The following is a 144,179-nucleotide window of genomic DNA, read 5'->3' on the forward strand; positions in this document are numbered from 1 at the left end:
CTTCTCACAGAACTACAATTTCCAGCCTTTCCAGAGTAAAAGGCAGAGCAGGATGGAGAATTGTAAAAGGCCTCCAGCACCCACAAATTCTCACAGTGGGAAAGTCGATTCAGTGATGCTGCTTAGGAATAGGTAGTGCATCCTTCTTCCCCCTGTTTATACTCAACAAGGTCATGTCAGAAAAGTTCTACCTACCGAAGTGTTTTTTTTAAAAACTTTTTGTGTACACCTGATAAAATTCCTTTGCCTTTCTAACTCTTCCACTGATTGTGTGTTATAAAAATTATGACGTGTGTTGTGAGATAAGAGAGAGGATGCAATCTACTTATCCCGGAGCTACACCTAAAGCAGCACAGGCAGATAGGAGGAGATTTTTAGCCTGGCCCCAACCCACGGCCTCCATTCTGTCACTTGGTCTTCTCTCCCAGCTTCTGGTCACCTATAATGTTTTCCCACTCCAGGTTCTACCAGGGTTGGAATAGGTATATTCCTTGATATTCTGCAAACTCACCAATTCAGCCCGCTCGGTAATCTTGCTCTTGGCAATGTGTTTGATTGCAACCTGTTGGAAAAAAAACAAAAACACAGAGATCTGAGTTCCAGCACTCATCTTCCTTCCCACCCATAGAGGCGAAGCAGAATTAGATTTCCTTAGACCAAACCCTCCCAGAGCGAGAGCTTTTTTATTCTGTAGAACTATCACTTCCCTGATCCCCAGTTACAGAAGGTGCTCGTGGAAGCAATGCCGACTATTGCCAAAAGCAATCCAAAGCCTAATCGCTATAAGCCATCCTAACGTCCCGAAACAAATTCCCAAGCACATTGCAATGTATCCAAAGCAGAGCCACACTGGCTTCTACATAGCATGGATGGCCAACTCACCTGCAGTCCATCGGTAACTCGGTGCCCAGCATACACTGTTCCAAAGCCACCTTTGCCAAGCAAATTGCCTCGCTTGTACAGCACTTCAAAGGATTCCTTGTCCTTGCCTGGAAAAATGCAAGAGAGAGGATTTGTAAATTTGTTTTAAATCAATATAAATCAGCAAAGCTCTTTACACATTGGCAGGCTTTCCAAGTGTTGCAGAAAATGACAGGCTTAGACGTCTCGGGATGCAAGGAGAAGTTTATTGGCAGCCAGGTTCAGAAAACTAGCCAAAGACCAGTATTGCAAATTCTGAACCACCTTCATCATTGAAGCACACATTCTTATAAATTCTCAAAGGCAGCGGAACACGGACTTTGGGCTTTTGACATAAGGACATTTACTGGAACCTTTACTGGACTTCTGTGGTTTAAGGCTGATGACATTTTCCTGTCTTTGTACACGACTTACGAGCAGGCTTTTCTCTCTCCCTTCTGCCACGTCTGACTTTTATATTTTAATTCACGTTTTATCCTGCTTTAGGAGAAGGGGCAAAGGAGCTTTCACAGGGCAGGGATGCCACTCAGTCTTTCAAGACAGTGGTAATTTGGTATTCACCCCACTTAGCAGCAGATCCCAGCCCCCAGAAGCACTGATTTTTGCGCCTGGAATCTCACCCAGTCTCATCCAGTTTGTTGATGGGGAGAAACCAGAGCAGCTGGGCTCTGAAGACATTCTGTTCATTTTGGGAGTGTTGAAATGGGCTTTCAAATGTGTTTTCTCAGGTTATTTTTTTGTTGTTACCCTTGGATCACTTCAATGTAGGGAAATGAGGTGGTGGCAAAGCTTCAGGTGACTCACAGATGTGGCATCTGGACTCAGCCCCTCCTTCCGGGAACCAACTCTGTAGAGTTGACAGAGAGCAGGGCAATCTCTCTGAACTCAGCTCTAGTACAAACAATCTGGGTGGAGAGAGGAACTCCTGGGTCAGGATATCATGGGTCTGACTCTTACTATTTATATATCTCTTGCAGTGAGTGGAAGTTCCCTCTTTTATGTCAGGGGTAATCCTCTGTCTGTAACAGCTGTCTAACAGGAACAAGTCTGTGAATGACTATGAATGACGCTTTCTCTAGTAAGGCAAATACAGAGAAGGGAGAAGGTTGCACCTGTTGTTACTTTGTTTCTATCCTGCCTTGGGCACAAAGCCAACTGGGTAACATTGGGCCAGCCACTCTCTCTCCCTCTCTCCCTCAGCCCTTGGAAGAAAGCAAGGGTGAGCCACTTATAAAAACTCCGCAAAGAAAACCTCGGGGACTGTACCAGACAGTTTGCCAGAAGTCAGCGATGACTCAAAGCAAAGAGAGAGATGCTTCTGTTTATGATCCAAGTCCCATAAGGTAGACCTTTCGGTCAAACACCCCTTACTGTGGGCTGATATTTACAAACCCACATTTAAATCCACATACACAATCCAGGCTGCCCTTTTCTCCTAACAGTAGACTTCTATTCTTCCTAGTATTGCACTAAAGACACAAGGGTGAATTGGCAACCTTCCCTAACAACAACAACAACAGGAACAACAACAACAACAACACTTCTGCTATTTGCTCTATATCCTAAACCACAGATAGTCTTGTAAATGAGTTACTTCTGTTTAACCACCAGTCCTTTGTGTGGCAGCTTGACAGTTAATAGCCCGCAAAATTTACCTGATGGTTCACTTAATCTGATTACTAGCAAGGGGCTGGGAAGCTCTCTCGGATTTGAATGAGAGCTTTAGGAGGAGGGAAAGATTCCTAAACGGAGGGAAGGAGAATAGTTGGGAGAGAACAGAATGCAAGGGAAATACCAGATAGTTGGGAAGAAATAAACAAATGACTAGATGGAATGAAGTTAGGACTGTGGTGGGAGTTTGAAAATCTGCTTGGAGGGAGTCCGGATCTTGCCCCTTTCTCTAGAGCAGGGGTGTCCAAACTTGGGAACTTTTAAGACTTGTGGATTTCAACTCCCAGAATTCCCCAGCCAACCGCTGCGGTTGGCTGGGGAATTCTGGGAGTTGAAGTCCACAAGTCTTAAAAGTTCCCAAATTTGGACACCCCTGCTCTAGCCAATCTTGAGAAGCAAAGCAGGGATTCTCAAAAGATCCATCCGCCAAGTCTTGGCTTTCCAATTGGAAAAGGAAACTTAAGCTCAGCATCGTGGGACCGAGCGAGCTCATTCTCCGAAGGGATGGGCACCGACTCGCACGCGCGTCCTTCCGCCAGCAGAGGGCAGCCCTGAGCCGCGGCTGCCCGCTTCCCGCGAAACGATCCCGAGCGGTTGGGCAGAGCGAAAGTTTCGCTCGTCGCCCCACCTGACCGGGTCCTCTGAGTGTACAAGCACAGATCCCTGAACTTCAGGCCGTTACACACCCATAGTGTTAGAGGTGATAGAGAAACAGAGAGCGTACCCGTGTACGTGTGAGCCGTCGAAGCTTGCGCGAAGAGCTGCAACAGGTGCAGCTCCTCGAGTCCCGGTACAACCCGCCCTAGGAAGGGAAAAGAAGCCCCAAATCTTTACTGTTCACGTGGCCCTGTTGCCTGACCCTTAATCTTGGTTAAGACAATAACTCTCTGGTTAAGTGCGGGTGGGTTTTTGCAGATAATCCACGCTGAGGATTGGGCGCCTTAAGAGAGTTTTGTGACTTGCTTGTTACAATTTCTCTCTCAATCCAGACATTTCCTTTTTTTCAAAGCACAACCAGGTGTCATTCCCGCAAAGAAACCGTTTGTTAGACAACCGTGGTTTTTAAAAACCGTGTTGTTGTTGTTTGAAACAAAGCTCTCCTAAATGCTTTGCACAGGTCCACTCCCAGGCGGTATACAAGAGTGCCGAGAGGTGCTACGTCGAGAGCGGTCTCCTTGGGGCGCGCTCATTTAAAAGCAAGCTGAATGTGTCATTTAGGGACCCAGAAGCCAAGATTGGCAATGGTCCCCTGGCACATTTGCTGAAAAGCTTGAGCGGGATGGTGCGGGGGGGGGGGGAGCCAGGGTTTTAATTGGAGAACCCTCCCGGCTGCAGTCAGTCAAAGAGCCGAGGTGGCGCAGTGGTTCAATGCAGCACTGCAGGCTACTTCAGCTGACTGCAGTTCTGCAGTTCGGCGGTTCAAATCTCACCGGCTCAGGGTTGACTCAGCCTTCCATCCTTCCGAGGTGGGTAAAATGAGGACCCAGATTGTTGTTGGGGGCGATATGCTGACTCTGTAAACCGCTTAGAGAGGGCTGAAAACCCTATAAAGCGGTATATAAGTCTAACTGCTATTGCTATTGCTATTGCTAAAGGTGCCCCGAGGTAGCAATTGATTTGAAAACCGTCCCGCTTCCCACCCCGCTTCTAAAGTTTTGTTTTTTTAATTAATCCGCAAAGGTGCAAAAAAATTTTTTTTTTAAAAAAAGGGCGCGATGCCTTCGGATTAACGACACAATCTGGGTCCAAACACTCAACACGCGGACCTGCATGTACATTAGAAAATTAGTCTTTGCATCGGTTCGTTTTAAGCGCATCGCGCCAATCCGGCCCGTTTTGATCCCGTTTACGGTTCTATTCGGGTCGGTGTCACGCTTAAAGAGCCCAGAGAAACTCGGATCCGTTCCGTCGTCGGGTTGAAAGGGTTTGGCGAGGGCGCCCGCGGAAGCGAAGCGAAGATTCCCAGCTCACCTGCCGGACTCCAAGCGACTTCGCTGCGTTGTGGGATCATCCTCGTCACCGACGCGGCCAGGTAAATCCCCGGGGGCCGATCCAGGAGCGAGAAGAGAGAGCGGAGCGAGGCTTTTTCTCAAGCCCAGCTTTAGCGAGCTCCCTGCCCCGGCATCGCGACGTTAATCAAAAACAACAAATGGAGAGAAATGAAATCCTCTGCCCGGCAAATCGGCGGAGTTTCGGCGTCCGCCAAATAACGCGCGTCTCTCTCCGCTTTCGTGTCTAGGCGCTTCTCTTTCCACCCCCAGCGAACATCCCGAAGCGTTCCATTCCCTGGCGCGCTCTGGCCTATCAGGGAACGGAGCGCATTTGCATCGCCCCGCCCACCCACCTGCAAGTATGCAAAAGAGGGAGGGAGGAAGAAACGGAGTTCAGGGAAGTCCCCGCCCGTGTCCTGGAAAGATCTTGCGCAATGGGCTCGAATGAAAATAAAAATAAACGTAAAGCGGTTACGTTGTGGAAACGGAGCTGCGCCCGCCTTTCTGGCTGTTTCTAGGGAACAACAGTCCGCACCCTCCACTCCAAAGTCAGCTGAGTTCCTCGGAATTTCAGTTATTCAGTGGAAGCGGAAAAGGAGGGGGCTGGGCTTCCCTTTTCCATGGGACTGTAGTGGTATCAATGAAAAAGGTCGCTGGTTTATAACTCTGAACCAAGAATCAGTAGTAGGTCCGTTATTGCTCTCTTGTACCATCAAAAGAGTAAAGGAATTGAAATGGAAATGGGCTGGTCGCATAACAAGAAGAACTGATGGCAGGTGGATTGAGGATGGATCCCACTTGATAGAAAGGGTCTTGCAGCGGATAAACCATGGCTCAGATTATGATGCTGATGCCCTTATAATGGTTAAAGGTAAAGGTTCCTCCCCCACATATGTGCTAGTAGTTCTCAACTCTAGGGGGCACTGTGCTCATCTCCATTTCAAAGCCCAAAAGCCAGCACTGTTTGAAGAAGTTTCTATGGTCATGTGGCTGGAAAGACTAAACGCCGAAGGTGCACAGAACACTGTTATCTTCCCACCAGTGGTGGGATTCAAATAATTTAACAACCGGTTCTCTACCCTAATGACCAGCTGGGTAGGCGTGGCTTGGTGGTCTTGTGACTGGGTGGGCTTGGCCAACTCAAGGTCACTCAGGTCGATGGGCCTTAGCTGTGACAATGTAATAAGGGTTAACCGGAGAGGCAGTTTCTGTAAACAGGACAATAAAGATTAGGCTAGAAACAACACCAGAATGTTTCCTTCCTTCCTTCCTTACAGGATTAGCCCTGTAAAGTGGGGAAAAAACAAAAGGAGATTTCTTCCAACAATCGGTTCTCTAACTACTTAGAAAGTTACCAACCGATTCTCCCGAATAGGTGCGAACTGGCTGAATCCCACCACTGCTTCCCACCAAAGGTGGTCCCTATTTTTCTACTTGCATTTTTACATGCTTTCGAAGTGCTAGGTTGGCAGAAGCTGGGACAAGTAACGGGAGCTCACCCTGTTACACAGCACTAGGGATTCGAACCGCTGAACTGCCGACCTTTCGATCGACAAGCTCAGCGTCTTAGTCACTGAGCCGCCACATCCCTGCTTATAATGGTTATTTACCATTAAATGCTGTTTGTCTCCCTTTCTGACCCTCTAACTTCCTCTGGCCACAATGGCTGAAAATAAGTTCCACAGTTTTTTACGCATTTGAAGTGGGGAACTTTTGAATGGTGTCTTTAAGGATTGTTATGGGGTTTATGTAATTAAAGAAGAAGAAAAAAAATCCAGTATTAAAAATCCAGCCTCACTCTATTTACTAATCCGGTCACCAATGGGTAATTAGTTCTACAGAAAGGTTGATATCCTTGATAGGATCGGTGGGTAGTGAGTCAGGCAGGTACACTCCGCTGGGATCTTTCTGAAGTTCTAAAAACTTGACCAGAGCATCCAAAATAGGCTGGGAAAATGTTTAAAAAGCCATTTTGAACTCCTAAGCCACTGTAAACATGACAATGTCTGTCTTCTCTGTGACTGGTGTGGTTCATCTGTGGTTTGTCTCTGTGTCTCTGTTTCTGTGTCTGTCTGTCTGTCTGTCTCTCACACACAGAGACACAAGAAAGTAGGCTTCCTAAGTGAAATAATATGATGCACCTTCACTCTATAAGGGAGATGGATATTCTCTAAAGATGGAAGAGAGAAAGTTTGTAATACTGTACTGTAATACATACGCTACAGCTATTTTAACTTGCTAGGGTGAAAATGATCTAGCAGGATCATTAATAGACGTGAGAAGACAACATATAAAATGGGGACCAGCTTGGGAGGAGACCTGGTGCTTCTAGACCAGGGGTGTCAAACTCAAGACCTGGGGGCCAGACCCGGCCCACGGGGCTATCCTGGGAACAGTGAGGGACCAGCCTGCGGTTCCTCTGCCAGTGAAGACACGCCCCCAAGCTCCATTTCCGGCTGTGATGGCTCCTGCAGCCCTCTGCCAGTGAAAACGGAGCTTGGGTGGGTCGTTATCAGAGCACTCGGGCTTCCACAGGCACTCCCGACATGAATGGCATCGAGCAGGCCATGCCCACTCTGCCCCCCCCCAGATCAAACACAACCCTGATGTGGCCCTCGATGAAATCAAGTTTGATATCCCTGTTCTAGACCAAAAATGATGTATTTGTGTTTTGTCAATACTTCTAATCTCCTAGCAAAGGTTTTTGTTCAAACCAACCGTCCCAGTTAAAAGACACATTGCTCAGTACGGGTAGCCCTCGACTTACAACCATAATTGAGTCCAAAATTTCTGTTGGTAAGCAAAACAATTAAGTGAATTTTGCCCGGCTTTTATGACCTTTCCTCCCAGCTGTTAAGTGAATCACTGCAGTTTTTAAGTTAGAAACATGGTTGATAAGCGGATCTGGCTTCCCCCATTGACTTTTCATGTCAGGAGGTCACAAAGGGCAATCACATGATCCCGGGACACTGCAACCGTCGTAACTACGAGTCAGTTGCTGAGCATCTGAATTTTGATCACATGATCATAGGGATGCTGCAATGGTCATGTGAAAAACCATCTTAAGTCACTTTTTTCAGTGCTGTCGTAACTTTGAACGGTCACTAAATAAACCGTTGTAAGTTGAGGACTACCTGCACTTACCAATGTGACCATCAGCATACTTACGAATTCACAATTTGGTTGGATTCACACATGTTCAATCTTAACTACATCACAGATTAAAATGGGTTTGTGAATCTAGCCATATCACCTGATATAACAACTTAAAATTTATATACTACCCAACACCCAGAAATTCTGGGTGATTTATATCTTCTTGTTTTTTACTCTTTATCTGCCACAATTAATCTCTATTACTCGTGCAGATATAAACTTCGGGGTTTTTTAAAAAAAAATATGGGCAGGAATTAATTTGATGCTGAAATCTTGCATGTTGTTTTTTTGAGTTTGCATGCCAAAATTGCTTTTGCCTTCCACCTTTTGCTTGCCAAACATAGCAGTTAGCAGTTAGACTTATATACCACTTCATAGGGCTTTCAGCCCTCTCTAAGTGGTTTACAGAGTCAGCATATTGCCCCCAACAACAATCCGGGTCCTCATTTTACCCACCTCGGAGGGATGGAAGGCTGAGTCAACCCTGAGCCGGTGAGATTTGAACAGCCGAACTGCAGAACTGCAGTCAGCTGAAGTAGCCTGCAGTGCTGCATTTAACCACTGCGCCACCTCGGCTCTAACATTCCCTAGTCCAGTGTTTCTCAACCTTAGAAACTGTTAAGATGCATGGACTTCCAGCTCCCAGAATTCCCCAGCCAGCATCACGTCACTGGGATAGCACTAGACAAATCTAACCTTTGTTCATGTAAACAATATCACCACTTTGATCCTATTTCTGTCACCACTCTCATCGGCATCTTTCAAACGCTATTAGGGTTGAGGAACGAAAGCTTACTTTGCAAGCTTCAGCAATTTAAAAAGAAATTTAAACCACTGTGTGCAAATGCAGACCGGCCCCATAGATTTAATACTTCAGACAAACCTGAGAGAAATGGAGGGAAATCTCAAAAGCTTAAGCCCTGGGAAACAAGAGGTCAGCCTCCTTAACAGGTTGGAGTTGCCGCTTTGGTCTTTCTCTCCATGTCAGCGGCAAGAGCAGGAGGGAAATCAATTCCTCATACCTGTTGAAAATTCCTTGCTTGACATTTTCTGGGCAAGCCCCACAGCTGTGGGTCTGAAGAGCAAGTTTCTCAATCCTGCCTGTCTTTTTTCCTGGGGTGGATGGAAGGCATGAGGAAAAGGCTTGGGAAGGACCCATTGCTCCTCGGTGTGGATCCTACTGCAAAGCAAGCCCAACAGGATTCCTTGCACTGGAGTCATTGGCTTGCCCCTGTGGGTAGCCAAGCCTGAAGAACAAGGTCCCAGCTCAACGTCAGCTTCTGACTGAGGCAGGAGGCCTTACTGAGAGGCACATGTGGAGCCTTTGCTGCGTCTGCTCTGGCCTCAACCTTCCCCTCCACTAGTTGGGTACGGATTCACAACTACTCCTTGAACCGACTTTGCTCTTATTCATGAGGGGGGGTAACATGCTGTGCTCAATCCAGGCCTATTCGCAGCAGGAGAACATCAGGGTCCTTCCGTGGCAGGACAACGACAGCAGCACTTCTTAAAGAGTCAGCTAATTGGTGGTAACTACCTGGTTCACGCATTGTGCTAAATTAGGTTCTCCAACCTTGGCAACTTGTTAAGACTTGTGAACTTCAACTCCCAGAGTTCCTCAGCCAGCTGGCTGAGGAATTCTGGGAGTTGAAGTCCACCAGTCTTACAAAAGTTATCAAGGTTGGAGACCCGTGTGCTAAATGATCTTGTGATTTGGTTTAGCATTCTGTGTGGACTCAGATGCCATAAAAGGAGGATTCTGTGTTTACTACCACCCAGAGAGCCATGTTTGCATCAAGGCCGCCTTTGAGATGCTTTGAGGGCAGCATAGAATGACCCAATCTTAAGGCACACAAGACCCCCACCCAAAGCAATAGCAATAGCAGTTAGACTTATATACCGCTTCATAGGGCTTTCAGCCCTCTCTAAGCGGTTTACAGAGTCAGCATATTGCCCCCAACAACAATCCGGGTTCTCATTTTACCCACCTCGGAAGGATGGAAGGCTGAGTCAACCCTGAGCCGGTGAGATTTGAACAGCCGAACTGCAGAACTGCAGTCAGCTGAAGTAGCCTGCAGTGCTGCATTTAACCACTGCACCACCTCGGCTCTTACTAGCTTTGAGTAGGGACCACAAAGTACCTTAAAAACTGTCCAAATTATCATTATTATATTTTTATAGAAAGGGCTACATAGAGGGGGAAATATCACTTAGATTTAATTTACAGCATCAATTAAAAGGGAAGATTAAGCTCAGGGCTACCGTACACCTTTATTTGTTCTTGTCCTGTCTTGTAGGGTGGGAATCCACACCCCCCCCCCCAGGTGTAGTATAAAACTTGGATATATCCTCCTTCCCTAAACTGTGACCTCTAGGTTATTTCATATCACTGCGATGGTTGGGAATTATTGGAAGTGACCACATTGATGAAGGGTATCCAGTGGACTGATGGAGAGATCAGGTTCTTAAAAGCTTACTTCTTAACACCTAGAGTTGGTCTAGTAGGAGTATTGTCCTAGTGCCGAAGAATGCACAATATCCCGAAAGCGTTCCCAGTCCTTCTCAGCATTTCCCTCTAATTGCAGCTCTGAGAGTTGGTTGTCAAAATCTTCTGCTAGTGAAGCTGCTGTGTTGGGTTTCCTCTGTTTACTGACATTGATCCGTTTCATCATAGCTTTGTTTCCCTGTGGACGTCTCTTTGACTTGATGGGAAAGCTTAATTTGGAGATGATGAGTCCATGGTCAGTCCAACAGTTAGTGCTCGGCATGGCCTTGGTCACCCTTACATCCTCTCTGTCTTTCCTCTGCACAATGACATAATCAATAAGATGCCAGTGTTTGGAGCATGGGTACATCCAGGATATTTTTTAGCGAGTGGGCAGGCGAAAGATGGTATTGGTGATGATTAGATCGTGAGCCGTGCATGTCTTTAGTAGTAATAGGCCATTGCTGTTGCATTTGCCGATTCAATTTTTTCCAATGATGCCATTCCAGGCAGAGTGATCGGATCCTACCCTGGCGTTGAAATCCCCAAGTAGAATCAGACTGTCGGTGCGCTTCAGGGATGAAAGTAGGGCATCGAGATCTTCACAAAACTTGTCCTTTACTTCATTCAGATTCATCATTGTGGGTGTGTAGGCGCTGATCAGTGTGTCGTTTTCCTCTCGGTTGTGGGAGATGCAGGGTCATGAATTGGTCGTTCATGCCCTTGGGAAGACTGGCAAGTTTGCAGACGTGATTCTTAACCGCAAAGCCAACTCCAGATTCATGGCGTTCATTACTGTTGTGTCCACACAAGAATAACATATATAACCACCTGCTGTTTCTGTGAGCTGACCTTCGTTGGCTAGACGAGTTTCACACAGGGCCACAATATTGATGTTAAATCTTGTGAGCTCTCTGGAGACCAGTGCTGTTGTTCTTTCTCTTTGACTTGCCAAGAGGTTATCTTGAAGCGCAAGTACATTCCATGTGGTAATGATGAGTGGTATCACCTTACGTTTTGTTTGAAGTTTTGTTATTGAACCGCATGAAATGGGATCTCCTCCAGCCATGGTAAGCTGGCCAGGGTTCAATAAAGCAAGAATGTTTAGGGCACCTTTTCTAGCCCCTTCCTCTTACTATGGAGGTGAGCAGCGTGGTTCTAAAGAAGGCTGCTCAGCCACTCAGATAGATGCCGAATCCAGCTGTTGCTTTGGTCAGCAAGAAGACAACAGTTAGACCTGAGCCACATGTGTGCAGGTCTGCGGCTACAGCTCCTAGTGTATCCACATCTGCTGTTTTGCCACTCGTCCATCGCCACAGGACTTTGAAGGTTCATGAGAATTGGGAATGTCAAGATTTGCGCGTGAGTTGGATTAAAGTGAGGGAGACGTGCGCATAGTCAGCCTCACTCCCTCTTCCCAGATTCCATCTTGCTCAGTTGGAGATGGGCTGGGCGCAGTGGTTGACCAGTGTCTTTTGTGTCTTGCCGTACTCTTAAGTGTACCACATCGCTTACAGGGACCGTCTTCATGACCGTTGTCCTAATCGAGTAGGTTTCATCCGCTCAATCCGCCCTAATCTATCTTCATATGCTTGGGATAGACAAGTCCCTCTCTCACCAAAGGTCAATGACCCAACGGCTACTCTCAACCTGGTTTGTCGAAGCTGTTGCCCAGGGTGTGGCCGCTACGCATGCTACAACTATGAGGAGCCACAGGTGGGGACCAAAGGTGGACAACCTGCCCTAGAACAACCTGCCCTAAAAGGACATGACATACCTCTACACAGAGGTGCTACCCCTCCCTGAGCACCCCATACACCCCTATATAATAAACCAAGTGTTATAAACTTCTCGTCAAAGCAAAATTGATGCCAATTCAGTTAAATAAAGTTTAATCTATAATTGGAAATCTAGCTCTCGCATCCACCATGACGTGAGCATCCAAAGAGGTATTGTTGGGGATGTATACTCAGGTCAGCAGTCACAACCTATGAAAGGGGTGAGGTGGCAGAAACACTTGATCCATTAATAGCATTCATGTACTTCTGGGTATTCATAGAACCTACTGAACTTTAATCACAAGGACAGGGTTCACACTATGCTAAAAAGTGGCTGGCAAATTTCTGCTTCAGTGAACTGCACAAATATAGCCGGCGTTTGATTGGACAAGACCGGTTCTGCTGTCACATTAGTTGCAGCATTATAAGTTTCCACTTCCTTCCTAAGAACTGCCTAAGACAGTGATTTCCAAACTTTTTCTTTCATTACCCGAAACCATTTATCAGAAAGTCTTTACGGACCAATCCTAAGCCCCTTCCTTCAGCACCACCACTGAAACTTCAGTAGTTGAATAAATGGTTGTAACTGGTACTACCTTTATTACAAAAACCCACTTTTGAGTGATCTTTATGTCATTTCAAGAGATTACCATTGGTGAATTAGCAGTTAGATTAGCAGTTAGATTTATATACCGCTTCATAGGGCTTTCAGCCCTCTCTAAGCGGTTTACAGAGTCAGCATATTGCCCCCACAGTCTGGGTCCTCATTTTACCCACCTCGGAAGGATGGAAGGCTGAGTCAACCCTGAGCCGATGAGATTTGAACAGCCGAACTGCAGAACTGCAGTCAGCTGAAGTAGCCTGCAGTGCTGCATTTAACCACTGCGCCACCTTGCGCCAATTCATTGGTTTTTGTCTTAATAGGAATACTTTGGGAGATTTTCAAGTATTTTTTTCGCACGCATGACAATCTTTAAATCAATTTAAATATCCTTGTTGTGACAGGTTTGTTTGTTGTCACCAAAGAACCACTTTTACTTAATGATGGGTGATTTACCCTGATTTTGGAAGCACTGGTCTCTTTCCTCACAACTCCTACCCCACCCCACTGTCCTTAGACACAAATAGCATGTGGCTACCATCCTCACTTCACTTTACTTATTTCTGCACTACTCCAGAGGTGGGTTCCTACCAGTTTGCACCTATTCGGTAGAACTGGTTCGTCAAATCTACCGAACCGGTTAAAAGAGGTTCCACCAGTGGACCCGGAAAGCAGGCCACACCTACAGAAGAGGTTCCAAAACTTTTTGAAACCCACCACTGGTCCTTGGATAGGATTATTCTACACTATCATGCTCATATTTATAAAACTCAGGGCCTCTGTGAAAGGTAAGGATGACGACTGCGTTTGTGGTGCAATCAGAACATTGCGTGTGTTGAAGTTGTTTTAACGCAAACCAAAGATGCCTTTAAAAAAACAAGTTTATATCATATTCTTATGCAGGCCAGTGCTGTGTGTGAGGTAATTTAAGGTGGTTCTGAAAAGTGTCGTCGGCATCTTCATATCCGGTCACATGGGCGGCAAGCCACTCCCATCCGGTTATATGGGCAGCAAGCCACTCCCACAAAGGAGGCCACACCCACAGAGTAGGTTCGAACAATTTTTGAAACCCACCACTGCACTACTCCAATGTTGGAAACAGCTGCATCTTCTTCTAATATCTCCTGAGATGTCAAAAGGTGTGTCCGAGGACATACGTTAGAAGATCCCTCCACCCCAAATCTCTGCTAGCCAAGTTGCAGTGCAAACTGTCCCCGCATACCAGAAAATTGAGATAGGATAATGTTCTAGCAACATTTACATTATTGAAATACATAAGAACTCCTGGTCACCTTGTATTTTAAAGCAGAGGAAAGTGTATATGTGAGGGGGGAGGGGAAACCAGGATAAACTAACTGATCAAATATTTTAAATTTGACATCCCGCCATCTGATCTGCAAGATGCAACAGGAACTGTTACCATCCGGGTAGTATTTTTTATTGCTTTTCTATTTACTAAGCTTCATGCAAATAATGTAAGAAGTAACTAGCAGTCAGATAAATGATTCCTGCCCACTTCCTCTTACGTTGGTTTTCTGCTTGTAGTTATTTACAGGGAAGTATTTCCCTAGACACAGCAGCCAGGCATATCGAAAAGAGTTCTTATTCTGTCATCTTGGCATTTCCCCCGTTTCTTTCTGCTCCAAGTATGGACCAATCCAAAATACATCCTTAGCATGTTAACCCTCCACTGGCCTGTCTGTGGTTTGCTCCAAAAACATTGGACTACAACTCCTATCATCCCCCCCCCCATCACTACAACCGCATTTATATTTGGAAGCCAAAATAGTTCAGAACCACTTTTCATTGACCAAAATTGCTCCTGCCTCACTGGAAAACAACAGGGTTTATTTTGCACCAGCTGCCCTGACCCAACAGAGCTCTTTCATTCAGCAGTCCCAGTGCGGCTTCCAAATAATCCCTCCTTTTGGACTTGAATGTGACAAAAAGCAAGCAGAACGTGGCTTCTGACCTACCACTTTTATCATTAGGATGTCTCTCTTATTTTCTGGAAAAAGTGGATTGTGACTACCAGACTGGGTTTCTCCAGCTGTGGACAGCTTAGCATCTGCACCTAAAATAAAGTGGATTGTGACTACCAGACTGGGTTTCTCCAGCTGTGGACAGCTTAGCATCTGCACCTAAAATCTATCAGCACAAGCTAGTTTGCAAGCAGAGTTGAGAAGGGATTGGCATTAGCAGACAGGAGATTGATGGCTGCTATTTATCAGGTGACCCCCCCCCCCCCCCGGTCCAATACACAAACATGAAAATGGAATGTCAATCCCTGACTGCCACATGTCAATTAAAAACCTGTTCTCCCTCAGAGGTGGCAACACAGCAGGTCACAGAAACCTTCGGGGTGTCACCAAGAGGCACAAGCAGCAGCCTGTTAAGTGACAAAGAGGGCAGACAAGGAATGAGGCCCAGATGCAAAAGAAAAACAGATCAACAGATGAGATTTATTTCTCCCCAGTAAGAGACTGAAATCCTGCATGCAAAGATGATTTTCAAGTGTCCACCTTCAAGTCCTATCATGCTCCTTAGAATCTCAATTTGTTGCTTTTCAAGGAGGTAGCCTTTATGGCAATAATGATGAGAAACTCCTGTTATTTTCCAATATCCTGCCTCCCTTTTGCAAAGGAACAATGGCTAATGGTACTGAGCATGGATCTCCTCCATTTAACGCATCTCAAAACTATTTGCTTGGTTCTACTAGATCAAAGTCGTATGCACATGATTTTCTTCTCCTGACAACTGATCTCACAGAAAGTGGTTTTTGATCATGGGACCTTCCTTACTGGATGGGCAGCTCTTGGGTGGAGCACATGACCCTGCTTGGGAGAGACCGCTGTGTGGTATTTTCATTTTCAGCAAGTCATCAATGGCTTCCCATTTCCTACTTGGGTGACTTAAAGAACTGTCCATCAAGGATCCCTGGAAAGGAGGGATCCAGACTCATTGTCCCAGACACATCAACCAACCATAACCCCCTCCTTGGCGACAGAATAGTTTTCTGGAAAGCAGAAAACTCAACTGAGCATTTGAGAAATAGAAGCATAAATATTTGGTTCGTGAGCACCCATCTCATGTTTTCCAAATTCAGTTCCTCCCTCACCCTCCTCCAATGCAGAGAAGTTCGCCATCCATCGTGCGGGGGGGGGGGGGGAAATGGTAGAAGAAAATACAATAAGAGAGAGAAAAGAGCGTGCAGGAGGTCAACTCTGCCTATATTTTTATTTCAGGCACCAAATACCACTTTTAGACCAACCATCCGTGGAGTCTCCAGGATCCATCTTCTAAAGCAGCAGACGACTCCCCTCCCCACTTTTCAAAGAATGCCTCTTTGAAGCGTCAGAGAGCAACAAATGGTGGTGGGGAGGGGGGGCAGGAATGTCAGCGTATCTCTCGTCCCTCCAGGAACTTGGGACTCAGCACGAAGATGCAAGAGGAGCTGAGCACATGGCTCCTTTACATCTGACTGTGTAAAGAAACGCTTGTTCAGACCAAGGCTTGGACAGTAAAATGGCCGCAATAGGTAGATTATAACTACATATGTAGTGAGGAAGACACCACACCTGGAAAAGGTAAGATTACCACAAATACTTCCTTCCTTGGCTTTTTTTTTTTTTTTTTTGGTTTTGTTTTAAACCTTCAAGCCAGTCCATCAACAGTCCAGGACCCAGGAGAGGCTCCCCGGTTTGAACCAGCCCTTAGAATGGGAGTCAAAGTCTATTTTTTTTGCCCCCCGGAGAGCTTGGCGTGGCTCCATGTTAGCTGCAGCCTCCATCGCATTGTTTTCTATCCAGAGTCCATTGGGTTCCCAATTTCTTTTCCTCTCAGCGTTACCCTAAGGGCAGACCTGCTCAGGGGGAAGTCCTGACGCTGACCGGTGAGCGCAGCCCCCTCTCCCTCTGCTGCTAGGCACAGGGAGAATCGAAAAGGCAGCAGCAAGAGGGACCAAGGCCAACGAAGCACAGCCATGAGAGCAGTTAGACCAACCCATTGGCAATGGTGGAAGAAGTGATGCCTGGCGGGTGGCCAGGAGCCACCCGTGAACAAAGAGGTGGGTGGGTGGGGGGAGAGAGAGAGAGGCTATTGCACTGAGTGAAAAAGGGGACAGCATCTTACAGACAAGGAGGAGGGGGGGGACTTCTCTTTGGAGGAAGGCAGAATGATTTCAATGGCTGCAGATTTAGGGCCTGTTTTGCTGGAAACCTTTCCTTTAGGGCAGGGAATGTGGCTGAAAGAGCAGAAGACAAGTGACGTCCTACCAAACTCCTCTTCTCCTTGCCCCCAAATTACACATGATTCCCCCACTGCCTCCAGGGTCAGGGAAACCAGCAGGCCCCACAGTGGCATTTTCCTTCTGTTGAGGCAGCTATCCTCTCTCTCAACACCCCTAAAGCCAACGTCCGTTCTCCTCCCCTCCCCTCCCCGCAGGCAGACTTTAGCCCTCCGATCCAAAGGGGGGGGGGGAGGGCTCTCTTGAGGACCAGTTCAATCATTTCTTTTAATAATGAAAAACGGCGGATGAAGGGGAAGCCCAGCATGCCCCCGTTTGTGAGTGTTTCAACTCCTTGTGGAAGAGATCCCGTCGCTCTCTTGCACCTGTCTGTTTCTCAGCGCACCAGAGGGGAGAGTCTTCTGCGGAGAGCCAAAAGTGGGGGGGGAGCAAAGGGGGCAGCGGAAGAGCCTTGATCAGCAGCAGTGGAGGAGGGGAGAGGGGGTTTCCAAGTGTTATCATCCTTCCTGGCCAAAACATGCACCGAAGGGGTGTCAGGCGAACGCAAGAGCCAGAGCCAGGTATCAACTCTTGTCGGAACCACTGTCTCTGTGCAGGGCGCCTTTCTTCATGCTTTCCAAGTACTCCTGTTGCGAAACGGCCAGCACCGAGGCCAGGATCTCATCGTCGTCCCAGTCGCTCAGACCTGGCCAAAGACAGGCAAAGGGGCGAAACGGTCAAGGGGGGGGGGAAGAGCAGAACGAGGGAAGCGTGTCTATCAAGCAAGCTTGGCTCTGCCTCTACCAGCACAGTCAATGGAAGCGAGGCTTCTTCCAAACCTGTTTTGTACTGCCACGTCCCCTGTTCTTTTTGACTCCTCTTGGCCACCATCCTCTTTCATACACGCAGGGTCAGTTTAGCTTCCCTGCTACAAATCCCATTTCCACCAGCTCATTTAATGCTCTGAGCAGGGCTGTAGAGGCTTTTCATGCTAACCACTTGCAGCTTTCCCAGATTCATTTCTACAGAGCCCACAGCCCCTTCGGTGCTGCTGAATTTGGGCGAGATTCCCACCCTACCCGTTTTTTTAAATCGGCTAAACCAGTGTTTCTCAACCTTGGTAACTTGAAGATGTCCGGACTTCAACTCCCAGAATTCCCCAGCCAGCATTCGCTGGCTGGGGAATTCTGGGAGTTGAAGTCCGGACATCTTCAAGTTGCCAAGGTTGAGAAACACTGGGCTAAAGCCTAAAACAAGTGTGATGCACTAATGGTAATTACAACACTCTTATTTTGACTGTATTCTTCTTTTCCTATACCAAAAAAAGAAAAACAGATAAGACAAATGATCAACATCACACTATGGATAAATAAATATTAAGATTTGGATGCCGTGGAAACCTGCGGTGGCTGCAGCTCCTAGAGGACGTCATCTTGCGTAAAAGCCAGCTGGCTTTGTATAAAACCTGGAGAAGGGCAGTTTAAACCTTTACACCCAGCCCACAAGATTAAGGATCAAAGGTTGGGAGCATTTTAACACACGAGACTCTGTAGAGTGAAACTAAAGAGACAGGCAATAACACTGGCATCGCTTTCAGCGCCAGAAGGCGTTGCTTTTTAAAGGTACGAAAGCTGAAAACTGGCTAATCCAAGATTCCAGTCATGCCTGCAGGGCAAAATGAGGGCACCTACCGAATGCTGTGGGCGACATCTGTTGCATTATTGCCCGGCACTCCAGGGCTGGATACAACGACACTAAGGGCGGGGTTACTCGCCCACCGCCTGCAGACAGCTGGCTGCTTGTACCTGTGAGGGGGTGGAAACTGCAAATGAAAACTTTGCATTGCAGGGTTCAGAACTGAGTGCCTTATTGCAGATGGCTCTCTCAAGACTTACATAAGTACAACTTTTATCTTTAGAGGAATGTCAACAATTGTTTTTCTGCTGAAAAGTGACACCTGCAAGATCTACATTCCTTGGAAATGCAAAATGTCTGCCACAACTTTGCAAGGCAGAAATTAGTATAGATAAAAGGATTAATGAGATGATAGGATTCCTGAGAATTTCAACTTTCATTAAAAAAAAAAAAAGGGTAACCCACCAATCCTAATGCAATGCACAAGGGTTAAAAAACGGTGTGGATTCTGCCATGGCACATAAATTATGACCCAAGTTCATCATCCATTTACTGTTCTCTCTGCAATAGAGTCATTCAAGGTGCTATTTAAACTGTGCGTAGATGGGTTGCACTGGTTGATTTTGCCTCCTGTAGGCCAGGGAACAAAGATAAAATTAGGGTTAGGATATCCCTTCCCAAGAGCAGAGGTGGCGCAGTGGTTAAATGCAGCACTGCAGGCTACTTCAGCTGACTGCAGTTCAGCAGTTCGGCTGTTCAAATCCCACTAGGCTCAAGGTTGACTCAGCCTTCCATCCCTCCGAGGTGGGTAAAATGAGGACCCGGATTATTGTTGGGGGCAATATGCTGACTCTGTAAACCGCTTAGAGAGGGCTGAAAACCCTATAAAGCAGTATATAAGTCTAACTATTGCTATTGCTATTGCAATGGCGCTTCAGCAGAACATGGCTATGAAGATCTGCCTGGTGGGGGGGAAAACCTACTTTCTAACTACTAGATGTTAAGCTATTCTTGTCTCTGGGTTGTTCTGCCCTTCTGAATTCCCTTATTTTAGTTTCTAACTCCGCAAAGTTAAATCTTATGTTAAAGTTAGGAATTAGGTATTTTGGCTTAAAAGGACATCATCTCCAACTTTTGTTCAAGTAAACTTTAACGCACTATTATATTTTCATTAATATAGTTTCTCAAACAGCTCAATTAAAAAGTGCCTGGCCATTTTCTGAATGTATGCAAAATTAGTTCTCTCATTTTTGCTCCTGTTCTAATCAGATTACCTTCTATATGTTTTTTCTCCAAACTGCATTGTCAGAATTTAAAACTGGTGGGAAGGATGCAGCTATGAAGGAAGAAAGCACAGTGCTCTTCCAGTCACCCTTTGCACCTTCAAAAGGAAGGCCCAGTCTCTGTACGTTAAGCTATGTTATAGTTTGTTTAGTAGTATCTGTCGTATGGTTTTAATGCTATTGCACAAGTAACTTGGTTCCTGGATGAAAACCCAGGGCAACTACTATGTAGGCAGGAAATTGACATATTGCATAACCATCCCTTTCTTATGACTGACAATTAAAAATACATAGAAAAGTTATGATATGAAGAATTCAGGGATGTTGCATGACGATACTGCAGTCTTATAAAATGTAGTAATCCAGGAAGATCCCAGACATTTTTGTAAGAGAACGTTATTTAACATTGGGAGGCCACAGGCCCTGTCTAAGGATGCTGTAAGAGTCACGCTGCTTGAGGACATCATAGGGTCTGGCAGCGTGAATCTTGTAGCCTTACGCCCCAATCCACAGAATGATTTTACAGCATTACATCCCAATCCACAGAACACTCACCTGGAGCACAGGGCGAGGGGGGTTTGGTAAGTGCTAGGGCTGCAGTGCTCCCAGGAGAAGGGGGTTTGGCAGCATTCAGCTCATTGTGCAGGTCGGGGTGTTCTGGGGAAGAAGCTGAGCTGCGCTGGCGTGGGGAACGGCCACTCCATTCTTCCAAACCGCTCGCTGCGGCTGCCGTGGCGGAGCTGCAAGTAGCACTGGCTTTGCGGGGCTGAGGGAAGAAGAGCAGGGGAGCTTGTCAAGGGGCTAAGGCCTTAAAAAAAAAAAAATCCCATTGCCAAAAATGGACTAGCTACTCATGCCCATGCCTGCAGTCCTGCAGGGACCCCGAGGTATCCTGACAGCTCTTATTTGCCTCCTGTGCAAAGAAAAGAGAGCCAAACCTGTCTGGCCTGCTTTTCCTGGTCACGCAGCCATTGCAAATAAGACTCTCTGGCAACCTGTTCTTCGATGGCCTCATTGGTGGCTTCCCAGTCGGTCGCTCGCTTTTTATCCTCTAGCATCTGCTGCTCGATCCAGGACTCCTCTGAGGTCTTGATGGCATTCTTCATCAAGGACTGCTCTGCATACTACAAGGAGCAAAAGGGGACTTAGCAAGAGCGGCGCAGTCCCAACAACCCGAAGCCTCCCCCCCCCCCCCGCCTCAAACAGAGAAGCTGCAACATGTGAATATCCCTCCAAATACCAGCGGTGGCGCAGAATAGGAAGCATTTGCCCAGTGGTCCCCTAGGGAGAACAGACAGGTGCTCAGTTTCTCCCTGATACAGGGAAGAGATGGATTAAATCACCATAAACAATATAGAAGCAGCCTTGGAGAATGGTTGCTTTGCTAGATCTGGGAAGGAGACTGATGGTGGTCTCCTAGCAGCTGAGGAGTCAGGCAGCTTGAAGATATGTGGACTTCATATTTCCAGAATTCCCCAGCTGGCATGAGAGGATGGGTTAGACCTGCTTGGCCAGGTGGTTACATGAGAAGTGTATAGAGCAATCAGGATGACTACAGTAGTAAGCCATGATTTGGACAGATTTTCTTGCCCCTACAGGATGTGGGACCTCTGACCTATGCACTGCAACAATGTGCTTCTCAACCTTGATGACTGGCTGGTGTCATGTATGAACATGCTGGCTGCGGAATTCTGGGAGCTGTAGTCCACACATCTTAGTGGTCAAGCCTGCAAAACACTGCGCTACAGCTTAAAAAGAGCTATCTGTTTTAAAATGTGTTTTTGAAGACAGAAAAAGTAGGGTCAAATTAATTGTTATCAAATGTGACCAAGCTCTATTGGAGCAACTCTTTTATTCTTTGGGAAAGAGGTTCATATGTTAAAGCTCCTCCAAATCTTGGCTGCAGTCCTCTCCCCAAGCATCCTTCATTCCAAATGTTGCCGTCAACATATATTTTTGAATGAGACAGAAAGGGAAAATAGTAACATGATTACAAGGAAAACAATTATAAGATAGTCACAGTTAAGTACTTGAATTAAGTTAAAATTCCATCAATATTAGAGGGTCCAGCTATTATTTAATCTTAGACATGCCCATTTTTGGGGAATGCAGCTCCAAAAGCCAAATGTAGACCTTACACCACACCCCCTCCAAACTTTGTGTGTCCATATTGGAAAGTTGTGCTCACAAAACACATTATGAAAGTTTCTCATAAGCCTCCTTATAAAATTCTCTTCGCCCCAATCTTCCAAAGCCTGACTATTATCCTGGATAATAGTGAAGCTAATAGTCCAGGTCATGCAGAATAAGAATGGAGCAGGACATTGGCCCCCAACCTTTTGCCCATCCTAAAAAGCCCCCCTCCCCTGATGTCGACCAGGAAAAACTCACCCCTGGCTTGAAGGAGGGCAGCCCTAGTCCCACCCCAATGGTAGCCTTGTTGGGGTTCACCACGGAGTTGTAATGTATGTTGCGGTGATAGCTCACCCGGATGGGTTCATCCTCATTCTGATGGATGCCATGGAAAGTATTGATGGGCTCTGGAAGGGGAAAAAAAATGGCAGGACAGGATGGGTGACGTTGGCTCTTCTGTAGGACAGGCAGGGAAGCAACAACTTCCACTTGCCCGGATGGATGTACAGAAGAATCAGGGATGCAACTGAAACAGGGGAAACAGGTGCCTATACCTGTGCCATACTGGTAAACCTCCACAGGTCGGTTGTACATCTCTGCCATAGCCTGCATCTCAATATGGTTGCCATGACAGTTGTTTTTCCGTTTGCGGTTAATGTAAGTGGTGAAATCTTCTGTCACGTAATTGGAGAAGTAGTCGGCGTTCTTCATCTGAAACAAGGGAGGGCCTCGAGATGAGAGGGAAGCAGACAGTCTCCCAGGTGGGCAAAAGAAGCAAGGGCAGGGCGATGGGTTTCCAAAGAAGGGCTCTCAATATAAATCCTTGACGCTTTATCCAGTCAGTGAAAAAAGGGGCTCCCCGATCAAGGGGTGTCACTGGAGCTCACGCAGCGGGAGCCATGTTTCAACAAGGCCACCTGTACAACTGAGTTAATCCAGAGACATGGGAAGTGTTGGGGGGAGGGAGGGAGGGGGAAGCAGCTTCTCCTCCAGCATACTCAAAGCAATTGTGCAGAATCGTTTCCCTTTCGATTGTGCAAGGCCAGCGCTGCCCCCGTTGCTTGCAAACCATTCACAGATGTCTGCTTGAACCTCAACTTTTAGAAGCAGCTGGTCAATACAGAATGTAGACTTGACACCTTCTGATCCGTGCTAGCAAATTTGGAGGGGTGGGGGGATTGGGGGTGGGGAATGCTTTGGGTTTTGTTCTTAACAGTGAAATGCGGCTGAGTTGCAGACGCAAATTTTTTAAAAATGGAGGCATTTTTCCCCCCACTGGCTAGATAACTGATGACTGCAGTAGCAGATACAGAGCTTCAGGTTTCAGGAAAATTCCTGTGCAGGAAAGAGGCCCTTTTTTCCAGAGACAGCTGCCCAGGAGCCTAACCTGATCTGCCCTGGTTCTTGCCAGGATGCCTGACAGCTGCAGTCCTGAATGTCAGACTCAGAGATGGTGGTGGAAATCTGCCCTCCACACTCTCACTCCCACTCACCAAGTAGTCCATGCAGTGCTTCCTGACCACTTCGTGCATGTCTTGGTCACCGTATACCTGGTCAGCTATGAAAAGAAAACAGGAGAGCAATATCAGTGCAAGATCACACTTGGCTTCCCGAGAAAGGCCTAGAAAAACTGGGTGCAGAAGTCTAGGCCACAATCCCTTTTTTTCCTTGTGTCTAATGGGGAAGGAAGACGATGTGACCCCTGGAAAGGAGATGAGACATAGAGGCACCTCATCGTCGGCAATGCCTGAAGTCCAATTTCTCAGCCTTTCTTTTCATCTTTACTGTTACTAACCTACTACTACTACTACTACTACTACTAATTATTACTACTACTACTAACAACTATTACTACTAATAATTAGTATCAAGGTTTCAGTGGTGGGATTCAAATAATTTAACAACCGGTTCTCTGCCCTAATGACCAGCTGGGTAGGTGGGGCTCGGTGGTCATGTGACTGGGTGGGCGTGGCCAACTCAACATCACCCATGTCGAGGGAAGCTTCACCTTAGCTGTTACAATGTAATAAGGGTTAACCCATGAGGCAGTTTCTGTAAGTGGGGCAATAAAGATTAGGCTTGAAACAACACCAGAAAGTTTCCTTCCTGCCTTCCTTACAGGATTAGCCCTGTAAAGTGGAAAAAAACGAGATTTCTTCCAACAACCGGTTCTCTGAACTGCTTAGAAAGTTACCAACCGGTTCTCCCGAATAGGTGCGAACCGGATGAATCCCACCACTGCAAGGTTTGCTCCACTCCCAGCCCTACTCCTTGCTTTTTTTTTTTCCTTTTTCTTTTGGTGTTGTATCTTCCAGGCCACCCAGTTTTCCGACTGTATGTAAGCTACTCAAAGATCCAGAAGAATGATCAATAAGAGTAAAAAACTGAGGTCTTTCGGAATCTGCAGCCAAGAAGGCCTCGGCCTCAAATAAATTTCTTGTTATTTTTAAGCGGGATGAAAATTCAGATCCAGATTTTTTTCTGAGCAAAGAAACAAGATTTTATTTTTGATTTCTTTTTTTAAAAAAAAAATACAAGTTGCGTAGCAGTACAGCAAATCAAGGGAGGAAGAAGTAAGAGATACTATAAGAGATATTGGCTTCTCTCCTTCTCCTAAGTTGAAATGCGAAGTCAGAAATCATTATTTGGTTTCTACAATTCAACACTTTCTTGAAGGCAAGTACCACCAATCCCATGTCTCATTTTGAGGGATTGGTTGATCAAATTCTACAACTTCCATCAAGGTTCAAATCCTCTCATGGCAGATAAACATGGAATTAGGGGTTTGCCTTTATAGTATGCAATTTTATTCCACTTGTACCATCTGCAACACAACATTTGATTCAGGGACATCCATTAAACTGAAAAAAGATGTGTTTCCTCTTTCTTGCAGTGCTAAAATGGTTTTCCCCTTTTTGCCAAAACTTTACCCTTCTACGTGCAGTTCAAAAATAAGTCAAACTAAATCTTTCACTGAGTAATCTAGCAATCAAAACCTGAAAGCTCTGGTTCCATTCTTCATCACCTCAAACCACAAGGAGGGAACAAATGAATTTGTAATGAAACTGATAAGAGGTGCTGAAAAGGCAATGAAAAGCAAGACAAAGCAGCTTTCCCATCTTAAAATGGAAGTCTCTGCAGGTTAGAGAGGGATAATTCCAGAGACAAGTGAGGGAAAAACTTACTGATGCAAAGTTCAGGAGGATCACGCAAAATTAGAAGCAGGCAAAGGAATATTTCTGGAAAATAAATTAGACAGCACCACAGTGTATCAAAGAAGCATTTACAGAGAAGTGCCAACACTTCTCCCTATTTTGATCTGTTTAAACAGTTTCTAAACACTTCCGTATCCTGCTGCAACTGATATAGCCGAATTTAATTAAATCATTGAATTAGCTTAATTCAATCAGTAGCACTAGATTTGGGAAAGTTGATCTCATTCAAATTGTTCTGGAAAAAAAAAACGATTCCAAGTTCTGTTCTTATTAAAAGCACAAATGCACAGTTCAAGTATTTTTTTGTGAATCGGCGGCAGTCAAATCCAAAGAAAATGGGAAATGGGATCACAAAGAGAGAGGAATTCCTTGAGAATCCAGTTAAACACAGCAAAATTGGTGTGAGGGATTTCTTTGTTGATCTATCTGTACTTCTGGATCATGCCCTACAATTGTTGGTGCAAATGGTGGCAATATGGTGTTATGCTTCAGTCGGTTGGGCTGAAGAGGTGAGAAGAGAGACCACTGGGGCCTTAAAATAAAATAAAAAAATAATTTTATTTTTGTAGTTTTGAAAAAGAAAAAAAAAGTTGGGCTTGAAAACGTCTATGTCTTGAAGCTCCTTTCAGAGGGACAGTCATTTGCTGGCCACTCACTCATTCTCTACAATGTCACAGATTGTACCTGATTCTACAACCTTTTTTGCAGTGGTTGTTAAGGGAATCACTGCAGCAAGCAAATGTGATGGTGGTGAAGTGCAATGGTTTTTTTTTTTTTTGCAGTCACATGACACTGCAAACAGTCGTAAGTGTGGGTTGATTGCTGAGCACCAAAAATGCGATCATCTGATTGTGTGTATGTTTGTGTGTGTGTGTGGGGACGCACATCAGTACATCAAATCTGGGTTGTAAGTAGCCTTGAGTGTGTGTGTGTATGTGTGCTGTAACTTTGAACAGTTGCTAAGCGATGGTTGTAAGTTGAAGACGACCTATAATAAGGCAATATCCTCAACCACACAGGCATTATTTTGCTACAGCCTTTTTTCAGACATGTTTAATTACAACTCTGATCAATGATTGTGGGATGATGAGTGCAACAGTGGTGGAAAGCAAAGCCTAGGCAACAATGCAGTGTGTTAAGCCTTGTAAGTTGCTGTAGCCATGGTGAGGGAGAATCTTTTGCATCTTTCCATTTGGTGGAGCTGGCATGGCAGAGGAAAAACAGGGGAAGCGGAGGAAGCAAATCTTCAAAAGCAGGAAAAACGGCATGACCAACCCACTAGGATAAGACCCATGGACTCCTTCCTCAATGGCATCTTCCTGCCTCTACCTAAATCCTTGTAAGCCACAATGCCTCTCCTTTTCTGCACCATGCCTTCTGCCCTCCTCGTTTGCTTCTCTTCCTGCCTTCACAACCGCCTAGCTAGATCTGCCATTGCTTCAGGCACAGACAAGACTCTTTGTGCAACTCCTCTGAAGCTGTCGGGAACCACAACATCCTCATGGGGTATATCTGGAGCAAACAGCAACAAACACCCTCACCCACCCACCCTTGTTGGAAAGGCACATTAAGTAGATGCAAAGCAGGCAGGTTCTTGTTGTTCTTGGGAGGGCCAGGCCAAGACCTTTTGAAGAGGTTAAATAAAAGTTATGCCGTCTTCCACATGCTCAATTGCAAACTAAATTTAAGTCATTCAGAGATCCAATCCTTACTGAAATGCATAGCTCCGAGCTGTTTTTGGAGGAGCACGGGGGCAACCGCTCCCTGAGTTCTGCCCTTGTTGCTTAAGGTGGCGTCATCTGAGAAGTCAAAGGATGCACTAGCCAGCTTTCCAGCACCAAATATTATTCTCCCTTTGTATTTTTTTTAAAATTTATGTTATTGACTGGCTTACACTGCGAACTGCAGAGAGTCACTTGGGAGTTGGGCAGCATCAAAATTAAAGTAACCAAATGCATACATAGGCATCTATTGGTAGTCCTCATTTAGCGACTACAATTGGGACCAGCAACTTGGTTGTTAAACAAACCGGTCACTAAGTGACCATGCTCTTATTTCAGTTTTCCTTTGATTTACAGACTTGTGAAGTCCGTAAAGTTACTTTTTCGTCTTTGTCATAACTGTGAGTGGTTGCTAAACATGGCAGTTGCTATATGAGGACTCCTTGTACAATGCTAGGGGGAGGGGAGGGAAACCTAGCCTGCCATAAGACTACATGGATTCAGAATTTAGTAGGGCAGGAAAGACGAAATAGCCAGGAGCGTGGCACGTTGCGTGAAAATAACATGGTGTTTCTGAAGGAACCCCATCCTCAAAGCCACTCTTATGCCGGTGATGTTCTGGAATGTTCTGTACAGTGAAAGAGAGGGGAGACGGGAGCTATTAGATGTGTTCTCTCTCAAGGATGCCAATGGGAGACACCTGGTCTCATTGGCGCTGTCTCCACCCAAGCTCATTCTGTTATGCCATCCCCTCAACAGGTAGCAGTGACAAAGCAACCGTCAAAATGATTATTGCTCAAAAAGTTTTTGGCGGGCTGCTGCCCATTGCATCATGGGAGCAAGTGACTCATCTCTTCTCCCCCCCACCCCATGTAAACAAGGATGTGGTTTCTGTTGTGGAGAAGTAAAGCCAGCAGTTCCAGCAAATCACATGGGTCATGGGCTTTTCTCCGAAACTGGGGTTGCGGTTATGCTAAGCTTCGGTTTTATTGGTGAATGTGCACACTAGACCCAGATGCACGAACTACGCGTTAGAAATAGAAGTAACAGGTATCAATGGGACTTTGGATCTCTGCACTATCTTCCAGGACATGCTTGGTTTTTTTTGGGGGGGGGGGGGTTGGTTTTAAAGAGGCCTCTGTGATGCTATTCCCTCAGCCAAACGCTTAAAACACAGAGGAGGAAAGGCTATAGCAAATAAAGAGGAATATTAAGGATCTCGTGGTTTCATTAAAAAAAATGTGACAGCAAAAGTGCTGAAGAACAAAAACTTCTTACTTTATATGTTCTTTTTTTCCCCAGTTCTTTTACTTTCCAAGAATACTTCTTACCACAAGAACTGATCTGTTTCTAGGGAAAACTGTTGGAATAGACAACTGCGTGAATGAAACATTTCATCAAGCATTCACCAGTATAAGCTATGTTATCTGCGGATTCTGAGAATACCATTCTAACCCAAAACATTTTTTTTTTAATCAGAGAAGGCAGTCCCTAAATCCTGAGGTCCTGGATTTCAACTCCCACCATTCCAACCAGCAATAATATCCCAGTAAAACAAATGTGCATCAAGGGCACAAGGGTGAAGATGTCCAAGCTGTACAATATGGTTGACCACAACCCCACAGTAACATTGCCTCTCTTATCTGCACTTTCAAAACGGTTGCAATTCAGATAATTTCAGGAGTAGCGCTGCCAATTCAGTGTGTGTGCGCAAAACCGATCGAGATGCTCCTCAATCCGGATTAGCTGATATTGCCACACATTTGCATTGTTTTTGAAAGACCTGGGAGGAAGCAGTTAAGAGCTAAAGTGACCCGCCCGCACTTTTTTCATCATCAAGCCAAGGGCTAACAAGCTGATCTATCTTGCTTAATAATTAGTTGAGAACATTGAGCAGTGCATCTGGTGCTGATGAAACTGTCCTTTAAGGCAGTGTTTCTCAACCTTGGCAACTTGAAGATGTCTGGACTTCAACTCCCAGAATTCCCCAGCCAGCGAATGCTGGCTGGGGAATTCTGGGAGTTGAAGTCCAGACATCTTCAAGTTGCCAAGGTTGAGAAACACTGCTTTAAGGCTAACTTGATCAATAGCCAAGTCACCAGGCTGTTGGTGTCTCGAGCTAACGGATGTGAAAGCTAGTCAAATCAGTGTTAAGATGGCAAATTCAAGCCATCCTTTTACATTGATCTGATGAAGGCTGAACTTTTGCATCACAGGATTCTGAATATTGTCTTACGATGTTCAGAGAGGTGCGCTATTGTTTTGCCATCAAACGGCGTTCTCTGCGCATGAGCACAAATGGTCCAGGGGAAACCCCGAAAACGTATAATCAGAAATACTTCTTTTGAAAAATCAAGGGGGAAAATCCCCAAAGCATTCCAATGAAGGCCAGAGGTAGAATGAAGAATGCAGACTTGGAGGTCAGTCAACAAAGGGGAAGAAGCTTTCCTGATCAGAAACACTGGATACTCCATTTCTGGGTGTCTTTTTCACTTGAAGCACTGTCTTATCAGAATGGTTTTTTTTTTTTTCTGGGTAGAAGTGAATTAAAATAAAATGGGAAGTAGAAGCAAGTGACTCATCTCTGGAAGATCAGCTACAATGCAGTTCAAAGAAACTCAATGCTCTTTGGGCTTTAAAAATTCTCAGCCTACACCAAAAAATTCCCCAAAACATCTAAAAACAAATTAAGCAAGGTGTTAGATTTAAAAGGGAGACTATCTGCACTAAATAAAGCCCAGGAAAGGGTGTTTTGCGTTGAGTTAGCTAGTAGATAAACTAGAATACATCAGTACAGTAAATCATTGCTTTCTTGAAAAGCTCTTTCCTTCCCTGGATTGATTGATTGATTTATGGACATAAACAAACTAAACTATCTCAAGGATCAAGTTGAACCATTCAGTGGACCTATTTTACTTCCTTTATTTATCCAAGTGATAAAAGAAACCCCCAAACCTGAGGTTAAGGAGTCAAGTTCTATCTCATTCAAGGAACCAAGTTATCTTTATTGATCAAATCCCTTGTCATGCTCCTTCCCGATTCAATAAAGGCTGAGGCCACAGATTGCCAGTAAAACATATGTGGCTTTGCTTGCAATAAAATGAAATAAAATAAAAACAGTCCACCAATTATTAATTGATTGGTTGAATTGAATTAAATCAGAATTGACTCTCAGCAGTTTACAATGAACAAAACATATAATAAAACCAAACAATGGAACAACATTATAATAAACTATAAAAATGCAGCACCCCAAACACTTCGCGGAAGAATTCCGTCTTCAAAATTATCCGGAGAGATTCCAGGCTAGTTCCGGCATCCTTCTAATCCACTACTTTTTGATTTTCTGTTCAAAAGCTGCAGAAACAGACCTGGCAATAACTTTACAATTTGGGCCTACAGTATGTAAAAGCGATTGCACAAATATATTACTGGAAGGTAACGCTTGTGAACAGTATCATCAGAGAGAGTGCAGATTGTGAGGGTTGTTTTCCATGGACCGGATACCCCACAGCATAGACAATAACTGTACAAAATACTTTACTGTAGCACACAACTTTCCCAAGCATAGGCTGCTGTTTAGCTCCACGCTCCTAGGTTTTGCAAGTTGATGTAACCACACAAATAAGACCATGTAACAAATAAAAGCTTATAAAACATTCAACCTTTGTCTTCCCCCAAAAGTTATTGCCCTTTGGGATTAGGTGCTGCCTCAGGGTGATTACGCCTCTTCTGGCTGCTGCCAAGCTCCAGGCAGGAAACACATCCCAATGGGCTACTGATTGCAGCTGATCTTGGCAATTGACTGATAAGTTTTCTTACTTGTCTATTAATCATTGTATATTCCCAGACTATGCTTCCCGCTTCCCTGTCTGCTTGTCCTCTTCTAACCCCCCTTTTCTACACACCCGCACTTTTGTAGGTTAGGGGGATAGATGGGGTGAAAGTTGTGTATGAGCATTGGCATGTTCCTAAAAACGCCAAAGTGTGGCTTAATTAGCTTTACACCTGAATACTTGTGACTAAACTGGAGTGGGGGAAGGAAGGAAGGAAGGAAGGAAGGAAGGAAGGAAGGAAGGAAGGAAGGAAGGAAGGAAGGAAGGATGAGCCTATCTCTTTTCAAGGTTCTGGAGCCTGTAAACCTTTACTGCTCTTTGGGGGAAAGCATGGGCTTAGCCTGAGGGAAGTGGGCAATGGGAAGCATTTTTGCCTCGTTGTAGCTACTTTCCCCAAATGGAGACAGCCACCTCAGCATCATTCCTTCACACAAATAATACAGGCCTTGCTTAAACCGGGCACTGTAACCTCCTGATCCTTCGGCATCATTTCAGTTGAGTCCCTTTGTTTCAATCCATCACATCCATATGCTCAGCTATCCTTTCTTTTTCTCTTCATTCCAGCCTTCTGTAGTCTAGCAACCTGCACACACACTGAAGGAAGGGCACCACTGACAGAAGATGCCTCAGGAGTGAAACTTTCTTGGATATCCTTGCCTAGTCTGGCACCTTCTAAATATGTCCTCGCTCCATCTCTAGAATTGCTAGCACAGCGATTGGAGAAGGCCGATCCTGTAGGTTGATCCAGAGTGTAATATTGTATGCCCTTCTAGCACCACTGTTGGCAAAGAAGGCACCCAATGGGAAGGTTACTTTTAACTTCTTAGCTCTTGACAGAAAAACCTAACAGCGGGGAAGAAAATATTTCGGCAAGAAGGTTGACGCAATCCACCAAATGGTCCTGTTTGAAGGGTTCAAGAGAAAACAAATATCGGAACGTCTTTTTCTTGATCTCTGTGTAACAGTCTTCAGGGGGATTACCAGTTCAAGGCCAAACACATGTTTTAATACCACTCTCTAGTATCAGGCCCAACCCACATTTCGAGAGCATCTACTCAGGAGGAAGGCTTGAGTATGCTTTTTGTGCTACAGCCAATTACAGTGACACACATGATGAAATGGGCTGCAGTCTTAACATTTTCTTGAACTAATGTCATACAATAGGAAAAGGCTGGTTCATGCCGCAACAAATTAATTAATCTTTATAGGGCCACCCGGTTGTTCTTTATGTTGCAACATGCCTCCCCCCTTGAAATGGTTAAAACAATTGCAGCTCCATGACATGACACTAATTTCTGGCATCCAGGAAGATGACACTTTTTCACTTTCCTGTTTTTTGACAAACACACACAAAGAGATCCTATCATCCTTTCCACTTACCCTAACCCGCCCACAATTGTGTGCATGTGCCTGCGTGCGTGTGTGTGTGTGTGTGTGTGTGTGTGTGTGTGATTGTTTCCCATGTCATATTTTCCTGCCCACACATTATTAAACATGGTCACGTTTCGCTTCTCCTGCAGCTGTGGATAAAGAGCCACTTCAGAGAGAGTAAATGAAACTGAATGAAGCTGGGGAAACTAACAAGTGTTTTATCCAACCTCTGAAAAGAAAAAAAAAAAAGACAATTTGGAGGCTTGGATCTGTGATCATGTCTCCGTAAAGGCGATTTTCAAATTTCTTTTTCAGGATTTGTGGGATTTCCAGCCATTGCGGCCATATTTAGAAGAGATCCAAAGTTGGGAAAGTTGACTTCAAGATTACTGGGGCAGGCTGGTTTTATTCCAGTTTTAAATCTCTCCTTCTACTACATGGCAAGTAAAAGCTTCAGATAACAGGTTCCACAAATGTCTTCAATAAAATAGTAATGTACACTCATTCCAAGCTGGAGATTCCCTGTAATACCCTTATTTCATCAGTGAGATTTCCCCCGCCAACTTTCTGCCTGTTTTTTGTTTTTAAAAGAACCCCACTGTTTTACATAAACATTTTGGGTGGGGAAAAAAAAAAGAGAACAAAGCAGAGCATTTATTGTCAATAGGAGCTGCCATGCTAATTTAAAAAAAAAATAGTACGTAGGAGTAACAAAAGGGGAACCTAACTTTACACTAAAGAACCTAAGGTGGGAAACCTGAGTATATTTTGACAGAAACTGAAACTCTTGGTTGCAGTCAACTGAGATCTTTGAAAATGGGATTCCCACAGTTCCTCCCATGCTGGTGGCCTCTGCTGTGTGATGAGAAAGGAGGGGACAGGACAGGCAATCCAAGTGGGCTTCAGGCAGCCACATCATGGGCTCCTCATAATGACGGCAACCACACGTCAGTAAGCAAAGGAGACCTGATTTAATCTGTGCCTCAAGGTTTTGAGCTCTGTTCTTGTTTAGTTTTTCTTTGTACTATCTCCTCTTCCGTCCTTTGCCAAGGACACTGGCCGATAATTATTGCTACTTGAAAGATTTTAACTAGTAGCACTGCTGGAAATTCCTATATAGTAGTCCTCGACTTACAAACCTTCATTTTAGTGATCGTTTGAAGTTACAACGGCACTGAAAAAAAATAACTTGTGACCATTTTTCGCACTTATTGTCAAGACTGACTCGAACTTTCACCTATATTCTGCTTTGCTTGCAGCTTGACCAAGAATGGGTGGCTGGGTGGATTGGAATGCAAATTGGGGGGGGGGAGGAATGGCCTCCAAGCATTGTTGGTTCCTGTGTGCCAGCTCCCCTCCACTGAAGGACATTCAGAGTAGATGCCACAGCGTGATCCGTTGGTTCTCAAAACAAAAAGGAACAGAAGAGATTGGTGGACGTAATGGACTGTGGGTGGCCCGTGGGGAAAGGGGAAATGAATTATGCTTGCGTTCACGTGGGAAGCTCAGAGCTGGTTTTACTTCTTCTGTGTCAATGTGGAATTTATTCAATAAAGTTTATACTCTTGGTAAAATAATGTCCCAGGAGTTTCTTTTTCTAGACTTGCCAATTGGACAGTTGACGCTTATGGCCATGGTAACAGGATCAAAATTCAGATGGCTTATATTTATTTCAGTTGCACTGTTCCGGGGTCATGGGGTCACTATTTGGAACTTCCCAGCTAGCTTCATGCAAAGTCAAAGGGAGAAGGCAAGTTTGCCTAATGACAACATCGTTCACTTAATTGCAGTGATTGGCTTGAAACTGTGGCAAGAAACGGGACAAAACTCACTCAACAACTGCCTTGCTTACAATGGAAATGTTGGGCTCAGTTGTGGTCGTCCATCGAGGACTTCCGTGCTGGAGGAGAATTTTCATCTTTTACATCATCACGCATGAAACAGGACAAGTGGCATAATGCTTGAATGCTACAAACTGCCCTGCCCTGGTGTGCAGTGCACTATGGAGATGCACTGGTTTCATAAAAGGCATTAAATCTCACACACTTTTTTTTAAATTTGCAAGATAATTAATTTAAAAAGTATGTAGAAACTATAAGAACCATCTATGGTGATATTGTCTGTTCTGAGAAAGATAGGACTGTGCCATTTGCTCTATATGGATGTGTACTTGCATTTTGGAGAGATAGTTGTGAATTAAACTCAAGTTACACATTTCATCTGTTTCTGTGAATCCTGTCCGGCTGAGAATATAATTTTAGCTGCTCCATTTTAGTGGTCTTAACGATGACTCCAAATCTGTTAAGCTGAAAGGGATTCAAAAGGTGCATGCAAAACACAGAAGTAAAAATATCAAATAATAATAACAATAAAATAAAATAATAACATAAAATAATGATGATGATGATGATAATAATAATAATAATAATAATAATTTTTTTACAGCTGCTGTAAAAAAATCGCGCAGACTGATTATAAATTGTGGCACAATTCAGTAGCACAAATGATCCATTGGAATTTGTGCAAAAATTATAATATTAAAACAGCAACAAACTGGTGGGAACATCAGCCTGAAAAAGTTACTGAAAACCAGATGGTCAAGATCTTGTGGGATTTTCGCATACAAACAGACAAAATACTGGCACATAATACACCAGACATCACACTGGTTGAGAAAAATAAGGTCACAATCATAGACATCGCAATACCAGGTGATAGCAGGGTCGCCGAGAAGGAACATGAAAAAATTGCAAAATACCAGGACTTAAAAATTGAAATTCAACGACTATGGCACCAACCAGCAGTGGTAATTTCAGTGGTAATTGGCACACTGAATGCTATTCCAAAAGCACTGGAATTACATTTAAAACAGTTAAAAATTGACAAAATCAGCATCAGTCAAATGCAAAAAGCCGCACTGCTTGGAGCTGCACGCATATTACGAAAATACGTTACGATGTCCTAGGCCCCTGGGTGGGGCCTGACTAGTAACCAATGCCAAATCCGGCGAAACAACTGGCCGCTGTGATACAATTCTGTTGTTGCGAATAATAGTAGTAGTAGTAGTAGTAGTAGTAGTAGTAGTAGTAGTAGTAGTAGTAGTAGTAGTAGTAAAAAGGTTCACTATAGACAGAAAAGGGTCTTTAAAAGAGCCTGTTCAAATTACTGGGCAGAAGACCAGTTTTAGAGGCTAATCAGTTAGAATCTAATGTTTGCAACTATAATAATGGAGCTAAATAAAATAAGCCTGGATCAAGTAAAGAAGAACTTCCATCGGACAACAAAACAGAGTAATTGATTGTAAAAAGCCACAGAGATATTTTTTGAGTATGGTTTAACTATTGTAAGATTTTTTGAAAATCAATCTCCTTTGGACATTTACCTAATGGTAAGGACTAAATGGAAGACAGACGTCCTCAATATTTTGTTTTAATTGGTGCCAAAATTCCATCTTGTCTGATATACAGTCTCAGGAATCAAACTGGAAGACTTCAGTGCTTATTCATATATCAAACAAATATCTAGTGAAAGGATAGAATCTTTCAGCCCTGAACAGAAAGTTTTCTTGGCTCCCTTCTGGTCCTGGACAGCTATTTTTCAAGTAGAGCCTCCACGGAATAGATCAGCTGAGGAATTGTTTAATTTAACAAGATTCTTGGGGAATCTTGAGTAGACGCAACCATGAGATGAGGGAATGTAAACAATGTAATTATTAAATAGGAATTATAGGAGTGGAGAAATTGCACCAGGAAGAAAAGCTTAGAAGTAAGACCCTAGCCCAGCTAGTTAGCAGAAGGTGGAGAGTACAGGAGCTGTTACATTGAAAACAAATGTTGGCGATGCGAAAGCAACTTGAGTCAAACAAAATACACAGAAAGGGTTTTGATATGGATGCAAACTGGCTTGAAAATGAGGCATGCGGGGAGCAGCAACTTGGGAAGTGATTGAGAGGGGGGAAAAAAAGTCAACTGAAATTGTAGACATTGTATCCAGCAATATTCAAGGATAGTATATTGCAGTGATGGCTAACCTTTTTGTTGTTGGGTGCCAAAAATGCCCGGGCGTGTGCCGGCACCCATAATGCAAAGTATGCCCCCCATGCGTGTACAATCTCCCACCACGGTTCCCCCCCATGCGTGCCGCACTGTTCGCCTCCAAGCTGAGCTTGATATTTCCTCAGAAATGCACTTCTGGTAGGCCTGTTTTTTTGCCCTCCTCAGGCTCCAAAGCAGTGTTTCTCAACCTTGGCAACTTGAAGATGTCCGGACTTCAACTCCCAGAATTCCCCAGCCAGCGGATGCTGGCTGGGGAATTCTGGGAGTTGAAGTCCGGACATCTTCAAGTTGCCAAGGTTGAGAAACACTGCGCCAGAGGCTTTCCTGAAGCTGGGGAGGGCAAAAATAGCCTCCCCTGGAAGCCAGAAACGGATTGTTTCCGAACTTCCAGTAGGCCCATCTGGCTTGTTTTTCACCCTCCCCAAACTCTCCGGATGCTTTCCTGGAGTGTGGGGAGGGCGAAAACGGCCTCCCCTGGCCACCCAGAAAAGGATCATTTCTGAACTGTCAGTAAGCCTGTTGGCCTCGTTTTTTGCCCTCCCCAAGCTCCAGAGGCTTTTCTGAAGTCTGGGGAGGGCGAAAACGGCCTCCCCTGGCAGGCTGAAAATCAGCTGGCCAGTCCGTGCATGTACACTGGAGCTGACGACTCGCGTGTCAGCAGATATGGCTCCGCGTGCCACACGTTCACCATAATGGATATAATAAGATATAACAAAAACACAAAGGTAGTTCTCAACTTACAACCAAAATTGAGCCCAAAATTTATGTTGTTAAGTGAGAAATTTGTTAAGTGAGTCTTGCCCCAATTTTTTCACCACATTTGTTAAGTGAATCACTGCAGTTCTTTAACTAGTAACACCGTTGTTAAGTGAATCTAGTTTCCCCATTGACTTTGCTGGTCAGAAGGTGGCAAAAGGGGATTGCAAGACTATGGGACACTGCAACTGTCATAAATGTAAGTCAGTTGTCAAGCATCTGAATGTAAACCACGTGACCATGGGGATGCTGCAATGGTTGTAAGTGTGAAAAACGGTCCTAAGTCATTTTTTTCAGTGCCATTGTAACTTCGAACAGTCACTAAATGAACTGTTCTAAGTTCGAGGACTACCTGTATACAATTCCATCCTGTTAGCCATAATTCCCATTCCACAATTTTGCCAGTTAAAATCCTCTCTTGGAACATAGCAAGGTTGGAAAGCTTGCATTTGTAGTTAAGGGCTTGATTGCATTAGTCTCCAAATTAGATGCGATTGCATTTCAAGAAACTTAGTTTATAATTAAAGGAGATAATCTGTCACCAGGAGATAACACATGGCTCAAACCTGCTTTGAAAATCAAAGATAAGAGTAGAGCAGCAATAGGTGGTACGTCAATATTTGTTAAAGAAGACATAGGATTGTCAAGTGAGTTGTGGTCAATATTGATGTGTCCTGGAATTGAATAGGTCTTAATTTAAAACCTCCAAATAAAATTGAAATCCTGGAAAATAATAATATTCCTCTAGTAAAGTAGCTGTACAATTCTGCAGATAATCTGCTTCTTGTCCAGAAAATTTATGGAAGAAATAATTACAATTTACCTGGAGGTGCTAATCATAATGTCAAAGGACTTTAATGCCAGAACAATCTCCCTTAAAATTGGTGGACTAATGGAATTTTCCAATGTATACCCAAGGAAAATAGGACATTTGTTTTCTGGCATCTCAGTTCCTACTAGAGTAGAGAGCAATCACTAACTGATATCTACACAATTGTTCCTAGAATCTGATCTAGCACCCAATATCTCTGGCTGACAGACAGATATTACAAAACTTGAATTGAGTATATGCGAAAAGATTAAAATGGCAGCAAATGAGTTTGTTAAAAGTTAAAACTTTCCTGACCTCAGAAGTAGGAGGAGCATCCGGGCAGTACTGCATGTTCTACAGAATCAAACTTTGACATTGTACTACTTGCTTATCAGCCTAACTGTTCTCTAATTGGACTTTTTATTAATAACATAGGTCAGATTTAATTACATAAGGAATTTGAAATCTATATAGTTTGGTATCAAGCACAGAGATCTGAGAATGCACGCAAGGGAAGAAGGGAGAAAAGCGCATAATGCTTTAGATGACAAAGACTTTAAACTTATGCCTGATCTTAGACAAGAGTACAATAAAAGTTCTAATCCCAAAGCTTTTACTTATTGCAAACGTTGGACAGTTAAAATGAGAATATATAAATAAAAATCCAACATGCTTTTTATGATTATGGTTTTTATGCTGAGTTGTTCAGGAAGGCAACTTTGTCTTCAAGAAAATACTTTTCAGGAGTATTGTTGATTTAAAGATAGTCTTCTTTTATTATATGGAAAATAAAAACTTAGTACAGTCACTAAAAATAACAAAGCTGTGGGAAAGTTTGGGCAGTTTGTTTACTCACATAAATAATACAGGGTGTATTCCCCAAAAATGGAAGTTTAGTATATTAGTATCATTGTTTAACATAGGCAATCATAAGTAACACAGGACCTCAAAAATTATATAGAAATTTCTTTGATATTTCAGCAAAAACTATACAAAGTTCCTCCCCCAGAAATTGGTGGATTGACTGGCCAGAATAAAATTCCATTTTAGCAAAGGAGCAGGCTGGTCTTATCCCTTCTACTAACAAAACTATGTCAAGGATGCATATGAGCCCTAGGTTAAATCTACTGTTTACAGGCAGGATTTCCATATGCCAATAGTTTGGGATGGAAGATTAAATATTCTGTTAAATGCCAACCATAATCCAATAATCCAGGTGAGGTTATGTAAAGAATCAAGCAAATTTAGTATGCATTGCCTGAATAATGACTCAGCAATTAATTGCGGGATTAATAAAGTGATGCCTTTCTGCAGGAGAAGGAAGCAGTATAAATGGTTTTCAAATTCCCAACGAGTGAAATAGGTTGGATCTTTTCTTTATGTAGGTATAGATTTTTTTCATCTGTACAATCTTGCATTGCCTATAAATGAATTAAGCTGAAGGCAAAAAGTAGTCCAATTTTGAACAGGTTCTTGACAACTAAGGGGACTGAAAATGTTCAGCATTGTTTTTTATGTTTGATCTTGAGTGTCAAGAGTTTCTGCAGCACATATCATCAATATAATAGAAACAATCCATTTTAGATACAAATAATAGTGTTCTGTTTTAAGATATGTATTTAATTACTGGATCAAATTAACTCCAATAAACAAAGAATAAGCTTCCTAAATTTTTCTAAATGAGCAGATAGTTAAAATCCTTGACAAGTTCTGGTTATGTAAATTTTCAAAACTGGCATTACACTATAGTTGTAGAGATTTTATGTATACCTAGCATTAATGCAAGAAATATTTTCAAACAAAAACATTTGATGTTAGAGGACAGAGGGTCATACCCAGAGCTTTCAAAGCATGGGCCTGATGGACACTTGCCTATGAGCCCCATGAGCATAGGGGGCCTATGTTAATCTGTGTATGTTAACCCTTCAATGCACCTTGTAGCATATAATTACGGCAAATGTATGCTCTGTTGAGTATTGTGTTTTTCAAGCCTCGTGTATTGTTCAAATGTTTATCATGTTGATTATTTGTTGCTGCATAGCATGTTTTTAATGTTTCAATACCAATTTTGTTGGAAGTGCCAATAAAATAAATACATGCTTAATTTTATCGACCGTTTACATTTCTATTCCTGTGAGTAGTTGTTGTAGGGGCCCAGTAAACTGCTTTGTCTGGGGCCCATAATGCTTTTGTGACGGCCTGAGCAGCTCACTCAATTACCTACTTAATGAAACAGCTAGTACGAATTAAATCCCGATTTCAAGAAGAAAAATATCTGCCTTTTCCAATGAAAGGGGGTTATCATGTAGCCTTTCTTGTCTCAGGTTTGAGCAACTGGATATAATGATTCAACAAGGCAGATTCTGAGGTATCTCCATGCAAGACAGACTTTGTGTATTGGAGGGCGGATGAAATAGAAGATCTGATATGTTAGCCATTGGAATGCTGCTGGGTGCTAAATATAGGGATCACTATTGATTTCCATTCCTTGATGATATGAGGAATTGGAATGTTGAAAGTAAGCTGAAATACTTCTTATAAGATATTTACAACTTGTGACACAGCAGGCTGCTTTTCATGCTATTAGAGCAGCTAAGTTAAAGGAAAAAGGAATAGTGGAATCCATCCACTAGTGCAAATTACACAATGTCTATACCTTCCAGGATTTTGACTATGATTATCAAAAGCTCTACTCTATATTATTAATCATTTTAAAGTATTAAATGATATAGGTTAAAAGAATTAGATCTAAATTTCAGCATGTGCAATTTATTAGTTATAGATATAAATTATATAATTGTAATATTTCATTGCACATGAAACAAAGAAGATGAGTTATCCCGGGATTAGATGACTCCATATGTGAACTTAACTGCATGGACATTATTGGAATCATACTGTCTATGTACTTTGCAAGCAAAAATGAGGAACTCTACTCAATCAACAAAGGCAATACTTGGAGCAGATTGTGGCTCAGTTCATGATCTTGCAAAATTCCAACTAATGTAAGCAAACACAACAATCAAGCTAACAGTACATAATCTCTGCAATATTTCACATAAGACTGTGACAGTAAAATATATACTTAATGGATTAGATTTGATAAACAGAATGTCTGAAGAACTCTCAACTGAAGATTTTGATATTGAAGATGAAGTGTTTTATTCCATGATGTGCAAACCAGAAGGTGGTAAAATGATTGTCTACCAATATATTTTAAAAAATCCGTCAAGAAAGGCTTTATGCAGAAGGCAACAACAAAGGGAAATGTATCCAACTGAACATCAAATTCCAAAGAGCAATGAAGAGATAAGGAACTATATTTAAATAAGCAGCACCCCATAGACAACACTGTAAAGAAAAACAGTGAAAAGTAAGGAACATGTTACACAAAAGTAAGCATAATATGGACCCACTAGAGTTAAAAAATAAAGAAAGGAGATTAAAAAAAATGGGGAAACTATACACTCCACCTTCACTTCAAACGAAGGTAAAGCCAGACATTTCGGAAAGTGAATTTAAGAGAATCCCAGAAAATACTACTAAAAATAAAGATAAAGGAGTTGAGGAAATACCAGCAGAACTGTTTTAAAATCTTGGAAGATAACGGCAATAACAGTTTGTAAGTGGATATGAAAAACATAGTAGAGCCCAAAGGGATGGAAAATATCAATTTATATTAGATTTCATATTAACCTTCCGGAAGACTGTGAAGATCTAGCTCTTTGCCCAGGCATTGGGCCAGAAGCAAACCCAGCAAATACAAATGTAAAGTTAATGAGGCATTATGGGATTGGGATGCTTGGTGTTATTGAGGAGTGGTGTCGGTTATATTTGTTGTGTTCTCATTGGATTTCATTGTGAGCCATATATGTTTTCCAAATAAATAAATATTTTTCAATACAAAAATGAGCAATATTAAAGAATGCTCAAACTATTAAACAATGGCATTTATTTCATATGCTCAAAATATTGCTGCCCAAAGATCAAGAATACATTAAAATGGAGGTCATCAGAGCTACAATGGATTATTAAAAAGGATTCCAAAAAAGATATTTATTTTTGCTTTCGTAATCATACAAAGGCCTCTGACATCACAGACCACAAGTAATTGTGGGCAATAGCAGTAGACTTAGCAGTAGACTTATATACCGCTTCATAGGCCTTTCAGGCCTCTCTAAGCGGTTTACAGAGAGTCAGCATACTGCCCCCAACAATCTGGGTCCTCATTTTACCCACCTCGGAAGGATGGAAGGCTGAGTCAACCCTGAGCCGGTGAGATTTGAACCGCTGACCTGCTGATCTAGCAGTAGCCTGCAGTGCTGCATTTAACCACTGCACCACCTTGGCTCTTGTGGGCAGACCTTAAATGCAAGGGTGAACCAAACCACCTACTCCTAACATTAAAGAATCAAATTAATGAAACCACTTTCATGTAGGAAGTGAGGAAAATTTAAGAAATCTCTTGTTGAAGGGGAAATACTGCAAAGGCCACTATGATACACTGTTTTTTTTTTTAAAAAAATCCTTAAGATAATATCAACTGCTAGTGTCAAGTCAACAAAAACAGATATGGAAGCAGTAGCAGACTTTTATATTCCTGGCCTCAAAAATCAACAAAAAAGTTAACTTGAAACATAAATTAAAGACTGCCAAGGAGCATCCTGTCAAGGCTAAACCCTTCCCAGTTGTAACATCTGGCTATGATAGCTAGATCAAAGGGATAAATGAATATCAATTCTGTTAAACTGTAGTACTGGAGCAAATAGTTTAATATCATGTGAGATCAATTAATGAAATGGAGATGGATAAGCTATGTCTACTGGAGCAGATAAAACGGCAATCACAAACCCTTTGGATTACTAAATTGACAAATTGCATAAAGAGCTGTGGTCTCCCTACCCCCTGTGTAACAGAACAAAAAAAAAAGAAGAGTTGCCCAAATAATCATGGATATAGAAGCTCAAAATGACATAGTCACATTTAGTAAGGCTGGTAGCCTGAAATGGCTGAGCAAATATAAACGTGCCTTCCAAATGGACAACTATGTAAAATCACAATTGCCAAAACATCTCAGGAAGACATTTACCCAAGCAAGATTCGAACAGCTTGATACAATGGTTAGATTGGAGATTCCATTCTATCCCATACAATGAATGTACATGTATCTGTGGAGCTGAAGAGATAGAAGATCTGATTCATATTATTCGATTGCTGTTTATATAAGGGGGAGAGAGATAAGTACCTTGGTCCATATATTGAACGTATGGGCCTAGTGGGAGGCCCATATGAAAACAACATGCCTCATATGTGGCCAGAATCTGAAAACGACATTTAATACAGCACAATTTCTGATTAAAATGGTCCGACTGAGATCGGAATATGTGGGCCTGATTGGGGTAGATTGCAGGGGTGATAAAGAAATATAATTTTATTTCATTTTATATATTTATGTATGAAATTATTGTATTTTATCCTATAACTATTGTATTTTACCCTACTCTGATTTTAAATTGTTTGCTTAGAATTTTATTGGTAATATGTGTTTGATCCTGTAAGTTGATATGGCCCATAGACTGAATAATAAATAAATGTATATGTGAAGTAAAAACAGGCAACCCAGTAGAAGCACCAACAATGAAGATAAAGCTTAACTATTTTGGATATATAATCCAGAAGGAAGACCCTGACATTTGGAAAATTGAAAACTATATAGAAAAAAAGATACGGTAAAAGATACGATGGCTAGCATAGATTTTACAAGCATGCATCTATGGTACTAGTCCCCAAGAAACTGTGGTTGATAAATAATTTTGGTAAACTTGTCCATTGGATCACAGTGTTGGTAACAACAAAAGCTGTATCCACACGTAACAATTAAATTATGAAGACTGAGAGTCTATCTAACCCAACTTCTGTTCTCAGCAAATATCTTTAAGAAGCCCCCTAGAGAGGACATTAGCAAGAAAGCAATATTGAAAAGCATACTCAGATGCAGGAAAGGGTGTGTGTATGGCACAAGGAGTCAATTTTGTAATGGGACTAAACTTTCTTTTCCCCATCAGGAGTCAGCAGGCATAGTGATGATGTAACACCACTAACTAAAAGAGTTTCAGAGTCACCACCCACATTTTTAGGAGGGTTTAGGGATTTAGCCTTACTTAGATGTGGCAAACTTGTTGGCAGCTTACAGTTCATGCATGACTTTCTGTCCAAAATTGGAGACAATCTGCACTGCTGCAATCTGATGGTTTATTACTGAAACTAGGGGTTGTCTTCTCAGAAGTTTGGAGGGCTAAAATATCGGTTGCTTGTTGTGCATACAACCACCAACAGTCTCATATTCCATAAAACTGTGTTTGCTTGCTGCACATATATCTGTAGTGACACGCATACACAACTATTTACAAAACAGCTTGAATTCTAAATTCAGGTAGGTAGTCCTACACTTACGATTACAATTCAGCCCAAAATTTCTGTTGAGACCTTTGTTAAGTGAATGTTGCCTCCTTTTATGACCTTTCTTGCCACAGTTGTTAAATGAATCACTGCAGTTGTTAAGTTAGTAACACAATTGTTAAGTGAATCTGGCTTCCCCATTAATTTTGCTTGTCGAGAGTGTAAAACGTGATCCCATGATCTTGGGACGCAGCAACAGTCGTTAAGTATGCACCAGTTGCCAAGCATCTCAATTTTGATCATATGATCATGGGGATGCCGTGACCCGACAAATGCGCGCACGACAAAACCGCGCCGACAAAACTGCAGCGCTAAAACCGTGACATCATCAACGCGCCGACAACAGCGCACCGACAGAAGCGCGATTTAAGTTAAGGTAAGGGTTAGGGTCAGGGTTAGGTTTAGGGTTAGGTTTAGAGTGCGCTTCTGTCAGCATGCTTCAGCACTCATTCGTCAGCATGGTTTAGAACTCACGGTTTTGTCACCGCGGTTTAGTCGGGTGCGCTTTTGTCAGGCGCGCTTTTGTCGGTGAACCGGGGATGCTACAAAGGTTGAAAAACAACTTCTTTCAGTGCCATTGTAACTTTGAACAGTCATTAAATGAACTGTTGTAAATCAAGGACTACCTGTAATTCCTTTGCTTGAAGAGTTCTGAGCCAAAATACATCTGCTTCAAAGCGTTGAACATTTCCCAACTAGAAGACTTCTGTTAAGATGGAATAACCTGCCTTGAACTCAAAACAGCCACTTTGAGCTTAGATGTTTCAATTTCAGAATATTTTGCATATCCCTAAGGTACATGCTCTCTATAGCACAAAGACTGAACCCCAGCCACTTTCAGTGCATGTTTTAAACAAGTTGACCCAGCTACTAAAGTTTGTAACAACTCAATATATCCCATATTAGAACAGCTTGTATGCAGGTGGGTTCCAGCAGGCACTACTGCCGGTTTGCTCGTGTGTGCATTCCGCGCACATGCGCAGTACAATAAAAAATGTTCTGTGCGGTTCAGGGGCGTGGCAGGCCTGGGTCACTGCCAGTTCCAGCGACCCAGGCCGCCAAACCACTACGAGTTTGGCCAAACCGGTCCGAACCAGTAGGAACCCACCACTGTTGATATGTTTATATAATACTTTTACAACACCTTATCCCTCTGATGAGACAAGCTCATCACTGTATAGGCTTTTGGAAAGTTATGAAAACCATTGAATTCAGGAAGGCTCTGACCAGCAACAGGTTGGCTATATATCTGTTACTTGGCATTCATGGGCTTTTAGATCTGAATGATTTGAATGGAACATTACCTTGCACGCTGGCTTCCATGTGCAATTCATGTATGCTTGTATGGTGCTGGCTATCACCTTTAAAGGTTTGCATGGCAGAGGGTCAGGTTACTTGCAGGACTGTCTGTCTCTGGGGGTTTTCCTTCATTCCATCAGATCTGACCGGGAGTGTGTGTCCCAGGTCACCTGAATTAAACAGTGCAAACTTGCAGGACCAAGGAGGTGTGCCTTCTCTCTTGCAACACCTGCCCTACAGAAGGTCCTCTGGGCTGAGATTTGGAGAACCTGTCCCTCTTGGTTTTCCAGAGGGCTCTTAAGATCTGATTCCTTCCTTCCTTCCTTCCCACCCACCCAATTTGTTAAGATCCGGATGTTAGGGGAGACCAATGTATTTGTAAAGCTATTGTTTAGTGCTTTTTCTCTTTTTAGTCATGGATTATTATTAATTTTGGTTATGGGGATTTTTCCCCACGTTGCTTACCAAGTTGGGTGGCTATAGAAACTTTCTAGACCAGAGGTGTCAAACTCTATTTCATTGAGGGTCGCATCTGGGTTGTGTTTGACCTCGGGGGGCCGGGATAGGCGTGGTCAGCTTGACATCACTGATGTTGGAGGCACCTGTGGTGGCTCGAGTGCTCTACCAGCAAAAATAGGCTCCCAAGCTCCGCTTTCAGCTGTGACGGCCTCCTACAATCCTCTGCCAGACAAAATGGAGCTAGGGAGAGCCGCATGCCTGTGGAGCTCCATTTTGGCTGGCAAAAACACCACAGGCTGCTCCTTTGCTGTTTCTAGGGCGAACCCGCAGGCCAGATCTAAGTACCTCGTGGGCAGATCCAGCCCTTGAGTTTGACACCCCTGTTCTAAACCAAAAAATGAACAAATAAAAAATTGTGTGGTCATACTGGGGGGGGGTGGGGTTAACCACAAGCTGCTTTGCGTTTAGGAATGGGCTAAAACCCTTTAGGAAGGGATTTAAAATCAATCAATCACTTAAACTTTTCATACTCTCAATAAACTTTACAAAACTGATAAAACTAGTTGTCACTATTCATATTATACAAGCTAGGAGGCAGTTGCAATTTTCCATGGCCATGGGGAATTTTTGACTAGCTCTCACATAATCTCACAAATGCAAACCTTTAATAAGATTTACTATTTATTTATACCCCTGTCTACACCACAGCTGCTTCATGCTTTTTTGTTTTGTTTTTTTTGGTGTAAACTTAATTATGCAAATGAATTTCCTTGTGTCTCTTGGTACTGTTTTATTAAATCAGCAAGCTCACAAGACACCAAGGGGAACATCTCAAAACTAGCTTCTGAATTCCTACACTTGACTATGGCTGCTGAAGCCTGTGTGCATTGACATTCCTTCAGTACTGCATTCTGGTTTCTCCCCCCCCCCTCCCAAATTGCTAAGAACAAGGCACACTCTTGAAAATAAAGCAAGTTTCTCGGAATGCCAGCTACTGCATCAGAATCTAGATTCCTGGTTAGTGTATGGGGCTGATATGAGAGTAAGAGACTTCTGCCAAACAGACAGAGAGAATAGATAAGGAGAGAAAAAGGAAAAGCAATAGGACAAAAGACTGCCTGATTAAGAATGGGCAGAAATGGATATTAAACAGTAACCTCACTCCATAAAATCCAAAGTGTGGTGCATTAATCCAGAGTTAGTCTCGTGCAAAATTGCCTTTAATTATTGCAGAACGCTTCTGCTCATCAGTTCAGGGAGGAGGTTAACAGCTGCTTCAATTATGCGATAAATAAACAAGAGACAACAAGGGCCACCAAAGAATTCAAGGATATTCCCAGATAATCTCACTATATCTGGCCTTCTGGGCTGCGAAACCTGCATCCCTAGCATATGCATTCATTACTCTACAATATAAAATAAGAGATTTTTGCCCCTCTCTGCCCTCGAGTCAGCTGGCAGAAAAAGAAAAAAAAAGACATTATTGCTAGAGATCTGATGCTCTGCAGAAATAGGTTGAAATCAGTCTTATACACCTGCTTTGTCAAAGGCATTGAGTTGAAGGAAGAGAGAAAGTCAAGGAAAGCCTGTGTTTAGGAATACCAGAATTAAGTGTGGTTTTGGCAAGACAACAGGCTATAAGAAACAGTGGTTAACCACGAGAGTGTGATAACATTTATCAACTGGTGACAGTAAATACAATTGACTCACAGGCTTCTGAGAATCCTTGTTACAATACAGATCAAGCTACTGAGGGAGGGGTTTCCCACCCACCCCCAAAAAAGTGGTAGTTCATTACTTACTTTGAATTGAATTTAGGAAGTAGTAGGCTGAAGGGGTTAGAACTTTACTGATTAAAAACCTGCCATTCTTGAAAGCCAACCCATTACAACAAAATACTAGCTTGTTAAAATTATTGCTCTTTTCCTGCTGAAAATAACCCTTTGCCATACATTTTTAACAGATTTCTTGGCTAAAAACAAGCTAAATTGATTGTGTAGGTCACATTATAAATTATCCATGGCTGCTTCTGCAATATCATTAATTTTTCTTTTTTTAAAAAAAAATAGACAAAATAAGCAGATCAAAGTTGAGTGAATATTGTTTTGTCTTCAAGGCAAAACTATTTAATCCAGCCAGCTGCAGCCTCTAATTCTGGAAGCACCTCTTTATTGGTTGTTTTGCCCCTTGTCATTCATCATGGGATCAGGAGCTTTCCTTTTCTGGTGTCTATTTTTCTTATTGTGACACTGCAAGGCATTCTTTTGCAACGTTTGCGATATCTCATCAGGATTTGTCTTCCTGGGCAACTTTAATACTCAAGATGGACAACCTCTGTTAAGCCTTGAAATCTTTTTTCTAATCTCTACCCTGATTAGAAGAGTTGAAAATCAGCAGCAGCTGTTTCTGCTCTGAAGTGGACAGAATAAATGATTAGCTGTCTCCACGTAGCTATAGGATTGCTAGTACTATCGGTTCAAAGGAAGGGAAGCAGCTCTCTCCTCCTCCCCATTTGCCCTGACCTTGATGGGAAAAACACAGCCTTGTATACTGGAGAGCAAATGATCATGTAAGACAGTGTTTCCCAACCTTGGCAACTTGAAGATGTCCGGACTTCAACTCCCAGAATTCCCCAGCCAGCATTCGCTGGCTGGGGAATTCTGGAAGTTGAAGTCCGGACATCTTCAAGTTGCCAAGGTTGGGAAACACTGATGTAAGGTATCCTGTTCACCTCACAGATTGGCTACTGCAATGCATATTAAGTGAGGCCGCACTTGAAGATCACCTTGACGCTTCAACTGTTCCAGAAAGTGCCAGTTTAATATGCCCATGTAACCCCTCTGCTTTGCAAGCTCTGTTGGTTTCCAGTTTGCTTCCAGATGTGGTACAAAGGGCTGGTTACCTATAAAGCCACATATGAAATAGGGCCCAATTATTGAGGAGCTGCCTATTTCCTATAGTATCTACCTAGCCAACTTTTGCAAGGTTGGCATTTGGTTTTTTGCCATCTAATCTGTCATTTTTGCCATCTTTTTCTCCCACATCCCACTTTTTAATTGTAATATCCTTGTTTTGATTGCTGTGAGTCACCCAGAGTTTTTCAGCATACAAGGTATAGAAAAGGAAAGCGAAAGGATTAGATTAATTCCTGGAATTCCTCTAAGATTATTCTAAGGGTTGTTGGAGTTTGGAGTTTGGAGTTTATTCAATTTGTAGGCCGCCCTATTCCCCGAAGGGACTCAGGGCGGCTGAACAAAAGCCAAGGGAGGGGAAATTACAAAAAGTGAGACAAAAACAATCAGACAATACGAACAACTTAAAAGCACAACAGACACAGCAAATTCGAGTGGGGGGGGAACTCAACCCCAGGCTTGCTGGGACAGCCAAGTCTTCACGGCCGTCTGGAAGGCCCGAAGGGTGGAGAGGGTCCGAATCTCCATGGGGAGCTCATTCCAAAGGGCCGGAGCAGCCACAGAGAAGGCCCTCCTCCGAGCAGTCGCCAGCTGACATTGTTATTTACTGGTGGCCTTGAGAAGGAAATAGAAACTAAACTGGGAAACACTGATGATGCAGATAGAGATTTTGACATTGCAGAAAATGAACAGAATGTCCTCAAATAAGTAAAGAATGTTCTGAATGGCACAGGACAAGGAAAATCATAGCAGCAACTAAGAATGATTCTCTCCTTGGGCACATCAGCTGGAAATGGAAGCTGGACATCACAGGGTTGTAGTCAACTAGAGATGCAGCTGCATATATCAACATCTGCTAGAAGGGTATATTAGCAAAGAGAGTTGTAACAGAAATAAGAATTGTTTTTAAGCAGATTGAAAAAGAATTGCAATGATGTCCCAATTTGTCACTCTCAAATTAGTTCATTAAAACCAATGGAGGTATCTTCCAGGATAGAGTGGAGGAGGACAGATCTCTTTAGGGTAGTGACAGATAAGCAATCACCTGTCACAAGGCCATCCACACAACTCATGTTGTTTCATAATTAAGGTGTCACCATGTTTTGAGTTGAAAATCATTTCAGCTTAATTAAGAATAATTTGTGAACCTGACCAGAAAATGTACAGGAGTTGGAAAATGTATTTTGTTTTGAGCTCAGAAAAGAACAGCTCCATTTGAAGTGTTATGATTTGGCTATGTTCCAATCAGGGAAAACAAACTCAAAATGCTTTGAGAGCTTTGTTGTAGCCTAGAAATAAAACTCGGGGGGAAATAAAACTTGGGGGGGGGGGGAAGTGAGCTTAAAATATCTGAAAGAGGCTGTCCGAAGTTTGAAACAATAGTTTGGGAATGCATCTGTTTCGTTTTAAGCTCAAAATCTCTGAAATAACCATTTAGAAGACAAAATGTATGGCAAACCCATTCTAATTATGGTATTTTTATTTTCAAAGAAAAGACGATATATAGATGCTAGAGGATGGAACTGTGCAATAGATAAATAATATCAACCATTCATTTAGCTATTTTTCCTTAAATGGATCCAGACAAATTACAGAAAGAGCCCCATCCCTTCTGCCTTTGAAAATAAGATTGGGGCAGATATTGCCAATCTGACTGCCACAAATGCACTGGGCGACTTTGTCTACAGTTCAATAGAATCAAGTAACATTATGTAGGGATTTCAGATACACATCTAAAGCGTCAGTTAACTGAAGCAAGAGGAAAACATTAAGTTTTGCCAGTTCTACTTCATACTCCTGGCCATTTGCATTGAATTATAGAAGTGTATCTTTTTGTTGTTGTTGTGTAAATATACTAGTTTCTAGTTTTTGTAACACTTTCTGCTCCATCTCCCACATATACATATACTCTTGCAGCTTGGCGTGACTAGAAGCAGTGGCTTCTAGCCATTTGTTCCAGTCCCACTTCTCTCAAAAATGCAGTGTCACTAAAAAAAGAAAAAGGCAGAGTCATGCTTTCTCCAAGGGTTCTTGGTCTGCTGAGTCAGTAAATGCAGGGTGTGTTGCTATGAAGCTCTCTGGAAAGCTTTATCATTAGGCAGCAGCTGAAGTCGGGTACGGTAGTGTAATGCCTTATGCTGCCCCCTGCAGATCACAGATGGGAACTACTACCAGTGAACTTAATTTCATTCAAATACAAAAACACTGTACATAAAAGTACATCATGGAATAATATGAAAGCATAGATTCTGTTTAATGTGAGCTCTCTTACCTTGTTCCAAGAGGAGCTCTTTTTCCCCGTCCCCCTTACAGCATTCCCTTTTTCCTTCCCTATTTTTCAGAAGTAGCTACGTTGGTATAAGCAGTCTAAACATTCATGCCTTGTGTAACACTAGATCCAAATAAAATACGGTTTATGTAGGTACTGGTGATCTACCCATAACTGATGTTCTTTGAATGGTCCTTTGTGAAGGCACATCAGTGCATTGCGTGCAGTTCCAACTGAGAACCTTTAAGAGGCTGTAGAATTTTGGGGCAGGAGCTCTGAGCCTTCCCCCCCCCCCCCCATGTGACCAGATATGGCTCCCACCAAAACCCTTCTGTATCTAAAACCAACACAAAGATTTGATGGAACAGGAAAATCACCCGAGACCAAATGGATTAGAACAGTGGTCCCCAACCTTTTTATCGTCGCGGACCAGTCAGCCTTTGATAATTTTACCGTGGCCCGCTGAGCGCGCGCAGGGGTAGGGGAGCGTTGTTCGCGACGACACATTGATTGTTCAGTATGGCTAGCGTAGATAGCGTAGCACAAACTGCGCCTACGCAAGGCTACGCTACTATCGCTGTCTACGCTAGCCCTACGTAGCTGCGCTGGCGCTCTTAGGTTTTTTTCAGGAATCGGCCAGCGCTGAAGCGCTGAAAAGGAATGAGAAGGGCGGCGCTGGACACAGGGGGGCGGTGGGCCGCTGGTGACGTCAGAGTGCCACCAGCGGTCCAGTAACACCCCTTGTGCCAGTTAGCCCTAATTTGCATACAGAAAGAAACTATGGCCCCCGGCCGCTGCAGCGATCATGGCCCCCGGCCGCTGCAGCGATCATGGCCCCCGGCCGCTGCAGCGATCATGGCCCCCGGCCGCTGCAGCGATCATGGCCCCCGGCCGCTGCGCGGCCCGGTGCCAGGTACTCCACGGACCGGGGGTTGGGGATCACTGGATTAGAAGACAGGTGTGGTTGTCAGTGTGAATTCATAGACAATCTAAGTACAGGTAAAGATTTGATGGAACAGGAAAATCACCCAAGACCAAATGGATTAGAAGACAGGTGTGGTTGTCAGTGTGAATTCATAGACAATCTAAGTACAGGTAAAAAAAGGATCCTCTTTATTGTGATCACCATAATACTGTACAAATGTTTGTGAAGAGCAAGCTTCTTACCAGAAGGAGGTACAATCATCCCAAGGGGGGGCAAAAACAGAAGAGAGCGTGACTCTTTCAAAATCTGCATCTCTTTGGAAGCAGAGATCCAATCTATACAGCTACTTGGTCACTTGGCATAATTCCAACCACAGAATACCCTGGAGAAAAGAACCTAAATTGTGTCTGTGCTGTTCTAGAGCAGACCTGAAGAGTACAGAGTACTTTGATCTGCTTGTAAAAAAAAAGCCTGACAGCTGCCAATACACATTTGGAGAAATGCTAGATAAAAAGACTGTTCTCTTTATAAGTAACTCTTGGAAGATGAGGAATAAACAATGGCTCCAGCAAAACAGCCGAACACTATGAACACGGTCAGTCCTCAAAAATTAAACCATGTTTTCAGTGGTGTTATGGGATAGGGAAAATAGTAGGCTGTCTCGGGGAGGGTAAATATCTGGGCAAAGGGAGAATTCCTTGCAGAATCCAGAGTTTTTTTTCCCAATTTCATGAACCAACATCACAGCTATCCAAAAAGCTATTTTCCAAATAAGGTTGATTTCAAAGGACTCAACATTTTATCTCAATGGGAACAAGGGGGAAGCTGCAGGCCAAAAGCAATAGGGAAACTGAAGGACAGAGATTAGCTTAGGCTAGTAATTTAAAAAAAATTAGGGGAGAAAAACCCTCCTGACAAAGGGGGGGGAGGGGAGGAGAACCGGCAAGAGAAATATTTCTACAGAAAAAGAACCAAGTCTCAACGATTGCAATAGAAAGAAAAAAAGCCAAAAGGTAATGATCTTGACACTGCAGGGAATCTAACCCCTGTTTAAGCACGAAGTATCAAAGGATGTTCATTTAATTGCTCAAAAAGCCATCGTGAAAGGCTTCCTCTGTTAAGCAAGCACTATCTGTTTTACCTTGTCTCAAGAGGGATTGTGCAAATGAAACCTCCAGGTATTAAGATAGAAAGAAATGCGTTCTGGATGGGGGGAAAAAGAACCTGTCTATGGTGGAAGGAGAGGAATATGGATTGGCTGGGAGGCATAGATATTCCCAAGGAAAAAACAGCAACTGGGTAAACTGCAGTTATCAAGGCTACCAAGATACAGGAGCGTATAAAACAAAAGTCCATTAAAAATGTAAAGATATTTCTGAGAAGATAAAGGTCTACCCTGACCCTAGGGCAAAAGGTTAAGAACTCCCTAATACAGTGGTTCTCAACCTTCCCAATGCCGCGACCCTTTAATACAGTTCCTCATGTTGTGGTGACCCCCAACCATAACATTATTTTCCTTACTACTTCATAATTGCAATTTTGCTACTGTTATGAATCGTAATGTAAATATCTGATATGCAGGATGTATTTTCATTATTACAAATTGAACATAATTAATTAAAGACCCATTTTGAGTCCAAACGCTAGTAAGAGTTCACATTTGCATCTACACAGTGAAAATCCAACAATCAAATTGAGATATGTTGCCACGTCATTGCATCTGATTAAAGACAGAAAAGACAATTTCCATAAAAGGCCCACTGTGAAGAATTTTATGACTTCTGGATAATGAAACCACTCAGATTCAAGAGGAGTTGAACTTCAGCTGCACAGCATCAACAGATGTAACTGCCCCTTTTCACAGGTCACTCACATACTGTATAAATTAAACGTATGTAGAAGAAAGTCAGAAGGCTTTCTGGAAATTTCTTTATAAGCTAACCTTTTTAAACTCATCACAAACAATTGCAAAATCTCTTCCGTGTAGTAATAATTCTATTGTCACCAACATATTGAACGAGTTCTAGCCAATATCAAAATCATTATGGCTCACAGTGTACTTAGCCACCATAGTACATGACTACATAACAAATTATATAGTTTATAATTCAGTTTGCCACGAACCCAACAGTAGTTTTATTCATCGCTAGTGCAATGTATAAATACAGGGCTAAGGCAAGAATTAATACTGATTATGGCTTGGGTTGAAGAGACCAGAAAGTGGCTGACTTGGGGCTGATAACACTCAAATTGGCCTTCCTCAGAGGTTGTTATTTGAATGGCGATCCCCGGGCCGGGCACTCTAAATTCCCAGAAGGAAGAGGGGATAGAAAAGCAATAATTAACTGAATACGAATTAGGGCACTGACTCGACTGGATTCAAAGCCCATACTCAAGCATCGTGCAAAATTACAGGTTAAATTCGGCTTGCCCCTCACCGAACAGGGTAAAGCAGCCAATGTGCCTCCCAAGAGAGGCGTCCGCTTCTCCTTCCTGCCTTAGCCAAAGAAAGAGCAGGAGCCCAGCAGATCAATGGAATTGGTCCCAGCCCCGCACCCTTCACTGCCAGCTCTTCTCACCCGAGATATATCCACCGGGCCACCAGGGGCTACCATGGCCGAGTGAGGCTCACTTTCTAGGAAAGGAGGGGCGTCTGCTCAGTGCTTGTGGCTCAGAGCGGCTCTCCCAAAGAGCATATCAGAAGCTTTGCCAAGCAGGAGCAGCCGGCTGACACCCAGCCTTTCTTTTCCTGGCTCAGAAGGGCATGCTGGGAGCTGTAGTTTGAGCTCAGTCTACGCCGTTCCTAAGACCATCGAAAATATGTGTTTTCCGATGGTCTTAGGCGACCCTTGTGAAAGGGTCATCCGACCCCCCACAGGTGTCGCGACCCACAGGTTGAGAACCACTGCCCTAATATCTAATTAAATAAACAGGCTGGCTCTGGGGTTGCCTCAACGTACTTTAATGAGGGATATCTTTTTCATTTACATTAGACTGTTTGAAACGGCTGATCTGGGCAACAAGGATCAGCTATTCTAGGCGTACGAATTGTCAGGATGAAGATGGAGTGATGGAAGCACTTATGACACATCCATAATTCAAAGGAGGGGCAAACTTTTGCAATGTTTTTTCAGGTCTCATAGAATTGTCCGATATAACTTGTAGCCAAAAAAAAAAAAAAAAAACTTTGGAAGGCTTCATATACCTTCCTAATTATGAAGAAGACTCAACATGTTTTCACTTGGACTAATTACCTATCTTAGAAGTGGACTCCCCTTCCAGACATTAATGCTGCAATGGTGAGGGATAGACATTGAGGAAAGGGGGGAAACACCAACTTTAATGAGACTGTCTGAAAGCAACGATCAGAAGAAGGATTCCTTGACACAGGGCAGAACTGAGAGGACTGTCTTATTTCCATGGCTAGAGAAGCAGAATGGAGATACCACACTGTAAGGAATGTATCCAAAGATGGGTGACACAAATAGTTGGAGGCACAGCTGTCATATTGCTAGTCACTGCAGAACAATGTGGGTTCAGATTCTTCTTAGGGGATCTTCTGTACTAGAACCTAAATCATACCAAGTTGCAACAACAGTAAGGAACTCTTGTATAATATGAAGCATTCCCCCTGTAAATTATTTCCAATGGAAGAAGGGAAGACTTCTCAGATGACCAGGAAGATGAAATGCTACAGAAGCAGAAGGATTTGAGCCATGCTGTAAGACAACTTGAGACAGAAATGCAGGGTAAGAAACTATAGGTAGCCCTCAGGTTATGACCGCAATTGGAACTACAATTTCCATCACCAAGAGATGCGGTCATAAAGCAAGACACCATGTGACACATTGCTTAGCAATAGCAATATTGACCATCCCTATTGCCATTGTTAAATAAGGACCACACATGACGGTGATATGGGAAGAGGTGTGGAACTGGGTCCCAGGGACCAGACCCGCAGATGAGAGTGGTAGGCAGGCAGGTAGGAGCTGCAGCGTGGGCAGGTGGATGCTACTGAGTATGGGTGGGCACGTACTGTGAACAGGTGCTATGGAGTGCGGCAGTGGTGGGTTTCAAAAATTGTTTGAACCTACTGTGGGTGTGGCCTCCTTTGTGGGAGTGGCTTGCCGCCCATGTGACCGGATATGAAGATGCCGACGACACTTGTCCGAACCACCTTAAATTACCTCACACACAGCACTGGCATGCATAAGAATAGGATGTAAACTTGTTTTTTAAAAGGCATCTTTGGTTTGCGTTAAAACAACTTCAACACACGCAATGTTCTGATTGCACCACAAACGCAGTAGTCATTCTTAGCTTTCACAGAGGCACTGAGTTTTATAAATATGAGCATGATAGTGTAGAATAATCATATCCAAGGACCAGTGGTGGGTTTCAAAAAATTTTGGAACCTCTTCTGTAGGTGTGGCCTGCTTTCCGGGTCCACTGGTGGAACCTCTTCTAACCAGTTCGGTAGATTTGACGAACCGGTTCTAACGAATAGGTGCGAACTGGTAGGAACCCACCTCTGGAGTGCGGGTGGGCAGCTTCCATGGGCAAGCATTACAGAATGTGGGTGGGTGGGTGCCATAGGCAGGCACTATCGAGTATGGGAGGGCAGGTGGTGCTACCGAGTGTAGATAAATGCCACAAAGAGATGCTTTGGAGTATAGCTGGGTACTATGGGCAAGTGCTACAGAGCATGGACAGGTGAGTGCCAGAGGTGGCCACTACAGAATACAGGCAGATGCTATGGAGTACAAAATCCATATGCTACCTGAGGGCTCCTCAGAAGAAAAAGTGACAGGAGGAGTGTTGAGATCCCCTGCTCAGCTTTCCTATAGGATCTGCTTATAGGAAGCCAGCATGGAAAGTTGCAAAAGGTGATCACATGATTGCAGGACAGTACGAACATAATGGCAAGCCAGTAGCCAAATACCTGCATAGTAATCACGTAACTGTGGGGATGCTTTGATGGCTGCAACTTTGAGAACAGGACACAACTCCCCTTGTATAGCATTGTTGCAACTTTGAATAGTTACTGAAGGAGTACTTGTAATCCAAGAGGGGACTGAGTCGGAAACTGGGTAGAGTCACACCAGGAGGGGATTACAAAGCTCACTAATTAATTAGTAATCAGACTCAGTCCAATCAGAGTACGGACAGTGTCAGCCCATACATGGATGCTATCTCCACCCTTATTGAGAACTAACCAGATCCAAAGATTGTTAATTATAACCTGAAAGTAAGCTAGACAATCTCCTAATAATTCTTGAGAAATATCATGATGAAAATCAAAGATTGGGTATAGGCAGCGCCAACATCTATCAAGAACCAAGCAACAGAACAATATGCTCTTTCTATTTAAGAAAATGATGGTCTTTGTTTGAGATGCAAATGGCACCAGGGAGAGTAGCTGAGACAAGGGGACAAATACAAAGCTTTCTAATCCTGTTCTGATGCTGAGTAGCCTCAGCAGATGGAGATGTGATCTGATGGTTGAATCTGAAAAGAATATGGATTGGAAGGCCAGTATGTAATGATCTGCTTCTCTGTTATTTAGGCTTTTCTAGCAATTATCGGTTGACTAATCATAAAAGGATTGATTCTGAATGGACTAGTGATCCATTCTGGCGTATATAACAAACTGAATTCTGAGGTGCTACCTTGTTTCCCCGAAATTACAACATGTCCTGATAATAAGACCATGCCATATTTTTCCTGTGGGCAAAAATATACGCCCTCCCCCAATAATAAGCTCCCTGGACAACACCCCCCTCCAGCCAGGCAGAGCACCACTCACCAACCTAGCGATATCCCGAAGGAGCAGGAACCGGGGGAAGCGGAGCAAAGGCGTTCACATTGTTTGACACCTTTGGGATACCGCTAGGTTGGTGGGTGGTGCTGTGCCCAGCTGGACCGGCCAGCTGGTCTTTGGGTCTCTGCTTCACATGCACACGACAGCACATGTGCATGCATGCACTGACATGTGCACATGCTAACTTATGCACACGTTTGCTCGTGCTTGCGCACCTTTCAGTTTGGGCATTGTGCGCGCACAATTTGGGCATTCGGTGTCTAAAACGTTCGCCATCACTGGATTAGCTCTTCAGACAGGAGCCCTATACTGTGATTGAAAGGTAAGAATGCACTGAGAAACTCTAAGAAGGATTGAAAATGAGATGGGGAAAGATGAAAGAAAGCGAGAAAAGAGAAAATATGTTGATGAAGCAGAAGGACAATCAGCTGAAGAATGAATACATTAATACTCAATGATCGAGGCTTCCGGGTGGTGACATCACTGTGCCTAGAATGGGGTAAGGGAGCTCCTCTAACCCCTAACTCTAATTTCTTCGTGTGGGCTCACTTTTGGAGCACTGCTGATCCCGAAGAGACCAGCAGATCTAAGGGGATATTCTGCAGACGCCGGGGTGGTAAGGCAAATCCCCCAGCAGATAGGAGAAACCCCCCTAAACGGACGAAGAAATATCCTACCATCTGGTTAGGACTGAGCAATGGCGGCCGCATAGAAGAAAGAAACAGAATAGAAGCCGACGAATTCGGGTGCTTGTTATTATTGCCAACAATTCAGAGAGGAAAGCAACGTAGGAACTGTACATGTAGTCATACTGGGGCTCCCACCAATTCCACAGCTCTGGAAGTCTCCAAATCAGGCTCTGGCCAGGCATGCATCTATGTACATAAATCTCACAGATATGATGAGAAAGCAACAAGGCACAGCAACTAATTGCAGTTATCGGTTAATATTTTGTTTCCAAATTATGCTCATATGACTTCTTTCAAAATTACATCACCCAGACAAAAGAGAGAGAAGATTATGATTTCAAGAGTTACAGAAAAAAACTCTGCTTACAATAGCAATAGCATTTAATATATGCTGCTCCATAGTGCTTTACAGCAGTTTATAGTGTCAACATATTGCCCCCAGCAATCTGGATCCTCATTTCACTGACTTTGGAAAGATGGAAGACTGAGTCAATGTTGAGCCTGTCAGGATCAAATTCCAGGGTGTGGGCAGAGTTAGCCTGCAATACTGCATTCTAACCACTGCGCCACCAGGGCAAATTTGATAGATTGAAAGGCCAAAAGTGCCAAGTAAAGGATAACAGGGATAATGAAATTAAGCATCTAAGCAAAATGAAGAGGGGAAACAATAGATTCATACAAGAAACTACTTTATGATATCTCCAAGGAAACAAAGTGAGTTAGTAGAACCAAAAACTTAATTGTTGAATAAAATTAGCTCGATTGTAGAAGGCATATCAATTCTCCCAGAAACTCTATTATTTAAACAAAATAAAACAGCCGGCAAAAAGACCTGATGGAAGTTATCTTGTTTAAGGTAATTAAAAGGGAAAAAAATAGTACGTTACTATAGAATACAGAAAGGAATGCTTGAAAAGTAGCACTTCAACCTGTAATATAGTATAGAGGCTTTTCAACATGCACTACATTTTGTATGATTTAATGTGCAAGCGTTTGAAAATTTAGCTCTTTGGGTCCCATGATGGAGATTTATTGCTGCTTTGTGATTTCCTGAAAGAAAATGCCCGTAGGACAAAACCACTTATGCAGAGGGGTTTAGAAAGGCAGGTAGACATTCAGAAACAAAAAGCAACACTTAAAGCGATCTGCCAGCATTTCAAAAATACAAAAGGGAAGTAAATGGAACATCTATAAATTTTTCCAAATGGAACGGCGATATTATTGTTAGTGACCTTTCTACAGGAAGCACCCATTCAGCACTTAAAACACAGCTGTATTACAAGCTTTCCAAACCTATCTGCCAAACTATAATGGTAGACCGGAACTGACATTCTAACATCTCAAACTTGTATCGATTAAAAATTTTAAAAAATCCCTTTCAAGTAATGATACTAGCTCTCTTTAGACTTCACGAGAATCTTTATTTATCAATGGTACTATTTATTATGTGGAGAAGGGGGTGGCTGGCTGTCAAGTTTTGTAGGTTCTCACCAGGGTGGATTTGATTTAAATCATATTTTTTAAAGAGCAACTGTCATCTCTGTCCTGCAGCAGCTTCTCTTCTGACCCACTGTTGACTAACCCAGTGTTTCTCAACCTTGGCAACTTGAAGACGTCTGGACTTCAACTCCCAGAATTCCCCAGCCAGCAAATGCTGGCTGGGGAATTCTGGGAGTTGAAGTCCAGACGTCTTCAAGTTGCCAAGGTTGAGAAACACTGGACTAACCAACAGTCCTAATATTGCAGAATATACAGCCTCAGGCTACATAATTAAGTTCCATTTCATGCTGAATAAACTAAGTTATTAGTGTATCTTAAATAGAAAACTATCGTTAGATAGATTTTTACTCCAAAAGCATTTGGATAGAAATAAAAAAAATCTGATTTTTTAAAAATAAAATTTAAAAAATCATTGATTTTTATCCACTCTAGTTACTATACCTAGAAGTATTACCCAATTCCAGTCAGGCAAGAATAATAATGTAAGAGGCAGCTTGATTGGCACCACTTTTGTTGAAGCAGGTCTTCATATATGCCCTTTGGTTCTTTATGCAACAAAAAGCAACTGGCTTACTTCTTATGAATCATCTGGAGTTGTATTCCTCAAGCTGCTGTACTCCGGATATAATGTTATTGCAATTCCCAGCCAGCATGGGTTATAAAAGCTCTACAAATTGCAGTCACAATACATTTGGGGAGCGTTAACTTGTAAAAGGCTAATCTGGAATTCCAGAGGAAGAGTGCTGAATTCAGGCATAGCTTGCATACTACCTTCCAAAATTCAGCATGCTGTCACAAGCAAGGATTGTTGGTCTTAAATTGTTGACCAATGAAGCATTCCTTCTCTGTCTGTATTTAGACAGCATTCCAAATTCAGACAACATATCAATTTTAGACATTTCCCACAATGAACATCCATACATGAAAACAAAGAAAAGCAAAATGATGGCAAAGAGGCGACTGAAAGTAGCTTACTCTAACTCAGTGATAAATGCAGCCAATGAGTAATAACAGCAACTAAATTGAATGAATTTATTGATGGAGCAATGGAGGCTAATTGCTAGTTAGTTTGTCCAGATTCATAACAATTGCATGACTATGTTGCAATTTGAATCCAGACTCATTATTGCAATGCTGTATCCACTTAATCTCAGATAAACCTCTTTTTTTTGGCTTTGTTGAAATGATGCTCCATTTAAATTTCACTACTTCATATATTACTTGCTGTATTAATGTATATTTAAAATTACCATTGATTATGCTATATAAGAATTGTTTTATCCAACACCAAGTTATATATGGGGCTCTGCACAGACCACACATCTTAAAGTAGAAATGAGGTTTTACTCAGAAAATTCAATGCATAAGTAACAAAGTGGTCAGTATTCTCATTACCACTAGCTAGTAGGGAAAGCCTAGCATGTGTTTCTCGTAAAAGCGACAAGGTCACTAGTTTTTCTAGTAAATGTACCTAGGCTGTGAAGGAAAGAGAAACAGAAAGGGGTGGTTTCTCACTTAAAAGTAACACTGAATGGTTTCTACAAAAATTTAGAGCCACACATGAATTCCAAGAATGTAGTTTCAGGAACCATTTCACAATGGTTGCAAACAACTGGTTAAAACTAGGGAGCCGAGGTGGTGCAGTGGTTAGGGTGCAGTACTGAATGCCACTACAGCTGACTGTTATCTGCAGTTCAGCGGTTCTAATCTCACTGGCTCAAGGTTAACTCAGCCTTCCATCCTTCCGAGGTGGGTAAAATGAGGACCCAGACTGTGGGGGCAATATGCTGACCCTGTAAACCACTTAGAGAGGGCTGAAAGCCCTATGAAGCGGTATATAAGTCTAACTGCTATTGCTATAAAACTGATTGGATCACTGAATGAGTGTCAATTATTTGAAGTTTGAGGAGAGGACATGGTGCTTTGGTTAGTCAATCACTGAATATTAACTTTTTGGTCCTTTTCAGCTTATATCTCTAGAGCAGTGTTTCTCAACCTTGGCGACTTTAAGTCCCGTGGACTTCAACTCCCAGAATCCCCCAGCCAGCAGAGCTGGGAGTTGAAGTCCACGGGACTTAAAGTCGCCAAGGTTGAGAAACACTGCTCTAGAGAGAGGATGTACAGCTTGATCCAAGAGCCCATTTAAAAGAGATAGTAATTAAGCTACTTTTGAAAAACAAAATCTAACCTAGATTCCCAAAGATTGCATATTGTACAGACTGACTCTCTGAGCAAAATATTTGAGCAAATGGTCAAATGAAAATAAAACTCAGCATACGATTTTTTTTCTCATTTTCATTTAACCACCTTAAATTACCTCACACACAGCACTGGCATGCATAAGAATAGGATGTAAACTTGTTTTTTAAAAGGCATCTTTGGTTTGCGTTAAAACAACTTCAACACATGCAATGTTCTGATTGCACCACAAACGCAGTAGTCATCCTTACTTTTCACAGAGGCACTGATTTTTATAAATATGAGCATGATAGTGTAGAATAATCATATCTAAGAACCAGTGGTGGGTTTCAAAAAAGTTTGGAAGCTCTTTTGTAGGTGTGGCCTGCTTTCCGGGTCCACTGGTGGAACCTCTTCTAACCGGTTCGGTAGATTTGACGAACCGGTTCTACCGAATAGGTGCGAACTGGTAGGAACCCACCTCTGATACCCATCCAATATTCAGCTGCTGAAGGCAGTTACCAGTCTCATCATTTTGATCCTATGCCTTTCCTAAGCCCTTTTCTGACTTCTTATCCAATCCCTAACCTTGCCCAAAGTTCTGTTCCTCACTTGCAAAACTCTTGATTTTCTCTCAGCATTTCTTTTCCAACACTTATCCATCTCTACTATTCTCTTATCCAAAGGTCTCCCAGTCGTGAAACACCGCTGATCTTTATAACATGGCTGCCATGTGATAAAGAAAAGGGGTTAAGAACCTCCTCAAATCCCAATTATTTTGGGAACGGTTTGGATCATTTCCTAGTCCTAGCTGATATAGATACAGTTAACAATCACTTGAACTCTGAACCATGTTCAAAGTTACGACAGCAGTGAACAAGGAGACTTACAACTAATCCTCATAGCTGTGGCTGTCACCTTTCCCCACCATCATGTAATCACTATTTGCAACCTTCACTTCCAGCTTCTGACAAGCAAAGTTCATGGGGAAGCCAGCAGATGGTCGCAAATGGTGATCATGTGACATGACACCTAATGACCCAAGCTGGATTCACTTAATGATAGCAACTAGAACTATTGCAACTGCTGTTGTAAGTCAGTGCAGTCATGTGATTTTACACTTTTAAGACTGCATCACTTAGTAACGGAGTTGCCAGTCCCAATTACTGGATTAAGCAAAAACTACCTGTACTTTATTCTAACTAAGCAAAAATCCATGGAACTGAAATCAAAACAGTTTGCCCAATCTTATTCTTACGGGAGAGATTGGCTTTTTCTTACTCAGGTAACACCATGTCTCCTCCCCACCCAATAAATCACAAGCACAATTGAAAAGCTGCAATCTTTTAAAGTGTTATTGCTATACAAAAGGTATAGCATGGTGGCATAGTGGTTAGAGCGCAGTACTTCCGGCTGCTTCTGCTGACTGCCAGCTGCTGCAATTTGGCAGTTCAAATCTCACCAGGCTCAAGGTTGACTCAGCCTTCCATCCTTCTGAGGTGGGTAAAATGGGGACCCAGATTGTTGGGGGCAATAGACTGACTCTGTAAACAGCTTAGAGAGGGATGCAAAGCACTATGAAGTGGTATATAAGTCTAAGTGCTATTGCTATAGCAAACCAGGGCTGAAAGGGGAAGTCCAATGGGTACATTCAGGTTATAGATCAAATATTCCCTATCTCAAAAGAACAGAGATGTATTGCAGATTAGGATGTACAATACAATACAATAGCAGAATTGGAAGGGACCTTGGAGGTCTTCTAGTCCAACCCCCTGCCTAGGCAGGTAACCATATATCGTTTAAGACAAATGGCTATCCAACATCTTCTTAAAGACTTCCAGTGTTGGGGCATTCACAACTTCTGGAGGCAAGCTGTTCCACTGATTAATTGTTCTAACTGTCAGGACATTTCTCCTCAGTTCTAAGTTGCTTCTCTCCTTGATTAGTTTCCCCCATTGCTTCTTGTTCTACCCTCAGGTGCCTTGGAGAACAGTTTGACTCCCTCTTCTTTGGGGCAACCCCTGAGATATTGGAACACTGCTATCATGTCTCCCCTAGTCCTTCTTTCTATTAAACTAGACATACCCAGTTCCTGCAACCGTTCTTCATATGTTTTAGTCTCCAGTCCCCTAATCAACTTTGTTGCTCTTCTCTGCACTCTTTCTAATGTAGAGGAAAGTCAGAGGTGAAGGAACATCCATGGTATGAAATGCAGACAGGAAACCATTTAGGACTTTACAAAGGAAGCACTGCATTATAAGAATTATAAAAGTATAGAGTGACTGAGCCAGGAGCAATATAAAGTAGAAGTTACAAGAGTCAGTAAAATTAACCAGGATTTCTGCCTGCCAATGACAATGAACTTGATTTTCACTATTCTGTCCAAAGAAAACTTGCATGATTGTAAACAAGTGAGAGTAGAATTTAAGAGTTAAGAATTCTAGCCTATCAAATAAAGAAGAGTACTGAGAGATTTAAAAAAATTCAGTGAGAGGATAGCTAAGGTGGAAAACTAAGATGTTAAATTTTGTCTGAACTGCAAAATGAGTTGCAAATTGATGAATAAAATAAATAATGAATTTTGGACATATGTACAGAGTTTGAGATAGTATCAAGACTATGCAGAAGAAATATTAGATCAACCAAGCTGGATGTATTAAAGCAATACAATGGACCATTTATTTGCTCCTTAAACCTGTGAACATGGCCAGAACTTTTCATCCCACCCCTTCAGGAGTGCAGGGAGGAGGGGGTACAAAACTTTTGTTTCCACTTTGCAATTCCCATAGGCTACCACCAGTGAGTAAAACACAATAAAGCCTTAGTATCTTTAAGCAACAACTCTGCTTTGCCAATATTCCTATTTCCTCATTTATAAGGCAGGAGACATTCCCAATTGAAGAGGGTTCTCTGTTTTGGGAAAAATAAAAGATCTAATGGTACAGAGGTTTTCCATTGCTGGTATGTAACAGATTCTTCCACAAACATCAATCAGATAACCAACAACAGGTATTGAATACCAAAACAGTTTTTAGCTAATAAAATAATAAAGTATATGTGGATTGTTTTTCCTCAGCAAAAGTTAAAAGCCACTAATATTTCCGGCTCAGAGAAAATACTGGAAGTCTGAACTTGCCCAAGTATTTGATTCCATCCCATCCCATTACTAGGTTAAAAGGTTATTTTCATCTCAAGCTGAGAACCAAATTAATTAAATTGCATTAGGGACCAAATGAAAAGGAACCAACAAGGTTAACAGTGAAAATGTGGCAGCAACAGAGCAGACTAAAAATCACTTCCAATACGCCAGTAACTGGATCCCATTTTCAATAGGGTATTGGACATTTGAATTTTTTAAACCCAGCTGCAACACCAGTTGTCGAATGGTGTAAGTCACCATGTTAATGATCAAATCTACAAAACTGAAATCTGGCACTGGACCTGAAATATTGTAACTAACACAATGTAAATATTTGACCTGAGGCTATATGTGACTTCAAAAACTGAGGGAAGAGATTCATTTCAGCTTGAGCGTTGCCTGCTGTCCAACCTCTCTAAGGTAGATCCCATCAGCAGGCAGGACTTACCCACAGCCCGGAACAAGCAGGCCCCATCTTCCTTCATCTGTTTTATGATGAACCCTTTCTTCTCTCTCAGCGCCTTCTCGAACCTGTGTTCCTGCTGGTGACAGGAGGGGCAGATGTCAGCAAGTTAGACAGCATCCCCATCCCACAAATGAGGGAGGGCAACATAACCAACTTTCTCTCCTGTTCTACCCATGATTACTTATAAAAAGAGGGACCAGCCACCTTGGAGAACAAAGTTTATCCACATGCAAATAAGTAACTCTGCTGCCCACTAGAGGCTGCCCAGAGCAAGCAGCGATCATTACAACCCTGGGTTAATCGCCCCCCCCGCCCCATTAATTCCAAATTGTGATGTAACTAAGGATAGAATTAAACAGGATTGGCACGAATCAAAACATGCACAACTTTATTTATATATCTGTTTTATACTTTGCCTTTATAATTAGGTAAGGCAGCTAACAAAAATTTAAAATTGAAACAGAGTATAAAACATAAATGAACAGTAACATTTGTATTGCATCCAATTAATTAAAAAAAACTGATCAGGAATGTGTTCAGGGATTTTTTTTTTTTCAAATCCAAGAGAGTAGGGGCCAAACACAACTCCTAAAGAAGTGCTCCTTTTTCTGGGAGCAATCGAGGAAAATGCTATTTTTCTATCTGTGCCGGAAAGATGGACTGTTGACAGCATGGGATTCTTCCTACAAATCTTGATAGATTGTCAGGTTTGCAACAGTGGAAATAATCCCTTTATTGATCCTAAGCCATTTAAGGTTTTACAGGTCAGTCACAATTTCTTACATTGAACCCAGTGAGCAAAATTCCCATATTCAAAAGTCAGATGAAAGCTCTTCACCTCCCATGCTTGTTGTACAGAGAATGCGAGAGGTAATGAAGCAGGAAGATAGCAGCTAAGGAACTCGTACAGGACAAGGCACCACTCTGGGGGCTTCGTGATTACAAGCTCATTTTGGTACACCCCCCATATTTTTTTGCAAATACCCAGAGCTTTAAGAACAGCACTTAAGTCATGCCTGGTTGTACAATTCTGTTTTCTGCATTCTCCTACCCACTTATCTAGCTCTGCAACCTGTACCCTCCTAACATTCTAATTGAATAATTCCCTTCTCTCCTAAATAAACACATTCAGTCATTTTTGAAGTAAATGTCACAATTTCATATGGTATCATTGCTTCAAGCATACAGGTAGGTTACAATTAGTGTGAGTTTGAATAGCACAATGCTTGATTTACTGCAAATTATGAAGGGAGAGCAAATGTACTTTGCATATAAGTAGCCTCTTTTACAGTGTTTCATTAATATGTAAACATTTGTGTTTCATGCTGGAGCCAATTACCCTATTTTTCATAGAAATATCGCTTTGAATATTGTAAATTTGAATAATGCAACCATTTTGTGGGATTCACTACCAGTAATTGTACTAATTGAGATATATCTATATTGAATAGGTACCTTATTTTGTTCAAGAAATAATCACTTAATGATCCATTGCATACTGTCTTCCAGTACTCTATTAAAGAACTTAGTCATTAAAAGTTGACACCAACTTGATGGCACACAAGTAATCTGGGAAAACATATATTAATGGCAATTCAAAAGAATGCTACTCCAAATTTATTGAGCCTTTTGTCTTTTGCTCAAATAGTTTCATTGCCATCTACTGGCAACAGCGAGAGCTAGATTTTTAAGTAATCAAGATTTTCTTATTCCCTTTGTTAGCAATTCTACCGTTTCATCATTTCCTATCTGCCCATGTAATATTGAATTTGAACAGATTAGGGAAAGAAAATATTTGCAGAGTCAGGGTACTAGATTAGGGACATAAGGAAGACTAGGTGATAGTCCCTCTGGAAATCTCTACTGGTGTTTATTTTCCTTTTAATTCTGGCTTTAACTCTATAATCTTGCAAACATTCAGTCATGAAATAATTTTATGAAGACCAAAAAGGAATCTCTAGTCCAACAGTTTTTTGTTTTTTTTGCTAGGAATTACAAGAAGAGCATAAAACAGACTACGAATTAATGAATCCTGTTTTAAAAAGGAACACTGACAATTCAAAACAGTATCTTAGTGGTTACTTAAAAGCTTCATACCTAAAGTTTAGGCCTACTCCAACTGTGTTCCTTGGAGACAAAGATCAACAATGAACAAAAAGGAAAATACCGCCAGACAGGGGGGGGGGGGGGGGGGGGAAATGGGGATGCTTCAATTGTTATGTTTTGGTGCAAAATGTCCTTCTTTGGCTACTTTGCAAACTGGCATTCTCCAGATCTTTATGACTCTATGGCTCTCCTATCCATTTAGCAGCCTTTATCACTGAAGGGAAAAGGGAAAGAGGGGAAAAAAACCAATGTTTTTTATTATCCTGTGAAGATTCCTTAGGCTTGTATGCCTGAAGATCTCTCTTGAATTCTACAGCAGGTAGTCATCGATTTAACACAGTTCATTCAGTGATTGTTTAAAGATAAGATGGCACCGACTTATGACCATTTTCACACTTATGACCTTTGCAGCACCCCGTGGTCATGTGATTTACATTCAGAGGCTTGACAACGGGGCCATAGTTACGATAGTTTCCCGGGGTCATGTGACCCCCTTTTGTGACCTACCAAGCAAAGTCAATGGGGAAGCCAGATTCACTTAACAACCGTGTTACTACTTTAACAATTGCAGTGATTCCCTTAACAAATGTGGCAAGAAAAGTCGTGCAATGGCACCGACTTATGACCATTTTCACACTTATGACCTTTGCAGCACCCCGTGGTCATGTGATTTACATTCAGAGGCTTGACAACGGGGCCATAGTTACGATAGTTTCCCGGGGTCATGTGACCCCCTTTTGTGACCTACCAAGCAAAGTCAATGGGGAAGCCAGATTCACTTAACAACCGTGTTACTACTTTAACAATTGCAGTGATTCCCTTAACAAATGTGGCAAGAAAAGTCGTGCAATGGGGCAAAACTCACTTAACAAATTTCTCATTTAGCGACATAAATTTTGGGCTCAATTTTGGTGATCGTAACTTGAGGACCACCTGTATTAACCAGATGACATAATATGACCATGTAGACTTAACAGGCTCTAAAAGAACTTATACTTTTCACTGGATAAGGCAGGAACACTATGACACTTATTTTGATTAGTTCATTAGAAACTTTTCTAAGCAATCTGGCACATTAAAATGCAGTGAAGATAAATATAAAAAGAAAATGAACTGTAATTATTGTAAGAAATGGGTACATGCTGCAGCCTGATTATATCACATATATGATGACTCTTAATTTCCAAACTCCTCAGCAATAGGTAGAAGAGCTAGGGAGTTATGCTTGTTGCAATCCAGACACCCAGAAGGTTGACCCAGGGTATGGAAACTTCAAGATACATCAACAACACATCCAGACTTGCTACTCCACAAAATTCACCATTCTGCAGACTCACTATTCTCACACAGATCAATAGAAAAGACATGGAATATTCTGCTTCTCACATAACAACTTGCTATATTTCTGTTCTATATATATAAAACTAGCAAGTAATGCCAAAATATATAAGGTTATATAATCCCCCTGTGGGATATGTAAAAAAATAAAAATAAACCTTTGGTGTTTTGAAGTGAACATGCATGAACAGAAAGAAGGTTTTATATAGTTCATGACTTTGAGGGAATATTTCTTTATTTCAAGTTTCATCATCACACATGGTACACTTCTCAACCTCTCAACTATGCAATAGTAACATTCTTGTTCATATCCTTTCTATTCAATAAAAAAGCCACATTGGTATCACTTCAATTGTTAAAAACCACTTATCATTTTTCCACCTTCCTTGTCCTTCATCTACCAATTCACTTCCAAACTGAGATTAGGAAATAAATGTATAAATTTATTGAGATATGAAATTAGAGTGGGTAAGTGCATGTGGGGGTAGCTCAAAGGAAATGAGCTGAAATCATGACTACAGCCAATCTGGTTGTATACATCAAAATTGCAAGTGATCTTCAATCATTCATGAGAAATGTGTAATACCCCTATCACAATCATGCTGAAAAATTGCACACATACACAGTATAATTTGCCTAGCCACTTTGCAAAATATGAAAATGAACATCTTCCTTTCCTTATATCCTTAACTGGGGAAGGGCAAGGCACAGTTTTCATCTATTCCAAATCATGTATCATAACCATGAGAACTCTTAGCAATATTATTGATTTGGATGTTTCAATGGCATGTCACATGCCAAATGTTCTTAGAATAAGATGCAACCCTTGCTCAAGGCCTAATTTATCTGTGCTTATGATGTGGTATTACATAGCTTTTTTACAGGTAGTCCTAGGCTTATGACCATTTGCTTAATGGCAGTTCAAATTAACAACATCCTCTGAAAAAAATCATTTATGATCTAAATTCGAATTTACCACCTTCACCTTACCCCCCCCCTCCCGGTCACATGATCACAATCTGGGCATTTCACAACCAGCTCACATTTACAACTGGTTATAATATCCTATAGTCACCTGGGCATGATTTGTAACATTTTTTGCCAGTTTTCAGCAAAGCACACCATTCATTAAGCTGGATTCACACTTATAATCACAGTGACCTGACCATGGTAAAATAGTTATAAAATCAGGTCTGGTCACATGATCACTAGGATTTACAATCACAATGACTTAAAATGAAAATTCCTGTCCCAACTGTGGTTTTATGTTGAGAATTACCCTTATCTAAATAGTTCACTCCTTTTCTGTGCAAATCTTAATTCTTTTACGGAACCATGTACATTTGGAATCCAACTTCATTTAGTCATTTAGCACATTTTGCAGTGTTGACCTAAGCAAAAATTAGAGACCCACTTTTGTGCAGTGGTTAAACATCAGGGTAGAAACCAGACCATTAGTACTAGTGCTGCCACAGGCACAAAACCAGCTGGGTGATTTTTGGCCTGTCATTCTCTCTTGGGCCTAGGAATGAGGCCATGGTAAACCATTTCTCAAATCTCACCAAGAAAACTGTAGAGGCTTTCCAAGCAGTCACCAGAATAAATACTGATTTCAAATAAAGCAAAAAGCAAAAACTGCATTCAATTTACTCCATATGGGCACCTCTTAACTGTATTCTTATCTATCCTTGACCAACATATTGAGTGAAGGTGAAGGGGGTTACAATCCAACAAATGTGGATGCTTAGGTAGATGGTTAGAAATCACCACAGTAGATGCTTTCTATAGAACTTTAGAAAGATTAAGGCAAAAATTCATCTAAATTTCTCTTCAGATTTGCTAATTCATTTCTGATAAACAAGTAAGCAGATATACAGAGATCAGTGCATACAATTAAAGCTCATACTATAATCATGAAAAAGAATTCAACAATAGGACACTTCAGAGTAAATAACTCTCCTCAGAAATACGATAAGTATCTTGAGTCCAGCACCTAAGAATAGACTGACAGTCATAGATTTGAAGATGACAGGGATAACACAGTTCAATTATATCTATATATAATTTTATTCTTCTTATATCTTTCCCCAAAACTACCTGCTATGCCTAGAACATTTCAGAGAGATTATGATGAGTTGCCCTGTATGGTCTGAAATAACTTGTATCACATAGGTCCTCTTTAATGAGCTCCATAATAACTGTTGCTTTATTAAAATAATTTCTGGTCATATGTTAAAATACTAGGGTAACATTCTAGCTGGCTTACAACTTGGATCTCTTATCCCTAGGGAAGTTGCCGGAGTAATTTGTTTCCCAAAACTGCAGTCTATTTATTAAATAATATAATTGCCAAATGTTAATGTTCCATATCAGTGGAACAGGTATGATGCTACAACTTTCTAAGCCTCTGAAACAACTTCATACTCACAAGCATTTTTTTTTCTAAAGGAGGAAGACCCAGTCAGTGGAAAATAGCAAGTGGCATAGACTAATATGAATTCTACCAAAATATATCTTCCCCCCACTTTTTTTAGAAGGGCAAACTGCTTAGTCTAACCCTAAAACACATTGCTCACATGCCCCAGACTGTATTACTCCTCATAATTATTGTCGACAGTCCAATCATGTGCATCTTAACAGAATATAGTACACCAATTAGGATCTGGTACATTAGTACCACAGACTTACAAACAGGGTATCAAGCTGGCCTGTCCAGGAACTTAATTGAATTGCACTGCTATTCAGAAGTCTTTTAAGTGAACTAAGAGCTTTTTGATTTGAAGGTTTGCGATTATAGACAAATTAACTTGCCCCAAACTTTTAGATACATCAATATAAACATTTAATGGGCTTTTTCAATACACAAAGCTTGGCAATTTTCCAAAGCAACTTGCTTTGTTGTGTAATTGTTGCATTTAATAGGTTTTCCCTCAAATGCTGGACTCAAATTCACAGTGCTACAGTTTAAAACAGCTGCTTTGCCTTCTTTTTCTATGTCATAGGGAATTTGGCTTTTTAATATATTTAAATTGCTGCATTTCTAAGCCAAGTGTTCTGCTTCAACCATTTGACATCCAAATTTTCCATCAATTCTAAAAGAAGGATAAGGTGGTAGTATAGAATATTCCAGCTACTTTTTTGCCACATTAACATTACTTATCTCTTCAGCTGAAATAACATCAAATGGCTTAATTTTATTAAAAAGATGCCTATAACCCAATACAATATGCAGTGATCCTAGAGCAGATTTAAAAGCAAGGAAAGCACTGTATTTTTAAGCTAAAACTTAAATAATTGTTCTCTAGAGCCACTCTGGTAGTGCCTAATTCAAATTAGCTTCCCACTGGTATGCTGGGATGAAGAGAACTCACTTGTATTTCACAATTTCGACAATTTTCTAGTTTAACTCAAGCCAGGGATTTGAATCACAAATACAACACTTCTTCCGCGTGTTCCATAAGACCTGTCTTATAGCAACTGAGCTAAGAAGGCTCTTTGGTAATAAACCATTGCAAAATATACTTACTGTCAAGAAATGATAGTATACTATATAGAAAGTTAAAACTTAAGCATGCTGAAATGTTATGTAAGAAACATCTTGAGTGGAGAGCGAATGGGTAGATGCTGCCTAGGAAATGATCAGATAAGAGAGAACATAGCCTATAGCTGCATAACTAGTAGAGAAATTGGCTCAGAAGGGACCCTCCCTAACCTCTTCTCAGACTGTAAAGGAGACAGCAGGAGATTTGTACTTTCAGACTTGTAAGATTCTGTTAATGTAACCTTACAATAAAGCAGAATGAGCTCAACTGATCATGTGTCTGGTTTACCTGGGAAGTCTAACATATACTTAGTAATAGCCCAGTTGAGAACACCATAGGGGCAATTAATGAATCAAAAAGAAATCTGTTTATTCTTAAAATGGAAGGGCTCAAAGCTTACTAACATTACATTTTAAATTCAATTAAATATTTCCATTTGAAAATTTTCACATTGCCCAGTCTTGAAGAACAGTTTATTTAAAAACAAATGTTCTGGGTTTCATAATTAGACATAAGTGAAACCTAATCAATGTTATATAGCCATACACACAGTACAGGCATATAAATGCTGGAATCTAACTTCTGAATAGCATGCTTGTTGGACCTGTAACCGCAATTGTTAGTATTTCTTCCATCATACTTTTCCTCAGTCTCTCCAATTCACAATAGGCAAACTCTTTCTTGTACAGATATCCCGTATTATTAAGCAGTTGCCAAATACATAACTGCAATCAGATTAATCAGTAATAATCGAGCATGGATACTTATATTTGCAACTCCTCCAAAACTACAGGGGAAAAAAATCACTATTTTCATTTAATTCTACAGCTATCCTAAAACAAACCTGCTTTTTTTCTAATTACAATGGAGCTTTTGTTCCTTTTTTGCCCACACCTAATGTTAAAAGTTCACTCTCCCCCTCTTTTTTATCCTCAGCAGGTGTAATCAATTGGTATGATATCCTAGTTGTGATGACATAAGAAATAAAAGTTAACCATCAATCAACTAGCCTAACCAATTTGGTGGAGAAAAAAGTGAAACTACCAAAATAAGTGAATTTAATCTATTGCATGAAGCTTTGGGCAAAAAAATGTTTTGGCGGGCAAAAAAATGTTTTGGCAGGCAAAACAGGAACAAGAGATACAATTTAGTGCTGCTATCAAAAACAAACTGCAATCTGTAGGAAGAAAGTTTTCTCCTCATATGGAGATTGAATGTTTACCTTTTACTCCCAAACAGGACATAGCACTCCAGTGGACAGACTCCCCTCTTCCTGTTTGAACTCAGAGGATCCCTTTATCCTTCCATCAGTATCCTCATTCTCCTTTGCCTCACATTAGTATAGCTTCATATTCCAGATCACCAAAGTCATGGCCACTATCAGCTAAGCAGATTTAGCAGAAGAGGTTCACTTTCCTATTCGAATCCTCAATAACCGTTCTCCTTCCTTTCAGGATTACTGTATACTAACACCTTACTACAATAGCCCCCCCCCTCCTCCAATTCCTTTTTGAACCAACAACTTTCTTAAATAAAAATGGCAAATACCTACATTGAGATATGGAAGGGATTATTTCTCTGGGATGCATTCCTGGCAATTTAGCAAAATTATTTCAGACATGGTGCTACCAACGCACTGAATTTGCACACCTCATTGCCATGGGCGAGCCACCTAAAAATTAAAGGTGATGCAACTTTTTTTTTTCCCCAATAGAAAAGAGGCATAGCAGCCAGTTCATACACCTTAAGAGGTAGTTGCAGATGATCAGGAAAGTTGTGCATCACGGGCTAAACTCATAGGGAATATCAAAGGGGCAGCAATTTGGTAGGCCAGCCGGTGTGCTTTCCAGCCACAACTCGGTTGACCATTTCTAACCATTGGCGGGGTGGTGGTGTTTAAGTAAACCATTATTGTCTTATAATCCAGGAGTTGAGCCAAGCCCCTCCTATGCCTATCACACCAAAGGTTCTTCCATGCCCGTCCAGAGCCTCCCCCCGCCCCGTCTCGATTTTCGGGTCCTGTCGCTAGAGGGGTACCTGCTCAACGGTGGCCGGGTCCATGCTCTCGATGCGGGCCGCCGCCGTCTCGTACTCGTCTTCGCTGTTGTAGCCGGCGCCGACCTCATCTTGCTCGGGGCTATTGCCTCCCCCTCCCCCAGGCCCCGCCGCCCCACCGAGCCCACCGCCGGGCCCCCCCTGCCGTCGCCGCTTGCTGTGGCCGGGCCCGGAGCAGCAGCCGCCGCCTACTCCGCCCCGCGCTTCGGCCGCTCCAGGGTCGAGTAGGCCGAGGCCGGGCCCGTCGCCCCCGGCTCCAACACCGGGATTGGGCGGCGGAGGGGATCCGGCGGGGGGCAGTCCCCAGCGCGGCGGCGGGGGAGGAGGCGAAGCCCGGGGACGGGCTCCGCCGCGCCCGGAATGCGAGTCCCCGGGTCCGACGCCTCCTCCGACGCCGCGCGGGTGGGAATCGGCGCCGGGGCAACCCCGGGAATCAGGGCCGCCCACGCCGCCGCCCCCTCCTGGGCCGCCGGGGCCTCCCCCTCTCGAGCCGGGCTGGTCCCTATCTCCGTCTCCGGCAGCCGGGCAGGCCTTCTTCTTAGGCAGGATCGTCATGGCCAAAGCGAGGACAGGAGGGAAGGGGGCAGGGAGGAGGAGGAGGAGGAGGAGGAGCACCGAGGGACGAGACCCCTGGGCAGGAGCCTCGCGGGAGGACCCGCGTGCCGAGGCGGCGGTGGCAGCAGCGGCGGCGGCCAGAAGAAGACCGCCGCTCACCGAGGGCCGACCGCCGCCGGGTGCCCGGATGAGGAGGGCTAAGCCACGGGCAGGTTACCCGGATGAGGAGGGCTCGGGGAGGGAGGGGGGGGGAAGAGGCAGAGGGAGGCAGCGGCGAGGAGTCTAAAGGGACGGCAGAAAGGAGAGGGAAGGTGAAGGGAAGTGCCCGGATGACAGGCTCAACCACAACGTATGGCCGTCCCACGGCAACTCGGCTCGGCTCAGCAGGGAGGCGGAAGGAAGCGAAGCATTCAATCCCCAGGAGGCGCCCGAGAGGGAAGCGGCCGTCCCGGGCGGCCCAGTTTGGCTGAAAAGGGCCTTTCCCCGCTGGCGCCTAAAGCTTCCGGACCGCTGGCGGCCTCCTGACAGCGGCGTCTACTATGGCCCATCTATGGGTCCGGCCTAGTGTCAACATCAACACAGCCGGCCTCTGACCCCGGCGAACTCGACTTCCGTTTCCACGCCCCTTAGCAACAGCTGAGGCGGTCCCCAGGCAGGCCTTAGCAACCATCCCTTTTTTAATGGTTGAGCGGCACGTGATTTAGACATTCATGGGCCGGTAGTGACGGAAGTCCTTCCCTGAGTAGTCAGCGTTACTGTCAGTTAGCTTGCTACTCTGCCTTTTTATTTCTCCTCCTTCTCTCTTCCCCCCCCCCCCCGCTCCACCGTTGACCGAGTGAGGGAGGCGGGAGCTTTTAATCACGCTTAGCGGTAGACTTCGTTCCGATAGGGCTAAGGAATATAAATGCCGTTCCTTAATTCGTCAACAAATGCAACTCTCATTTGTAATTGGCGGAAATGGGCATTCTTTGCGATTGGCTGGGGAGTTCTCCCGGGTGTAAAAATTGATAGGTTGAGGCAAAAGTTCTTGCGGCTTGTCCCAAAATTCTTCGATCCGATTGGCTACTGAGCTCTTCCGAGTGTCCTGATTCCTAAACCGTCCAAATCGAGAAAGTGTGTTCCGGTGCTTTATATTCTTTTTCTTAAACTCGATGTTATCCCAACAGTTGAAACTACAATTCCCAGAATACTTATTCAAAGGCCGCGCATTCTGGGTATACCGGGAATCGTAGTCCCAAGGTTTCTTACTCTGCCGGCCGTATGTCCGAAGCATGTGAACAATAAAACGTTGAACTAAACAGGTTGCTTTTCTTGTATAATTATTTTTAAAGAGAGGACCTGAAAATGAAATTAGTTTTCATTTTATAGACGTACTTAAATATAGCTCTTCAACCGTTTTAGGGTGTATTAAATACAATATAATGGCAAGAAATATGGCCAAAAACTGTTTTAATACAAGCTTTCCCAAATGGAGGTGTACTTTTGGAGGCGCAGAGAGAGTCCAGGGATGGTATGAAGAATCTTTTAGTTAATAAATCCACCTAGCTTAAAGTTTAGTTGTATTGTTTTCATTATTCATTTGTGTTCATTTCGGTGTTTGGATTTTTGGGGGGGCTGTCTACGTTAAGATAATACTAAAGGCAATTTTTGGTTAAAAGTAGATGTTTTAAAAGGGCATTTTTAATACATATGGACAAAAGTTCTAAAGGACATTCCACACGATACTGAATTTAGAAGCATTGTTTCTGTTAGTGGTAGCAGCTAAGAAACCATGAATACTGACTGCAAGTATCTGGCTTACACTAGATGCCATTGAGAAGCAAGAGATTTCTGTGCAAGAAGTTTCTATCCTTTTGTATCTCTATGCTGTAATCTAGCAGCGACCCAGATTTTTGTAAACCCTCTATAGGCTAATTCTTAATTTACAACCATTCATTTAACAATGGTTTGGAATCACAATATTGCTGAAAGAAGGGACCTATGACGTGTCCTCAAAGTTATGACTGTTGCACCACCCCAATGTGATCGCAATTTGGGTACCTGGCATCTACAACAGTTGCAGCATCTGCAAGTCATGTGATTGTGTTTGTGACCTTTCCACCCAGATCCCAACAAGCAAAGTGGATGGGGGAAACTGGATTCCCTTAATAACTGCATGATTTGCTTAAAAACCACAGCTATTGACTTAAGAACTGCAATAAAAATGGGGTCCGTCACATGATAACTTGCTTAATAATTGAATCACTTAGCATCACACATTTTGGGAATGTATGAACAACAGAGACAACATTTGAACCTCGCTGTTATATCCAAATTATGCAATTCAAGTTATTTGTGGAACCAGAGGGCAGAATATGTTAAAATAGCCCTGTTCAAAGCTGTGTGATATTTGCAGTGTTCCCCACCCTTTTCCTGATTACTGATTTTCAATATTTATGTCTCCAAAATATGTTGAAGCACCTCAAAATTCCTTAGTAGCAATATAGAACACTAGTTTAAGGGGGCTGATTCTAAATATTTATTTCAGATTTTTATATGCTTAAATGTTAATCACAATAAAATATTTCTTGATTCAGATTACCCTAAATGAATAAATAAACTCTATATTTTAAGGATGAGGTTTTTTAAAAACCAAAATTTAGTGATGATATACTCCAATTCCATATCCATTCATATGGATCTACAAATCTTATGCATGTCTCGGTATCAGTGAAATTTCAAAAATAATAATAATTTATATCAGCCCATTTAAACTTGCCTTTCCATGTCAATAATGTATGCTTTAAAAACATTGAGAAAGATAATCTGTTTGAAGCTTTTCTTCTTTTTTTCTAATTTTAATTAGAAAATGTTTTATAGTATAATAATTTGAATAATTTTCCAAATGATATAAGTGGCTGGCATACGACCTCAATTAAGTGGTTATGTTCATCCCAAAATTCTCTAATACCTTCCCTACATGGAATAAAAAGAGCGCAAAGCTGCTTTGGAGCTCTCATCCAATGTTGTTTATTGGCACAAAACTACAACAGTGTCCATCTTCTCTCTTCAACATTTTGTCTCCCAGTATATTTAAGTAATGATGCCTCCTGGCCCTCCATTAACCCCATCCTATATGCTTGACATTATATTTCTCCCTCAAAATACACACAATCTCCCCCCCAGTTCAGATCAGTGTTGTTTTTCCTACTTGTACCCAAATAGGAACCTGAGTTGATGTGAAGCTGCAATTATACACATCACAAGCCCACACAGCATAAGAACGAGGAATTCTTTGCTGGTCCAACCGCTTTTCTCATTCCTGTAGGGCTAAGCAAGAACTTTGTCATATTGGGGGCTACGTCCAGAATATTCATATATTCAGCAAAATGGACGAGTAACATTGTCCCAGGCTGTCCCACCATCTCGGAAAGTGAAAGGATTTGTTTGCATATCAGAAACAAAAACAAACCCCTTGCATATAGTGAATTAACAAGTTAGAGAAAGTTCCTTCTAATTTTTTTTTTGGTGACATGTTTCGTTTTACTCTTCGAGAGGACCATTCAGACATGTACTTTTACCACGATGTTCTTGAAGCAGTAAATTATCTAATCCAGAAAAAGGTTTGCAAGTGGATTGTGGTGCATTGTTATTAGATGTGCAAGAATTCTCATATATACTTATGGCCTTCATTTGAGACAGATCACAGATGGTAATCTGGAGATTGGAGAAAGGAAACTATGTGGAAGAAAATGCAGATTGCCCTTTGCATATAGCAGTGGTTCCCAAACTTGGCAACTTTAAGACTTGTGGACTTCAACTCCCAGAATTCTCCAGCCAGCTGCTGGCTGAAGAATTCTGGGAGTTGAAGTCCACAAGTCTTAAAGTTGCCAAGTTTGGGAACCACTGGCATATAGTAAAACCTGGAATATTGCTATCAGTTTCATGAGGATAGAGAACTTTTGTTCAATTTAACTCTGAAGCAGTTGGACAAAGGGTACTATATTCTACATTTAGGGTGGTTATAAGTGAGATTTTCATTGTGCAGTTGGGCTGCTTTATTCCCAGAATGCCTGATAGCACCATTAATGGAAAAAAAAAAAAACAAGCGGTTTCAGGAAAATGAACAAATTCTATTCTGTTCCTGACCTGTCTACATGGTCTTTTTCAAGTATTTGTACTTAAAACTATAGTTGAATTTCCAGTTCCCTTACAAGATAAAAAAAAAGAATAGAAGACATATTCTTTTCCTTTGATATCCTTCAGATCCCAGTTTGTTAAAAGTACATTTGTGATCAGCATTAAAGTGCACAGAAGAAAATTGACAGCGTTTATGTTAACTATCTGACACATGGAGATATTGCTTTACTTGTTGTGTGGGAAACTCTGGTGCACAAATGAACAGCAACCCTGAGAAATAAACGAAGAGGAAGAAAGGGAGAAAGGCCAGAGTATGCCTTACATATGTGGGTCTGTCTACTTCCGCATCCTGTGGGTCCCATTTGTCAACTACCTGCCAGAGTACAAGCTGAATTTAGGAATTTGGCCTGAATGCATTTCATTCCGTTCATATACTGCTGCTTTGCAGGCCTGCCAGTAGAGCATTTTTTTTTAAACAATGTGGCATCTGCCAGGCCTGCAACGGTTCCTCTAAGAATCTTTGGCCTGCCACACTCTCATTAAGGAGGAGGAGCGGAATAGCAAGGGGTAGAATGTTTTCAAAATAAAAAATTCCTTTCTAGAAGCTCAAGGTTATTCTTTGTCTCCGTACCTTGGCACCTGACCGGAACCAGCTGGGTGGAGATGCCAGGTAGAAGAAGAAGATTGGACCAGGTGATGGATTTGTGGGTGTGGGGACAAGATCATGAACTTTCAACTGGGTGGAATCCCAGGAAGTTTCAGAATTGGGATTCCATAGCTCGATGCCAACATGTCTGTTTTATTAAATTGGAACTTTAAGGATAGCTCTGCCTTGGACTCTGATTTAATTCTGCATGATATTTGGAACGCTGACAGCATCACTGATTCCCATCATTCTTTAGCATGGACAAATTTCATGCTAGCTGAGGAATTGTGGGAAACAGCCCAGTATATGCAATTTGTGGAAGACTGTATGACATCCCCTAAGTTGTGTCTTAATTGACTGGTGATTTTCAGCTGTCTCATAATAGGTTATTGTTATTCCAGATACATATCCAGGAGAGAGAATCCAACATCATTAGCAAAAAAACAAAAAGAACCCAGAAAACAGTCAAGATGGACACAGAACAAAGAAGCCATCCCTGCTTGAGAGAAAATCCTTTTCCGGACATGAGAGCTGGCCAACTTGATGCATGCTATGGGCCTTGTGGCTGGTTTGATACCTAGAACGGTATCCATTATCCCACCAAAGTGCTTTTTCTTTTTCTCTGCCTTCCGCCATTTTTAATTCTTTCCCCAGTTATAGTGCTTGGTTAATATCAAGATTCAGTCTTTCTCTCGCTGCTTATTTAATCCAAAAAATGTCCGTAGGAAAACTATGGCCACATAGACCATTGTATCCTGCTCTGCAGAGTTGGTTCAGTTCTTCACAGCATATCTTCCATCAGGGTGGCGAGATGAGATGGGAACCCAGCTATACATGCATGTGACAGTTTGCAGCTGTGGACTTGGAATCTCACTCTTGGAGGTATAATACACATGCACAGTCTTTATGCTACACAATGTGGGGAAGTGCAGGCTTCTTTTTGTTTGTGTGTGTGTGTGTGTGTATGGTTGGGATCATAATACATTGAGATTCCCATGAGGTGTAGCATTTTGGTGCAATAGACTTTTTTGTCTTTTTCTTTGAAAGTGCAGTTTCCAAGAGACAGAACAGGTTTTGGGAGAGAAGGAGAGAGACAGAGAAAAAGTGGCAGCTGGGGTTTTGGGGAAGCTTTCAGGCTCCAATCCACCCCAGTGATGTCATGGCTTAGCCAGGAGATAGAAAAATTGTTGGAAGCTTTGTTGATTCTGTCTCTTTTTCCCCCCCTTTTCATTTCCCTCTTTAAATCTTGCAAGCATCCACGAGTCATTGCTCTAATCACTCCACAGCACTTTTCTCAACTATGCTGGGGACAGAATTAATTAAAGACGTTTTCTCTCTCTTGAGAGACCTAAACCTTGAGGACTAGATTTTCTGAGTTTTTTGGCTGTACATTCAGCCTGCAACTCATCTGTCCGCCCTGGTTACACTAATGTAGGAAACCTACGATTTCACCATTAGATTCTTCTTCCTTTCCAAAGCTGAGTGCCAATGTCCTTAATTCCTTTCCTGCTCTAGAATCTAAAGCTTTCTTCAGTTCTACAGTTAAGATAACAAAAAATAGGAGTCTTAGCTCATCCTTGTTCACAACTTCAGAGACAAGAGGTTTGGTATTGTGAAAACTATCTAAAGGGTAAAAAACCCACCCCCATAGCTGGGATATGTTCCTGAGTACCCCAGAGATCCATCTACTATGACCCAGTTTTCCCTGCATTGCTCTACTGTTCTGAAGTTGCATAGCATCTGGGATCCACTTCATCTCCTCTATGGCTTTGACTGCTGGGGGTATGGGAGTTGGGCAGGCACCTCTTACGTAAGAACTTCCTGTGTTGGTGGGTATCAATGTCACCCCTAAAAAGAAAGCTGATTCCCTCTGATCTTCTCTAGGTTGCAGCAACAGGGTGGGGTGGAACACTGATGTGGAAGAGCCCATCCCCAGATCCTAAACAAGACTCTGTTGATCAACAGGGACTCCAGAAAGAGAAAGGACCACCAACCCCACCCCAGCCTCCGCTTACAAGGAGGAGATCTTGACAGTCTCGTGAAGAAGGTATGGAGGGGAAAGGCTGGAATTGCGTATGGGTCCACCAGGGCCTCTAGGTGACGGAGGCTGACTGTCATCTGGTGTGTTGGCAGGAGGCGTGGGGATGCAGATAATGGCTGCTGTGAAGTCAGTGGTGTCACAGTTCAGCTTCAAGTTGTCATGGGTTTTGGCATTCAAGTTGGAGCGACTAGAGAAGCAGAAGACAAAGGAAAGGAGAGAGAAATTATGAATGCAGAGGTCATCCCAGCCTCAAAGTATGAGATTCTTTATTACAATCAAAGACTTTCCAGACATTGCTGAACAATAACTCCTTGCTCTCATGGCCCAATGCTGAAGAATGCAAATAAACTTATCCATATCTGGATGCTCAGCGATAGGCTGAACCACAAAAATTCCTAACAAGTATTTAAAACTAAACAAAATGTGCCTGTTGTACAAATGAAATTACTCCAGACAATATATTTCTGAGGCTGTTGAGTGAACTTTAGTCTTCCTTATACAGCTGGTGTTACAAAGGTCTATGAGAAAACACTGATTCTCCCAAAGAGCTGACGCCAACATTTTAATTATTTTGAAATATCTTCATCTTCGATAATTTGTTCCCTGTCCAATCCTTGGGCAGTTTCTTCAGCTGCTTATAATCCATCAGCAAATAATTAACAGTTCCATTTAGTGTATATTTAATGATAAACATCCATTATATTTCAGAGACAGCCCAAAAGCAAAGCTGCTTTAACTTCAGTTTGCTTTTATTCTTTCAGTCCCCCTCAGTAATTGCTTTTTTAAAAACACATTTTATTAACTTCCCAAAAGAAAAAGAAAAATCATAACAATAAAACAATCGCAGGCAAAAATTTAAAATTAATATGTGATATATTTCAAATGATACTAAAACACATGGCTTGATTTACAGGATGATCCCTACAAAGACTTCAATCATATTTGGAAAGGTGGAATGGGAAAAAGGAGTAGGGGAATGCTCATCCTGAGATAAATGATAGTCTTGAAAGAATATATAGATTAGCAACTGGATTCACAATATCTGCTAAGCAAATCACTTTGTAGCTGTAAATGAAAATATTCTACACCAACAACATTTGTTAACAACATTGTTGGATCAGCAGCATTTTCGGATTTTGAGACAGTTGAGATTGTAGAACAACTTGTTAAAGAACTAAAAAAACATACCATTTATTCTTATAGTTATTGATAATTCAATCTGATATGCAGATGATAAGAAATGAAAGGAATAAAAATTAGAGGTTTCTATTTTGCCTAGATGATGGAGAGTTTCTTCACTTCTATAGCAAGAGTGTCAACGGATCTTAAATGAAGACTTATATAACAAAAAATATTTTTTACAATTTATTGGACTCCACTATGTTTTTATAGAAAAGACTAAAATGTAATAAGGATAATGCTTTTTTTAAAAAAAGCATGGTTTTACAATGTCCTTTATTTACTAAATATTGGGAGAAAGCAGTGGATTATACAAATATGACTTGGACAAAAGTTAAAATTTTCAGAGGATAATATTTCTTGAATTACATACCTACGACATGAAATTTGACAAGTGGACAATGTAAATCGCCATTCCTGGGGCCAAAAGACATATTGTAGTATTGAAAAGATAAGTGTGTGGCCCTTTCACAGGATTGAAGACCTGATTACATTTGCCTCCTTGGAGCAGATCAACTATAGTCTTTGTATGGCTAAGTATAATGAGATATGGAACTCATTTTTATAAAATGCAGTAGGCAAAAAATAATGGTTTATGCAAATGTATTAGAAATTAATATATACTTGAATAATATTTTCATTAGATAAGTTTAGACATTGTATATTGTAACTGTTAATGATATATGTTTTCTTTTTTTCTGTGATATTTTTTAACTTTTTAAAGCACTTTTCATGTATTCTTTCCTTTGAGAAGGTATCAATAATAATTACCTTTGTGTTTTATTTCTGTTATTTTTTAAAACAATAAATAAAAACAAATCATTTTGGGCGTAGCACAGTGCATGCAATCAGCCTCTGTGAAGGGAATTTCTTTTACTAAATGAAAGATTTTTCAGTCATTTGAACTACTGCGAATTATAGCCCAGTTGCACTCCAACGAGGAAGAGACCAACTATTTAATAGAATACAAGAGTGGAGTGAGGGAATTGGAACGATACACTTCCTTATCCGATTCCTGCCTTTTCTTCATAAATATGTAGCACCCAATCTTTCATGTGGCCTGTTCCCCTTGTGCTGGCAGAGGAGGCATCCTGTGGGTCCTATCAGCCCAATTATTCCAGCTGGCTGAATCCAGGAGGAGGGCCCTCTCTGCTGATGCTCCTGCCCTCTGGAATATCTTCTCCCCCACCCACCCCCTTTTTGTGGTTGACCCCAACCCTCCTATCCTTTCATAAGAGTCTAAAGACCTGCCTCTAGTTGGTTTGAGGCAGTGGTGGGATTCAAATAATTTAATAACTGGTTCTCTGCCATAATGACCAACTGGGTAGGCGGGGCTCAGTGGTCATGTGACTGGGTGGGCATGACCAACTCAACATCACTCACGTCGATGGACGCTTCGCCTTAGCTGTTACAATGCAATAAGGGTTAACCGGAGTGGCAGTTTCTGTAAGCAGGGCAATAAAGATTAGGCTAGAATGTTTCCTTCCTGCCTTCCTTACAGGATTAGCCCTGTAGAGTGGGAAAAAAACAAAAGGAGATTTCTTCCAACAACTAATTCTCCAAACTGCTTAGAAAGTTAACAACCGGTTCTCCCGAATAGGTGCGAACCGGCTGAATCCCACCACTGGTTTGAGGGAACAGCACAGTGGAGGTGGTTGATCGAGTAACAACAGGTCCCACCTCCTCCCATTCCACCCTGCCCTCCCCATGTATCCTTAGGATTTTAATCTTTGGCTTTAATTTATGTTTTAATGTAGATATATTTTTATGACTGTAAGCCGCCTAGAGTTAACTTCTGCTAAGTTGGACGGCCATTAAATTTTATAAATAAATACATTTTACAGTATCTTGTGAACGCCCTAATAGATTTTCCATATTTTAACATGGCTATTATGGTGGGTCAATCATTTGAAAGGAAGATTCTATTATTTGATCTTCTTTAAGAGACAAAAAAAAACCCATAAGTGATTTAATAGATGTTTGCCGACAGGGAGGGAGTGATGAAGGAAGAAAAGAGGGAAGGAAGGAAGTAATTGCAGGGAAACTAAAGAGACGAATACCTCTGAGGTAAATTTTTCACACCTATTGTGTGCCACTCAAGTATCAGAGGTTTTCATGGAATGAAAACTTGCCTCTGAAGGATTCCTGTCTGCACTGCTTTTCTTTCACCAGCGGTGCTTTCAAAGGAAAATTATTCTTAGTCATGCGTGAGCATTTTAAAAGCTCAGCCAGGGCTAAGGAGGTGCATCTTTCAGCAGGTACAGAATGTAATTCTTTCTTCATGATGTAACCCGATTTCAGAAATGTCCAGTAAGGGATTTAACACTTTTGTTTTTCTTTACCTCTCTTCATTTTGTAACTTTTTCTTTATACAATTTTGCATTTATCTGTTTCACTTTGTATAAAACGTATTTAATACTAGCTGTACCCGGCCACGCGTTGCTATGGCCCAGTCTGGTTAATTTGAAAGAAAAGAAAAGAGAAAGCGCAAGTTTCTAATATGTTTAATTTCACAATGCTTGTGGGTATACAATATTTTTTGTTGTTCCATTGTCTGGGCAGATATAGAGATTGTCTGGTTTGCCGACTCTAGAACATGCAACATATAATTGTCCATGTGAGAAACAATTTTCGATTGCTGGAAAGATGTTGGACCGGGAACATTTATCAACAGCATGTAAAGAAAGAAACATTCCCAGGGTGGTTCCCACTGGGCAGGGTCATGCCGTTGCCAGCAGCGGCAAGGTTCGTAGGGTCTTGCCCACCTGGCAGGCCCTGCCACTTGCTGCACTGGCCACGGCTCCTCCGGCAGAGGCGGCCCCCGCATGGAAGTGAGCCACAGTGGCCCCTGCAAGAGCCGCCACGGAGGACGCTCCTGCAGCCCCCAGCCTGGCGCCCTCCAAGCTCCCCGCGACGGGCAGCCTCCAGAACGACGGGCTGGATCGGGCCCCTCTGGACATGGGCAGGGGGACCCCAGTATGGGAAGGAGGCTTGGGGTGTCCCCCGTGGGTGTAGTGGGGTGGCAGATGGCTGCTGCTGTTGGTCAGGCCTGGGGCTGCTGGGTCAGACGAGGCTGGTTGGGGGAAATGGCGCTGGGGCTGTTGGCCTCGTGGAAGTTGTTGAGCATCTCCTCGAAGGAGCTGCGCTCGGGCTCCCCCAGGTTGGTGGCCCGGGAGAGTGAGACAGCCAGGATCTCGGAGGAGATGTCCTTGCTGTGCGACTCGTCCAGGTCGTCATAGCTCTCCATGTCTTCAGCGATGCTGTTGTTAGAGCTGAGGCTGGCCGAGATGTGCGCCGGGGTCATGCTAGTGATCTGGAAGGCACTCTTCTTCTTCAACTGGGCGCCCACCGGATCCCCGACGCCTCCTCCTCCCTGCGAGAGCAGTGCCAGGCTCTGTGGCGGAGGCACCCTGGGATGGCAGGAGGAGCCTGAGACAGAGGTGGCGGCGGAGGCCGGGGGAGGCAGTGTTGGCTGGGCCAGCAGGCCGGGCAGGAAGTCCTCCAAGCCGGCGCCGCTGCTGCAGCTGCCACCCCACCAAAGCAGCATCATGGGCTATGCCATCTTCTTCCTCTCCTGCGCCTCTGCCACTGAGTCAGGCTGCTGCTGCATTGGGGCCGGTGGGAGGAAGGCCTGCCACCGCCACCGATGACTCCCTCAGCACTGGCCCGGCCAGGCTGAGGAGGAGAAGAGGAGGAGGCAGCTGTCACCCCCAACCTGGCTGCCCTCAGTGGCCGCAGCAAGAGGAGGTGGCCGGCATCCCCTGAGGAGCAGGAGGAGGAAGGAGCTGCCTCTGGCGACGCAAATGCGAGGCAGCCCCTGCCGGCCGCGGCTCCATCCAGAGACAGTGCTGCCCTGCAGCCACTGCCTCACAGGGCACCCAGCGGCCGCCCCAGCCCCGCTACGCCTCAGGTTGACACCGCCACTGCCGCCCTGTCGGAGCCGACTTGGCAAGGCCATAGCTGGCTTGCTGTGAGGGTGGGGTGGAGAGCGCACGTGGCTGGCCAGGCTGAGGAGACGCTCTGCCTCCACCTCCTCTGGAGCTCCGCTGGGCTGGTGGGGCGAGGCCGGCTTAAAGGCAGGGGGAGGAGGCCGAGGGATGGCGCAGGCACCCCCCCCCACAGACAGTAAAGGCCCGGCGGGAGGGGAGGGGAGAGAGGGGGTGGCCGAAGGGCTTCGGCTCCCCTTGGCGGAAATGGCCGAAGTTCGTCAGAGGAGGGGCGGAAAGGGAAAAGGGTGCGGCCAAGTCTTAAGCACTCATTTTACTTCTTAAAACCCCTGAACTCTATGGAGCATTTCTTCATCTACTTTTGGAATACAGCCTTGCTGAGGTAAGTCGGGTTTGGCATTCAAACAAAAAAAAAGACACACAACTCTGAGTTAACCTAATGTGTACATGCCAAGTTAGGGCAATGATTAGTAGACCTCCTTTCTAATTCTAAGCTAATGACTTTGGTGACTTTTGTTTCGGTACTATCCCTCTGGTGTTGCCATTTTTCTACCAGGAGGTGGCAGAAGAGCCATGATTTCAAAATATAAGCCAAGTGTTAGGCTGCAGGTCTCCAACATTGTTGAATTCAGTTCCTAAGTACTAGGCTTAATTTCAGCAAGACTCATGTTTCTTACTCACGCCTATTTATGTGAGCCATTTGAAGCCTGAGGAAGTCCCGACATTTCGGTTCCACCACAAAACCGCGGACGACAAAATCGCGCTCGACAAAAGCGCGTACGTGACGTCATCACAGCGCGACGAAAACATCGCGCTGTGATCGATAAATGTAAAAATAAAGCGAAAACCTTACCCTAACCCCCCCAAACCTAACCCTAAATGTAACCCTAAACCTAACCCTTAACCTAACCCTAAATCTAACCCTAAACCTAACCCTTAACCTAACGCTAAACCTAACGCTAACCCTTAACCTAACGCTAAACGTAACCCTAACGCTCTAAACCTAACCCTAACCCTTAACCTAACCCTAACCCTAACCCTAACCCTTACCTTTATGTGAATCGGCTTGCTTTATTTTTATTTTTATTTTTATTTTTTTCGTCGCACTGTGATGACGTCAAATGCGCGCTTTCGTCGAGCGCGCTTTTGTGGACCGCGGTTTTGACGGGTCACGGACATTTCAAGGTCATCTGATGGGACCCTTTCATGTGGCACAGACTGTTTCCCAAACCAAAATGACTGAACTGTATTGGTGGACAATGGACATAGGGTGGCCCAGGGGGAGTTTAAGGGGGAGTTTAACTAGGTTACCTTTTGCACCAAAACCTCAGAAACGGCTTTGTGTTTTCTGTACCTATATGGATCTATCGGTAAAGTAAAATCTTGGTAAAATAATGACCCAGGAGTTTATTTTGCTGTATATGACAATGGGACAGTTGACTCTTGATTCTTGGTTCGGTACTCTTGGTGTTGCTACCCTTCTACCAGGAGATGGCAGAAGATCCATTATTTCCAAAAGCTGTAAGAGACATGAGTCTTGCTGAAATTAAGGAATTGAATTCAACAATTTTGGAGACCTGCAGCCTAACATTTGGCTTATCATTCATATATTAGGTTCATCTCAGCCACATTCTTGGGTTGCTGACCATGTCTCCTGCTGATCTGCCTCTTGGATACTGTTGCTTCCATATTTCAGACCCCAAGAAGGTTTCCTTGGTCTTCTGTGTCCTCCAGTTTTTCCACATCTGCCCATTTTTTTTCCTTCAGCCCTTAGGCTGCTGCAGAGGTGGGTTCCTACCAGTTCGCACCTATTTGGTAGAACCGGTTCATCAAATCTACCGAACCGGTTAGAAGAGGTTCCACCAGTGGACCCGGAAAGCAGGCCACACCTACAGAAAAGGTTCCAAACTTTTTTGAAACCCACCACTGGTCCTTGGATATGATTATTCTACACTATCATTGCTCATATTTATAAAACTCAGTGCCTCTGTGAAAGGTAAGGATGACTACTGCGTTTGTGGTGCAATCAGAACATTGCGTGTGTTGAAGTTGTTTTAACGCAAACCAAAGATGCCTTTTAAAAAGCAAGTTTACATCCTATTCTTATGCAGGCCAGTGCTGTGTGTGAGGTCATTTAAGGAGGTTCTGACAAGTGTCGTCGGCATCTTCATATCCGGTCACATGGGTGGCAAGCCACTCCCATCCAGTCACATGGGTGGCAAGCCACTCCCACAAAGGAGGCCACACCCACAGAGTAGGTTCAAACAATTTTTGAAACCCACCACTGGGCTGCTGTTATCCTTGCACCCAGCCAGCATCCATTTTACAGCTGGGTGTGCATTCTTCTGCCTATCTTTGCCCATTTTAGTATATGAAAGTTGGTTTCTTCCATTTTCTATGCAGTAGTTCAATTATATTACAGCTAATTCTTTCTCCTTTGAATGTCCAGTTGCATCAGAGCAGCTGAGTCAATTACTGCAAGGAGGGGGAGGGGAGGGGGAGAGAGATGACATTTATAGCAGTCAATCTGCAGATACTTAACTCATCCTTTTGACTGACAAGCTCTTCATTCTGTTGGAAGATTCAACAGAAATAGCACAACCGGAGCCTAGAGCAGTAATCAAAAGCCATCTAGTTCTGACACAAAACACCCATGACTGAATGCTTCTCCCCAGTGAATGTTTCTTCTGGCTCTTCCAGATGCTGATGCTGTGCCTGCTTTCCTTTTTCTTGCTGAATGGGTGCCAATAAGCAGACAGCCATTCTCTCTATCATTTCCTTCAGATAATGGAAGTGGCTTTTATCTTTCTTCTCTAAACTTCTTTTCTCTGTTCTTGCACTGTCCAGACTCTTTCAGCCTTTCCTCGGACTTCTTTCCATTCAAACCCATCTATCAGTTCAGCTTCCCACAGATCCATCCTTGAAACAGGGATGTTTATTAAAATTGTGTCCATGGGATATTTGGTAACTCCTTTAGTCAAACATTTTTCCCCCCTTTTTTGGTGACATAATCAACTAAAGTATCATCCCATCCCCTCACTTGTTAATGCAACTCAATCTTAAATCTGCATTAAGCCTTAGATTCTCAGCAGGAGTGAATCTTCCCAGGAAAATGGAAAGAGTTACGTGGAGAAGGGGAAAGCCTCTCTCCACTTTTGATCTCATCTTCCATCAGTTATAGACAGATCACTGCTCTAAATGGGGCTTTCCAGAATGCCCTTTGGGTACTGGACTTCAGTTCTTATCGTTCCCACCCAGACCCACTGATCCCAGACTAGGAAAAACTCCTATATCTGTTATATCTTCAAACAAGAAAGGCTTCAACAGGTCGTGTGTATAAAGCAGGAAGGAGCTAGCACAGTAAAGACAAGCTCCAACTTGGTTAAGAATGAGCTACGGTTTGCTTAACCATGCTTTTCCTGAATAAACCAACATTGGAGAGGTTCACAAAACAAACCATTATGGTTTTGACACTGCAATGGCTGAAGTCATACAATATACAAGCCTTTAGGGTTCATGAATCACAGTAGTTGGGTTTATGCAGCGCATTAAGCCAAGGCTTAATTGAGAAAATGTATATGGCTGTCCAAAATACTCTCACCGACTCCAAGAAGCTTACAAAGATAAAAGCCCAGTACAAAAACCAATATTTCCCAGGCAACAAAAAACAGACCAGCCAGTTGATGGCTTCATATTATCCTGGGCTTTGCAGGCCTATTGGCAGAACCAGGTCTTTACGGCCTTGTAAAATAGTGTGTGAGTGGGAGCCAATCTTATCTCTGTAGGGAGGGAGCTACTACAGAGAAGGCCCTTTTTCTTGATTCCACTAAATGGCCCTCTTAGGATAGGGGACCCATGGTATTCCCTGCCTCCCAGTGGTGGGTTTCAAAAAATTTTGGAACCTACTCTGTGGGTGCGGCCTCCTTTGTGGGTGTGGCTTGCCGGCCATGTGACCTGGTGGGAGTGGCTTGCCAGCCATGTGTTTTCTTTCTTTCTTTCTTTCTTTCTTTCTTTCTTTCTTTCTTTCTTTCTTTCTTTCTTTCTTTCTTTCTTTCTTTCTTTCTCTCTCTTTCTCTTTCCTTACTTTTGTCTCTTTGTTCCTTTTTTCTTTTAGTTCTCTCTCACTCTTTTTCTTTATATTTTGTTTCATTGTTTCTTACTTTCTATATCTTTCTCTCTCTCTCTCTTTAGCTTTCCTTACTTTTGTCTCTTTGTTCCTTTTTTCTTTTAGTTCTCTCTCACTCTTTTTCTTTCTTTTTTCTTTCTTTCTTTCTTCCTTTCTCTCTCTTTCTCTCTCTCTCTCTTTCTCTTTCCTTACTTTTGTCTCTTTGTTCCTTTTTTCTTTTAGTTCTCTCTCACTCTTTTTCTTTCTTTTTTCTTTCTTTCTTTCTTTCTTTCTTTCTTTCTTTCTTTCTTTCTTTCTTTCTCTCTCTCTCTCTTTTTCCTTACTTTTGTCTCACTCTTTTTCTTTCTTTTTTCTTTCTTTATTTCTTCCTCTCTCTCCAGAGTTGGGGCCATCTAGATATCCTAGGCCCGTGATGGCGAACCTATGGCACACGTGCCAGGGGTGGCACACAGAACCCTCTCTACGGGCACATGGGCCGTCACCAGCTGCTCTTTGGGTTTCCAGCATGCACACACGCTGGTCTTCACGGGTGCTAGAACGCCGGAAAACAGCCTGAAAAAGGTCCCCTAAAACAGCCCACAAACCAGTGGTAGGTTTCAAAAATTTTTAGAACCTCTTCCGTAGGTGTGGCCTGCTTTGTGGGAGTAGTTTGCCAGCCATGTGACTGGATGGGAGTGGCTTGCCAGCCATGTGACTGAGTGGGAGTGGCCAACTTGTAAATGTGGTGAAACTCACTTAACAACGCTCTTGCTTAGCAACCAAAATGTATCAAGTTACAAGAGCCTTGCACCTCTAACCCTTTAGAAAAAAAGCCCCAGGGGTGTTCAAACTTGACAGCTTTAAGACTTGTGGACTTCAACTCCCAGAATTCCTCCTCTCGCTCTTCGTCTTAATGATGTCTGGACGGGCAGGGGGAGGGAGCTGGAACCGGTTCTAAAAGGCACTGTAGGTTTGTGGAACCTTTTCTATAGAAGAGGTTAGAACTAGCAGGAACCCACCCCTGCCACAAACAGACATGTGTGCGCCGGCCATCTGCTCTTCTGGTTTCTGACGTGCACATGCACACTGGCCAGTTAGCCTTCAGAAGTGCCTGAGCTCTGGAAAATTGCCTGAAAACATCTCCAAAAACAATCTGAAAATGGCCCGGAAAATGCCAAAACCAGCCAAAAAAACAGGCATGTGCACGCTGGCCAGATGGTTTTCGGGTTTCTGGCACTCCACCGCACGCGCATGCATGCACATGCACAAGCGTTCCAGTTTGGGCACTCAGTGCTGAAAAGGTTCACCATCACTGCCCTAGTAGACCCTATGGGATGATTTTCCCCAGGACAGGTAAGACTCGGCAAGGTATTGTAGAACATGGAGTCCAAATAGATGTGGGGCCATCAGATCCCTTTCCCCCTGCTCTGGCTCTGCTCTTGGCTATGCATGGGAATCTCCTGCCAGGAGTCCTGATCTGCCCCATAAAATAAGTGGCCAAAGCATAAGGTCTTATCCAGTGGTGGGATTCAAATAATTTAACAACTGGTTCTCTGCCCTAATGAGCAGCAGGGTAGGTGGGGCTTGGTAGTCATGTGACTGGGTGGGCGTGGCCAAATCAACATCACTCACGTTGATGGGCGCTTCACTTTAGCTGTTACAATGTAATAAGGGTTAACCAGGGAGGCAGTTTCTGTAAGCAGGGCAATAAAGATTAGGCTAGAAACAACACCAGAATGTTTCCTTCCTGCCTTCCTTACAGGATTAACCCTGCAAAGTGGGAAAAAACAAAAGGAGATTTCTTCCAACAACCGGTTCTCCGAACTGCTTAGAAAGTTACCAACCGGTTCTCTCGAATAGGTGCAAACTGGCTGAATCCCACCGCTGGTCTTATCTCCATTTCCAAGCACCTGCCTCCATCTTATGGAGAAATAGTGAATTTTTCTGACACTCTAAGCTTCCATCCTCCTTGCAAGCACTGATTTACCTATAATTTATTATCTGCATTTCATTCGAAGCAATGTCCAAATGGGAGTATGTTTAAATGAGCCAGTTAAACCCCCATACAAAACTGTAAACTTTGAAAAATCAATTGGGATCACATCAACCACTTGACAATGAAATGCCATCTTCAGCGTGAAGGAAGAGGAAAATTGCAAATACAACATAGGTAATTATAGTAATTACCTTTGCATATATTTTATTTCTTAGCCTGGCTCCATCAGCATCCATGGAGAAGGGGAAAGAAACACTGAAGATGGCACTAATGACTATATTATAGGTATCTTGTTGCTTTTTAATGTTCATCGTGATGCTATAAAGAGATGCGGGGCTTCAACCACATGGTCATGGTTGACATCTTGATATATTTTTTTTAACCGTTTGATTTTTACCCAGCTCTTCTTCTAATCCCTGATTTTGGAATGTGATTCTGATTAGCAAACCATGGAATTGACCTTGAAGAAGGCATCCAGAAGTCATTAGGACAAGAGGAGCAGCAAAAGTATCAATTAAGCTTCGGGGAAAGCATGAAAAAGAAACTCGGACTGGTTCCCCGTGACTGCCTGGGACATAAGAGTGAGGGAAACACCACAGATTTGCACAATTCTGTTACTTCAACCTAACTTAATCAAATAGAGTTCCAATCACCTTGTGGAGCATGTTTCCTGATCTGGTCTACCTGCAGAGCAGAACTTTGGCATTCCATTCAAAAACAAAGTTGACCTGAACTTGAAAAAGAACGGAAAACATTGTGCTTTCACTGGAGGGGAAATGCTGAACTTTTAAGCTAATCTTCTCGTGTAGCAAGAACACCAAAGTAGACCAAAAGTGTGGCAAAAATAGGCTGAGGGGAAATGTCCATAGGCACTAACATGTCACTTAAATTCTCAATTCACTTCCTCCATATTGCCCTAGTCCAGGGGTGTCAAACTCAAGGATCCAGCATGGGGGTTGCTTCAATCTGGCCGCCTGGAAACAGTGAAAGACCAGCCCACGGTGCCTCTGCCAGTGAAAACAGAACTCAGGAGGGCCACCCGTGGCTCTCCCGAGCTCTGTTTTTACTGGCAGAGGTTTGCGGGAGGCCATCGCAGCTGTAAACGGAGCTCGGGAATCTGTTTTAGCTGGCAGAGTACTCGGGCCACCACAGGCACCCCCAACACGAGTGATGTTGAGCTGTCCACACCCACCCTGTCCATGCCCACCCCAGCTCCCCAAGGTCAAACACAACCCTGATCTGGCCCTCAATGAAATTGAGTTTGACACCCCTACCCTAACCTAACTCAAACCCTAAACTTCTCAATCCAGTCTATCAATTCCTGTTGCCCAACCTCTTCCTGCAAAGCCCAAACAAATTCTTTTTTAGTAAACTGATCATAAATGTCCTTTATGCTTCATCCTGTGGTAGATATGGTTGTACTTGACAGCATAGCTGAGCTGCAAGTACAATCAGATCCACTGTATTATTAAACAAATCTGGTCATACTTATTAGCTGTAAAATCAGTTATGCAAGAGATGGAAGGGAAGCAGCTACGGCAATATATTATATTGCTATATATTCAATCACGCAGTCAGCTCGATGTTTAGATTGGATTTGCCATTTTTGTCCTCCTATCGACTCCTTCCCAAGGACCTGGGGTGGGCAGATGTTCTTGTTTGATGGTATTAAGAGATATTGTCACAGCTTTTTTTGCAATTGGGGATTTTTATCAATGCCAATGATGTTTAAGTGGTGCTCCGAGTGTTTTGGAATTGTACCCAAGGAGCCTATTCCTATTGATATCATTTTTGCTTTCTTTTGACATAGTCATTCTACTTCTATTTGCAGGTCTTTGTATTTTGTGATTTTCTCCAGTTCTGTCTCTTCTCTTCTGCTGTCTCCAGGTGTTTACTATCCGGACTTTTTTTTTTAACTTTCTTGTCTACAGTGAAGGCAAGTAACATATTTACAGAGGTGGGTTGCTACCAGTTCGTCAAATCTACTGAACCGGTTAGAAGAGGTTCCACCAGTGGACCTGGAAAGCAGGCCACACCTACAGAAGAGGTTCCAAATTTTTTTGAAACCCACCACTGGTCCTTGGATATGATTATTCTACACTATCATGCTCATATTTATAAAACTCAGTGCCTCTGTGAAAGGTAAGGATGACTACTGCGTTTGTGGTGCAATCAGAACATTGCGTGTGTTGAAGTTGTTTTAACGCAAACCAAAGATGCCTTTTAAAAAACAAGTTTACATCATATTCTTATGCATTCCAGTGCTGTGTGTGAGATAATTTAAGGTGGTTCTGACAAGTGTCGTCGGCATCTTCATATCCGGTCACATGGGCGGCAAGCCACTCCCATCTGGTCACATGGGCGGCAAGGCATTCCCACAAAGGAGGCCACACCCATAGAGTAGGTTCGAACAATTTTTGAAACCCACCACTGCATATCTACCATTGCAAAAACTTTGGTGGCCTGGAATTCAATTCATCAAATTACTAAATTTTAAATGGATATAATTTTTTAAAATGTAATTGCACTCTGTTCTAGGAGTATGCTTTATATGTCACCATGAGGTATTGTTACATACTCTACAGATTGTCTTTGATCTTCAGGGAGGAAGGCAGAAATGGGGAACCAGTGGCACTCCAGATATTACCAACTAAAACTCCCAGCAGCCCCAGCCAAATGGTAATCATGGTAGATAAAGGGAATTCTGAAAGGCCATGAGGTGGTTTTTTTCATTTTATTTGTGTGTGTGTGTGTGTGTGTGTGTGTGTGTATGTATGTAGTGTCATACTCCTGGTATGCCCAAATATGGGAGGAGGCATACTGCTTCCTTTCTCTGTCTATCGGCTCATCACAAGAGACCATCCAGACAGAAAGCCAATATTTTTACTGTTGCCTTTGTTACATTTGTGTTGTATTTGTGCTGATAAATAAAGGGAGACTAGTATAGATCTATTTCAAGCTATTTAGCTCTCATCAGCTAGCCATACCCTTACTGGGATTTGAACCTGTGCTGTATTACATATTAGGCAGTTGTGTTAGCCACTAAGCCACAAGGTTCTCCTCCTGTGGAGGAGAACCTTGTACTAATATATATATATTAGTACTAGTGAGACACAGTTTATATTACCAGTATATCAATCTAACAAAAACCTGTGTGCCTTATACAGTCAGCATTGGTTGTCAGTGGCCCTTCAGGCAAGAAACTTCTGTGGATTAAATCTGAAAATGTTTGCTTAAAATGCTTTGCTACTGCGCTGAGTCTTTTCTCTGTACTGAATAGCTTTGGTAACACATTTGAGCTGTGTCTCCCCCATCCTCACTCTCTCCCACAGATAATAGATGTGGTTTTTTTGAGCATGAATAATGCAAGTGGAAGCAATCCCTTCTTCCCACTGGTTGGGTGTTAAAAGCTGTAGGCCTACTTCTTACCTCTGGGGGGCAGCACTTTTGTGGCTGTTCAACATATCCAGCTCTTGAGCACTGGCACGGCTGACAGACATGGTGGAGTTGGTGAGGCGGGTGGTGCGGCGCCTGTTGCGGCGGGGACAGCAGGAGGTGCTTAGAATCCCTTTGCTTCCTTGCTGAGAGGAGAGAGATGTGCTGCGGCTGGTGCGGTAACCCAGCGGCTCAGTCAGACAAAAATCACTGTAGGTGTGTTCGTCGGTAAACTCATGACTCTGCATGCGGGTAAAGGAAAAAAAAAAGCCAGGGGATGGGAAGAGAAAGAAGGAGAAAAATAATAATAGAGGTTGATGTGAGTGGACAAACCTATTCTTACTCCCAAACACCCCTTCTTCCGCAAGGGTGATCGTATCAGATTACTTAATTAATACTTCACCAGAGTTTTAGCAATAGCAATAGCAGTTAGACTTATATACCGCTTCATAGGGCTTTCAGCCCTCTCTAAGCGGTTTACAGAGTCAGCATATCGCCCCCCACAGTCTGGGTCCTCATTTCACCCACCTCGGAAGGATGGAAGGCTGAGTCAACCTTGAGCCGGTGAGATTTGAACCGCCGAACTGCAGATAACAGTCAGCTGAAGTGGCCTGCAGTACTGCACCCTAACCACTGCGCCACCTCGGATCGTTAGTTTTCCCCTAAACACTTCCTTCACATCATGTGTAATTTAATACAATTCTATTATGGCCCTTTCACTTGCTTCTCTCCCCACTCCCCCAAGCTGAAAAGCCTCAAACATTGTAACTTTTCCTCCTAAGGAACTTGTTCTAACAGTTTTTAATAATTTGGATTACTTTGTTTTTGCATTCTCAGCTCAATACTCTTCCGAGAAATACTGACCGCAACTAAAAAAAGACTATGAATAGGATATTAAGAATGGTGACACCATTAATTTGTATTAAGGCATTATGAGTCTAGCACTTTTATTATCAATTCCATTCCCGATGACTAAAAATATAGTTTCTGCCTTTTTTCCTGTGCTGAACTGACATTTTTATTGAAATAGTAATAAAACGCTAAGATCCCCTTCTTGGGTCAATTACTGCAAATTCAGCCAGCAACAGCTTTTTATGGAAAAAAAAAAGGGAAGCAGGAGGGCACCCAATACCCATCACTTGTCTTATTCCACAGTGAGTCTGTTACCTTATTGACATTTCCCCAAGCCTGAAGAGAAATTTGTCCTTCATTGCTGCCCCTTCTTGTTTTAACTATCCTAGTAAATTAATGTTGTTGAAAAACATAATCGCTGCTCATTCCTGATTCATTAGTTGTCAACTAGAGCAGAAAAATATAGAACATACATTTGTAAACCTGTAGAATCAGTTCAGGCTGTCGTATCAAATCTATAGCAATAGCAATAGCAGTTAGACTTATATACCGCTTCATAGGGCTTTCAGCCCTCTCTAAGCAGTTTACAGAGTCAGCATATTGCCCCCAACAACAATCCGGGTCCTCATTTTACCCATCTCGGAAGGATGGAAGGCTGAGTCAACCTTGAGCCGGTGAGATTTGAACAGCCGAACTGCAGAACTGCAATCAGCTGAAGTGGCTTGCAGTGCTGCATTTAACCACTGCGCCACCTCGGCTCAAATCTAGGCAACAATATTCCCATCAAGATGAGTAATGTTAAGACAGTGGGGAAATTCAGCTGAGATAAACAAAATCAAGGCAAAACTCTGTCTCCACTAAGAGCAGATGAAAACAGGACCTTGGACAGCTCCATGTGAACTCTAGTTGATGTTTAAATTTTAAAATATGGACATTATAATGCAGTTTCCGGAGTTATACTCAATGAAAGTGCGTCTATGCCACCACCACCACCACCACCACAGGTTCTAGGGGCTACAGTTCAGTCTTTCAAGACCTACATAGGATCCTAAGATTTCTGTCCTGTACTATAGTTTAATCATTAAACTATAATTTAATATTAAACATTAAAAGAGGTGTAATTGACTTAATTTTGCATTTTGCATCTACTGGCAATCTGCACTTCAGTTATCCTTGTTGCAATAAAAAGTAACAAACATTCTATCAGAAGCAATGAAGCCATTATTGGAAGAGGGTGGGATCAGCCCTACAAAGTCACAGTGACAGGCCTCTCCCCTTTAATGTTGCTGGTTCTATTTAGGGTGAAGTTCTTCATGTTATATACACATTATATATCGGGGGGGGGGGAGACTGCTGAGGAATAAGATCAGCACAGTTCCAACCTCTCCCTCAATAAGAAACCCTCAAGTATTTAGCAACAAAAGTCCCATTATTCCACCTGAGCATCAAAATCACAGCTTACTATTTTGTAGAGCGTAAAGTGGGAAGATTGGCTCACAAGGTGTTGGACAGAAAGCAGATTTCATTTGTAAATACAAATGCAGGCTTCACCCACCAGTCCCACTTCCGTTTCCCAAATTCCTTCCATTCCTCCCTTTTTTGAGTATTCCCATTTTTGATCCCATCTTCCTATTACTCACTGTAGTTTTCTCCAAGCAGTGCAAGAGATGGTGGTGCTGTTGTTCAAAAGCGGATCGGTTGCGCACTGCCAAGGCATGTGCATCAGGATCTCTGTCCTGATGGAGAAAGAAGATAGAGAGGTGAGGTATCTGATGGACACGCCAGCACATTACCATTCCATTTCAACAATTGGCAGCTCCAGCTTGAATATCCACATATCTAAATGATCAGAGCCATCATTGGACATGCAAGTAGAAATGTAAAAATGGGGGAAACCGCCTGAGTGCATACGTTTTAAAACCTATTCAACTTTTAAATATATTTAGAGTATTGTAATTCAGATTGCAAGAAGGGTGGCAGAGTATCCGAGTGCCTTCCATTGAAAAAAAAAAAGCTTTCTGCATTTAGAAAACAGTACTGCAGGGTTAGGGTGTGGCTATATTTGTCTTCTCTAATGGACTACCTTTCTGTCTACAGGGAATTGATATTTTGCAAAGTAGGAAGCCTTCCAACAAAGAATACTCCAGTTGCAATATAAAGCCGGGAGCTTATTTAAAATTGGAATTGAGATTAGAACATTTGAGGAGTACTGGATTAGACTTTTGAAGTCATTTAAAAAAAAAATATTTACTTACTGTTCATATAATATATCACAAACAAGATAAACAGATAATTTAAGAGTAGGCTTCTATGATGCCTGTATTAGCCAAAATCAAAGTATTGATCAACAAAGGGGGAAAACCAAGTGGTGCAAGACTTGACTGCAATGTAGGAGGCTGCATTGTGCAGTCCTTGACATTTCCAAACCTTCTTCAAGGACAGTCTGACTCATAGAATATTTGGAAAACACCAAAGCATGAATGACAGCAGTTAAGTTCATTGTACCACAGGAGACACAGAATCTGAATCACCTAAAGCTGATAGAAAGACATGAGGACAACAGTAGCCCCTGAAAGTCCAGGAGTTATGAATTGGGTCCTTTGACAGAACAGGAGACCATCCAGAGTAGCTGTTTCTTTCAGCCAGTCTTCCTCTATCCTTAACAGTGAATGGCTTCAAAACCTAGTAAACTATTATTTGTTTTAGTTGCTGTTTGTTGAATACATGAAAATGGGCTAGGTAAACAGCAATGCATATGCTCACCCAAGCCAACACAAAACAAATTATTTTGTAGTATAATGCAATGCTTGAAACCGAGCCTTTGTTTTATTTAGACAGCACTTTAATTAAATTGCTCTCATTAATGAATGGGACTTTGCGCAAAAGAAGCTCGCAGCTTCCCTTACATTTGATGAGAGGGAGAAATAGAGATGGGAATCTTGGACATAAATCTAAACCAAGTGCCAACATTTCCAATGACCCATTCGAGGGATTTTATGATTATATTAACAAGTGTGGCAGATAATAGAGAACTAGAATTATTCCCTGGGGAAGAGCATTCCAGCATTTGGTTTCCGAAAGTGACTCATGGTGGAAGCTCTGTTCTAAGCTTGGCCCAAGGATGTGTAACTGTCGGCCCTGGGGATGAACATGGTACTCAGCCTAATTTCAAAAGCCCTCTGAAGACAACAATCACATCAACTTCTCGTTTTGCCAGAGGTCTAGACTGATCATTTGCAGATTGTTTCTGAAATTAGGCTAAGTGCTGCATGCATCCCCATAAATAAAGTAAATAAAATGGGGAAATAGAAAAACAGACCAAGAGAGGGGGGAAAAAAACATTAACAGATGTGACAGAAAGCGAATGGCCAAGAAAGGGAAAGAGGGCTGGTACTGTATATCCCATTCTTTTTCTCTCTCTTTTTTTTTTCCTTATCTTTCGGCAATTAGCTGTGTTTGGCTTAACATGCAGCTCTGGCAAATTATTCTTACCCTGATGGAATGCACTGGAGAGAATGTCTACAGCCCAGCTGTAGTCAACCCCAAAGATCAAAAGTTTGGGTTCATTTTGACTGCAATAACAAAAACGGAGCGTTTTGGCTCAAGCAAGGAGGAGGAACCGCACGTTTCCCATTCACACTGATCCTTGTTTTCCTTATCTAGGAAAAGGCAACTGGTTTAAGAAAACAACCTGTGCAATTGTCTTAAGGATGCCCAGCATGGAGAAAACTGAGGGCACCAAGGTGAACAGAGAATTGAGTTCATACCTCAAGGCCTCCATTCTGCTTGTACTGAAGATAAGCATTGGTAGTGCCACTCTTGGCCAGTCGTATTCGGGCCAGTCGAACTTTCTGTAAAGGGAGAAACACAGAGAACCATTTGTGGAATGTCACAGATAGTTGCGCTCCCCATGTCTATGGTCTCCTCCTCCTCCTCCTCTTCCTCCACATCTACCTGCTGAGCTCGTCGCTTATCTGCCCGCTGATTCTGGTGGTAGATACGGCTGAAGTTGGAAACAATGACAGGTACAGGAAGGGCGATGACCAGCACCCCACTTAGGGAGCAGATGGATCCAAAGATCTTCCCTGCAATGGTGCTTGGAACCATGTCACCATAGCTGCAAGAGATACGACAGTTACTGCAGCCCTTAAGCCATCTCACAATTGCCCAGATAAGCCTGTTACCCTCTGTCTTATAACACCCAGAAATGAACATATCACCTCCACCAACTAGTGCCTTTCAGATATAGCAATATCAATAGCAATAGCAGTTAGACTTATATACCGCTTCATAGGGCTTTCAGCCCTCTCTAAGCGGTTTACAGAGTCAGCATATTGCCCCCAACAACAATCCGGGTCCTCATTTTACCCACCTCGGAAGGATGGAAGGCTGAGTCAACCCTGAGATTAGAACCGCTGAACTGCAGATAACAGTCAGCTGAAGTAGCCTGCAGTGCTGCATTTAACCACTGCACCACCTGAACTTCAATTCCGATAACCCTTAGGTAGTATTCCACTGGATTAAAGGAATTGGAATCCAATGTATTTGGAAGGTTTTCCTTGGCCAGTGTTCCAGAAGGCTGGGGAGAAAATAGCTGACTGCTGAGTAGCATAATCAGGACTTTCAAGTCTGGAATCTGCCTCTGTCCTCCCAACACCAAGTAATCAAAGACTGGCAAATAAGAAACGGACTGCCAGTTTTGCCCAGCAAATAGCACCAGGTATACTGGGGTTCACTAGGATTGCCACTGTTCATTTAAACATCTTCCCTTCCCTTCATCATTAGAAAAATAAACCTTTGCATTAGGCAATATTACCTCTCTATATATTACCATTCTTATGAAAAAACAAGGCTTATTCCAAAGAGTGGGTGGGTTCCACCAGTGAAGCCAGGGCTCATTGCCTTATCCAAGGAGCCTACATCAGATAATTAAGGTTTTCAATCAACCATCGTGGTATATATATATGTAGATGGGTGGGGGCATTAAGCGTGTGTGTGAGAGAGAGGGGGAGGGAGAGAGGGAGAGGGAGTGAGAAAGAGAGAGAGAGAAATTTTGGATGGGATGCTGAATTTTTCATTGACCCCTCTAGCACACTGCTAAAAGCAGCTTGATATAAAAAAAAATCAAGCAAATGGAAAGATCTTGATCTTTGATTTCTATGCTGTGAAAATGTTAAGTTATGTGACAAGCTGCTATTAAGGACCCAGGAGGATGACTAAATAATAGTGGTGGCGTATCTACTAGATAGCTTGGGTTCTGTGTGCTGCATAAAGATTATGTAAGCACGAGACTGGAATTTTTGATCCACATAAACTTGAACTTTCTTTGGACAGGACAAACTTCCAATATGTTTCTATTAAAGGGTATTTTATTTGTTTGTTATTCATTTCTCTGCTCTGGTCAATTCTGTTACCATATGTCTTTTTGAAAATCATTTTTTGAATATCTATACTAATTATGTAAGTTTTGAGTATATTTTACAAAAAGGAATGATTAAATATGTATTACAAGAATGTTATTTATGGCTCAATCATATATTTAAATGTTTTTTTTTAACATGGTATTGGACCTGGGTACTTGAGAGACCGCTTGCTGCCAATTACCTCCACTAGGCCGATTAGATCCCACAGATTAGGCCTCCTCCGAATTCCATCCGCCGGCCAGTGTCGACTGGCAACTACCCGGAGGAGGGCCTTCTCTGTGGCTGCTCCGACCCTCTGGAACGAACTCCCCGTGGAGATTCGAACCCTCACCACCCTCCAGGCCTTCCACAAGGCCCTTAAAACCTGGCTGTTCTGACAGGCCTGGGGCTAAAGAGCTGTTGCCCCCGTCTCGAATGGTATGACTGTTGTGTGTTTTAAATTATGCATTGTTATGTTTCGTTTTTTAATTTTTTGTCTGTATCCCCCTTCCCTGGTTTGAGTTGTGAGCCGCCCTGAGTCCCCTTCAGGGGAAAAGGGCAGCATATAAATATAATAAACTAAACTAAACTAACTGTGACTAAATTAACAATATTTAAGTGGCATTCTAATAGTTATTCAGATTAGCTTTTAGGCTGAGAAGCTAAAGAGGAATGACCCTGGTTAATAGTTGAATGGGATTCCCCCAGTATACCAGAAGTCTACCCTAGATTAAGAAGTTGAAAAAACATCTTGAAGGAAAACAATGGTTGATCACTTTCATGTCATTACTGGGGAGTTGGTCTTTTTTATATACAGGACTGCTGTAAAGAATTTCTTTACTTGTAAAGTGAATAGAAAAACAATCTCTCCCAATCTGGTGCCTTCCAGATATGTTAGTTTTCAATTCCCATCATTCCCATTCAGCATGGGGAATCCAATACATCTAGTGGAATTGATTGCAAAAGTTAGTATGACATTATTTGATGCTTTATTTGTGTCTACATCAATAGACTCGTGTCAATGAGAAGAGACTTGAAGACATATGAAGACAAAGTTCTACAAACTGTTCCCCAAAATTCAGCCACTTTCATTGGTCACTAAAAATCAGAATGGACCAATGTAATAAAATGATATTTGATTAGGAAGAAGCAGGATTTGCAGTATAGATTGATGGGGTTTTGAATGACATTTTTTTGAATATTCAGTCCCAAAAGAAGCTTCATGCAGCCAAATAAAACCAATAAGCATGTGAGCATGCTTAGAACTAATATTATATGAGCCAAGGTGGCGCAGTGGTTAGGGTGCAGTACTGCAGGCCACTTCAGCTGACTGTTATCTGCAGTTCAGCGGTTCTAATCTCACCGGCTCAAGGTTGACTCAGCCTTCCATCCTTCCGAGCTGGGTGAAATGAGGACCCAGACTGTGGGGGCGATATGCTGACTCTGTAAACCGCTTAGAGAGGGCTGAAAGCCCTATAAAGCGGTATATAAGTCTAACTGCTATTGCTATTGCTATATGACTCCATAGATAAATTTCACCATTTCAACAATTCAAATCGCACTGCTACAGAATATTTAAATCTTCAGCCTGTGATGGACATGTGCTTCTGGGCAGGGACTTGAACTTTCACTTGGGTGGGGAAAACCTGGAAACTTTCAGATTTGGCTTTTCCTAGATGTGCCAATATGACATCTCTAATAAAATGGAACTTTGAGAAAAACCAATTTGCGAAGTCTTCTTTTGTTGGGGGTGTCACTTGGAACCCTGACACCCTGTACATTCACATTTCAGTTGGGTTAAAGAATAAGGGAGGAGGCGCACACTCAGCTTTCACTAAATTTTACAATTCTGAATCCAAGGGCCTTGTGTTGTGGTCCGCCGGTGGCTTGTGGAGCTGGCAGCAGAGTCGGACAGTGAGGAGGTCGGGGAGGAACATGGGCCAGTCCTGGAGTCTGGGAAAGGCTCGGATGAGGGCTCTGCATCAGAAGCAGAGAGGGGGCCAGGGCCATCTGGGAGTTATGTGCTGCTTCTAGAGCCTCCGGAGTCTGACATCAGAGAGGCAGAGGAACAGGGGGAGCCTGTTCCCAGTGCTCGCATGCACAGAGCTGCCAGAAGGCAAGAAGACAAAAGGGGTGATTCAGAAGTAAGGTTTGGAGATGATTGGCCCCTCCCATAAGACATAAAAGAGGAGCAAACAGACGTGAGCTTTTGCAGGAATGAACTTTATTCGTTCTGGTTGGTTTAAACGCTAAAGCCTTGCCAAACTAATTGGCAATTAGGTCTTTGGCAGCATTTCAAGGGAGATAAAGGTGGGTACTTATCAGCCTTATCCCGAAAGACTGTGACAGACTTCTGTCGGACTCTTCGCAAACTGTTTGTGACTCATTACGGGCTGTGAATGAACATAATTCACAGCCATTGAAATAAAAAGAGGGTTTTGGGGACTAAGTGTGATTTTTACTGTCTCAGGAAGCCTAGGTCAGAGCACCTTATAGTTAAATATAGGCAGTTTAAATGCAAAATATACAGGCATGCCATTAGAAACAGAGTCTATGCTAGTTTCCAACATACATTGTGACTTACTGGAGCAGATCAAGGACAGGTAGTTTGTCTGCCAACATTGAAACATTCCAACTTAAACTATGCATGCAAACTGAAAAATTTCAGCCTGGTACTGAGTTAAACACACCTTTCGGTAAATGTTTTTTTTTTTTTTCCTTTAAACATTTTATTTATTTCATTTTCATTTTCATTTTATACAATCACTTATATACTGTGCGTAACAAAAAACAAAAAAAAGGAAAAAATCCACCATAAAAAAAAAAAACCCAACATGACACTTCAATCCCCCATACACCCTTTCTTCTCCCCCTCCAACTTTCATTTCTCCCCTCCAGCATTCCCCTCTTCTACTTCCCTTCCCCCTCAGACATCTCCCCCTCCCTCCATCTCACCCTCCTTACATTCCCCTCTCGCTCCCTCTTTACTTCTCCCTCTTCTTTCCCTCTTCTCCTCACTTTGGTGTATCCCTACAATTAATCTATTCAGTTTATTTTTTAGAAAATAAAAGAGAAAAAGAAAAAAAAGAAAAACGAGCCGCAGTATACAAGTGAATTCTTATTGTTCTAAGAATTGAAACTGTAATTCCACCCTCCCCCCTCCCCCCTATAATCCCCCCTCCCTAACCCCCTTACGGCTTCCCAGGTCCCATACCCGGCATAGTTCTTTAACAAGCACTTGAGTATAATAAAGCCAGCTAACTTTAAAGTTAAAAAAATAAAAGAAAAACAAAAAAAAAGGGAATAGTAAAAAATAGAAAAGAAAAAAACACACACAGAAAAACTTTACCTTTCGGTAAATGTTAATGCATGCGTACAATTTATGTCCAATTGTGTACAGGTTCAGAGAAGAAATAGTGACTGTGGGAAGTGCCAAAGTCAGGGTACTCTTTCTATCGGTCCTTTCAATCTTCTTTGATTAAAAAAAGCTTCCAAATATTGTTCACTGAAACACAAATTTGAACAGGGTGCCAAATATTGGCATGCAACCGTAACCACTCTCTCCTGCAATTCTATGTACAAATAAGTCAGCCAGCACTGGTACTCCTGGGAGGTGCCATCTATCTTCACATTGTTCTCAGTAGTAATTAAGAATTATATTCTTTTTTTTAACCCAGAGATGGACAATCTTTTGAGATTCTGACTCAGAGTGCTTGCCATGGTAAAGCAGTGGTTCATCCTGTCCTTGAGAAGGCATTTTTTATTTATTTTTTATTTATTTATTAATATACCGTATATGGTCACCAAACTCACAGTAACTCTGGGCAGCTTACAGAAATAAGCATTGCTGAATCTAATCTTTTATCCAGTCTCCAACTCTCTCTTCTTAGGGAAGGTTGTTGAGAAAGTTATAGGTCTGAAACTCCATTGAGCCCTGGAGGAAGCAGAATATCCGGATTCCTTTCAGTTAAATTTTAGGATGGATTATAGTGCTGAGAGAGTACTGATCATGTTTATTGATGATTTCTGGTGGGCTTGGGGTGGGAGGCGGTGCATCCATCCTTGCTCTTTTAGCGGTGTTCAATACCATTGATCATAGCTTATTTATTTATTCATTAGATTTATATGGCTGCCCATCTCCATAAAGTGACTTTGGGTGGCTAACACCTTAAAAACATCAATAGAAAACAAAATGCAATTAATAAAGCCACATCAAAAAGGGGAAAAAAAATGGTCACTGAGGGTAAATCAGTCAACAACAAATTCATGTAACGTATGAGCTCAATCACCTGCTGACCGCCATGTCTGACAGACGAACTGTCAGGGCTACTTCCCTCAGTAACCAAGAAAGAAACCACTCAACTCCATTTTGCAGAATTAAGAGTACTTTTACTGATCATGAGTAGATAGCAGCTAGGCAAAGCAAGATCTGAGGCAAAAGCGCGCGTAATCATAGATATCAATATGTGACCCAATCCCCTCCCCTGGTAACCCAATCCCATAGTCCAATCCAAACACCCCACAAGTGTCATGTGGGAGACATCTTCAAAAATCATCATCAGGTTGGTATGCCGGACAGTTGGCTTTGGCGGCAACCCCTCTCTCTGCCACATGCGCAGTAGATGGTGAGAACAACTACCTTATTACTGCCTCTCCTGCACAGAATACTTCCCTCACCCAAATACCATGCCCCCCTCCCCGTTTCAATGGCAGCCGAAAAGCAAGCAGCAAAACAGAGGCTGACACAAACTGTTTCTTGAGATGTTTGCAGAAGGCCAGCAGGCTTAAGAGTTTTGGGGGAAGCATAGTTTACTATAGTTTACCATAGTTCTTCTTCCAAGGCCAGATCAATTCAGTTGTGTCTGTTCATGAGCTCCTCCATTTTATTATGCCTCAGGGCTTGATTCTCTTCCTCCTTTTAATGTCTACATGAAGCTATTGGGTGACATTGTTAGTCAGCCTGGAGTTATCTAATTACTAAGTATTATCTATACATTCATGAAAATTAGTTGTACATCTCTGTTCTTGGCCATCCATCCTTTGGGATTCTGGGCATGCAAAGTTTGTGTTCAACCTTTCAGCATTTGACAGACAATACTGATTTATGAGACACCCATTGAGGCTACTCTTCAAGGTGCTAGTCGTCACTTATAAAGCCCTTCATGGTATTGGACCTGGGTACTTGAGAAACCGCCTGCTGCCAATTACCTCCCAAAGACCCATTAGATCACACAGATTAGGCCTCCTCCGGGTTCCGTCTACTAGCCAATGTCATCTGGCTACTACGCGGGGGAGGGCCTTCTCTGTGGCGGCTCCGGCCCTTTGGAATGAACTCCCCGCAGAGATTCGGACCCTCACCTCTCTCCAGGCCTTCTGAAAAGCCGTTAAAACCTGGCTGTGTCGGCAGGCCTGGGATCGATGAGTTCCCTTCCCCACTCAAATCGTGTGGCTGTTGGTCGTTTTTAAATTCCCTGTACTTTTTGCTGTAGTTCTTGTGTTTCCCTTCCCCTCCTTTGGGTTTGTGCGCCGCCCTGAGTCCCGCTGGGAATAGCGTGGCATATAAATAAAATGAACCTTGAACCTTGAACCTACTAACTCCAAATCTGAATTGGTCTGAACACTGTCACAGTGATGTAGTGAAACAATTGCTTCACAGACTCCTTTCTTTGGCTGAGGCATGAGGAAAGAGTGTCTTTCATGGAGTCAGAATCACTCTTATATTGATTATACCTTTATCTATTCTATTGGGTCCCAGGCACTGAGAACCAAATTATGACTGGTGCTAGTTTTAGAGTATCAAGCCCATCTTCCATTCCTTTTCTGGCACGCTGTTTTGTACTGTTCCTCTCCCACAATTGGTTGCTACCCCAAGCTGCTGCTATCACAATTTACATTAGCCCTTGAACTTCCAACTTCATGCATTTTTAATTTGATAATAGTTAGAATCTTTGCTTTATTACAAAACAGCAAACTTTTTCATCCTTGCCTATGAGAACTGTTTCTCTGTGGCTGTCCTCTGATCTCAAGTTTATTTGCCTATTTACCTAACTTGCATTCCCTATAAATGCATTAGCTAACCTGGATTCTTACTAGCACTCAGCAAACCAAGGCCCGATAACTAATACTAAACGAAAATCTAATACTATTGCAAAAATAAGATAATTAAAAAATAAGTTCCTATTGCAAAAATAAGAAACTTATTAATTAGAAAGTAAATATGAAAATCCTTGACAGCTATATCCCTGTGCCACCAATTCTTTACTTCACTGTATTTTACATTCCTCTCAACAAAATTCTAGCATCTGGTGATAAGTTAGCCACTTGTGTTTGCCTATTATTTCTCATCTAAAAATGTTCCTTGTGCTGAGAGCCACATAGATGTTTTTGGGCCTAATCTGGGTTTGTATCTATTCTAAATTCTCAATATAGCACATCTAACATAGTGATTCTTAAAATCCACATTAATCTTGACCTTGTAATACCAGAAATATCCATGCCACCCAAATCTCAGGTCATGTCCTTCTAATTTTTCTTCCCTGTAAGATACAGTTATGTTTTGTAAAGGTTGTAAACGTTCCTCCTTAAATCATTTATAATAAAAATGTTAATACCCTCTAATTCAGATGGTTCACGTGGCCGGAGAGATGGCTCTGTGTGCCACTTCCAGCACATGTGCCATAGGGGTGTCAAATTTGATTTCATTGAGTGCCGTATAAGAGTTGTATTTGACCTTGGGGGAACATGGGCAGGGTGGGCGTGGAACACAGAGGTGGGTTCCTACCAGTTCGCACCTATTCGGTAGAACCGGTTCGTCAAATCTACCGAACCGGTTAGAAGAGGTTCCACCAGTGGACCCGGAAAGCAGGCCACACCTACAGAAGAGGTTCCAAAAATTTTTGAAACCCACCACTGGTCCTTGGATTCTACACTATCATGCTCATCTTTATAAAACTCAGTGCCTCTGTGAAAGGTAAGGATGACTACTGTGTTTGTGGTGCAATCAGAACATTGCGTGTGTTGAAGTTGTTTTAACGCAAACCAAAGATGCCTTTTAAAAACAAGTTTACATTCTATTCTTATGCTGCCAGTGCTGTGTGTGAGATAATTTAAGGTGGTTCTGACAAGTGTCGTCGGCATCTTCATATCCGGTCACATGGGCGGCAAGCCACTCCCATCCGGTCACATGGGCGGCAAGCCACTCCCACAAAGGAGGCCACACCCACAGAGTAGGTTCGAACAATTTTTGAAACCCACTACATCTTGACATCACTACAGCTCGACATCACTCATGTCAGGAGTGTCTGTGATGGCCCGAGCACTCTGCCAGTGGAAATGGGTTCCGGAGCTCTGTTTTCGGCTGCGACGGCACCCTGCAACCCTCTGCCAGCAACGGTCATAGGCAGCTCTCCCAAGTTGTGTTTTCACTGCCAGAGACCCTGCAGGCCCATCCTTTGCTGTTTCTAGGGTGGCCCCATGGGCCAGATCTAAGCATCCTGCGGGTCATATCCGGCCCCCGGGCCTTGAGTTTGATGCCCCTGATCTAGATTGCAAGACTGTGATATGTTATCCCAAAACTGTTTTCAAGACTTAAGCCTGGTGAGAGGTAAGGAGCCTAATATTTTATTATTGGGAGATCTCTAGGAGTCAATGACATGTTTATCTTATTCCACTCTCGAACTGTCAAAATGAACCAATGAAAGTACTTGTGCCAAAACACCCCACAGATTGCCAGATGTTTCATCTCCAGTGGTCTAGCTGTGGAAATTCATCTCCTTCAAGACCAGCCCATGTTAAAGGACAGAGGCAAACAAAGCTGGAAAAAAATGCTCCAAATCCTATTCTTATTTGTAATGTACGCTGTAAATACAGTACCACAGAGATCAATTTTATGCTACTCTAGTTTTCTACTAGCACACTGGCACTGGTGAACAGCACTTGGCTGGAGCTATAAAGTGTATTTCCACCTGCATAGTATGAACTGTGCTACCTGTTGACTTGAATCCTCACTATTCACATTTGTTGGAAGACCTCAGGCTCCAGTGTTAGCAAAGAGAGAGAAACGCTTGTCTCTCGTTCTACTTTCTGATCCTCATATCAGAGCAGATAAGAGAATTCGGGAGGCTGGTCAGAGTGCTGATCAGTGGTGGGTTTCAAAATTGTGTGGCCTCCTTTGTGGAGCAGCTTGCCACCCATGTGACCGGATGGGAGTGGCTTGCTGCCCATGTGACCGGATATGAAATTATGAATTAGTACTTAGGTTGGTCCAAGAAGCTATTCAGAAACTCTGGCATTGAAGATGCAAGTCTTAAAGCTGTCAAGTTACAAGATCCTTGCACCCCTACCCCTTTAGAAAAAAAAACTAGGGGTCTTCAAACCTGACAGCTTTAAGACTTGTGGACCTTCAACTCCCAGAATTCCTCTTCCAGTCACGTTGGCTCAGGAACTCTGACATTGAAGCACGCAAGTCTTAAAGCTGTCAAGTTACAAAATCCTTGCACCCCTAATTTAGCAGTGGTGGGTTTCAAATTTTTTAGAACCTCTTCTGTAGGTGTGGCCTGTTTTCCGGGTCCACTGGTGGAACCTCTTCTAACTGGTCTGGTAGATTTGACGAACCGGTTACTACCGAATAGGTGCGAACTGGTAGGAACCCACCTCTGGTGCTGATGGATACAACAGCTACGCTGCTGTGGTTGAAGAGGCTTGGATAAGGTACCTTCTTAGCGCATGAAAATAGGCACACTTCTGAGAATTGTTAGTATTCCCTTTCTCCTTCGCCTCCCCCCCCCCCCAACTTCCTATTTCTTAACAGGGACCTTTTGTTTCTTCCCTTGTACTTTTAAAAGCATTTGGGAGAGAACTGCAGAACAAATCAGCCATTGTCTGTGGTGTCTTCACTTGTCCAGAAAGTCTTTGAGGAAGGGGGGGGCAGAGAAGGAAGTGGGAGGTAAGACAATATCTCTGATGATTTTTTTTTTAATGTTATGTAGGTGTTGAGACTACGATCCCCAAGATCTGTGCCCAGTGATTTAGTCTTAGTGGCACCAATCTGTAAAAGTCTTTTAGGTCAGATTTTCTAATTCCATGTTTAAATTCCCAGGAAGAAGATGAAGCTTTTTCCTACTTCTATTTAGTGATTTCTTTTCATTTTTTCCCCCTTTCCTATCTTAGTATCTACAGTACATTAGTTGGTGAAGAAGAAGGACTGTATCAAGGGTGGAGACACGAGGTAAATGAACTATAGCAGTCTGATTCAGCTAAAAGTTTTACAATAAATGGAAAATCTGCTGCCAATCTATCTCATGCAACGATTGAGCAATGTATTTGTACTGCAGTTTCAAAGGGATCAGACTGAAAGTAAGATGAACGCTTTGCGTGTTGCAACAGATGAACAAGGAACCATTTCATCAACAATGCAATGAAGAAAGGAGCCTTTTCCAAAAACATCAGTGCTGGTCAGTGCTGCAGAGCATATATAACAGAAATCCATTAGAATCCATATTTTTAGATCCTAAAAAATTGGCTTCTATGTATCCGAATTTACAACCTAAATGCTGGAGATGTGATTGTGTGGATGCTACATATTTTCACATATGGTGGATTTGCAAAAAGGTTAAGGCATTTTGGATAAAAATATGGTGGAGTATGTAAAATGTTCTAAAAAAAGGATAAAGTTTACCCCTCAATTATTTTTGTTAGGTATAATTACTGATTGTACAGTTGTAGAGATTAATTTGATTTGCATTTAATAACTGCAGCTAGATTGTTGGTGGCTCAATACTGGAAGAAGGAAGATCTGCCTACTATTCAAGAATGGACATTGAAAGTAACAAACCTAGCAGAGATGGCTAAAATAGCTGCATATCTTAAGGATCATTCAACGAGAGATATAAACTGGAGTGGAAAGATGAACTGATTACACTCGAAATAAATATGGGACTAAGAAATTTTCAGATAGCTTATGATTAAAGAGCAGGAATGATATAAATTGTCTAGACCTAGTTTAGCAAGGAGGAGCTAAAGCTCAATTGAAAGACATTATTAATTATCTTTTTTTCTTTTTAAGTGTATTTTAGATTGTTTTTTGTTAAAGATTTATACCCTGTATTGGTTCTGGGAAGTCGGGGGGTGGGGTGGGGTGGAAGGTTGGGGGGGGGCTTTGGGGGGAGGGGGGGAGGGAGGTAAATATTGTAAAAGTTTGTTTTTCAAAATTATCATTTAAAAAAAGGGGAAAAAAAGAATCCATATTTTATTCATGTCTCCCCTCCCCGTCCACATTTATAAACTCTCAAAAGCTACGGAATAATTTTGATAAAATACAGTATAGGCAAGTCCTTGAACACATCCTACAATTTGAAGAGGCTGTTGAGAATCAGCAGTTGATGCCGACCAAGGCCCCGGTGGTGAGGTTATGTGTAATTGCTTAACACCAGTCCTCACGATCAGCACAGATGCAAGATGTGCAGCTCGATTCTCATCACTTTTCCTGGGAACAAGCCCCATTTTATTCAATGGGGCTTCCTTTCCAGAAAATACGCACAGAGGGTTGCAGACTAAGCAAATATGCATACGAAGATGCTTACTCTGCAGAATGGATGTCACAGAGCAGGGCTGTATTTGCATTATCTTGAAAAGATTCTGGGTTTGTTTTAGCACAGATTAGCGCTCTTTATATTTATTGTACCCAGCGCTTTCTAGTTCACCAGATGAGGGAGCCGAAACCTGGTGCTGACCCATTCAAACAGTTCTAAATCAGTTCAGGGGCTGCAAATATTTTAAGGCTGTCAAAAAGAAAAGAAAAGAAAAAAAAAAGATTAGATGGAGAGAATTGTGGTGGGGATTGTCTTATGTTAGACATCAGGATACAGGGCAGGAAATGGAGAGAAAGCATACTGGGTTAGGGTAGAGTCATATGAAATCTAAGCTTTTCTCATTTCTTTCTGTCAGACAAAAACATTCTTATATGAGGCTTTTGATGGATAAGCCGTTTTTATGTTGAGTTGGTGGACATTGACAGTTCTTTTTTTTTTAAAACGATGTTTTCATTAAGTCTTTTAACTCTATTTTTAATTTGCTTGATTTTTGTTTGCCTTTTATTATTTCTAATTGCTTTTGACTAATGGAAAGTGCGCTCCCTCCCTCCCTCTGAAACACATCAGATAAATAAAGCTTCACTCACCAATCCGGAAGCCAGAAATTCTTACACTCAAAGCCAAACAAGGGCATATGATCAAGGAGAATATATCATGTATACCTGTCTATAAAGGGTTAATATTTTGGAAGGGAGAGGCAAAGACGTACATACACATGTGTATTTTAGATCATACAATTTGCCTATTTGAGTCTGAACAGTGGTGGGTTTCAAAAATTGTTCGAACCTACTCTGTGGGTGTGGCCTCCTTTGTGGGAATGCTTGCCGCCCATGTGACCAGATGGGAGTGGCTTGCCGCCCATGTGACCGGATATGAAGATGCCGACAACACTTGTCAGAACCACCTTAAATTACCTCACACAGCACTGGCATGCATAAGAATATGTAAACTTGTTTTTTAAAAGGCATCTTTGGTTTGCGTTAAAACAACTTCAACACACACAATGTTCTGATTGCACCACAAACGCAGTAGTCATCCTTCCCTTTCACAGAGGCACTGAGTTTTATAAATAGGAGCATGATAGTGTAGAATAATCATATCCAAGGAACAGTGGTGGGTTTGGAACTCTTCTGTAGGTGTGGCCTGCTTTCCGGGTCCACAGGTGGGACCTCTTCTAACCGGTTCGTAGATTTGACGAACCGGTTCTACCAAAGGTGCGAACTGGTAGGAACCCACCTCTGGTCTGAATAATCAGGCCCTCCATTCAAGGTAGCAAAGGCAAGTTCTGATGCATCCTACCAGAACAATACAGGGCTGCAGATTCAAGTGTTCTCAAGCCTCTTGTGTTTGTCTAGGTTCCAGGCTCATTGTGGGACTTATTAAACTTTCCTTAATTTAGTACAACAGCTAAAACTTTCAAGTTCTTGTTAGGCCTTTCAAAAGTATCCGTTGGTTATGGTGCTAACCCTGGTTCTTATTTCTTGATTGATCGTGCCAGGGTTTTTTCTTTTATTAAAAAAAAGTTACTTGGTAGCACCTCAATTCATTCCACTCCAGCCTGAGAACTGCATGCAGCTCCTTGCTCCTGCAATCCCCCCCCCCCCGAGATGAAATTTGAAAATCACTGGGACCATTTTCCATTTAAAAAAAAAACCCACAAACAAAAAAATAGATATGCTAAAGCTCTAATGGATTTAACCCCCCGTTTTATTTGATAAAGCAGACCTCAAAAATTAGGCTGGAAAAGTCTGCCGCTATAATATCCTCTATCGATATGATTGTATTTTGTATTGTATTTGGTTTATTTGTATGCCGCCCTTCTCCAGGAGGGACTCAGGGCGGCGAACAATCAGGGGGAAAGGGAATATAAACAACAGTACACATAATTAAAATCACAAAAATCACACACACAGCCATACCAGTCAAGAGGGGAGGGAACTCATCAACCCCAGGCCTGCCGGCACAGCCAGATTTTGACAGCTTTCCGGAAGGCCTGGAGAGAGGTGAGGGTCCGGATCTCCGCGGGGAGTTCATTCCAAAGGGCCGGAGCTGCTACAGAGAAGGCCCTCCCCCGGGTAGTAGCCAGATGGCATTGGCTGGTGGACGGAACCCGGAGGAGGCCGACCCTGTGAGATCTGACGGGTCTTTGGGAGGTAATTGGCAGCAGGCGGTCTCTCAAGTACCCAGGTCCAATACCATGAAGGGCTTTATAAGTTACGACTAGCACTTTGAAGCGTATCCGGAGACCGATCATAGCCAGTGCAGCTCGCGGAGGATAGGTGTAACGTGGGTGTACGAGGTGCACCCACAATCGCTCGCGCGGCTGCATTCTGGACGAGTTGAAGTCTCCGAATACTCTTCAAAGGCTGCCCCATGTAGAGCGCCCATGATATCGAAACAAAAGCAAAACCGATAATTCCCGTTCTGAATAAAGCCATGTTCTTTTCATAAAGAACATGGAAGAATCAGGATGAAAGAAAAATGGAAATTATGAAGTTTCTGATCAAGCCCATCAAGATCTTTGCAATGGTTCTGGATTTACAGCATTTAGAGAAAGCATCTAATAGGAACAAATTGTGACATGATATAATGCACTAATAAAAAAAAACCACCTCATTATCTGGACATGAATAGATATGGTTAGCATAAGCAGGGACCTTTGTCCTCTATTCCAGTACAAGGATTTCCCTCCCTGCACTGCTCTCCACCACCATTCCTATTCTGCTTGGCTGAACTCACATTCGAAATAAAGGTCTGCTCCTGCCATCACATTTAGTTCTGCCCTCAAGAAAAGGACAACAGCCTGAAGGAAGATCGATCTGACCAAGACTGGCAGTCCTTTTTGTTCTTCAGTGAGCCAGCACAGCACCTTCTCTTGGGACAGGGACTGGTGCTAGAAGATTGCAGAAAGCGAAATAGCTTATATAGGAACATCATTAATCTAACTAAAGTGATCTGCTATTATGTAATAAAATATGCTCAGAAATGACATGACTAATTGAATGGGAGCAGAAATAAATCAAATAAAGGCTGATTGGGGGGAAGGAAGAACCCAAAGCCCATCGTTCCCAATAGGGAGAGCCTTAGGAGAGGGGGAAAAACTGCATAATCTCAGGACAACACTCAGACAGGGTTCGCAATTTGGGAGTCCTCTGGACCCACAGCTGACCTTAGAACATCATTTGTCGGCTGTGACCAGGGGGCCATTTGCCCAGGTTCGCCTGGTGCACCAATTGCGTCCCTACCTGAACCGGGAGGCACTCGCAACAGTCACTCATGCCCTCGTGACCTCAAGACTGGACTACTGCAATGCGCTCTACATGGGGCAGCCCTTGAAGAGCATTCGGAGACTTCAGCTTGTGTCCAGAATGTAGCCGCGCGAGTGATTGTGGGTGCACCTCGGTACACCCACGTTACACCTATCCTCCGCGAGCTGCACTGGTTACCATTGGTCTCCGGATACGCTTCAAGGTGCTAGTCGTCACTTATAAAGCCCTTCATGGTATTGGACCTGGGTACTTGAGAGACCGCCTGCTGCCAATTACCTCCCAAAGACCATTAGATCACACAGATTAGGCCTCCTCCGGGTTCTATCTACTAGCCAATGTCATCTGGCCACTACCCGGGGGAGGGCCTTCTCTGTAGCGGCTCCGGCCCTTTGGAACGAGCTCCCGCAGAGATTCGGACCCTCACTCTCTCCAGGCCTTCCGAAAAGCCGTTAAAACCTGGCTGTGTCGGCAGGCCTGGGTCGATGAGTTCCTTCCCCTCTCGAATCGTGTGGCTGTTGGTTGTTTTAAATGCCCTGTACTTTTTGTGTAGTTTTGTGTTTCCCTTCCCCTTCTTGGGTTTGTGCGCCGCCCTGAGTCCCGCTGGGAATAGGGCGGCATATAAATAAAATGAGCCTCGAACCTCTGGATTCCCACATTGCTGTTCCTCACCATAGGGAAGAAGTTAGAAGGGGAAAGGGGTGTGGGACGCCCAGAAAAGATTCATTCCAAAGGATCTCAGCAGTTTTTATCTCCCTGCCCATAACACCGCCTGCCAATTCCTATGGACCAGAGTTATTCACAAACTACAGCTGACAGCAGACTAGGCTTCATCAGCTGGCAATCTTCTTCATTTCATGGAAGACTGAAAAAACGTGAGACCATAGTATTAATATTAACCTTTAGCGTTTTTGTGGGCTTGACAACTCAGTCTGATTGGGACTTCCTCTGGATGCAAGATAGACTTGCTACCACCAAATGTCATTAGCTGGTGGTACCAGGGGTGGGTTCCTGCCAGTTCAACCTCGTCTATAGAAGAGGTTCCACAAATCTACAGTGCCATTTAGAACCGGTTCCAGCTCCCTCCCCCGCCCGTCCGCACATCATCAAGATGAAGAGCGAGAGAGGAATTCTGGGAGTTGAAGTCCACAAGTCTTAAAGCTGTCAAGTTTGAACACCTGGGTTTTTTTTCTAAAGGGTTAGGGGTGCAAGGGTCTGTAACTTGACAGCTTTAAGACTTGCACACTTCAATGCCAGAGTTTCTGAGCCAACTTTTGGTTGCTAAGCAAGAGCGTTTTAAGTGAGTTTCACCACATTTTACAAGTTGGCCATGCCCACCAGTCACATAACCACCAAGCCATTCCCTTGGTCACATGGCTGCAAGCCGTTCCCCTCCTGGTCACATGGCCAGCAAGCCACTCCCACAAAGCAGGCCACACCTACAGAAGAGGTTCTAAAAAATTTGAAACCCACCACTGGGTGGTACCCTATTGCATGTCCACTGGTGATGCTGTGGGAGGAAGTTTTCACAGAGATGGGAAACATATCTAGGAGTCTAAGTGTCCTTCATGTTTCTTCCAAAGGGATCTGACATCTGCTGACCCAACCAATGAAAAGAGGAATGAAAGGAAGGCAAGCCTTCCCACTTTTTACCCCGATTGGTGCAAGAATTCTTGAAAATTAGCAGCTTTTCTACTGTAGGTTTCCCTGACAGTTTCTTCATAGTGTACTGGCAAAGAATATTCAAAATCCTTGAAATTTATCATCTGGGACACAAACCTGGCAAGAAAGATGATGATGACAGGTGTATTTCACATGACAAACTACCTGAGGCTTTGCGGAGAGGCAGCTTGGAAATGGGAACTCACCAGACTTGGCTGCTAGCCACCATACCCCATCAATTCACTTGTATGCTATCCCATAATACCTTGCTTTAACATCTCCAATTCTGTGTTTTTAGAAGACTTCACAAATTTTAAATGCCAAGATCACTATGAATGATACCATTGGGGAAAAAAATAATTTGCATGGGTAATGTATATGTGTTATACATATCGTGGTGGGTTTCAAAAATTGTTCAACCTACTCTGTTGTGGAACTGAGCTCCCAAGGTAGCTGGAGAGACCATTTGGGGGCAAAAAACAAGGCCCTATCTTGTCATTTCTATTCTCCACCTGTAAAATGGGAATAGAGTGAATTACTTTTCAGGATGCTTAATGGATCCAGTGAATCATATCAACCAGTGGTGGGTTTCAAAACTTGTTCGAACCTACTCTGTGGGTGTGGCCTCCTTTGTGGGAGTGGCTTGCCGCCCATGTGACCGGATGGGAGTGGCTTGCCACCCATGTGACCGGATATGAAGGCCGATGACACTTGTCAGAACCACCTTAAATTGCCTCACACACAGCACTGGCCTGCATAAGAATATGATGTAAACTTGTTTTTTAAAAGGCATCTTTGGTTTGCGTAAAACAACTTCAACACACGCAATGTTCTGATTGCACCACAAACGCAGTAGTCATCCTTACCTTTCACAGAGGCACTGAGTTTTATAAATATGAGCATGATAGTGTAGAATATTCATATCTAAGCACCAGTGGTGGGTTTCAAAAAATTTGGAACCTCTTCTGTAGGTGTGGCCTGCTTTCCGGGTCCACTGGTGGAACCTCTTCTAACCGGTTCGGATTTGACGAACCGGTTCTACCAAATAGGTGCAACTGGTAGGAACCCACCTCTTATACATTACAACTGGAATGATTAACATTAGATTTTGTCTCTTTTGCAGGTTGTAACGTCTGGATTACTGCTCTCCAAACCAAAAGTTCCCTGGAATAAAGACAGATCCTATCTTCCTTCCAGGTATAATGAAATTATAATTTCCATAATTTCTAACTTTTGATGGAAGGATGGAAGAATTTGGAGAGTTATAGCCCAACATATCTGAAAGATATCAGATATGGATCAGGTCACATTATTCTCTTCCCCCTTTAATCTCTCTTTAAAACATGCCTCTTTTAATAAGATTGTGACTTAATCACAAATCCTCCTCCTTACAATCTAGAAACACATATTAATAATTTGCCAATTTAGAAATTTCTTTCCTGTCCTTTGCTATTTTCTTCGTAGCTGAAATGGATACTATGGGCCTCTGGGCGTGAATATGGATTTTTGCTAGCATTTATGTCCTGAGGCATTTACAGACATGAATTTTAATATGAAAAAAAAATGCAAGGGGAGGAATGGAAAGGCTAATATGAAGTTCATGGGGACAAATCAATGAAAGACCCGATCATCAGAGGCGAGCAAATGCTAAATCAGATTTCTGGCATTTTGTAATGATCGCAAAGATTTTGTAACCCAAATACAACAATAACAGTAAAGAAAAAACCTGTTGTACCCTGCATGGTAATGTTTAATTTCATGTGCAAGTCCATCTAGTTTGTTTCCCATCTATCATATGGAAATTTATATGACATAATTTAAAATACTTAGAAGGTCATCACCATAACTGACCTTAGCCAAAATCTTTCCACCTCAAAGTTGTATTTTTAGATGAGGGGAGTACTGAAATTTAGTAGCAATAGCAGTTAGACTTATATACCGCTTCATAGGGCTTTCAGCCCTCTCTAAGCGGTTTACAGAGTCAGCATATCGCCCCCAACAGTCTGGGTCCTCATTTCACCCACCTCGGAAGGAAGGCTGAGTCAACCTTGAGCCGGTGAGATTAGAACCTCTGAACTGCAGATAACAGTCAGCTGAAGTGGCCTGCAGTACTGCACCCTAACCACTGCGCCACCTCGGCTCTTTAGTATTGGAATCAAATACCCATTGCTCACGAGACAAACCTCTATGAGTATCAAATTGCCCTCCCAAATGACCCTAGACTCCAGCTTTTAATTAAAATTCCCAACATTCTCCAACCCTGATGCTTCTGGGAATTGCAGTTTAATATCCGGAACGGCAGAGGTGTTGTTTAAGCCATGTGTACATACTGTAATGGATTCTAGGCACCACCTCGCTTCAGTCAGTTCCTGCTCTTTGAGCCACAATTTTACATTTGTGCTCAACACCGGCAAACTTTGGGATTCTATAAAACAAAAAGCGGCTTCTACTTGACTGAAATCAAGTGAATTCTTTCTCAGGAATGTTCCTTCCTAAACCCTTATGTCTGAGCATGAGCAAAATACAGGTAGTCCTCAACGTACGGCCACCATTGAACCCAAAATTTCTATTGTTAAGTGCATTTGATGAGTGAGTTTGGCCCCATTTTAAGACCTTTCTTGCCACAGTTGTTAAGTGAATCATTGCACTTGATAAGTTGTTGTTAAGTGACTCTGTCTTCCCCGTTGATTTTGATTGCCGAAAGGTCACAAAAGGTGATCACGTGATCTTGGGACACAGGAACGGGCATAAGTATGAACCAGTTGACAAGCACCTGGATTTTGATCACAGGATCGTAGGGATGCCACAAATGTTGTAAGTTTGAAAAGTGGTCATAAGCCACTTTTTTTTCAGTGCTGTTGTAACTTTGAACCGTCACTAAACGAACTGCTGTAAGTCAAGGATTACCTGTATAATCTCAATAGATCAAACTATATGAAGTCAAATAATGTTTTGTGCTGCTGTGACAATTCCTGTTAACCAGGGACGTGCAGTCAGGGGAGGCAGGGGAGGCAGGCCTCACCACTGTCATCATGAAAAGAAAAAATGTAAAAGGAAAAAGGCAAGAGCTGAGGTCAGGCTGAGCTAGTTGCTGCCAGAGTCACAGTGGATGACTCTGCTTAGTGCTTAACTGTTTAAAAAAGCCTCTTAAAAAGTGCCCTCTACAGGAGGAGGCGGGAGAACTACGTGCCCATCTAGTCTATCTTTATGATCATTCGAGCAGAGCTAAGCAAGGGTTAAAAGCCAAAAAATTCCTGATGTAATGAAGCACGTCGTTCGCCTGCCTCCTGTAGAGGGCGTATTTTAGAGGCTTTTTTAAACAGTTAAGCAGGGTCATCCACACGGTGACTCTGGCAGCAACTAGCTCAGCCTGACTCAGCTCTTGCCTTTTTCCTTTTATTTTTTTTTCTTTTCATCATGGCAGACAAGAGCAGAGTTGAAATCCTCTGTGAAACAGCTGGAAAAGTATGTGTGGGTCGGAGGGAGGGGGAGGAATTCAAACTTCATCCTCAAGTGTAGATCCCGCCCAAGTGTAGTTTGATTGCCCACACACACACACACACACACACACACCTGGATAAAAGATAAGCCCAGCTTCACTGATTACAAGTTTGAAAAGGCAACGTGGCTCCACCTGCAATCAAAGGCTCAGATCGGAAGGCAGCAGGGGAATGGGGTGGGGGTATGGCAGAGGAGCTGCTTTCAAGCCATTGGAAAATATATCCAATCCAACTTCTGTGTTTGTGTTAGTTTGAGATTGAGTGAGAAAGGGATCCAACTTCTCTGTATGCGTGTGTCTGTTTGAGAGAGGGGGGAGGGAGGGGAGAGAGGAAGAAGGTGGAGGGAGAAGAAAAAGAATGAAGGAAAGCTTTTGCGCAAAGGAGAAAAACAAATCAGAACTGAGCATGCCTGGCTGTGGAATTCTGGGAGCTGAAGTCCACAAGTCTAAAAAATTTGAAACCCCTGTGTCAGTGCCTCACTAGCCATAAACCTCACCGCATGTCACTGATGTTAACACTGAAGTATGAATTCCCCTTAAATCTTATCCAGGCTCCCATTAATACAGTCTCCTTTATCTCATTTTTAGGACTACCATCGATTCAGTAGGTTTGAAATTACAATACAGGTAGCCTTCTCTTAACTAGTTCTTAGCAGTTATTTGAACTTGCGGCAGACCTCCCAAAAGGTACCTATGATCTAATTCTGGAGTTCTGATGGCAGCACCTCTCCCCCCAGTCACACAATTACATTCCAGGCACTTGGCAACTGCTCACCTTTACAGCTGGCTGCAGCATTTGACAGTCATGTGATGCATTATACATTCCCCCCCCCCCCCCAGAAACTGGACTTTTGGGTCTTTTTCTGGCAAAAGGCATCCATAGGAATGCATTGACTCATTTAAGAACTGTGGCATTTATTTAATCACAGCCGCAAAAAGGTTGTAAAATCAGGTCGGTCATATGGATGCTTTCAACTTCTAACCTCATCATTATTCCATTGTGATGGAAATCCCAGGCTCCATTATGCTTGTAAGACAAGGGCTCTTGCACCTCCTGAAGTAACTCTCTTTCTTGAACCTGTGAGATATTTATTTTTCCAAATTTCAGACAGATGAAACCAAAACTCTGCCCATTGCTTTCTAAGCTAAATGTGCCATTCTTCTACAGGTTGCCTAATACTCTGGCTTTGTTAACCCATTTGGTTTATATGTTTATTTCATTTTATTTCATTTCATTTATGCCGCCCTTTCCCCTGAGGGGGACTCAGGGCGGCTCACAGCTCAAAACAAGGGAAGGGGGGATACAAACAATTTGACAAACAACCAAAACAATACATAATTTAAAAGCGCAACAATCATACCATTCGAGATAGGGGCATGGTTCTTTAGCCCCAGGCCTGTCGGAACAGCCAGGTTTTAAGGGCTTTGCGGAAGGCCTGGAGGATGGTGAGGGTGCGAATCTCCACGGGGAGTTCGTTCCAGAGGGTCGGAGCAGCCACAGAGAAGGCTCTCCTCCGGGTAGTCGCCAGTTGACACTGGCCAGCGGATGGAATTCGGAGGAGGCCTAGTCTGTGGGATCTAATCGGTCTGGTGAGGTAATTGGCAGCAGGCGGCCCTCAAGTATATGATGAAGAGGGCCCTTTTACAGAAGTTTCAGAAATTAAGAAAGATTCTTTTGTTTATTTTTTTTAAATAATTGTGACTGAAATTTTTAATTGCAGTAGTGGAAGCAAATACAGATTACACTCAGTGAGAAAAAGAGAAATAGAAAGGGTAAAATGTGAAGAAAAAAGAAAAATATTTAAAGAAATGACTTCCGATTTTCATCACAAGTATACAGGTAGTACTCAACATACAACCACAATCGGGACCAGAATTTCTGTCGCTAAACAATGTATTCGTTATGTAAGAAGTCACAGGACCGCCTCACTCAGTGAGCCCAATCCAGGGACTCCTAGTTGCCATCAAGAATCGTGGGTCACTAATTGAAGGAATCCCAGATGAAGAAAATTTCTGCTTCACCCGTTGACTTCTGCTATTTTTCTACTGCTGCTCTTGAGATGAAACTTTATGTAAAACACTATTTAGCTGTGCCAGGCCTTCTTCCTGAGGCCACCCCACACTATTCTTTAAATTGCATGTCCCATTTTTTTCTCCAAATCTTAGGGCCGATTCTCACAATCCTTTGGAAACCTTCTGGTCTTCTCCAGGTCTCATGAAATGAGTGCATGATTAGGAGAACAGGAGAAGCCCCGTTTTCACAATGCTTTGGACGATCTCATTCTCCAAATCACATACTCTATTTTCTTCTCCATATTACACAAGTGGGTAATCCCATCCACTCCTTATTCCAGAGAGGTTCCACTGAAACTTATCTACTTGTAGAGTACCCTCTACCATGTGTCTCTTAGGGAATAATTACAATATGAAAGAAATAATGACAGTAGATTCAGAAGGTGAATTGAAAACATTGAAATTTCACTTCTTCCCCGATCCCATCATTGCTTTATTAAAATGAGTACAAAAGGCTCAAAATCCATAGAAAGCCATATCATTTATTTAAGATGGCTGAAATTTTATAGAATAGTTGCAAAGAACTGTAGAAGAAATTGTTCTGAACCCCCCTCCTCCGTCCAGGAATGAAAGCCAAAACAAACGTAAAAGATAGTTTAGTTTGGTTTAGTTTATTAGCATTTGTAGGCCGCCCTTTTCCCGAGGGGACTCAGGGCGGCTCACAGAAAACCAGGGAGAGGGGAATACAACATTAAGACAACAACATATAATAAAATAGTAAGCAACATTCCTTCATCGTTCGGGGGTCGGGGTCGCAATGCTTATCCCCAGGCCTGACGGGCGAGCCAGTTCTTCAAGGCTATGCGGAAGGCCTGGACGGTGGAGAGGGTACGAATCTCCACGGGAGCTCGTTCCAAAGGGTCGGGGCTACTGCTGAGAAGGCCCTCCTCCTTGTAGTTGCCAGCCGACACTGGCTGGCCGATGGAATGCGGAGGAGGCCTAATCTATGGGATCTTATAGGTCGTAGGGAGGTAATTGGCAGAAGGCGGTCTCTCAAGTATCCAGATCCACTGCCATGTAGGGCTTTATGGGTGATTAATAGCACCTTGAAGCGCATCCGGAGATCGACAGGTAGCCAGCGCAGCTCGCGGAGGATAGGTTTATGCGGGTGAATCGGGGGGCACCGCAATCACTCGCGCGGCTGCGTTCTGCACTAGCTGAAGTCGCCGGATGCTCCTCAAGGCAGCCCCATGTAGAGCACATTGCAGTATTCCAGCCTAGAGATCACAAGGGCCCGAGTGACTGTTGTGAGGGCCTCCCGGTCCAGGTAGGGTCGCAACTGGCGCACCAGGCTACCTGGGCGAATGCCCCCCTGGTCACAGCCGTTAAATGGTGGTCGAATGACAGCTGTGGATCCAGGAGGACTCCCAAGTTGCGAACCCTCTCTGAGGGGTGTAGAATTTGACCCCCCCCTGAGTGTTGGAATGTTTGCCAAATCTTTGGGAGGGAAACACAACAGCCACTCGGTCTTTTCTGGGTTGAGCACAAGCTTGTTAACCCTCATCCAGTCCATAACGGCCTCAAGACCCCGGCCCATCACGTCAACCGCTCATTGATTTGGCACGGGGCGGACAGATACAGTTGAGTATCGTCCGCATATTGATGGTATCTAATCCCGTGCCTGCGGATGATCTCTCCCAGCGGTTTCATGTAGATGTTGAATAGTAGGGGGGATAAGACCGAACCCTGCGGCACCCCATAATTTAGGGGCCTTGGGGACTCTCTCCCCTCCCACTAACACCGACTGCGACCTGTCCGAGAGGTAGGAGGAGAACCACCGTAGCACGGTGCCTCCCACTCCCACCTCCCGCAGTCGTCGCAGAAGGATACCATGGTCGATGGTATCGAAAGCCGCTGAGAGGTCAAGGAGGACCAGGATGGAGGGATGTCCTTCATCTCTGGCTCTCCAAAGATCATCCATCAATGCGACCAACGCGGTTTCTGTGCTGTAACCGGGTCTGAAGCCTGACTGGAAGGGTCTAGATAGTTTGCTTCCTCCAAGGACCGTTGGAGCTGGAAGGCCACCACCTTCTCAACAACCTTCCCCAAGAAGAGAATGCTTTTTAATCAGTCCAGACTCTCGTTGGCTGCAAGCCCAAAATAACAAAGGGATAAGCACTCTGGCAGCAAGTCCTACAAACCTAGGCCAATGCAAACAAGCTCTCACAGCAAACCAATTCTCCAAGTTGGCTTCTCTTAACCGTGAACGTTGACTTCTGCAAAAGGGTGTGGCACAAGCAGTCTCTTTTATAATCAGGAGAGGATCTTAATAAGCATCAGCTGAGCGTAATCATCTCGTATAATTGCGCAGCTGTTCTTGCCGCCGAGTAGCCCTTCGACGGCATGCATCCCGAAACAACTCACAAGTGTTTTCCGGATCACTCCCTCTGATCCAAGGCTCCGGTGCCACCTGGTGGCCAACCAGTCTTTCCTCGCCCTGCTCGGAGTCGGCACCCTGTCCAGAGTCCTCCACCTCCTCCAGGGCCGACTCATAAGACCCCTCGCTGTCGGAGTCTGGCGGCAGCTCCAATGGTTTCTGCTGGGCCACAACAGGAAACAATGTGTGAATGGATGGCAAATCATTTTGACAAGGTACCACATTGGCATTCTTTGATTATATGGCATCTTTTCTTGATCTAGCATGGCCCAGAAGTTTGAACCTATAGTATCCACTGGCCTCAGCTAGTAAATGGCCTGAGATTATGGCAGCTGGAGAAAGGCTGCTGTACAAGCTAAAAAGCAAGGGGTCCAGAATAGCCATAGAGGAATGTCACACCAAGCAAACCTGAAAACAATACTTCATTTTCAAGGGCAAAAAAAGAACAGATAAACACATTTTCAGAGATCCTGGACTCTATCCCCATCATCTACAGCCAGCACCGTCAGTGGGGAAAGCTACAATAAATCTTTCAATGACAATATAGACTCAGCAACAGAACTGCATGGGATCTGTTACCCTCTGCTCAAGGACATGCTTTCTGGATCTCTAATGTCTGGAAGATCAGGAAAACCATTTTTGGCATTTGGGCAGCCCTGTACTTTGGGTAAGAAATAAACACTCTGTTGAAATTACAGTGCAGCGTAAGAGGTTTATATAGAGCCCTTCCTTAAAGAAAAATGACTAGATACAATGCACAGCCATTAGAAATATCTTCCATGATTTCAAGACTATAGGCGTATATTTCCCCCAGCTAAGTCTCTTTCACCCCATCCATCTGTTCTTCTCAAGACATATCTGCATTACAATCAAACTGGTTCCATATTCGTTCTTTTTCCAAAAAAGCTACAGAACTGAACTTCCAGGAAAACCACACAATTGAAATTCAGCACAGGAACGAGTAGGTAGCACAGGTTTTGAACAGAGTTCTTGAGTCTCCACCCAATCTCCAATTCTCAGAATTATATTTAGGAGTGGGGGGGGGGGAGAAGAGCTGTGATAATTAAATGAGCATTGAACAGCATTCTGTAAACTGTTGTTTCTCTTCTTTTCCTACCCTATAATCTTTCTGCTTTAGCGAAAAAATAAAAACAACTAAAGAAAACTCCAGAAACATAGATGATGGAGTGACTGCTCTCAAGTCACAATGAATGGGAGCAGTGTCTGCAGCATGAAATCATAGCATCACAATCCAAGCCTATTTGAGTCTGAATAATCAGAATAATTGCAATGCTACAACTGCCATCCTGCCTGCTTTGGCCCTCCTATGGACATCACTGATTGGTGTCCGGGGTGGATGGGTGGCAGGATTCACATCACTGAGCACCTCCCAGGACCTGATCTATGGCAGAGGCTTATGGTCAGTTCCACTCTTATTGCTATAGGAGCAGAAGAAGCATCAATCTGACTTGCCTGGTTCTTTCTTTGCAGCAAAGAAAGTCGGGTGATCAGTGTAAGACTTTATCAGTTCCCAGACTGATAAAGATTTTGGAGGTTGCTGTAAGTTCTTCCACTACACGAAAGGACCAGCAAATTCACCGGTTCTCAGGCAAATGATATAGCAATAGCAATAGCAATAACAGTTAGACTTATATACCGCTTCATAGGGCTTTCAGCCCTCTCTAAGCGATTTACAGAGTCAGCATATTGCCCCACAGTCTGGGTCCTCATTTCACCCACCTCAGAAGGATGGAAGGCTGAGTCAACCTTGAGCCGGTGAGATTTGAACCGCCGAACTGCAGATAGCAGTCAGCTGAAGTGGCCTATAGTACTGCACTCTAACCACTGCGCCACCTCGGCTCTTATGACTCAATCAGTCAATTAATCAATGAATGAATCAATCAATGATGAATCAATCAATCAACCAATGAATCAATCAATCAATAGCAATAACACTGATACTTAGATTATATATACCGCTTCACAGCCCTCTCTAAGCGGTTTATAGAGTCAGCCTATTGCCCCCTACAATCTGGGTCATTTTACCGACCTCAGAAGGATGGAAAGCTGAGTCAACCTTGAGCCTGGTGAGATTCGATCTGCCAAATTACAGACAGTCAGCAGAATTAGTTTGCAGTACTGCGTTCTAACCATTGTCCCACCACGGCTCTTATGACTCAATCAGTCAATCAATCAATCAATCAATGAAAATCTGCATCTTAATGTATTGTGGCACTATATCAGAGGTGGGTTCCTACCAGTTTGCACCAGTTCGGTAGAACTGGTTCGTCAAATCTACCGAACCGGTTAGAAGAGTTCCACCAGTGGACCCGGAAAGCAGGCCACACCTACAGAAGAGGTTCCAAAAATTTTTGAAACCCACCACTGACACACCACACACACAAACACACCCCTACACACATAGACAGACTCACACAGAGAGAGAAAGAGAAAGAAAGGAAGAAAGAAAAAAAGAAAAAAAAAAAAGTGAGAGAGAGATGAAAGAAAAAAAAGAAAAGGGACAGAGAGACAAAAGGAAGGAGAGAGAGAGAGGAGAGAGAGAGAGAGAAAAAAAACACATGGCCGGAGAAAGCCACTCCCATCCGGTCACATGGGCAGCAAGCCACTCCCACAAAGGAGGCCACACCCACAGAGTAGGTTCAAAAAATTTTTGAAACCCATCACTGCACTAATGATTTTAGAAGAGAAAAGGATTTCTGATTATCCCTCCCCTCCCTTTCTTCTCAAGTAAATAGCAACTGACGAGGGGTAAACACACTCAGCCCATTGATTGAAGGCAAAACCATGGAACAGGGGCTGAAACCCTTTTAAATGTTTACTGACAACCTCCATCGCCATGGCTTATGATCTCGACTGCTGAAGCCCAACAACTTCTGCAAAGACTAACTCATCAGTCTATTCTGTCCTAGACAGAGGAGACAATATTCAAACAAGTCCTTTCTCTTTCAGGATAATTCCTGCAGCCGCAATTACTGCAATCTTTTTGGCTGTTTACTTTGATTTGGACCACATTGCTTGCAGCAGTGCCATAGCTGCTTTAAAAGGAGAGCTCCAGCTCCGGGGAGGAAAACACAATCCACAATCCACTCAAATACAAATACTGCATTTGGAAGAGGAAGCATGGATGAAATTCCTTGCAGTTCAAAAAAGGCACAATTTATATTTTTTTGCAACGTTGCAGGAGAAGTGCTCACACATCTTGATTCCAGGGGGGATTTCTTGGTTGCTGAGCACCCAGTGGAGGAACAATAAAAATGTCTTAGGCCAGCTTCAATACCAATCTTTATCGTTACAAAGAATCACCAAAACTTCCAGTCTGACTGGCTTCCTTTTGGTTACAAATCAATGTTCAATCTCTGTCCACCTTGAGGGTACAGCAGGAGGAGATCAAGTCAAAGGCAAGTTGGTAATTAGAAACTCTTTCCTTAATTTAGATGTTCGTCTCTTTCTACTTTGCAGACGTCAAAAAGGAGGGTGGGTTTTTGCAACGGACAGGAAACAAATATGACAACCAGCTGTAACATAAACACCATATATCCTTCCTCTCTGCATTCAAGGAGGATATATTTTGCTGGCACTGATTATAAATACGGATAGCATGATATTCATATAATCCCTAGGTACCAACTCATAGCACTTCCACTCCACTGGAAAGAAGATGCAGTAACCTTGCGTTGCAGACTCTCACACTACAGAGGTGGTAAGCAGAGAATGGGCTCAAATGGGAAAATTGGACTGACAGAATTCCCCATGTCCGGGATGGGGTGGAAGAAGGAGCTAGGGAAGATGATGTTTTTGATGCATTGAAAGTATGCCTGCCGGCCAGGCCTCTTCTTAAGAAAACCAAGAGAGTCAATAGCCCCATTCAATTTATTGCGGCAACATCACAAATAATGAAGATTGCAGCAATGGGTGTGAGTGTGTATGGATATGATTTGGTTTGTCAGTGTATGTTTCCCTTCTGCTGGATGCAGCACATCTCATATCCTTTCATAAAAAGGAACTTGCCTGCATCTGTACAGGAGAGAAATAACACCAGCCACAGTCATGGCATGACAACCACATTTTCATACCAGTTTGGCAACCACAAAGGGCTGCAGGAATACTTAGCTTTCAATGCCAGGTTAATCCACTAGAATCTGCTTGGATTAACCATCAGAAATCAAACTGCACTTGAAAGGTGTTTGAGTGAAGGCATCTTTTCATGACTGGGGATGATTCTGGGTTCTGCTGTGTTAATATAATTTAGCATGAGCTGTGTGCATCTATGACAAGGATATGAGATTTATGCTCTAGGACTGCTTATTTTGTGGCCTCCCATCCCAATGATCAAGCATTAGGTTTAGCGCTTCATGGGTTTAAGTTTGTATTAAACAAAGAAAAACAACAACACAAGTCTTACAAAAATACAGAAAATAAGCCAGAAAATCCTCTCTCTCTCTCACACACACACATACTTTTGCATCACTGCCCTGCCCTTCAAATACAAAATATGTTCCAATTTTCTTCAGTAGAAATATAGTAGAGGGCAAAGGAAAGAAAAAACGCAGGGAAGGTAGGGTGAATAAGGATCCTGAGAACAATAGCTGTGCTTTTGGGGATAAAAGCCCCACGCCTATGTGGCTGTTCCTTAGAGGAATTAGGGCCTGCTGAAATTTCTGAACCCAGGGGGAGATCTGAATAAAAGTCCCCAGAGTTTTATTCCTCCTCTCCCATCAGACACCAAGGCAGAGCTAGAAATGAAAATAAATTAGGCAAATGCTCTCAATTCATCTCATGTTTACTGGCTGAGGAATGTGGATTTTTTTGAGACTGAGTTTGTACTGCAAAATGCTTGTTTTAATATTAAACATAAATGAAATTGCTTAGAAATTTAAGATTAATCCATTGGCTTTTTTTGCAAAAAACAAAAAAACAAAAAAACCATTGGTATCTGCTATCCTTTAAAGATTATCCCTGCTGAGGACAATACTTGTAAAATATCCATATCAGCATCATCACAACTTTAGGATAGAAGAGCATGAATTTGGAAACCTAATAGTTTTCCTACAGAGTTCTGTCTTCATTTCTCTTTCTGTCCTCAGCTCTCTTTTGGATATATTCTAGAGTGTACGTACCATGGGGCAGAGATCTATTTCCTCCTTCTTTATAAAATGTTAAAAGTTCAAAAAACAACAAACAAACAAGCCCTGCTGAGTTCTACTGCTAAGCAAATGGCTAGAAGACTGCAGCATTACTCATTTGTGGTAGCAGAAAAAATACATAAATAAATCTATATTGAAGAAAACATTTACTACAATAAATCTCATTCTTGTCATGGCAATAGAAGGCTCTTCTGTTGGCAAATCTGCCCATTTCTCAAGCCTTCACTGCTTGTCACCTGCTCTTCCATCCCAGGACTCTGGATCTCTTCCAAAACCATCAGAATCACACCCTTCTCAAAGGCAAAGGAGTTAGGCAGCTATCATTCCTTCTTCAAAACCATGGACACAACTAAAGAGATAATACAGATTGAGTTACCGTTTCAGTATGAGCCGTGTTTCCCCAACACATGAAGGGACTGCTGAAAAGCCATCCATTTGGCTGACTTCACTAAAACCTTCTAAATTATTATTTTAAAAACCCTAACAGTTGGATTCCCCTTAATGAATTAAGCCAAAACCAAACACACTATGGCTTTGTGTGATTATAGACTGCAGCTGCAAAGCCTTCCAAATGGGTGTTTCTTGCGTAGCAAACCAGCATGAGCAAAAACCCCTCCTTTCCTGAAACATTAAATAGCTGCATCCAGAATGCCTTCATGTGTGTGTTCATGCAAAAAAAACAGCACACTCCTGCCGAGACTGTGAGTGAGGGGAATTGAACACGTGGAGAGCTGGGAAGTACTTTGAAACAGGATTCTGGAGGAAGTGGTTGCCTTCTGGGCTTCAATGACAAGGAGCTTTGTTTGTACCATTGCACACAGATGCCAAAATTATTATTATTATTATTAGTAGTAGTAGTAGTAGTAATAATAATAATATTATTTCACATTTACTATATATGGATGATTTGAAACTCTATGTAAAGTCAGAAATAGAAATCCGATCATTGACAAACACAGTCCAAGTATTCAGCACCGATATTTCAATGCAGTTTGGCATGGAAAAATGCGCCACTGTATCCATAAAAAGGGGCAAAATCACTGCATGTGAGGGAATTGAAATGCCCAATGGCCAACTAATTAAATGCAACGAAAATGAAGCCTACAAATATTTAGGCATTCTGCAGTTGGATAACATCAAGCACGGAGAAGTAAAAACTATTATCAGGCAAGAGTACACCAACAGAGTTAGGAAAATTTTGAAATCTAAATTGAATGGTGGAAAACAATCAAGGCCATAAATACCTGGGCAATACCAGTTATAAGATACACAGCTGGTATAGTTAACTGGACACAAGCTGATTTTGAAATTTTGGACCGAAAAATCAGGAAACTAATGACAATCCACTACAGTTTACATCCACGTGGTGATACTGATAGACTATATCTGCCCCGAAAATCAGGTGGCATAGAATTATTACAAGTGAAGCAAACAGTTTAAGAAGAAAAACATGAACTGGCTGATTATTTAAAGAAAGCCAAGAACATCTATTAATCGAAGTAAAGAACAAAAATCTACTGAAGGCCCAACAGACGAAACAAGAATACAGAAAAGATGTGATAAAATCAAGAATGGAGAGTTGGCAGAACAAAGCACTGCATGGCCAATTTCTCGAAAAATAAAAGATAAAGTGGACAGTGAACAAACTTGGTTATGGTTAACAACAGGTACATTAAAGAAAGAACCAGAGTCACTAATCCTGGCTGCGCAAGAACAAGCTATCCGCACAAATGCCATTAAGGCCAAATCGAAAAATCCTCTGATGATGCCAAATGCAGACTTTGCAAAGAAGCTGATGAAACTGTTGATCACAAACTCAGCTGCTGTAAAAAAACGCACAGACTGATTATAAATTGCGGCACAATTCAGTAGCGCAAATGATCCATTGGAATTTGTGCAAAAATTTTAATATTAAAACAGCAACAAACTGGTGGGAACATCAGCCTGAAAAAGTCACCGAAAATCAGATGGTCAAGATCTTGTGGGATTTCCATATACAAACGGACAAAATACTGGCGCATATACACCAGACATCACACTGGTTGAGAAAAACAAGGTTACAATCATAAACATTGCAATACCAGATGATAGCAGGGTCGCCGAGAAGGAACATGAAAAATAGCAAAATACCAGGACTTAAAAATTGAAATTCAACGACTATGGCACAAACCAGCAGTGGTAATTCCAGTGGTAATTGGCACACTGGGTGCTATTCCAAAAGCACTGGAATTATATTTAAAACAGTTAAAATTGACAAAATCACCATCAGTCAAATGCAAAGGCTGCACTGCTTGGATCTGCATGCATATTACGAAAATACGTTACGACGTCCTAGGCCCCTGGGTGGGGCCCGACTAGTAACCAATGCCAAATCCGGCGAAACAACTGGCCGCTGTGATACAATTGTATAATAATAATATTTCGCATTTACTATATATGGATGATTTGAAACTCTATGTAAAGTCAGAAAGAAATCCAATCATTGACAAACACAGTCCGAGTATTCAGCACCGATATTTCAATGCAGTTTGGCATGGAAAAATGCGCCACTGTATCCATAAAAAGGGGCAAAATCACTGCATGTGAGGGAATTGAAATGCCCAATGGCCAACTAATTAAATGCAACAAAAATGAAGCCTACAAATACTTAGGCATTCTGCAGTTGGATAACATCAAGCACGGAGAAGTAAAAACTATTATCAGGCAAGTACACCAACAGAGTTAGGAAAATTTTGAAATCTAAATTGAATGGTGGAATACAATCAAGGCCATAAACCTGGGCAATACCAGTTATAAGATACACAGCTGGTATAGTTAACTGGACACAAGCTGATTTTGAAATTTTGGACTGAAAAACCAGGAAACTAATGACAATCCACTACAGTTTACATCCACGTGGTGATACTGATAGACTATATCTGCCCTGAAAATCAGGTGGCATAGAATTATTACAAGTGAAGCAAACAGTTTAAGAAGAAAAACATGAACTGGCTGATTATTTAAAAGAAAGCCAAGAACATCTATTAATCGAAGTAAAGAACAAAAATCTACTGAAGGCCCAACAGACGAAACAAGAATACAGAAAAGATGTGATAAAATAAAATGGAGAGTTGGCAGAACAAAGCACTGCATGGCCAATTTCTCGAAAAAATAAAAGATAAAGTGGACAGTGAACAAACTTGGTTATGGTTAACAACAGGTACATTAAAGAAAGAACCAGAGTCACTAATCCTGGCTGCGCAAACAAGCTATCCCACAAATGCCATTAAGGCCAAAATCGAAAAATCCTCTGATGATGCCAAATGCAGACTTTGCAAAGAAGCTGATGAAACTGTTGATCACATACTCAGCTGCTGTAAAAAAATCGCGCAGACTGATTATAAATTGCTGCACAATTCAGTAGCACAAATGATCCATGGGATTTGTGCAAAATTATAATATTAAAACAGCAACAAACTGGTGGGAACATCAGCCTGAAAAAGTCACCGAAAATCAGATGGTCAAGATCTTGTGGGATTTTCGCATACAAACGGACAAAATACTGGCGCATAATACACCAGACAACACACTGGTTGAGAAAAACAAGGTCACAATCATAGACATTGCAATACCAGGTGATAGTAGGGTCTGAGAAGGAACGTGAAAAAATCGCAAAATACCAGGACTTAAAAATCGAAATTCAACGACTATGGCACAAACCAGCAGTGGTAATTCCAGTGGTAATCGGCACACTGGGTGCTATTCCAAAAGCACTGGAATTACATTTAAAACAGTTAAAAATTGACAAAATCACCATCAGTCAAATGCAAAATGCCGCACTGCTTGGATCTGCACGCATGTTACGAAAATACGCTACGACGTCCTAGGCCCCTGGGTGGGGCCCGACTAGTAACCAATGCCAAATTGGTGAAACAACTGGCTGCTGTGATACAATTGTATAATAATAATAATAATAATAATCATCATATCATCATCATCATCATCATCATCACCACCACCACTACCACCCAGAACAACATTCCCCAACTGGTGCCCTCTCAGTGTACTGGGCTGCAGTCTCACTCCTTAGCCTGCAGCCGTAGGCTGTAGTGGCTGGCTGAAGTGGGAATAATCTTCCTACAAAGGTGGAGTGCACCGACTGGGGATCTCAAATGCATCAAAGGTCTCCTGAGCCAAGCAAATGATCGATCTCAGGGTGTTTTAAGTTTGCAAAACCCTTTTTCAAGAGAAAAATGCTTGCCAAAGCAAGTAGATGAGAACTGACTGCATTGAATACAAGGAAATTTCTGTAGCAAGTTTTGAATGGGGGGAATGAAGATATTGGCTGCACTTCTATTTCCCTTGGATGATATCCCACATTAGTTTCCCAGCCACTGCTGTCTATCCACCTACTTGAAAAGCATCGCCTGAAGTTAGTATGGCCTGTCCAGTCTGGCCAAGGGGAAGCTCTTCAAAAGCCACAATAAAAGGGGCCTCTTTTCATAGAAACGGATTTTGTTCTGTCCGCTGGATTTCCAATTCAGCATGCAACAAAATGAACAATTTGCAAATTTTCACTCTCAACTGTAGTTGAGGAAGAACCCTTTGTATACGCTCCTACTCTAAGCACAAGGTGTTCCTAATGGCATGAGTGTAACAATGATTTGGAGATCTTGGTGCCAAAGTCTAAAGTGGCTCAAAGAAAGCTATGGATTAGGAACGTCAGAATAAAAGGCTACACTAAGGCTACAGTTCTATTCACCCTCACTACCTAAAACAGAGTTGGAGATCAGTGGTTCAGTTTACATGCCATGCAATGCCATTATTTGCTTAATCATGGTTTATTAAACAAATCACAATTGATGGATTTGCACCATGCTAAGCCACAAAGAAGCAACCATAATATGGCTTAGCTAAAATTCAATGTATGGGTTGTAAACCACGTGTTTTTGATTTAGTGTGCTAGGCAAACAAAGCCAATGCTTGGACCAATAAATCACTAGGCACTGAAACAGCAAAATTCATTCCAGCAGTAGAATGAGAATAATCCTATGAGAGAAGAAGGAGGGGCTCTGCAGATTGGGCAAAACATGGAGGCCTCCTTAGGCCAAACCTGGCTCCATCTCAGAGATAAAGTCCATGTTCTACTGCAAGTGAGAAATCTCTGCTGAAGGAATCTCAAAGAAACCCTGAAAATTCAGGATCAGCATGAATTATTGGTTTGGCTTTTGGCAAGGCAGCTACTTATGTAGAAATTGGGAGCCCTCCACAGCCTGGCAGTCAACTGAAACAGCATTTACAGAACGATGGGGTTAGTGATTCAGCAACCACTGGTCCTCTGGTTAGCCAAAGGCCAGTAGAAAGCAAATTAAACTCTGTTTTCTGGTCATGTTGGCAACCGCCAGCCTTCATTTCACTCCCAACCTCAAAGTCCTGATATTTACTTACATTTACCCCACATACTTATGATTCTGCTTTTCCATCCACTAACCTTATCATCTCGCCTACATATTAAGTCTATTCAGTGGCAGCTCCTTACTACGAAATTCTGTCTTTCTAAACAGAAGGTGCCAAGGTTTCTTCAACCCTATGCAGGGCAATATATGTGTCATAATTCTGTGGAGGTACAATGAGGTTCTTGCAGAGGAGGTTCCTGAGAATTTCAGTTTTCATTATAAAAGAGGCAAGTTCCTAATCGTTATGGTTATAAGCCTGGTAATCTCAGGAGTCATGGTGAAAGAGCCATAAGCAACAGCAAAATCATGTCAAGTAAAAATCACCAGCTTTGGTGCAAATATTGCATTTCTTTAATATATATATATATATATACACATATATATACATATATACATATATATATATATATATATATATATATATATATATATATATATATATATCACACATAAGGTGGGTTCCTACCAGTTCACCTATTCGGTAGAACCGGTTCGTCAAATCTAACGAACCGGTTAGAAGAGATTCCACCAGTGGACCCGAAAGCAGGCCACCTACAGAAGAGGTTCCAAATTTTTGAAACCACCCACTGGTCCTTGGATATGATTATTCTACACTATCATACTCATATTTAATAAAACTCAGTGCCTCTGTGAAAGGTAAGGATGACTACTACGTTTGTGGTGGCAATCAGAACATTCCGGTGTTTAAGTTATTTTAACGCAAACCAAAGTGCCTTTTGAAAACAAGTTACATCCTATTCTTATGCATACCAGTGCTGTGTGTGAGGTAATTTAAGGTGGTTCCTGACAAGTGTCGTCGCCATCTTCATATCCGGTCACATGGGCAGCAAGCCACTCCCATCCAGTCACATGGCGGCAAGCCACTCCCACAAAGGAGGCCACACCCACAGAGTAGGTTGAACAAATTTTGAAACCCACCACTGATCACACAACTGCACTTCGTTCTGCAGCTTTGGGGTTCTTTGTATCCATGTCTGCCCTCAACAGATGCAAATGGCTGTAGCTACTGAATACTGAGAAAACAGAACCTCAGAAACAGTCTAGTCAGTGCTCTCACATGCCCAGTTACAAGGGTTGAAGGTGGCAAGACAAAAGTTGTATATCAAGAACCCCATGGATGTTCCGTCAGCATCCAAGTATGAGAATAGGCAACATCAATTCCATCCCATTGATAGGGGTGGAAATAGACAGAGGGCCTAAACGCTGGAACTAAGCTAGAAATAGGGCTAGATTCCTAGATTCTGCAGTAGCTGTTCTTCACATTTAAAAAAAAGGTTTTTTTGCATCTACAATAAAAACTGATCTGAGCCTCCTCCTCAAATTGTTTGCTCACTGTATTGGCATTCCTAGAGAGAGATTTATTCCATGCCTAGCTGAAGCTTTGACATGAGCACTTGAAATAGGTTTAATGGATGAGACAAAAAATACTCCATTTCAAAACTAATTTATACATTTCATTCCTGCAAGGTGTCCCAGATCTAAAACTGGAAATCTTAAACAATGTTTTAATGCTTAAGTGCAGGCTGATCTTGGACCAATGAGGAATTCACAAGGTTTTAATCTAATGCTGCCAATTTGAGGGCAGGGCAGCTGGCTTTTCCTTACCTTTTTAAGATGCCTTGTGCACTATTTCATAACTGCAATTGAATTCAGGCTTTCCAAAATCCAAGCATCTACCATCTTTTTAACCTCACCAGTATTTGCTTCTGAATTTTAAGTTTAAAAAATGTGAAAAGAGAACCAGAGCCAATCACCCCCTTCCACCGAACTGAAGCAAGGAAAGAATCTACAATCGCTTGAGTGTGAATGATTTTGAAATAACCCACCCGTTCCCTTTTTGAGGTAGAGATAGCCATAGCAATAGCAGTTAGACTTATATACCGCTTCATAGGGCTTTCAGCCCTCTCTAAGCGGTTTACAGAGTCAGCATATTGCCCCCAACAACAATCCGGGTCCTCATTTTACCCACCTTGGAAGGATGGAAGGCTGAGCCAACCCTGAGCCGGTGAATTTGAACAGCCGAACTGCAGACCTGCAGTCAGCTGAAGTAGCCTGCAGTGCTGCATTTAACCACTGCGCCACCTCGGCTCTGGTCATATCAGTAGAGAGCTGGTCATATCAGTGGAGCTCAATGGGAAAGCAGCCAGTAGCTCTTCTTCATCCTCCTAATAATTCTTTACCCCTTAATTTAGCCCCCTTCCCTCATTTTCCAGCCAAATTTCCATCCACAAAGGGTCCATTCCTGCAGGCCACGATTTAACAGAATTAGTTTCAGTGGCAGGCAGTTCTCTCCTCTCTCTGTGGTCCTACTATAATAATTCAATCCTACGTAGGCTCCTTCACTGCCTGGAAATTTATTTATTTCTTTCCCCTCCCTTTGGTTACACATTAAGTGACTTAGCCCATAAAGAGAAATTACTCAGCAACAACAATAAGAGCCCAGAATTGCTGATCTGGCTGCATCCAGGCTGGGAAACCCAGCACTGGCATTGCCCCTGCAGAAGTGGACAAATAGCCAAAGATGCCTTTGAAAACACCTGGGGGTGGTGGGAAGAGTGAGGGGAAGGGGACATTTGAACTAAATTAAACAATCTTCTTTTTTGATGCTAAGATAAAACTATGTCGAATAGAAAGAGCAGACGGATGTACCTTGAGCCTTTCTCTGGGTTCATCTTGGTGCCACCCATTCTGTGGCAAGGCACCCCCCCCCCCACTTATACAAGAGGCTGCAAGCACCCCAGGGCTATTTTTAATTTGGGCTTTTCTGCATGAAGGATGGTGTCCTGTTAGCTGAGTATGCGGGAAGATTGAGGGCTAGGAAACCGAGGGGAAGGAAAGCTGTCAGGAAATTGCTGTTAAGAATCAAGAAGTCCATGGGCAGAACATTGGCGGAAAAGAGACAAACTGTACTGGGAACAGAAAGAAGAAGGGACAGGGGAGGGGAGGAAAAACATGGCAGAAAGGGAAGAATGTACACCTATTCTTCCTCAGGGGCAAGACAAGCTAGATGCTCTTGGCAGACTGGCACAGAAAGAATACTGAATAACCAAGGACATTATTTTATCCTATTGTCCAGAGGTCAGGTTGGAGAATGGAGAGCTGGAGAAAAAGCTTCAACCCAGGCCCTGGGGACAAAAATGGCAGCAAGCAACAGCAAGAGTACTCTGGAGACTGTGATCCAGCCAGCCTCCCTCCAATCAGCCTAACTCCAAATGCGTTAAGACTACCATCCCCGTCCTTCCAGGCAATGCATGGCCTTGCTAGGGAGGCCCCTGAACTGCCCTTATTAGAGCCTGAGGGGTCTCCTGCACTTTCAAAAACTGCAAAAAAAAAAGTCTATGAGGTGGTAACAGCAGCAATTCTGACCTAGCAAGGCAACCTAGAGAGAGTCAATGTCACAGATGGATCTAAATTAAGTGTTGCAATAAGCTTGATGGCTTGATATCAGAGGTAGGTTCCTACCAGTTCGCACCTATTCGGTAGAACCGGTTTCGTCAAATCTAACGAACCGGTTAGAAGAGGTTCCACCAGTGGACCCGGAAAGCAGGCCACACCTACAGAAGAGGTTCCAAAATTGTTTGAAACCCACCACTGGTCTCTGGATATGATTACTGTATATACTCGAGTATAAGCCTAGTTTTTCAGCCCACTTTTTGGGCTGAAAAAAAGCCCGCCTCGGCTTATACTCGAGTCAGTGAAAAATGTGCCCGAAATGGAGGAGAAAAAGGGGCGGGGCCATGCCGCTGGGTGACACTCGTGAATGGCCCAGTGCCCCTGTGAGTTTCCCCTCCCTCTGTGTCAGTTTGCCGCGCAGCGCGCACCGCACCATCCCCCCTCCTCACGTTCTAATGTAATGCAGGGCTGTCTTACGATTCCCCTTCCTCCCCCTCCTGCCGCTCTGCAACGATGTCCCACCTCCTCCTTGTTATGGCAAGCACCACATAGCGATGTCCCACCTCCTCTGGTAACAGTGATCCAATGATAGGAATCACTGTGCCGTGTGTCATAGGAGGCGGGACATCGCTCCCAGCGCTGCACGGGACATCATCATCACAGCGGGACATCAGCATCATGAGGTGAGTGAAGTATTTCATTGAATACACCGCTAGTTTACTGTTTTTCTTTGAAATAAATATTCAAAAACATTATTGGTATCTATTTTTATTTTGAAATTTACCGGTAGCTGCTGCATTTCCCACCCTAGGCTTATACTCGAGTCAATAACGTTTCCAGTTTTTTGTGGTAAAATTAGGTGCCTCGCTTATATTCGGGTCGGCCTATACTCGAGTATATACGTTATTCTACACTATCATGCTCCTATTTATAAAACTCAGTGCCTCTGTGAAAGGTAAGGATGACTACTGCGTTTGTGGCGCAATCAGAACATTGCGTGTGTTGAGTTGTTTTAAGGCAAAACCAAAGATGCCTTTTAAAAAAACAACTTACATCCTATTCTTATGCCTGCCAGTGCTGTGTGTGAGGTAATTTAAGGTGGTTCTGACAAGTGTCGTCGGCATCTTCATATCCGGGTCACATGGACGGCAAGCCACTCCCATCCGGTCACATGGGCGGCAAGCCACTCCCACAAAGGAGGCCACACCCACAGAGTAGGTTCGAACAAGTTTTGAAACCCACCACTGCTTGATATGATTCACTGGATCCATTAAGCATCCTGAAAAGTAATTCACTCTATTCCCATTTACAGGTGGAGAATAGAAATGACAAGATAGGGCCTTGTTCGTTTTTGCCCCCCAAATGGGTCTCTCCAGCTACCTCAGGAGCTCAGTTCCACAATATTCCTGCCTGGGTGACTAAACTCCTGGGCCAAAGACCTCCTGAGGAATGGCTAGCGTGACCTAATATTACACACTAGCCCACACCAGAGCCACCAAGGTAGACCCACGGCAAGATGAGCAGAAAATAAATTTAATAATAAAAAATGTAAATTCCTTCTAGAAAACACACCCAAGCTAATATTTGGCAACAGTGAGCATTCTTGATTTGTTATTTATATGACAAACCCCCCCCAGTGGTGGGTTTCAAAAATTGTTGGAACCTACTCTGTGGTGTGGCCTCCTTTGTGGGAGTGGCTTGCCACCCATGTGACCGGTTATAAAATTATGAATTAGTACTTAGGTCGGTCCAAGTAGCTATTCAGAAACGCTGGCATTGAAGCATGCAAGTCTTAAAGCTGTCAAGTTACAAGATCCTTGCACCCCTAACCCTTTAGAAAAAAAAACTAGGGTTCTTCAAACCTGACAGCTTTAAGACTTATGGACTTCAACTCCCAGAATTCCTCCTCCAGTCACATTGGCTCAGGAACTCTGGCATTAAAGCATGCAAGTCTTAAAGCTATCAAGTTACAAGACCCTTGCCAGTGGTGGGTTTCAAAAAACTTTGGAACCTCTTCTGTAGGTGTGGCCTGCTTTCCGGTCCACTGGTGGAACCTCTTCTAACCGGTTCGGTAGATTTGACGAACCGGTTCTACCGAATAGGTGCGAACTGGTAGGAACCCACCTCTGCCCACCCCCCTAGAAAAATAAATTCTATCCAAACTCCTACCATCCTTGGGGCTCTCAGCAAAGAGCTTTTCCCACCCAGGAAAGCAGGAGTCCTAGAATCTCACGGGGTGGGAGGAAAAAGCTGTGCCTCTGCCAAGCTGAAAAGAGCTGCAGAGCCACTGGGATCACTCTGGTGATTAACGGTGAGCCTGGCTTAATATTCTGCTGCTTAAAGTATCAAAGGCTGGTCCATGCGTACCGGCAGAAAAGGAAAGAGCTGTGTCGAGGGCTGCAAGGGAGTACTCCATGAGGAGAAGAGGGACTTTATTCTGGGCAGAGATGGTTACCAAATAGGATGCCAGGAGATCTCACGTCCTGGCCCAGTTCCTGAGGGGAGAGCAGCTCAGATGCCTCGGTGCTCCTTTATGTGGAAACCGAGGCTTTCACTGACGTCTTCAGGGCTGGGAACTGGGAGGGGGGTATGCCTGCCGACAGCGGGTGTCTCTCTGGCACAAGTGCGAGCAAGTTATTAAAACTTAATTGAGCAGGATGGGAACAGGGCAGATAATTAAGCTCCCCAATAATGGAACCATCAGATTTCAGGAGAGAAGGGTGGGATGAGAAGCAGGGCTTTGCGGCCTGGTTGAGAATAGGAAAGGAGTTGGGAATTATGGCTGGGATTTATTGGGAAGGGTAATTCTCAACAGAGCCTAGTAGAGACTGGGAAGGAAGGGAGCCAAGAGTTCTTGCTAGCTCAGCTGCTGACACTGGGGAAATGTTATAGCAACCAGTGGACTCTCATTAAGTTTAGACACAGCAGAGAAAGCGGATTCTTTTCATTCAAACTAGTCATCACCTGTTCGTAGCTCCTCTCTTCCTTCTCCTCTTTGCCAGACTACCAACGGTCCTGAACCTAAAGGATAGGCCTTCAGTCCCAAACTGGCCCACTTCCAACATATACTAAATGGATGCTCCATTTGCCCTGGTCTGGAGACACAATCTACCCTTTCATGATTCAAAAACTGTCAGGAAATTGCCATATGGATACATTCTGAGGTGGGGAAGAGCATGCACCACAGCTTCCTTTTACCATAATAATTTCTTCTATCCTAAAACCCTGTTGTGTTTCTGGCCAACCCATCATTGCACTGAACTACCAGCCCCACATTCAGAGTATGGAAAAATGAAAGCGATCTTTAACAAATCCATCCCCCGGATTTTCAGCTTCAGCAACACCAATTCCATTTGGTAAGATAATAATTTTCTGATCTCTGAGAAGTGGATCATTTCCTTCCTTTCTTCCTCCTTCCATCCCTCTCTTATTCCCTTCATCAGAATCAAGGCAAATATGCCTAGTAAATGACACTAATTCCTTATCTAGCCTTTTTTCTTTCTCCTGGCTGTTTATTTTCAACCAGAGTCCTAGTATCTGATTCAAGAGCAGCACTTACATTTTGGTCTCTCTCTCTCTCTCTAGTCAAAATCTCTTTCTCTTATCCTTTGCTGGTGGAGA

General features: G+C 42.9%; 3 protein-coding genes across 4 annotated transcripts in view; all 3 read right to left on the reverse strand.

Moving 5' to 3' along the window:
* PIM2 (Pim-2 proto-oncogene, serine/threonine kinase) overlaps positions 1 to 4,847 on the reverse strand; it is an 8,295-nt gene extending 3,448 nt beyond the window's left edge. Inside the window, exons 1-3 of the mRNA XM_032212286.1 lie at positions 4,564 to 4,847; positions 883 to 989; positions 512 to 562 (exon numbers count right to left, since the gene is read on the reverse strand). Of these exons, the coding sequence (XP_032068177.1) occupies positions 512 to 562; positions 883 to 989; positions 4,564 to 4,603 (198 nt within the window). The 5' untranslated portion in view covers positions 4,604 to 4,847. The remainder of the gene's footprint in view (positions 1 to 511; positions 563 to 882; positions 990 to 4,563) is intronic.
* Positions 4,848 to 15,807: 10,960 nt separating this feature from the next.
* On the reverse strand, positions 15,808 to 75,949 carry OTUD5 (OTU deubiquitinase 5). Of its 2 annotated transcripts, none has more exons than XM_032210514.1 (9): positions 74,784 to 75,949; positions 65,743 to 65,833; positions 23,373 to 23,437; positions 22,434 to 22,590; positions 22,138 to 22,286; positions 20,685 to 20,870; positions 20,302 to 20,512; positions 18,520 to 18,633; positions 15,808 to 17,534 (listed from the first exon to the last, which is right to left on the reverse strand). In XM_032210514.1, exons 1-9 carry the CDS (start codon positions 75,354 to 75,356, stop codon positions 17,413 to 17,415), a joined length of 1,668 nt encoding a protein of 555 aa, XP_032066405.1. In that variant the 5' UTR covers positions 75,357 to 75,949; the 3' UTR covers positions 15,808 to 17,412. The 2 variants fall into 2 exon arrangements, with proteins under 2 accessions (XP_032066405.1, XP_032066404.1); XM_032210513.1 differs by having other exon boundaries at positions 65,743 to 65,836.
* Positions 75,950 to 82,132: 6,183 nt separating this feature from the next.
* KCND1 (potassium voltage-gated channel subfamily D member 1) overlaps positions 82,133 to 144,179 on the reverse strand; it is a 65,152-nt gene continuing 3,105 nt past the window's right edge. Inside the window, 5 exon segments of the mRNA XM_032211694.1 lie at positions 82,133 to 82,349; positions 96,819 to 97,066; positions 99,317 to 99,412; positions 101,444 to 101,527; positions 101,631 to 101,793. Coding sequence (XP_032067585.1) covers positions 82,133 to 82,349; positions 96,819 to 97,066; positions 99,317 to 99,412; positions 101,444 to 101,527; positions 101,631 to 101,793 — 808 coding nt within the window.

This window comes from Thamnophis elegans, chromosome 2, assembly GCF_009769535.1.
Source record: "Thamnophis elegans isolate rThaEle1 chromosome 2, rThaEle1.pri, whole genome shotgun sequence".
NCBI lineage: Eukaryota > Metazoa > Chordata > Lepidosauria > Squamata > Colubridae > Thamnophis > Thamnophis elegans.

Excerpts from the sequence above, each read along its gene's own strand:
- OTUD5 (XM_032210513.1), bottom strand. The coding sequence starts at position 75,356 with ATGACGATCCTGCCTAAGAAGAAGGCCTGCCCGGCTGCCGGAGACGGA. Across the intron at positions 65,837-74,783 it reads ACCCGGCCACCGTTGAGCAG|CAGGAACACAGGTTCGAGAA; the intron begins GTACCCCTCTAG and ends TCCTGTCACCAG. Across the intron at positions 23,438-65,742 it reads CTGCTTGTTCCGGGCTGTGG|CTGACCAGGTATACGGTGAC; the intron begins GTAAGTCCTGCC and ends TTCTTTTCATAG.